The 105,851-nt window shown below is 31.3% G+C and overlaps 1 protein-coding gene across 9 annotated transcripts; it reads left to right on the forward strand.

The window, feature by feature from the left end:
• The first annotated feature begins 17,662 nt into the window (after positions 1–17,662).
• On the forward strand, positions 17,663–104,604 carry LOC143045862 (polycystin-1-like). 9 transcript variants are annotated; one of them, XM_076218668.1, is made up of 47 exons: positions 17,663–17,778; positions 17,991–18,362; positions 42,302–42,373; positions 43,690–43,761; positions 46,008–46,079; positions 48,744–48,815; positions 49,789–49,857; positions 53,677–53,754; positions 55,844–55,915; positions 56,669–56,835; positions 58,285–58,320; positions 61,730–61,816; positions 64,451–65,158; positions 65,724–65,885; positions 66,458–66,649; positions 68,680–68,869; positions 69,531–69,733; positions 70,155–70,286; positions 70,548–70,562; positions 72,342–72,470; positions 73,029–78,193; positions 79,266–79,283; positions 80,599–80,757; positions 81,428–82,095; positions 82,529–82,829; positions 84,738–85,777; positions 86,288–86,543; positions 86,990–87,185; positions 88,102–88,410; positions 88,751–89,073; positions 89,437–89,580; positions 89,939–90,079; positions 90,841–90,945; positions 91,610–91,734; positions 92,317–92,517; positions 92,932–93,095; positions 93,473–93,699; positions 94,185–94,295; positions 94,650–95,025; positions 95,877–96,171; positions 96,615–96,706; positions 97,083–97,168; positions 97,605–97,892; positions 98,674–98,808; positions 99,277–99,594; positions 100,379–100,558; positions 101,089–104,604. In XM_076218668.1, the coding sequence occupies exons 2-47, from the start codon at positions 18,106–18,108 to the stop codon at positions 101,467–101,469; spliced, it is 14,589 nt and encodes a 4,862-aa protein (XP_076074783.1). In that variant the 5' UTR covers positions 17,663–17,778; positions 17,991–18,105; the 3' UTR covers positions 101,470–104,604. The 9 variants fall into 9 exon arrangements, with proteins under 9 accessions (XP_076074783.1, XP_076074787.1, XP_076074785.1 ...); XM_076218672.1 differs by lacking the exons at positions 58,285–58,320; positions 61,730–61,816 and adding an exon at positions 57,753–57,803; XM_076218670.1 differs by lacking the exon at positions 79,266–79,283.
• Positions 104,605–105,851: the final 1,247 nt, after the last annotated feature.

Here is a 105,851-nt window from a genome sequence, read left to right on the forward strand (position 1 = left end):
AAAGACATTTGGCTTTTTTCATCGCCACAAAGTTAATGAGTGTTTCGTGTAATTCTGTTTAGCTTGACAAGAATTCCTATTTAAGAAATTGATTGAAATACATTAGAGAATTAAATCTAATCATGTTGAAAATATTTTTATGATTAATAACAAGTAAAAATATGCTGATATTTTTCATTCCCTTCGATGATAAGTAACAAGTATTCAATGACAATGAAGTGGTATCTTGGCTAGGGACAATATTATCGTTAAGATTTGTTCTTTGTTGAAATTTCGATAAAGGCGGAGATGAACCACATTTGCAGGTTTAAGTTCCGACTAACATACAGAGAAGAATTAATTTGGACTTCAAACTGACATATGTTATTAAATAGATGAGATAAAATCATTTGTTTTTCCCTGTTAAGTATTTAGTGGGGTTTTTTTTCATAACGACCTCTTTTAATTCGAAGACTAGCATCATTTGCCAAAAAAAATAAATATACGATTGCAGCATTGTTTCAGGTAAAATCGTTATATTATTATCAAAATGGCAGTTAAAACTTTTGAATCAATGGGTATAAAAAATGTAGCTTTAAACACAAACATATTCTCAAACAATTTGTAAAAATTTGCAGGTTAAAATTCAGACTAACAGTGCAGAATAATTTTGAACTTCACGTGCTGACATTTCTAACTTATAGATGAAATACAACCAACTTTCCCCAACTACCAACTGTATTTTTCATAACTACCTAAATCTGAAGACTATGGTTATTTAGTCTAAATAAAATTAACGGTACCAATTTTCTTGCACCAGATGCTCATTTCGACAATACATGTCTCTTCAGTGATGCTTGTGGCCAAAATATTTGAAATCCAAAGCTTACATGTTACATGTATACAAGATGAAGAGCTATAATCCAAAAGGTCCAAAAAGTATAGCCAAATCCGTGAAAGGAATCAGAGCTTTGCATGAGGGAGATACATTCCTTAATTTATAATAATTTCTATCATTTTGTAACAGCAAATTTTAATAACACAAAAAAATCCGTATTTTTCATGACAGTACCGAAGTACTGGCTACTGGGCTGGTGATGCCCTCGGGGACTAATAGTCCACCAGCAGAGGCATCGACCCAGTTGTAGTAATAAAATTAACGGTACCAATTTTCTTGCACCAGATGCGCATTTCGACAATACATGTCTCTTCAGTGATGCTCGTGGCCAAAATATTTGAAATCCAAAGCTTATATAAAAGATGAAGAGCTATAATCTAAAAGGTCCAAAAAGTATAGCCTACACAAAGTAAGCCGTTTTGTTGTTTTTTTATATCGACGTCTTTATCAAATTCAAAGCTGAATTTGAAATTATAATGTTATGTTTTTAATTTTCTGTGCTCTACACGATACAGATAATTCTAATCGAGTATTATTTAAGCGCGTCGTCGTGTTTCATGGGAGACAACATACACTTAAAAGCACAATGCGTACTTCGGTTTTTGAGGCTGGTGATAATGATCTTGTCCACCAAACTTTAGCATCGTTTTTATAACGTTTTTCGTAAAAGATCTTTATATTATGATATATATCTGTATATTTATGGGTTACAGGCACATAATTCAAAGTTGTAGCAGGAGGTGATCGTACAAAATAGATACAGACCTTATTGTCGCCAAACTTTAAGGAATACGGATATTGAAACTATTTAAAATACATCAATTATAAGAGTTATAATTTTTCAATATGTAATTACACATGTAACTGGGTTTGAATCACTGAAACGGAACTGCAGTTGAATGTTTAAACACGAGTAATTCGTTTGGGGCTGTACGTTTAGCCTTATGTGAACGTGTGAACTAATACCAATATCATTAATTCTCGTAGATAAATTCTTTATTTCTCAAAAATAATGAATCCCTCCAACTCTCCGATTTTGCGAGCTATTTTAGTCAAATACGACATCATAAGATTAAAGAGTAAAATTTGTAGCTTTTGACAAGGCCATGGTTTCAACGAATTTTTTTTTAACTGATGAATTTTTCTCAAGGACAAATATTTTTTCCTGAATAATTTCTGCTTCTTATGACTGGTGCATTCATACTGTGTGTGATAGAGTTCCATTAAACCAATAACGGAATGCTGAACTCAATATACGATAGCAGGAAAGTAATATGTTGTTGTACAAAGCCACCTTAATCCTCTTTTCTAGATTTTCTTTTGAACCACTATTCCCTTTAATGCCATACATTATTGTACCTAAAGTAACATCACTGAAATGATGAAAGTTAAATTGATATATATGTATCTATAATACTAAAATTACGAGGTCCAATTTGTCAGCCGTCATCACGTAAAAACGACGAATCAAAGAATTCAACTTTATATACAACTAATATAGTACAAAGGTGTAGATTAGAAATTACACCACTCCAGGCCCTTTTGTTTTCCACGTGAATTAATATTGCCAATAATTAGGAAGTTCCGGGTCGAGTCCGATACCGATACCAATAGTATAATCACCTGTTACCTATTACCTTATCTGTACGTTCCGCATCTGACAGGCGCACCACCAAACGGTGTATTCAGGATTAATATGCTATATACACGAGTCATAATCACAGGGTTGACACTACTAAATTGTCAAATTTAATCCGTAAGACTTTCTAAGATAATTAACAATACGAATACTAAAAATCTGGACTAAAAATAAGTTTCAATTTGTTAGCGGGCATGACGTAAAACAGCGAATCAAAGAATTCAACTTTATTTATAACTAATATAGGACAATGCTGTTGATTAAAAAATACTCCATTCCAGGACCTTTTGTTTTCCAAATAATTAATATTACCAATAATTGATAAGTTCCAGTTCGACGGGTTCAAACAGAAAGATTTGAAAGCAGAGAAAATTGTGTATCTTATAATCGGCATGACTTTATCAGATGACAGTACTAATACTAAGATAAGGCTTGCGCATAGTAAAATACTTTAATTCAGTCACGGACCCGCGATATCACGGGTGTGTTCTAGTATATATATATATATATATATATATATATATATATATATATATATATATATATATATATATATATATATATATATATATATATATATATATATATATGCTTATTATAAAGATAAACTGGTGCAGTTGAATTCTTTGTTCTGATGCAATTGATACCTTTGCAAAAATAATTATGGGGGTACATGATACATCTTAACAAATGCAATTGGCGTAAAAGAACTGCAGCAAATTAAAACTAGACAGAATAAACTAGAAAGGTGTCATGTGTTATATTGAATACCATCAACTTGTTAATAAAGATTTGCAAGTAACTACCTGTGCAAAGATGATTTATTAATTTTGATGCATGAATTCTACAAATATTTGATTATTGTTACACATATTGGATAACTGGGGAGTTGTTTCTAGTTGGTATTGATACATTAGACAAAGTGCTAAAGAGGCCAAAGTTCTGTTTTAGAGGCTAATATAATAACACCATCATCGAGATTGTTTGATATTTTAAATGCACTCTGATGCACAAAATCATGGTATGGGATAATTTACTTTAGAATTAAAAGATTGCAATTGTAAAAAAAAAAAAAAAAACAGTTAAAAGATAATATTATAATCTCTGCATATGAATAGTTTCTTAATATTTTTTTGAAACATTTGTTGTAAATGATTGTATGAATATGCATTTTTTGTTTGTTATCAGTTTTTTTTTTCTTTATTTATATTTGGATATGTTTCAGGACCCAGAAGATATGCTTTAACGTTATCCTTTTGAGATGAATTAGCAGGGTTTGGAACTTAAGGCCATGGTGACCTAGCTCCATTAAATAACCAATATGCTAAATCTTGTCATTTTCTAGCATATGGTAGTTGTATTTCCCTTTTTCAATTGTGCTTTTAGGAGCTTTACTCGATATAGATGTTGCTTTATTTGTGATATAAACTTGTGGTTTCACTGTGTGCATGTATCAGGAAATAAATTCATAAACTCATTTGTAAGTTTCTGTTTATCTCGTTGTTTTTTTAATATAATAAATTGGACAATTCACTATCGAAATTAGACAAACGCCACTAAAAAAAATGGTAATTTTTCATTACGTTTAATTTTACGAGATACAATCTTTTCAGGTGCAATAGCAGCTTTACAATTTGCAACTGGTTTAAATTGGCATTCATTTTCTCTTTTATAATATGATTTATACATGTTTATATGACACACCCTTCTTTCTTTGTGGCGCCAATGAGTATTTACAACTTTTAATTCACAAGAATCTTTTTGTTAATGGGTGTATGGACCAAAGTACTTAGCTTGTAGTGGATAATCAGGAGTTGATAAACTACATAAAACTTGTTAGTTAGCCTGGATGAAAGCTTATTTCTCTTGCAGGCTTACCATACCAAACTTTCATTTCACCTTGAATGTTATTTGAAACGATATATAAGCTACGGTTTTGACAGTAAAATTGAAATAGATCATGTTTTGTTTCAAACATTTACAAGTAGGACAAATGAAAATAAGAAATTATGATTCGCTATTATCAGTCAGTTTGATTTGACTTTGTTAGAATAAGCCCAAGAAACATAGCTTAGCTGATAAGATCAAACTTCAACACAATGGAATTAGTTTGTTGATCAGATTGGTAGGAGGCAAACAAAAATACTAACACACAGACAAGTAAATTACCGATCTAAGATTACTCGTAGTTAGTGAAAGCTTGTTCTGAGCCCATAACTATAAATCGTGTTCTTCAAGATTTATTTTAGGTATGATATAAAATCAAACAGAACTATGATGATCACCATTACTATTGCATGTACTATTTATATTTATTTATTTATAATAATATTGGGGGTCACATATATATCGACAATTTTAGGAAGGGGGTGGTGTCGATCAACAGTATTTTGCTTTAATTTTGGGTAAGGAAAAGCCTCTGTGGTCTGCTATATCACTAAAATCCAGGCAATTAAGAAGGGAAAATTTGTTATTTCCTTTTACGAATTTATCCGTATAAAATAAAAAAGACTGAAAAATTAATTGAAGGTAACAAGCTCGGCTTTCCTATCTTTAAATTTTCACATAAAGCATTACATGTCATTTTTTTTTTCATTTATATTTAAACCCATTTAAAAGACCATATTGACATATATGTAACTTCTGTTTTCTTATGGTACAAAATTATTAATATCAAAACGAATTGTCGTATTTACGTCATTAGCCTGAAATACCAGTCACAAGAGAGATCACACGGATTGTTTCAAGAACATTGATGGTTAATATCTATAAAACTGTCGAAGGATAGCTATACTTAGACACTTTATATATCTAAATATTGACACCAGTGCAGTGGCCCCATTCAAATTGAAATTACTTTCACTGTAAACAAGACATTAAAAGGTAAGTGAATGCATAAAACCTGGTCTACATATAAGAAAATGTCTCATCCAGGACTAAATCAATAGTATTTTTCAAGTAGGTATACGTTTGCCCAGTTGTTGGCCTATATGTTTATATGTTAAAAGCTACTATAGTATAGAAAGCAAAAAGGATTCTTGATCACAGAACGCAAAAGTTATGCACTAAGACACCGTATGTACTTTATCTTAAACTATATTTCTTTTCAGCTACTTGCAACCTGTAATTATCACAGTTTATCGATTGATTGTTGGTTCCTTAATGTCCAGTGGCAAATATTTCATGCTATTAAATATATAGGCAAACCAATGATACATGCAATGCAAATATGAAATGATGTATAAATTCTTTTTTAAATATTGATTTTTCAAAAAAAATACTTTTTTATCTGTGAATTTTGCAAAAATGGGTTTCCAATGGGAACATTGAATATAAATAATACAAAACTTATACAAGATCATACAACAATAAATTAAATGATATACGTAATAATTTAATTATTACACAGAGTTGAGTCACCTCGTGCTAGGCTAATTAAGATAACCCGTAACTCCTATAATATTTGATAGGTCAAATTCACGACATTTGCTTGAGGTATGTGTACATTTTTTTTTATATTACGTCGCGACAGTCATAATAATTAACAGTTGCAATAGTATCTCGATAACCATTTCTATTCTCCTAAAAAAATATCACGGTACTTATATCAGGAAGATCTTTTCGTATAGGCATGGTCGGCGATCCCCGATTCTCTAAAAAAAAAATTATAAAAATATTTCTTCGATTGTAAATGATATCTGATGTCAAATTAATTTTGTATATTCAGTACAAGGTTGTTGCAAATATACACTTATTGAACTTGTGGTGTGTCAATGATCCATTTAACTGGTATTTGGGACTTCTGCAACGAATATCTTAATTGCAGGAACCGATTTACTGAACTTTTGGATGTATAGTAGAAGAAAAGTTAACCAGGTAGGTCTATAGGCATTTATACTTTTCAGTGAGTGAATTTTAAATCAATTATCATAATTTATGATAGAAATTGTTGATAGTCAAATTATGTCACCATATGTCTAAAGTTCAAAAATTTAAAATAAATCCTTCGAATTAGGCTAACCATGAGTATGATGCTTGTTCACCATAATTTACCATAAAATCATAATATAAACTTTAATTGTGTTACGGAAAGTTGCAGAACTTTCAATAAAAACCCTCATTTTAATTTTTTCCAAAATATTTATGCATTCTTAATTATGCTAATTATGAACAATAATGGTCTGATAGTAAGATATATATTTGACTTTACAAAATTTGAAATTTCAAACGAATAAACTCCCAATAAACCATACTCTCACTTACGGCAACAGCATCGATCTGTACACACCTATAAGCCTTTTTCATCTGACTTTTACAGTTAGTTGTTTTTATGTAGAAAAAACTTTGATGTGAAACATCAATTGTAATATTAATTCTGCAGGTACAACCAAACCCTATCAAATTTATGTATTCAAGCAAGGTGAGGTAAGATAATTCCCAACTGGATGATTTTCAAGTTAAATGTTTGATACCCGCGTTCATAAATTGACTATGTCTTTGTTCCGCATATGTTCCCCTAGTCGTAGTCGTTTGTACCGTCCTCTATTTTTCATTTATAACTTTACTAATGTAACTAACCATCTAATGCAATGAACATCATGATGGGTGCCACCAGTGGAACAGGAATTGAGTACTATCCTTTAACCACCTGGGTTCTTCCCTTCGATTTTTAATGGGGTTCATTTTGCTAAATCTTTGATTTCATGTTAAATTGAATTGAGAAAGGAAATGGGAATGTGTCAAAGAGACAACAACACGACCAAAGAGTAGAAAACAGCCAAAAACTGTTGATATCATTTACAGAGTTAGCTTTTTATGCTTCCATTATCAAAATGAAATGTAGAGTTATAGCTGAGGCTGAATAAAAATGGAGCGCCAGAATTTATATGAAGCAAACAAAAACGTTAAATAGTTGTGTACTTGAAAAAATATCAAGTGCACTATAAAACATTTAGATAAATCTTAAACCAAAACCAAGAATTATTTGAAGGCTTTAAAATTAAAATCTACAGTGTATTTTCTGTCTTAAAACAGAAAAATGTAAGATTTATGTAATTGTAAAGATGTCTATTTTGAAACGAGCTTTGGTGTATTTGAAGTTGGGTCATGCTGTTTGGAATAATTTTAGAGCTTTGGACACGATTTCCAAGAAAACCCACTGACCTATTCTTTATTTTTCTTTTGCAAGCAGTATTACTTTCGTTGCATTATGCAGGACACCAACATTCAAATGATAATAAAACAGTATTTTCCTCAAAGGTCAGTCGTACAAGAATATGGACAACTTGAAAAAACACCCACATACTAGTATATATCATTTGTATCATCTGTAAATTTGCTTCCAAAAATTTGCGAAAGCAAATTTACAGATCTAACATTGTTGGGTTGATGTTTAGACGAGTTGTATATACATTATGTACACAGCCATGTATCACCATCATTGATGGCGATCCGATGGATACATCTGTTGTAGAGTTGTCACTGACTCAGACGTACTTATATATATATATATATATATATATATATATATATATATGTAGTTATATAGAATGAAATTCAAAACAGTGTGGCTGTGGCCATTGATTGACACATTAAATTCATCCATTGACTGGGACAATTTATGTGAACGTTTGTCTGTAACGACCACTGTTCACGACGTACCTACGATAGACATTTAAACTGTAGGGTCACCAAAGGTTTTTTAACGCCTTTAATTATAAAATAATTCGAAAAATTAATCAGGAATAACCTTTATGTTTTGATTTATATAATTGATATAAATCAAAACATCGTGCTATTTCTGATTAATTTTTCGAATTACTTTAGTCTATTAAGGTGTTGAGAACCTTTGGTGATCCCATAGTTTAAGTGTCTTTAAAAAGTACATAGTGAGCAGTGGTCGTTACATACAAACGTTCACATAAATTGTCCCAGTCAATGGATGAATTTAATGTGTCAATCAATGGCCACAGCCACACTGTTTTGAATTTCATTCTTAGTACGTCTGAGTCAGTGACAACTCTACAACAGATGTAGTGATGATGTCTGTAAAGCTTATTTTTTGGAAAGTTTGGGTTTAACTCACCAATAAAATTGAGAAAGGAAATGGGGAATGTGTCAAAGCGACAACAACCCGACCATAAAGCAGACAACAGCCGAATGCCACAGATGTAACAAGAGAAAATAAACAAAATGACAATAATACATATATAACAACAGACTACTAGCAGTTAACTGACATGCCAGCTCCAAGCCTCAATTAAACTGATTGAAGTTTGTATCATCTCCGTTCCTTGGCAAACATATCTTTTTTCTTAAATTTTATATCTTTAAATTTCCATATCAAATGAATTGTACTGAAACCAGTGACGTTCTCAGCAAAAATAACTCAATATTGATAAATGTACGTAAATCAGATATTCGTTCCTCGGAATAATAGGCTTGAATAATTCATGTGCGTCTTTTTGTTTGTTTCGTCTCAAATTGTTCGAGTTTTGTATATTTATGTGTATTTCAGTGAGGATCCTTTTGTATACTGAAATGCTTCGGGTGACGTCTGACTGTTAATTAAGTTAAAAGGATTTGGCTTTACTATCTTTGTCTAGTTTTAATCGAGGTCAATGAGTAGATGCTCATTCTGCAATTGAATGATTTAATGAAGATATCTTAATGCATGAGGCATTATTTCTACAATGCCTTATGTCTAATCCATTTGTCTTTTTTTTAACAATAAAATATGTTTAAACTAGTAAACTTAATTATTTCTACAGTGGAAATCAATTTTGACCATTATCCTTCACAAGATTCCTGTACATAATTTACATACGTTCACTTGAATACATCAATAAAAACTCGAACTTTATAGAATTACAATGTAATAGGCAAACATATTATAATACTTGGGATATTTCTTTGGGAATCTAGTTTGCACAATGTCATATTTTACAGACCATTTATTGCCAAAATACCAGGGTCTTCTTTTAAATCAATTTCAATTGACAGTTTTATCAGATAAGGCAATTGCAGGTGCATATACAAGATCAGTGTAATAATTTGTCAATTTACTACATGTTTCATGTTTGTTTAATCTTTTATATTAACCTGTCATATCGTATGCGAATTTAAATAGACAATTTATTTGTGTATCCTTTCTTTAAGTTATGCCAAAAATTGTTTACAGTAAACAGAATTTTACTTCTACTCCAGTCAACTAATTTTGAAAATTGGATAATTTTAATAACTAGACCAAAGTCAATGGTATTAGATATGAGAAGAAAGAAGAACCTCAACATAGAAATATTTATTCATTATTAAAATTTGTGATAACAGAAAGCTGAAACAGTCAAATGTTTTAATAAAATAAAAGTAGCTATATCGATGTTAATACTCCTTTGCAGCTTTGTAAACATTTGTATAAAAATGCAGTTTCTAAAATATATATTTAAAAAAAAAAACTTTTTCCAATCCCGACTCATGATATAATAATATGACCACTACTGCCAACCCACTGGCAATGAAATGAAATATTTGTAACAATAATGGTGTTGCTGTCGAAAAAAAGTTTAGCGCCAATTTTGCACGGTTCTTTTCGGACTTATTCTTTGAAGTGTGACAGAAATTCCCAAAATGCATGTACAAGTTTTTTTCTTTACTCTGATATCCACAGGATAGTTTTCGTGGATGGAATTTGTCATTTTCACTTGTTTTAATTTTCAACCTTTCTTGGTCAAGATTATTATAATAGACAGCTTTCAGATTTTAGGTTCTTTCACACCTTTGCACCATAGTAATTCTTGATACAGTTTAGTCAAGGCACTTCGCCAAAAGCAGCAAACTTGCTATTTTTGATTTTGAGTTGGAGAAGTCATGAAACAATAAGAGAATCATCATTACCTGGTTGCTAAGTTGTCCGTGCGAGGCAAATTGTTGTTGGTTTATACGGACGTTAATCCCTCCCAGTAGATTTGTTTTTCTCTCGCAAAAAAACTATTATCTTCAATGTTACTCAGATACATTGAAAACTAAAATCTTGCATTTCAACGTTTCTTTTATCGGTCTAAAATCTGTTAATCTTTTCGTAGATTATTATTAATGCGTTTGTAAATACCGGTAACATGAACCATTATGGTCTATATATATGCCAGTTACGAGAAATTACTGATTTTTCCTATCTGTGACAGAAGTGCTTGTCTAAAGTTAGTTATGAAGTATCATCAAATTAGAAAAGTGTAATAAAGATAGACTAGATATAGATATATAGGACGTACAATATCAGCTTAAATGATCTATATACAAGACTCATCATTGTCTGAAGTATAGAATCTTGAGATTTTACTTTGAATTAGTGTCTATGCAGAAGGTGATGGGATTCTGATATTTGACCCCGTACGAATAAAGCAGCAAATATAATAAAGAGCTGGGCAATGAGCGCATGATACGCCCATTTTTTTTAAAGAATAAAGCTTTATAACTCCTTAATGTCATCCAGGTATCAGAAATTTATATATAAAAACTAAAGCGAGATTATTTTACTTCAGCGTGTGAACCATCGCACTTCAGCGTGACAATCGGGGTTCGGAGTACCATCGCGGTTCAGAGTCCAAAGTGTCATGAAAACTTCTGGAGGCACTTGTGAGTTATGGTCCAAAAACTTGAAACCCCACAATTTTTATCAATAAAATCTCATAATTCGGAAACGTACTAATAATATATTTAAAAATTATAAAAATCGAAATCACGTGGTAAAACAGCACATCATACAAGTAATCTTTAAAAATCTGCAGAAAAAATGATTTAATCTGGGAACATATATGTTCCTGCTTATAATAAATCCACTTCATTTAAACAGTGGTGGATAGTTGTCTCATTAGCAATCATTTCACATCTTATTTTAATATAAACACATCAGATAATCTCAAAGCACAAAAAGAAACTAAGCATATTTCATGTTATACAATGATTATAAACGATTAAAATGTAGGCGTAATATGAAGCCGGGAATTCCTGAAAGCTTGCAACTAGATATAAGAAGATGTGTGTGAGTATGAGTGCCAATGAGACAACTCTCCATCCGACTAGTATGAATAGATTTCAGAGTGAATCAAGGTACTTTGTACACATATATGCCAAGTAGGCGAAAAGAGATTTCATGCACCACTAGATGAGTGAAAAAAAACCCTAGTAAAATTGTTTGTCCAGTTAGTATCATGATTCCAAACCCAGTAAACTTCTGCATGTTACACTTATTCTCGTACTTGTAAGTACTAGCAATAAAAGAGGGTTATGATCGAAGGATATATTTGTGTATAATAACGAGCAAAATGAGCTCTTAGAGGTTGAACCATTACAATGCCTCATCAGCAGCAGTGTCACTTCCACGATTGGCGATCTTAAAGAGGAAAACAATAGAAACTCCACGAAACTTCAGCAGAGTAACAATGATGTACGATTGAATCACAATCATATAGAAATAAACTTTGTTCATCAGTCAATAAGCAACACTAGACATACCAACACACTACCATTTCAAATATGTAACATCAGAACTATAACTATACTAAGTACAGTATATTTTTACCCCCCCCCCCCCCTAAGGAACTCAATACCACAAAACATTTGTCTTAAGTCATTGCATTAAGACATCAGTCTGGTAATATGTTAGTGTATTTCAGTTTCATTTTAATTCTTCAAAAATTAAAATTATAGATTGCACTTTTAAAGTAATGAATTTGCTTTAGTGCCCGACGTACATCAATGAACCCTCGTACGAAGTGGATTTTCAAGGATACTTAGTAATGTGTTACCATTTTATACCAATTTGTACTCTTAGGTTGTACTTTAGTATGATGCAATTATTATTTTATAAACAAACTTTATCAAAGGTGACGATATTTTCATAAGTAAAAAAAAAACCAACCTTAAACAAAAAACTAGGTCTATTCATGCGGCTAATAACTTATATATATTGAGTTGAAATATCTCAATATTATAGAAACAAAATATATAATCAAATCAAAGAACATCACACGCTAACTTTTGGTTACTTTCCGTGGGAAATATTATATTGCTTTATGCAATAACATAAGATATGGTATGAATTGATTATTTATCAGAGTATTAAAGATTCCAAACTGAAGGGTCTTACATCATATATCTGTCATTCCTAAATAACAACCTAAGTCCTTTCTTTACAAAGCAGAATATTTTTTTCATAGAATAGAATTATTTTAAATTTCAGTTGACGGTTCTTTGAAAGATGATATTTTCTTTAGAACAGTTAAAAATTAAATACATGCATAGAGGCAAAAAAATAAATATCTATATATTTCCGTATTTCCCGTATGAAGTAAGCCAAATATTTAAATTCTTAGAAATAAAAAAAACGAATAGTAATTATATCAATAATTGATTTCTTTTTAAAATGTAAAAGGATTTTCACCGAATTTTACTTCCAAGGTTTAAGTATACTGTTAGGAAAAATTCACGTTTTTTTTTACGTTTGTCGATTTAATATCATGACAAATAATGCAGTTACTCTTTTGATTGACTCAAACATTTTTATACTGACATTAGAGCCTACCATTAGAAAAGTCGTAAATCACGCAAGAGATTTACCATTTTCACACAATGAGTGTTTTGTAACAAATGCGACTAGAAGAACAAAACATTTTCGTTAATTCTTTTTGAGAACTTCCTTCTGACTTCAAATTACTCTTAATTTTCTAGAAAAAGTGTTTTTTTAATTGAAAAAAAACCCACCTTTTTACAATTGATAAATTGATTTAGGGATCTATCGAAGACTAAATGAACAGTAAATGGACTATGTCGCAGATTTTGGTAAAACTTGGCATATTACTTTTGCGACTCTATCACTAAAACAAAAAGTCATGCATTAACAACATAAAGTGTTGATATTGATTTGAAATAGGAGATTTGATGATTTTTTGAAAATTTAAGAACAGTTTGACCGATTTTAAGTGCATTCTATAAAGACTTTCAACTTTTTTCAAAAGAATGCAATCAGTAACATTGCAGACAATGGAAGAGATAAGTGCACTATTTTTTTTCAAATTTTATCAACAATCTGTGATATAGCTGATTTATTGCAACTTGCCCGTTGCAGAAAAAGATCTATAGAGGTCATTTACACAAGCATTGGTTTGAATACCACACATATTCTAGCTACCATTAGTTTAAAAAAACTTATCATTTGAATGTAGTTTTTTTTAACGAAATATAGCGTTGATCTTGCGATTCTGTTGCTGTTCATTATAGTCATTATGGTAAAGAGAATTTTTGCGGTGTTTGAAAGAGAATGTAACATGCTTTTAAATGTAACATGCTTTTATATAAACTTGTTTAACATAATTACAATAAAAAACGAAATGGGCCCAATTTCGGGAATTACTATCCAACACATAACAAAGCTAACATTTTCAAAGTCTATGAAGTGGAAGTTCATTCATGTCGGCCGGATATCATGTAATTTTTATTTCGAAACTGAGAGTTCAATTTCGTATGTTTTTGTTAATCTAATTTCGCTGATATTATTTTCAAAAAAGTGCTGCAAGAGTTCTTTTACATACAGAAAACATTGTTTCCACTATGCCTTGAATTTTATTTTTCTACCATCACATTAGGAAGTGCTTGTATTGGTTTCGTTTGTAATTTAACAGCAATGTTTACCCTGGATCCTGGATCGGCAACCAACAGTGACAACGATACTGCTACACGTAGAAAAAGAAGACACCAAGTGAAAGATCACTGATACGCTAGTTTTAAAACCAAAGGGGTGAAAGTAAATTCACAAAAAAACATGATTTTTTTTAGACTTTTATTGTATCGCCACTGCTTTGGAAGAGATTGTAACTTAGCTCCCTAGGACAGAGAAAGAACTAAGTCTTCGGCTGTTTTTCGTTAGGTCTTGGCTGTTTTATTTCGATTTGTTTTGCTTCGTGATTATTTATTATAATTCAAGTGATAACTTGATAAAGGGAAATGCAATGAAAATATGCATTGTTCATATCCCACCGAACAAGAGATAAAGGATATTACAGATACAGTTAAGTCTGCCTCATATCTTGACTTACATCTAGAAATTGACAATGAGGGTCGGTTGAAAACAAAACTTTACGACAAAATAGATGATTTCAGCTTCCGAATTGTGAACTTTCCATTTTTATGTAGCAACATTCCAGCAGAGACTGCATACAGAGTATATATCTCCCAATTGATACAATATTCCCGGTCTTGTATTTCCAATCATAATTTCCTTGATAGAGGATTGCTACTCACAAGGAAGCTATTAAACCAAGAGTTCCAAACTCGAAGTTGAAATCATCCCTTCGTAAAATTTACGGACGCTATCACGAGTTGGTTGACCGTTATGGAATAACCGATTCACATATGATATCGGATAGATCTATGTTCCTTATGTCGTAACTGTAATACCCTTCCCTTTTCACGAATGGGACCTACCGAATTCTACTATTTACCGAATTTGTAATAACATAAGCAACACAACGGGTGCCACATGTGGAGCAGGATCTGCTTACCCTTTCGGTGCACTTGATATTACCCACAATTTTTGGTTGGGTTCGTGTTGCCCAGTCTTTAGTTTTCTATGCTGTGTCTTCTGTACTATTATTTGTCTGTTTGTCTTTTTAATTTTAGCCATGGCGTTGTCAGTTTATTTTCATTCTATGAGTTTGACTTTCCCTCTGGTATCTTTCGTCCCTCTTTTGCAATTAAAAGCAATATAATGGTAGTTAAAACTTTTTGTCAGTTGATTCGTTAACTTCAACAGTTTGATATGAATAATAGATACGTGTAAAAATTAGGAAGATGTCGTAACTTTAAAACAGTTCAATATTTTTTAAATGTTAAACGCCCATTTTTGAGGATGCGAAATTCAAAAGCATTGCGAATGGGATATCTGATTAGATTGTGGATGATTATATATAAAATGACATTGAACTTTACTATTTATTTAAAACAAGTTAAGTGATGTATCGGTTTCCAGCAGCATGGATAAAAATCAATCGTTCCAGGTCCTACATTTCTGTACAAAAGATTCTGTTAGTATATATATGAACGCAGAGTCATCCACAAACCAAACGGATCATTGGATCTATAAAAATTATACACAAATTATCATTATATCTGTCACACATACCAATATCCTGTGTTACTCTTATCGGCACATTTAAACATGCCTTTCTGCAAAAACAAAATAAATTTTAAATATTTGAAAAGAAAATCATCTATAATAATGATATAGCGTGTTACAAATCACAACGGACCAAAGTCCAGAATTCTATCTTGAATGGGACTTATACTTTCGTGTTTGAGATACAGTAATTATTCTAGGCTTTGCAATTGAGAGGTGTAGCTTTTAATTTTGACTAAAAGAAATACTATCCGTTGGTCTTGATCTAACAGGATGGCTTAGAATAATTTCTTCATTAATGCGGACCTAGGTCTTTATCTTCTTATGAAATGTATTTATTTTGATTATTATATTTACAAATGATATTTCAATTTATTTACGCGAGGATTTGTTAAACACCTATATCGAGGTTGTCAATTCTCTTTGGTATTGACATCATGTCGACTTTTAATTTAAAAAAAGCTTCAAATTAGTAACACATAAATGTATCTAAGTAAGTAATGCACATTGTGATGTGTGCATCCACATGACAATTTTTGCAACAATATTTCTCATAATTGGAAAATGCAATGAATCATTAACATCCGATGCAAAAGCCCTTGCTTATAAATCTCAAAATGTAATTCGGAAAAAGAAGATGAAAAATTTGCCCTGCATATTTTTAGTTGTAATCTCCGTCCTTTCTTTTTTATTAGTTTATCCAGTGACTTTTTTTTACATAAATTGGCAGGATGCCTTTCTTTTTTGCAAAATGTCTAAACCAGCCTTTTCTCCCTCAAAGTCCTGTCCTGCCTTTTTTCAAATTTCATTTGAAAAATTATCAAAAGATACACAAAATAGCTTGAAATAAGATTTAGTCCAGGACTTTAGCTCTATAATAACCGTATAATGTATTAGAAAAACACAAGTACAAGTAAAACAACAACAAACAATACACTGACAATTATTGTTCCAATTGCTCGTCCTTACATGCATGAAATATTTGCCACTGAACGTTAAGGAACCAACAAGCAATTAGAATGAAATTCAAAACAGTGTGGCTGTGGCCATTGATTGACACATTAAATTCATCCATTGACTAGGACAATTTAGGTGAACGTTTGTATGTAACGACCAATGCTCACTATGTACTTTTTAAAGACACTTAAACTATGGGGTCACCAAAGGTTCTCAACACCTTAATAAAGTAATTCGAAAAATTAATCAGAAATAACACGATGTTTTGATTTATATCAATTATATAAATCAAAACATAAAGGTTATTCCTGATTAATTTTTCGAATTATTTTATAATTAAAGGCGTTAAGAAACCTTTGGTGACCCCGCAGTTTAAATGTCTATCGTAGGTACGTCGTGAACAGTGGTCGTTACAGACAAAAGTTCACGTAAATTGTCCCAGTCAACGGATGAATTTAATGTGTCAATCAATGGCCACAGCCACACTGTTTTGAATTTCATTCTAATTCATTTAAATCTATTTGTTCTAAATTGAAAACTACGTTCAAACCTATGATTGCGTTGGATGATGTATGTTCTAAATGTTATTGTTATTACATATCTCTGCACTGCTGTTGAGTAAAATGTTGTCAAAACAAATTTGTGATTATTATTTTTTCAATTCAAAAGTACTTGTATTTTTAGTCAAAGATAAATATGAATATGTACATACCATTTCTTTCACAGAATTATTCAGTAAAAAGAATTAGAAAATTACAAATAGATCGTTATATTGATCAAGCTTTAAGATCTTTTCTGTATTTAAATATTGGCTGTCAGTCAATATGAAAATAAATACAAATCCAGCTTCTTGGATAGGTACTTAAACATAGGTCTACGGCTATTTTTCATGATAAAAACCATAAAAAAGTCCATTACAAGAGCGTCCCATGGCTTGGAAGCGTCATAAGGTTGCCATGAAACAGGACAAGGTCGTGATCGCTTACCTGTCAAATTTTAAAGGCATTTAAACTGCAACAAAGAACTTATATCACGTGATTTTAACGGTATTGACAAACGTAATGGTGGTCGAAGAAGACATGAAAACGACATTTTCAACCTAAGATATAATATTTCGACAAATTTTACTTAAAACCGGTAAGTCTTGGACAACGGATTCGAATGTTTTGGGTCTGTATATTTTTTTAGAACCCCATGTACAAAAATAATAATTTTAAAATTCATTTTCTACCTGTAAATACCTGTTTCAGGTATTAATCTACCTGTACAAATATTAACTGTATTGAACATTTACTGTGAAGATAATTTTACAGATTTACTAATGAATGTCGTTTGTGTATTGATTTCAGGTTTCCACAGTGCCAAAAATAGAGACCATCATATAAGCCATCCCCATTATGGTCATATACATGCCGCGTATCCATAGAGGGGGACTACAATACCAAAAAGTTTCGTTACCGTAGCATGCTGGATTTTCTATGCAAAGAACATAAAGGCCGATATGGTATCCCCAGAATTCCAAGTGTTATGTTGTATGGATTATTCGTGTTACTCCTGTGTACGACACAGGCATGGGGAGGGTGTACAAGCCCCTGTCCCACTGGATGTACTTGCATTCAAATCAGCGGTAAATCATGTACAATCAACTGTTCAAAAGCTGGACTTTCTGGGGTGCCAGGGCAAGCGGATTTACCAAGCAGTGGAAATCACATAAAAATATTGTAAGTATATAAAACTGAGCAGAGTATAACACCTTATACATCCTTTAAGGGAATTACAAAATAAAACTAGTCTAAATAACCAGAATACTAGTGTGGACAGCTTTGGTTATTTTATTGCTGCACCCCCCTTTCAGTGGCGAAGTTACTTTTAGAAGCTTCAAGTATATCAAAACCTACTAAAATTGCTTAAAATAAAATTATAAATATGATTTTTTGTCTAAATTAATTTTATACATTACAAATATATGTGATGACAAAAACTGTTCCGCTGGTTTTGTTAAACATATAAAAAGTTATGTTAAACATGTTTTTGATTAAAATGAAAATAAATTTCGTTGGAAAATGTGGTTAATGTTCGTTGGAATATATGGTTAATTTTTCGTTGTTGCAACCGGTGGATAAGGCAATGCCGAACATTCAAGGATTTACTTACCGTACCGACGCATCTTATCTTTCACTTAAAAGTCACTGCAAGAGTTATCTTTATCTTGCCGTATCTTTGAACATCTACCCTAATTTAACATGATCAAGAATAGCAATAAATTCATTGTTCTTTTAGTATATTTTTTTTATTCCGTGAGTTTGTTGTATTATACGTTTGTTATTGATATTGTCTCTTTTGTTTCAATTTTCTGATAGAAAGCTAAAAAATATACTTAAAATATGAATATTTTTCGCAATCATTGTTTCAAAACTTAACACGTATATACCTCATTCATAAGTTGCCTTTCATTGTTTCTGGATCTTTCTACTGATGAATTGTGTTTTCGTTCTGAATATGCATATACTATTCGTAACTTTGCGTTAAAAAAAACCCCCAAAACCAAACCTTTTTTAAAGTCTATAATTAAATTGAAGTTATTTCACACCAGAGCCATTTTCCAAAAGTCTGAAAATAACACTTTATAATTTTCATCCGTTCGAAGTGCTTTTTTTCCCATCATCAGCCGATTTTTTTAACGTTAAGGATGGATAAGAATCCAAACAGTATGAACAAATAGGATCTAAAAGCACAAATGTTTTATGATTTATAACTTTGTAAACGAACAATTTGATCTACACTAAAATATAAAGTATATCAGCTACATGTGTGTTTTTCGAGATTCTAACACTAAATACGGCTTATTTCTAACTTGAGCAGGTGTGTATAAGAAGAACATCCTTAGCCAAAACCCATATTATAGCTAAGCATCATCTTTTGGATTCACACAAGACTTCTAAATAACTTTGGCAAGCGACGTCCTTGATTGCAAAACTTGACTGAAAACACGCAATTTTGTATCCAAATGCTACAAACAGATCCTCACTTTCAAGATCATGTAGATGCGCAAAACTGTCGAAAAATGTTATGAGTATATGATATTTACACTTTTAATTATTCAAATTTAAGTAGGAATCGACAACCTTTATATGTTCACACCGCGAGTGAAACAAGTGAGGAGAAAATATCTACTACCTCTATTTCAAGAAGGATATTGCTGTTCTGTGAAGGCATTTTTGATTGCGATGCTCTCATGTGTTTTCTGTTTTTGGCTTTAATTTGTTGGTTTTGAACTTTCCTATTGAAGGTTCTTCGATGTTAAATCATGATTTTTTTTAATAAGGATACCAAATTCGAGATGTTTTGTTTGAAATATTTGAAACATTCTGGGCTCCTCTTCTTGCCGACTGGTTCCTTTATTCATAGAATTGATGTTTAGCGCGGGAGAGTCATATTGATTACACATCAATTTCCACAGTTCTGACATATATAAAAATAAATAACTTCTGTTAAAATTGTTTGACAAATTCATAAATATACATATGTAGTTGGAATAATACGTGATACTAATATTCAATATTTGTATTGACGGCTTATGTATTCTAACAAAATGAAGTGTCTATCCGTGCGGGTACCCACTATACGAGGCTTCTCAACTATTCACATGTATTGTCCCTGTAAAAAACTTAAAGTGTGCATTTTAATTATTTTGATCGCATGTTCAGTTCTTTATTTGAATGCAGAAAAAGTGTACCAAATATCAGTAAGATACAGAGTGTCCTGCATATTGGTATTTAACAGCTGAGTAGGATACACGTAATAATCCAAAGGACAGATACTCAGAAAAACATCATTTTCATTAAAATAAAAACATTATATAGCGTTCTGAGAAGGAAAGATTATTGAAACAAAAGTGTAAGTGATTAATCATACATGTGTTTCAATACAGAAACTATTGAAGATTTCTTGTAAAATTAAAACGTAAAAATAGGAGTAGTGTCACCAGAAACTCGTTATGAATTACTTTTTTTTTAATCTTATGATATTTTTTTCTGTCTGAATGGTTTTACACACTAGTCGTTTTTTTGGCCCTTTATAGCTTGCTGTTCGGTGAGAGAGAAAGGATCCGTGTTGAAGTCTACTGGAGAGTTTTCTCATTGCAGTCATATCACATCTTCTTATATCTATTTTCCTATATACCATGATCAAGTATTTTACTCTTGAAGTACTTTGATTCCTAGAAATGTTCTTCAGAAAAAAATCATTTTTCTTTCTGTTTTAGCTCATTTGACCTTAGGACTAAGTGGTCTATTGTCATAACTTGGCGCTTGTTGTCCTTTTTTCTCGTATTCATCTTCCTCTCTGATACCATTTGGTTACGATCCAATAAAAAACATGGTCGCCTGTACAAGACAAAATGCTTTGAAATTTGCAGGATGATTGAAACTCTCTTCGAACGATATTCATAACATTGTTGCATTGGTGTAAAATAGTACACATTGAACTCCTAGACGAATTAGATTTTACTATTTTAACTGCAACTACATCGTCAATTTTTAAAAGCAGACTTGTTACGAATGGTGTATGAAGTCTACTCCAAACGATGCTTATAAATAGATAAAGGAAGATGTCACAATGTTTAAAAGTGAACCATTATACTTCAAGGTACGGTCTCCAACACGAAGCCTTTGCTAACACCGAACATGCAGTAAGCTATAAAGGCCCCCCCCCCCCCAAAAAAAAAAAATACTACTGTAAAACCATTCAAACGAGAAAACCAACGGTCTAATCTATAAATATAAAAAAAAAAAAAAAAAAAAACACGAGACACGAGTAACACTTATGAACCACATCAACAAACGACAACTACTGAACATCAGATTCCTGACTTAGGATAGGTGCAAACAATTGCAGCGGATTTAACGTTTTAATGGTACCAAACCTTCACCCTTGTCAGAAAAAAATGAGTGCCCCTGTTACATCCATAATGGAAAGACACACCAAAAAATATCAATTGGAATGGCTTAACTCAATCAAAAGACGTAGTAACACAAATGAACATACACTATTTAGTTTCGGATAAAGAAAAAAAATATAGCCTTCAAGGAAATCTTCGATTTTGGTTGAAAGATTTAAAGAATCATGTCTGAAACAACAATGCGAAATACTTTGAAACTTTGCAGGAAGATTGGGGGGCCATTTACAAAAAAGATCATTTGATGTTAGCTACCAGGCGGAATCTTTTGATAATTTACAAAAAATTGTACTATGACCCTTAATGTTGGAAGAGGGGCAAACATGACGGATTCGGTGGCCCATTTAAACTATATGAAAAGTCATATATTCAACTTTTCCCGTTAAACTCAAAGACCATACATATCAAAAATATTGAAACATAGGGTGTACAAAAGATCTATATGGTAGTTCGATAAAGAGAAAAACGTGGCATCAAAAGGAATATAGTTAGATTCTAATTGAAGAATTAGAAAAATATTAAAGCTCCAAGTCCAAATGGTTTTAAAACTATACACACTAATTGATGATTAGATATTATTGAAATTTCGTGGAAAATTATATTTTTAGCTTAACTGACCATGAAAAATACAAAAACAAAAACGCTCTTGCTCTTTTAAGGTGACCAGTTTCATTTCATCTTCCGAAATTGACTTACTTTTAACATCTGGTATATTGTTGGTAAACAATATTCATCAAATTGAGCGAGCAAGACTCTTTGAAGCCTCTTGTTTAAAAAAAAACCCTCTAAAATGACTGTGACAATAGAGACAAATCACAAATAATCTTCCAATGTGCATGAAGATAAGTCGACAGAATGTGTCTTCCTGTAGATAAAAAAACAATATACAATAAGTTATTTTTTAATATATTTTTTGGGATATTTTTAATCAAATATATTTTATATTCTATACATCAAAATTTCATACAGCCCCCTCCCCCGAAATTAAAAAAAAAAAAAAAAGATATACCTTTTTCGAAAATTGTAAGTTAACTGGATTTTTTTTCTGTGTGGGCCCTATAACTTAATACATTTAAGATTATATGAATATCAGTAAGTATTTTGCAGAAACAAGTGCCTGTAGATCTTCAGAATAAATTAGTTGAAATATATGTAACACTTTTAATTCAGAAATTATAGTAGCTTTGAAGCGGTTCTAATGGAAACATTCATTGATTATTTGTTGTTTGATTAGAGTCCAGTGGCAAATATTTCATGCACTTAAAAAAATGATATATTGCTCTTATTTTTTGTGCTCATTATATGATATAATGGCATACTGACTTGCAAGTGACGAATAACATTGTCAACACAAATTTAAACAAGAAATACAAGAAGATATAAGTAAAAAAGGTCCATTAAAGAGAGTAAGCTGTATTTTTTTAATTTTTTTTTTACATGCTGCAATTTTTCATCTTCAAGTGACATAGTCAAATTTATAATTATGTTTATTACCATATAAAATGAACAAAGGGCATACATGCTGCAATTTTTCATCTTCAAGTGACATAGTCAAATTTATAATTATGTATATTACCATATAAAATGAACAAAGGGCATGATCCGGTTATTCTTTTTTTTTGTATTTTTTTCTTGTTTTCCAAAATAGTAAAATGAGTGTCTGCACGAACAGAGGCAGTTAACCTATAAACAGTCACTTGTTTAACGTTTTCAATTTTAGTAGTTTTCAGTAAAGCCCTGAGTTTTCCTCTTGCGTACTTATTTATGCTCTTCAACTTTGTACTTGTTTGGCTTTATAAATATTTTGATATGAGCGTCACTGATGAGTCTTATGTAGACAACTATTCAACAACATCTGAGTGTAAAATTTTAGAATATGGAGTATCATCTGTTCAGATTAACTTTTTTTACTGACAATTCAAAATATGAGGGTTTGGTAAAAAACCAACTAGATGTCCTACATGAACGTGAAGCTAGATGCAGATGTCTAAAACAAGTATATAAAGAAATTGAAGACAAGTAGATTTCATGCTTTAGCTTCTTAGCAATGATAGGCAATAAGACTATTTTATTTTCAAAGCTTTTGTATATATTTACGAAACATCAATGATATAGGGCCTTGTTTTGTCATACTTGTTCTCTTGATTTTTATCTACATTTTTATTAAGTCAAAGATATATACAATTTTTCAAGTTTTTGAAAGCATAGATAAATGTTGAATACTCTTAAGATAAAATTGTAATTTATTTAAGTCGATGTTTTCTATTGACAAATCCTGCTTTATAACAAGCCATGACGTTGCCCAATACATAAGATTATATCTGACCAAGCTATGTAATTCAAAAGGCTTGATTTCCAACACATAGTGTTTAAGAAATGTGCTCTTTTATTCAAAGGGTCAGCATTGACAGGTTTACAAATATTGATTGGAATTTGGCACTATTTCAAATTTATAAAACTGAAAATACCGATAAAGGTATATGAAAATTTAATTTAATTTACAAATAAATGTTATTCTCTATGTATTGACATATTTAATTTGTTAAATATGTTTCTGCTTTTGTGATAATTAACAACTTTGAAATTTTCTTTTGAATGTATGAATTATTTGTATAACAAAAGTCGTCAGAATTTAAAATGAACCACAGTATATGAGTTAATGAATACACATCGTGTTATGCTATATAACGTTTTAAATCGGAACCTTTATATACATAAGAAATATTTATTTACTTATGTTGTGCAATGAAAGAGTTGACATTAAATTTTCTGTAAAAGTTCGGTCATTGTATGTTAATCTTTAAAGCATGAACCAAGACGGTAGATCGATAAAACTGAAAGGGGGGGGGGGTCAGGAGAATAACAATGGAGAAAAGGGACAAAAATACGCTGACAGAAAACTACGCCTGGACATGCATTATAAAACAAAACTTTAAAAATATCAAATTGTCATATAAATTCGTCCTTAAACCAGGTCAGGTACATATTTACAGATAGATATTTGGTGTTTGATCTTTTCTTTATATGACCGTTCTTTACTAAGTATAGTGGGTTTTATTGAACACAACACAGGGGAGAATTTACTTTTCAAGACCGTTCAATGATTCAATGTGCCTTGAATACACGAAATGATTAACTGTTAATGTTATTGAATAGAATTGAGGCCACAGATCGAACTAACAAAAAAGTCTAGGTTTTATAATGTCCTTGGGTACCCGACGGGATCCATTAGCAGATAATTTCAATTTAAATGCGTGTAGTATATGAAATTTTAAAACAATTTATATGGTATCTTAAGGTTCACAACGTAATTAACATACGGATAGAATGTGCAAGGAAATTATCCAGTTGATTTAAAATCGACAAATTATACTCACCTAGAAATTAGGACAAAAAATCTGTATACATATTAATTAAAGTATAGACAATAAATGGGGAACATAAACATCAAAGTACATGTTCATACTCTTGGTTAGTTTTATTCTAAGCAAAACCTTGGGGTTAGTTTTAGTCTAAACAAAAACTCTGAGTTAGTTTTAGTCTAAACAAAAACTCTGGGTTATCTTTAGTCTAAGCAAAAGGGATTGAGCCGACAGCAAATGAAACGTATCAATTAAAAAAAAGAAAGTAGTTCAATAATGGAAATACTGGCGACCCGAGATTAATTAAAAGTAACTCTTCAGACGGTTAAATTGACACACGACCAGCAGCTTGTTGAAGTCGGCAACCGAATTGAATGAATGAATGAAGGAATGAATGAATAAGAATGAAATTTTATGTCAAAGTCTCATTTAAAAAAAAATCATCTGTTATACAATACAATACAATAAAATATTTTTATTTTCCAAATTAAAGGGCCAATTAAGAGCATAACATTGATGACATAAACATTACAGAGTGATTTTGAAATATACATACAAATTCAAATCGTCTTATTTTCGACATTACTTAATAAAAAAGGGCTTAAAATTTTGTTCATAAATATTTGTGATCCTGTCCAAATTTCTACTTAGCATCGGTAGAGCAGTGGGCTAGAATTCCAGGCATTGATTAAAGACATTCAAAAATAATCTACACTCACGGCATTGATGCCATTGAACCGCTTAAATAACACAACTTATGGTGTTAACCGTATTGAAGTAGGCAACTAGGGGACAACATGTGTATATAAGAATTCTCTAAAGGTTTATTTGCACAATTGAAGTTGTATATAGGATGAGAGTATAGTGAATAATTGCAGGATGAATTAATAAAATAACTATTCCAAACGAAACATTGTTGCAAACTTAAAACTACTTGAAATAAAACTTTATTCTTAGTCGTAGACATGCTTCATTCAGTGACTTGTAACAACAGATTTTTTTCCTGTATATGTAACTCAGACTTGACATTATTCTTGGCATGGTCGAATTAAAACCGATAAGCTTGTAGTACACACAGTGTTTAAGTACAAAATTTAGGTTAACAATACATGAAACTTCTGATCAAAGATTTAGATTTCTTATGGAACTTCTGTTTGCATTATATTTAATTTCACATCAAATTTGGTAGGATTTATTTGAAAGCCGATTATAATTCACTGTATCGTTTTGTTATTATTTTAGTAAATAAACTGTATGTTAAGATATTTTATAGTTTTACAAACAAAACGACTTTAAATACTTAGTACCAAGCGTCACAAACCGGAAGATGGCATAATACAATGCTTATAATAACTATTTAATAAAAAATAAATTTTATTTGACATATAATCGATGAAACTTATTTTAAATATGTGTTTCATGTTTTAAAATATCAATACAAAATAATTTTCTGCATCGCTATAGCAAAAGTTCCTTTTGAGTTGAATAAAAGAAATACTTCCACCCAAAACAAACCGTATAACTAAACAAACAAAAGGAGAGTAGATCCAGTCACTAAGACTCCTAGAATCTTTGCGACATCGACATTCATGTAAAAAAGAAGATGTGGTATGATTGCCAATGAGACAACTGTCCACAAAAGACCAAAATGACACAGACATTAACAACTATAGGTCATCGTACGGCTTTCAACAATGAGCAAAGCCCATACCGCATAGTCAGCTATAAAAGGCCCCGATATGGACAATGTAAAACCGTGAATTGAAACGAGTAAACTAACGGCATTATTTTTATAAAATATGAACGAAAAACAAATATGTTACACATAAACAAACGACAACCACTGAACTACAGGCTCCTGACTTGGGAACATACCGCATATATAATGTGGAGGGGTTAAACATGGTAGCGGGAACCCAACCCTCCTCCTAACCTGGGACAGTTTGTATAGCTTCGATACAAGTTCGAAACAGTTTTACTGAATTCAACTAAATACTGGCTTGTGTATAATATCTGCCCTTTGTACCTTTGAAGTGATATTAGACGATTTGTACGTATTAAAAAAACACTATATATATTTATATCGTTTATAGAATTCTCTCTTTTACTATGTTTTTGTTATTTCAATCCTTTGGCTCCTGAGTCACATGGTTCCTATAAAAGAGTTTCATTACCAGAGTTTCTTGTACCCTGTTCATGGCAAGCCTATAATCATGAATATTCTATTCCGAATCAAGTTATTTTCCTCTGAAAATATTCAGTCTTTTTAAAAAGAAATAGATATTGGTCTAGAGATCCTCTTTATGCAATGGTACCGTATTGTATGGTTGGCATTGGTCCATTTTACCGTATGGGGACGTGACATGTTCAATTTCCTCTCTAACTACACGACCGTGCATGAACTAAAGTTACTTTTGAATTAAAATCTGCAGTTTTTTTTGTTTTTTTTTTCTACTGAAGTCTTGCCAATGATTCGTTTAGCTCAAACGAATACATGCTTTCAGATGATATATATGTCTCTAATCATACGAAATAGACGTGACCGACGCATTGACATAAAGTACAATATATGCGTTTTATCAAAGTATACTTCACTTTTTTGGTCTTTTGGAAAATGTTGTTTGTGCTGTATTTAGACCCCCCTTCAACGAAATTTGTTTTACATGTACACGTATAAAAATTGAGGTTTTTATCCAACTCAATCATAGGTTTGAACGTTGTTTTCAATTTAGACTTGTTTATATTTTTTCGTTTGGGCTTGTATTATATTTTCCCTCCGGTTTATATAATCCGTTCATATTATTTTGACTCTTTAAAATTCAAGAGTCTATCCTAAATTGAGGTAAATTATAGGGCCTTCCAAATACCGTTTCGATCCCTAACATCACTGAAGAGACATAAATTGTCGAAATCCGGATATGGTGTAAAAATATTTTTTAGCACTTCATGTTTTTTTCTTACTGTTTGGTATTAGATCGATAAAAGATCCATTTTCTTACATCTTGCAATCTATTTATTTGGCAATCGTCAATGGCAGTCAGCGTGGTTTAAGAACATCAGTTGTTCGACCTGTTAGTCAATTGCGTTTTGTTAAAATTTATTTTTTCACTCTTTTGGTCTTTTGGAAAATGTTGTTTGTCAGTGCTGTCTTAAGACCCCCCTACAACGAATTTTGTTACATGCACACATATAAAACAGTGAAAAAAATGCTTCTATATAAGCAGCGAGCTAGTCAACAAACTTAAGTTCAAGGCCGTAACTAGGCATATTATTTTAGGGAGGCAAAATAATTGAGCCGAACGAAGCGAGGCGAAATTTTTTTTTTGGAGGGTATGAAATGAATGGTGCAAAATCCTGCATTCTAGGCATTTCCAGAGAGTTTGACAATGTTTTAAATTTGGACACTTTTTATATAAATTTTTCATATTTAAAGACTTTTACTAACACCAAATTTTTAACAACTTTATTTAAATTTATATGTTAGATAATGATCCAAATATCAATTTGAGTCTGTTGTCAGAACATAGAACAAACATCGATTCAGTAGAGTTTGCCAATTTTTCTTCTAAGGCCGGTTTCGTCAAATCGTTTCAGTATATTTGGTCTGCTGACATACTTATCGCGATAAACATGGAGCATGCCGAGACCGCACAATCTCTCGCCACTTATGCATGCTCTTTTCCAAGTTTTCAGTCGCTTCAGGGCAGTCTGTTTCTAGCGGTAGCACACTATCATCAACACAATAATCGTTGTCCTCTTCCGATTCCTTCTCCATCAGCAATTCGGTAGCAGCATCGGTAGTAACAGTTTTGTTTGCAAAAGGGAATTAAGCTTTCCTGTAAGCACCATCATACAGTCGCAGTTACAAAATATTAAACTCGCTTTTATGCTACCAAAGGGTTAACAAATTAGGGATAGAATAAGATAAGATACATGAATATGATTCTATCTAGAGTAATAACATAGAATTGAGAATGGAAATGGGGAATGTGCCAAAGAGACAACAACCCGACCATAGAAAAAAAAAACAACAGCAGAAAGTCACCAGCAGGTCTTCAATGTAGCGAGAAATTAAGTATGATATGGGTACAGGGGAATTGGCCGGGAGTTTACGACGTTTACATGTAGTTCTGTAATTTCAAATTATTTCTTGAAATAGTCGATGGTATTTTAGTTCCAGAATCTATATAAATTTTGGGGTTAGGGGTTGGGGGTTTATACGATTCCGAAACCGCGAATATAAAAACACGAAATTCCTAAGTCCCGAATAAGTAAAGACAAAATCCCGTTTTAAAGATTTTACTGTTCTTCAATAAATTTTAAATTGGAATATGGAATGTTCTTTCAATTTTTAAGGTTAAAGAAACATGGATAAAAACTAATCCATGTATGTTTCATATTATTTATATTTTATTTATCTGTAAAGAGAAAGATTAAAGTTGGTGAAACAGAGAAATGAATACACAGACAGGATTGTACCCTTGCGATGCCCAGTACCAGTGGCGGATCCAGGGGGGGGGGGTTCCGGGGGTCCGCACCCCCCTTTATTTTTGCCGATCAATGCATTTGTATCGGGACATATGTTTTGCACCCCCCCTGCACCCCCCTTTGCCCTGGGTTAGCACCCCCCCCCCTTTCGAAAATTCCTGCATCCGCCCCTGAGTACTTGATTTGTCAGTCTATTTATCGTTTTTTGGATTAGTTCTAATGAAGTTATATTCAATACTCAGACTCTGTTCACAAAAAAAAAATAGTTTACTAGAATTATTGAGATGCTGAGTTATATCCAGGAAGAATCATTTAAAAGGAATGATGACAAGTTATAGAAATTAAGGTTGAGACAGAACAACAAATGACTATTATATTTATATATATATATAAAAAAAATCTGTGTCGAAATTTTAGTGAGGCAATTGACTTGCCTCAATGGTAGTTACGGCCTTGTAAGTTTGTAGTTGAGCTATTTCTTTTTTTATAGATGCTAAGGTACATGACAAAGATGTTTCTTTCCCCAGACGTTACCGTCTTTGTTGCTTGCAAAGCGTATTTTCCGGCTTTATTGACTTAACTAATGTTATAGGGAGGAAAAAATTTCTAGAATACTAATATATATATCTTATGCCCCAGATCAGAGACATATTTCATATACACATTATGTCATATGTCGTTGCCCAGATTCACCAGAATGACCTGAGTTTTTTCATGTTAATCCAAGTCGTTTATTTCCCCGGACGTTTCCATCACTGTTGCGTGCCTCCTGTTGCTTGCGAAGCGCACTTTCCAAATAATGACGAGAAGCAGCCAATTACATTATTTCATGGATTTGATATAGGTTTTAATTGATAAATCATAACCTAGTATCTGTTAGTGTTATATAATCGTAGGTGTTGCTCTTGGCACTTGGATCGTCAATCCTGGATTGTTGACTTCATGTATGCATGAATGAGACTTTTATTCTTTAAATCATCTCCTTTGTTACTTATAATTAACTCACACGTTCTTTTAGGTGACAAAATTGATAAAAACGAAGCAAATCACAGTTAATAACTCCCCCCAGGAATTTATATATTGACGGGACTTGACACTACCTAATTGATGGCGATTTTATTGTCGGGTCATAGTTAATAAGATACTATACGGAAACGGACATGTGTTGAATACAGACTTGCTCATATTCTTATAATTTCTGATTTCAATAAAATTTCATTCAAACTTGTTATATAGTGATGCCAGTGTATCAAACTTGTTATATACATTTGGTATGTCCCTTCTTTTCAGCTCGGTATTTCACGCTTTTGATTACTGTTCAATTAATATTGCCCGTTGCTGGAATAGTTTATGACACAGACCTCTCGATATGTAGTGATGCCAGTGTATCAAACTTGTTATATAGTGATGCCAGTGTATCAAACTTGTTATATAGTGATGCCAGTGTATCAAACTTGTTATATAGTGAAATTGCATTAATTTCATCACAGAATGATGCCCAATGCAAACAGGGTAATAAACAAAAATGGCATCGATTTCGGCAATGATTCTCATTGTAAAACACTTCACATCAAATAAATCAAACTTATTTTGGTAATTTTATATGAAAAAATGTATCTACTCTATGATAAAAGATCCATTAATTTTGCCAAAGTCTCAGGGAGTCCGAGATTTTATCAATCTTGTACTGAAAAGCCTATCAGATTCCTTTCCCGTTAGTGTTCCAAGCTCCCCTTAAAAAAAACCTTTGTCTTTGAAATGAGAGAGTTTTGTTCTTTTCTACCTATATCACTATAATTTATTTTTTTTATTAAATTAGATTTTGATACGATTTTTTGATTTTTTCTGTGTTTACTGATTATTTCAACAGCTTTGATGAACATGTAGCATATTAAACTAATGGTATTGACCTAAATGAATTTAATTTTTGTGTTTCTTTATTGTTTACATTTTTTGTGTTGATATATGGTTTTAGACAACAAATTTTACTTTAAAAAGAGAGTAGGAATCTCCCCTTATTGTCAAGCTCAAAAGAGTCTTAATTTTTGGAAACTTCAATGTCTAAGAGAAAAATGTTTAAAATTATTGAAAAAAGGTTTCAGTTATTGGTCATGAGGGGTAACCCATTCAAACTTTCATTAGCAAGGTGGTTAGTGAAGTCCTTTCTTTCTTACATATGATGTGAAGAGAAGTGTCATTCCTATTAGCTATGTCATCAAGTATGGGGAGTTTGCTTAAGCTTGTTTTTAAGGGTCTTAGTTCTAGTCGAGATAGTGATGTACCCCATTCTAACTTTCATTAGCAAGGTGGTTAGTGAAGTCTTTTCTTACATATGAAGTGAAGGGAAGTGTCATTCCTATTAGCTATGTCATCAAGTACGGGGAGTTTGCTTAAGCTTGTTTTTAAGGGTCTTAGTTCTAGTCATTGAAAGCCACAATCAGTCCAAAAGAAATCCATGGATTGCATAAAGCATGTTTATCTGTTCTTAAGTGCTCCTTTTAAATTTAAATGCCTGTATTTTTTGTTTGATTGGTATTATCCTTGTTCTAGTTAGACATGATTGAAACAAAACAGTTGTCAATATATCTGATCAAGGACATACAATGAATACATATGTGGTTTGATTTTTGGCTGTGATTAAGTATAGGTGGTATGGATGAGTTAAATGATAATTACATGACATTTCAAGTATTGTCGAAGCTAGTTCAATAAGTGACTAGATGTTTTGTCAGTGAAAATTTTCAACATTGCAATCATTTTTAAAAATGGTAAAAAATTAAATGAAAGAATGAAGTTATGAGGGATATATGTTGCTTTAAATAATAAAAGATGATTTGCAATAAGTATACTGGTGATGAAATCAAGTGTACAGAATACTTATAGAAAATGAAGTTTGCCATTCCTTTTGAATTGTTGAACATTAATTGGGTGCCTTGTAGAGCTTTTTTTTTTATAATAATAAATATTTTCAACAGTTGATGATCTCCAGAATTAGTTTTTTTCCCATGTGATATTGGAAAGTGAGTGCCTGTTTGATGATTTTTTAACATTTCCTCAATTTAATTGGTAGATATTTTTAAAATTTAATAGAATTTAATGAAATAATGAATGTTAAGAAACACCAAACTATTTTGAGCAGCATATATAAGTAGGCATAAATTTTACTGATTTTTTTTTCAATTTTGAATATTAATCCAGTTTGGATATGACCTTGTCCTGAGTTGACCTTAGTATATTTAACATCTATAGCAGTTAATTTACCATAGTATAATAATTTATTGTTTTCATCAATATATTTTGGCATATTACCATTTATGTCATGAACATGCTGACCCTTCAAGTATGATAATGGTGTATTTTTATTGTATGTATAGAATATATAGAGCACAATCACATTTGTCATGTGTAAATCATCATGTTCAATCTGCTAAGAAATTAATTTGTAAGGAATCAATGTTTTTGTAGATTTGTTATATTACAATCTTTAATAACTATAGACATGTTTTGTCTCCCTATCCGAGCTATCAGAACTGAAAAAATGTAAATTTAAAACATGGACCCAATATACCATAGTCTGTTCATAGATTACAAACAGACAAGTACCTCCCTCTTAGAAATAACCTTTTAAAATCTTTTATACAATAACAACAAACTTTATTGTAAATTAAGTGTAAAGAATATATGTATTTACACTCTGGTATTTTATATAAACATTAGGTAGGCAGAATGACTAGAAAAAATGTAAAGAAAAAAAAAGGAGCATTTGGTCTAAGTATTTTGAACAATAGTTTTAAGATTGAAAGTGTGAATGAACATGAAATATCAATACTGAACCTTTTACTTTCACTTTGACACAATTTGTTTGAACCAATATGTTTAATAAATAATAGGAATGCTTGGTATATATATTGGAAAACTGACAATGTCTTGATCTGGACATACTTTTTATTCATATTATTAAGACCTTTTTTTTTTCATTTGAAGTTTACTCTCATTAAAACTCAGACTGATGGTAAAGGTGCCAATATGAGTGGAATATAAATTTTTTAAACACTGTTGGAAAATAATTTTAATGTAAGCATTTTTGTTTATAATAAATAAGATAACATTTACACATGTGAAGGATGCAGGAGCTCTCTACTAGTATAAAAAAAAGTTTCTGTCAGTTTGTGTTGGAATTTCTCAAGAATTATAAGTTGACTTGAATATTTCTTATTATATGATCCTAACAATTTGAATACAATCTTTGTGTATGGTCTCCTGTATAAAATGTTCTGTTGAATAACCTTGACGGAGTTGATTGGTTCTTCCATAGACTAAAATGGTAGGGGAAAGGTTCAGTCCTCATAAAACTTATAAATAACAATACCACAGTTAACCTGTGTAACATGTTTTAAATTTTGATAATCCTCATGAACTTTTACTTCAAATCCAATTTTCAGAAAATTTGTGTATGTCTAGCTCCACTAGTAAGAGATTTGTAACTAGCCCTACTACATTTTTACTGGCTTGTACAACAGGCTTGCAGTTTTCATGATACTGTGTTTATGCCATATCAGTTGAAATAATTCTGGCATCTTAAAAATTCTTGCCAAGGCACAGAGAGTGATACATATGGTGTAAATAAAATATTGAATTGTGAATATTTTAATTTTTCTTTCATTGAAGATCTAATGACGTATATTCATTTTTAAATTGCAGTTTTTCTAAAGGATTTCTAAAAAGTACATGCTGCATTAAAAAATTATGCTATATGTCAGACAGTCTTGAAAGGTTTATGAAATCTTTTTCTGTTCAAGGAGTTCAACTACTTATCCAATTTTCAGTTAGGTTATTTTTGTGAGTAATAATTGTACATATTTTTATGTACTTAAAAATATAGCATACCTTTTTAGCTCACCTGGCCCGAAGGGCCAAGTGAGCTTTTCTCATCACTTGGCGTCCGGCGTCCGGCGTCGTCCGTCGTCGTCGTCCGTCGTCCTGCGTCCGTCGTCGTTAACTTTTACAAAAATCTTCTCCTCTGAAACTGCTGGGCCAAATTTAACCAAACATGGCCAAAATCATTATTAGGGTATCTAGTTTAAAAATTGTGTCCGGTGACCCGCCCAACCAACCAAGATGGCCGCCATGGCTAAAAATAGAACATAGGGTTAAAATGCAGTTTTTGGCTTATAACTCAAAAACTAAAGCATTTAGAGCAAATCTGACATGGGGTAAAATTGTTTATCAGGTCAAGATCTATCTGCCCTGAAATTGTCAGATGAATCGGACAACCCGTTGTTGGGTTGCTGCCCCTGAATTGGTAATTTTGAGAAAATTTTGATGTTTTTGGTTATTATCTTGAATATTATTATAGATAGAGATAAACTGTAAACAGCAAAAATGTTCAGCAAAGTAAGATCTACAAATAAGTCAACATGACCAAAATGGTCTGTTGACCCCTTTAGAAGTTATTGCCCTTTATAGTCAATTTTTAACCATTTTTCGTAAATCTTAATTATCTTTTACAAAAATCTTCTCCTCTGAAACTACTGGACCAAATTAAACCAAACTTGGCCACAATCATCATTCGGGTATCTAGTTTAAAAATTGTGTCCGGTGATCCGGCCAACCAACCAAGATGGCCGCCATGGCTAAAAATAGAACATAGGGGTAAAATGCAGTTTTTGGCTTATCACTCAAAAACCGAAGCATTTAGAGCAAATCTGACTGTAGTAAAATTGTTTATCAGGTCAAGATCTATCTGCCCTGAAATTTTGAGATGAATGGGACAACTCTTTGATAGGTTGCTGCCCCTGAATTGGTAATTTTAAGGAAATTTTGCTGTTTTTGGTTATTATCTTGAATATTATTATAGATAGAGATAAACTGTAAACAGCAAAAATGTTCAGCTAAGTAAGATCTACAAATAAGTCATCATGACCAAAATGGTCTGTTGACCCCTTTAGGAGTTATTGCCCTTTAAAGTCAATTTTTAACCATTTTTCGTAAATCTTAGTTATCTTTTACAAAAATCTTCTCCTCTGAAACTACTGGATTAAATTAAACCAAACTTGGCCACAATCATCATTGGGGTATCTAGTTTAAAAATTGTGTCCAGTGATCCAGCCAACCAACCAAGATGCCCGCCATGGCTAAAAATAGAAGATAGGGGTAAAATGCAGTTTTTGGCTTATCACTCAAAAACCACAGCATTTAGAGCAAATCTGACATGTGGTAAAATTGTTTATCAGGTCAAGATCTATCTGCAACAACAAAAGAAAGAGAGTTTTTCACCACCTCAGCTGGCTATACAACCCTTGCACTGGTGGCAAAGTGGGGGGGGTTACGCAACAACAAAACTACTTCATAACTTTCTCATTACTTTGCATTTCTTGTTTTACAAAAATTCTCCCCTGAAACAACTGTCGAATTTAAACAAACTTGGTTTAAATCACCACTAGGATATCCAGGGACCACTGTGTATGATGACCCTGCCTGCCCACATGGCTGAAATAAAACATAGGTTTCAAATGCACTTTTTAGTATTATATCTCTGAAACTAAACGACAGTACAACAGTTGCATTTATCATGCAACAATTGTAAATAAAAATATCAGGTGAGCGACACAGGGTCCTTGGACCCTCTAGTTTGAAGGTCATTTTATTTGTTCTGGCAGTTGTATTTTTTTTAAGTATTGCAAAATTAAATATTTTAAATGTGAGAAAAGTTAGTTTTTGACAATTGAGAAAGAATTCTAATATTATTAAATGACTTGCAATATATTTTTTTTTATAGAATAATACTAATATCTATATTATATTTTAAAGATAAGGTGAAATGTCATTATTTAAAAAAATTATCATAAATATCAAGGGTAGTATTTAATTTATTGAATTGGCCAAACTTTTCCATTTGATTTCAAAGTAAGCACTACATACTAATATAATTGTTGAAATCTAGTATTAAAAGTTTTAAAATAAAATATTAAGAAGTAGACGAAACAAAATTAAGAACGATTAGTTATATTGATATTTATATTTTAATAAGAATAGATCTATTATTCTCTTTTTAGTTGTAAAGATATAATAATCTTAAAAAGAAAAAAAGGATATATATATATAGATTTCCTTTTGTACATGTGACATAGATTGCACTTTGGAAATCAAAACCTTAATGAAATCGGAACTTAGTATTGAACCTTGAAATTAAGATTACCTGGGGTTGACAGCCCTCATAACAATAGAATACAACTTTGGTTCCTATTTGGAAGATCTCCTTTTATTTGTAATATTTTGTAATATGAAATCATTTCTATCAATATTGTAATTTTATATTACCGTATTTTATTCACTTATATTATCTAAGTATTGTCAGGTTACATGACATCATCAGGTTACATGACATGGAAATCTCTTGAACTGAAAAGGGTACAAAATCACGTTCATTGTCATTTTTTTTTACATTTTTGTTATGACCTTTGATGACCTTGAAAAAGACAATAAAAAATTACCAGGCATGGTTCTATTGTGCAGTATAGTGTTTTGTAGACTAAGTAACTTATTCACTTACTTAAGACAGTTTGAAAGGGTTGAATAAGTTTTATTACTTTGTAAATTTGCCATTAGCTAATACTCTTATTTTCGGAAAGTCCTCCAAAATTTTAATTCCTATTCAGGTATAAAAAATTTTATTTCAAATTATTTGTTATTTGTTTGTATTCCCTACCATTTACTATATTAAAGTTTGACATCTTGAACATTTCCCTATCAAAATACTTGAAAATAAATTCTTTATACTCATGATCTTTATTTCTACAGATTCTAATAGAACATGGTTTTAATATTCTCTTTTGTGCGATTTTGGGTAGTTAAAATCATAGGCACTTGTCTCAGAATTTTTTTTCCTATGTACCTTAATATAACATTAAGGTATATAGGGAAAAAAATATTCTGAGACAAGTGCCTGTGGTTAAAATTCCTGTTGAAATATTAAAACAGATTAAAAAGAAAAGAGACGATTAGTTAGAACTTTATAATGATGTGTTTTATTTGTAGTCTGGCTAATCATTCCTTATAATAATAAGGAGAGGGCAAGTGCTTATCTAGCTGTCGAACTTTACCTCATATATAAAAAATAAGATGTGGTATGATTGCCAATGAGACAACTATCCACAAAAGACCAAAATGACACAGACATTAACAACTATAGGTCACCGTACGGCCTTCAACAATGAGCAAAGCCCATACTGCATAGTCAGATGTCCTTATGCTAATTTTTGATAATTTTGCAGATCATTTGGTTCCACAGCTAAGGCTTATCTGCCCATGTAAATTCACCAAAATGAAATAATATTTCACATTATTGTGATCACAATCAAGAATAGATGAAAGTAAAAAAATTAAAAAGTTGTTTTTTTTAAGGCATTTTTGCCACTTCCCTGTAAATGTAACAATATGAGCACCATGATGCACACAACACCCATGAAATATCCATATTGATATGTATGACATGCACATACTAATTTTTGATTATGAAGATTAAAGTTATACCATAGAGCACAACATATTTGCTTGACAGCAAGGAGATATGATTATATTTGACACATTCAGTAAATGTCTCTAAAGTGATGCTCAAGGTCAAAATGTTTCAAATTCAATTCCTGTAGGCTTATAAAAATTTTAAAGAGTTGTTTAAACAAAAAGAACCTACATAAAGTATTGCATTATACTCAGGACAAGGAATCATAGCTTTTCATGAAGTATACATGTTCCTAAATATTCCTTAAATGTAGCAAAATGAAAGCTATAAATTGCACTCCAGTATTGGCAGTAACTACTTTCAATCATACATAGAAAAACATGCTTTGAAGTCCCAAGTAATGAGTTGAAATTTGAAATAATACGGTGAATATATATACATACTTTGATGTCCTGTTAAATTAATTAATGGGTATTCTGATGAATCTAATGAGGAAAAGGTACTGTTAGGTGTATGAATTTTATCTTTATTGTAATCTTATATACCAAAACTAAAAAAAGTTGGAATTTCAAAGAATTTCAGCTTCACATTTAATTGATTTTAATTCAAGTTATTAACCAGCAATAGATTATTATAACCTGTAAAATAACAGTTTTAGTCTGTATTTACTTATATTAAATCAACACATTATAACATTCAAAATTCTGTTTAAGTTCCAGTTTAAAAAAAAAACCAGCAGTTTTATTATTAAATGTCAGCAAATAAAGAAGGAAACAAAAATCCATAATATTTGATTAGTAAACATTATTAATGCATATCTTTTTGATTTTGAGGTGGGGGTCTCAGTCGGAACTTTAGCCTAAATGTTTTGATCCTTACTTTAATATAATCAATAACTTGAACAAATAAAGTAAAGATCTAAACATTAATGTATTATGCATTAAGGAGTGCTGTCATGGTACACTATAAGGTGTTGAAAAATTACTAATCAGAAAAGTAAAAATCTCTTCAAATACATGTACCAGGTACTATACATTTCATCAATTATGTCAGTGTCAGATAAATGATGTAATACTTGGGAAATCATGTTTTGACCATTGGACTAGTTACCTTCTAAGGAAGTTTTAAGTCCATTTTGAAGGCTTTATTTTGACTTGCTAATATATGCTAAATGATTGCAACCTTATACTTTTAGTATGTGCCAACAATATGATTATCATTTACCTTCAATAAAGTCAGGGAGTTCTTTCATCATACAAATCTTTGTCACATCAATGAAAAGACATGTGGAGCAATCAGAATTAACTACAGTATTTTTACCTTTTATAACTAGGCTGATCATTATAGCCTTGAAAAACAAAAATGAACTATGAAGATAGACCTATATACATTTACAGCATAGCTTGTTTACTAGGAATATTAAAGATTAAAATTATGGCTCTGTTATACAAAGAGCACAGTCCTAGATAGCTCTGATATTTAAGATTTGCTTTGGATGCAAGACACATACAAACCCGGGCAAAACCTCCCAAAAAAACTGTCACAGCGAGGCAATAACGGATTACAAAGAGCCTTGTTGCTACATTTTTACAATAAGACTATAAATTATATTACCATAAAAGACATGGATAGAAGAAATGAAAATTTTATAAAAAAAAACAAACGAACAGAAGCGTCTATTTATAATTTCTGACATGTAATTTTGAATAAGTATCAACAAAGATCATATAAACCCTCATGACAAGTACCATTTGGTATGAGTAATTAAAAAAAATGTAGGTCGATAAAAATGATATGAATGTTAAGATTTGATTTTCGCAAGATCAATATAGCAGATTGTAAGATAGTATGAGAGGGATTTAAATTATGTCTAAAATCAATGTTAAAAGTCTTAGTCCAAAACCTTTATTGGTAATAAAATCAAACCAAGTTCAACGATATTACTAATGACTTAAGATTTAACCCAGTGTTATATTGTTTTCAACTTAATCATCGCTATTGAGAAAACACCTGAATCAGGCCGAAGTTTAGGCAAAATCTATATTTACATTTCTTCTAGATCCTTTAAATAAAAGTTATAATTTGTCAATTTTGTCATTCTTGAACTTGATATTGAATTTGAAACCCAGTTCTAATATAAAATCAAAAGGTTTGATGTAGAAAATGTTGTGATTTTTTTTACCTATAATTATATATAAACATAAAATTGATGAGCTTTAATGTTGCAACTCTTAAAGGAATAAAAAATTAATGTTTGAACATTAGTTCAACTAGCTATAGTTTTCTGGTTGTAAAATTTTATTTAATTTTCATTTCAATGCATTTTTGCTCTCATATTTTTCAACATTCTTTGACTTGTGTGTATATTTGTGTACATTTGAATATACACGTATAATATAATTCTAAGCATTAAAGTCCTGTTTTTTTTTGTCTGGTCAGCTCCTGGTCTATAACCTTACATTCTTTAGGCAGTATTTGACCAATACTTGATATGTTTTAGAAGGATAAATGTTGATTTATCCCTGTAGGTATCTAACGATTTCTTGAGGAAGTCTAATTACGTGTTCTTTGGTCCAGATTTTTGATAACTAGTGAAATATAATGTCATGCTTCAAAGGTTCTTTTAGTCGAGGGAATTCCTGTTTTGAAATCTTTGGTCTACTTTTCTGAGAATGTGATGAAAGCATGAATATCGGTCAGACTTGAGGGATAATGACTTTAATAATGATGCAAAATTATTCTACTTCATTGTTTGGCTTATAATAGAGACTAGTTTAAATAAATGAGCGAGGACCAGGGATGACAACAAGTCTATAGTTCTTCCAATTTTTGCAAAGACTTTTAAGTATTTGGTATATTGATTCAAACAATACGTTATTCAATGAATCATATATGCAATGTTAGATCAAACAGTACTATATTCAACAAATAAAATCCAGTAAAGAGCAACATTGCTCTATCTTTAAATAATCTGTCTTCAAAAAATAATTACATACAAAATTAAGAATTCTAGTCGAAGAATGCTCCGTCAAGTTGAACAGATTAAAAAAAAACAATTTACTATCTGAAAACAAGTATTAATATATATTAAATAACTCAAGACAAGCACTAACTCTATGTATGTGGGGCTCTGTTCATAAAACTCTTACAGCACAAATATATTGTAAGTTATACTGAAATGTTCATGACCTAAAAGAAGTTTTTTTCGTAATATTTTTCAAATGAGTGGCTAACACATAAAAAAATAGTGTGAAGTTCTAATTTAACAATTTTTCTATCTCTGATCCCTTGTAATAAAAAGACCCAAATTTGGTGTGTATCTTAGTTAGTTACAAGACAAACATGTTGATAACTTTTCCATGACAGATTTAGTGAGTCTATACCTTGTATGTTGTAAATTTTCATCTAAATCCATTCAGATTAGATAAGTCAGAAATAATCTTGTGTTGGCTGTTTTTTTATATAATTTATAAAAATGATTAATTAATTGTAAATAGTGAGTACCAAGGAATGTGACTTCCTGATACTTTTTCAAAGATCCAATTGTCAGAATCTATTGGACAAATTTGAATCAAAGTTAAAGTTGACTTGAGTCATACAATTTATGTACTAAGGGGTTCTACCTTAGATTTCTGTCTACTGAATAATAGGGTCATATTGAAATTAAAGAAAAATCAAGAAATGGAAAAAGCTAAACATTGTTTTAATATCTATTCCTAATAGTTATGATAATTTTAAAGACCCATCTAAGAGTATTATGTTTTTTGGTCTGTGCATCCATTTGTTCATCTGTTCATTCATTTGTATGATTGATAGTCCGTCTGTCCCACTTCAGCTTAAAATTTGTGGTCATGGTAGTTTTTTGATAATGAAGTTGAAGTCCAATCAACTTGAAACTTAGTACACATCTTCTCTTTGATATTACCTACTAATGTTAATGTCAATTTAGAGTTTTGACCTATATTTTACAGTCCACAGAACTTAAAAAATGATAGTGCTAATGGGGCATTTGTGTACTATGGACACATTCTTGTTATAGCATTACTTGTGTGCATTATTGATGAAAGTGCAATAATTATCTTAAATTTTTGTAAACAACACGAACCCCTACAAAAACTGGGGCTATGGAAGGGTAAGCAGATTCTGCTCCAAATGTGGCATCCGTCGTATTGCTCATGTTATTACAAACGTGGTAAATAGTCTTGATTTGGTAGGTAGTATTTAGAGTAAAGTATAGACTAATGCCTTCATGGTAACAATGTGTGAAGAGGAGTGATTGGGTCTTCTAAGGGCTTTTCGTTGTGTTTATTAATAAATTTTGCATTTTCCCATTGATCTTAGTAATAATTATTTAATTTGAATATATCTTAATGTTTAGATTTTATTTTTCAGTGATCTGAGTGATAATAATATAACTTCTATTGGTGCCAATGATTTATCATTTTTGACGAACCTGGAGGAATTGTAAGTACTATGACATATAACGGTACTTATCTTGTTAAAAATGCTGATATGGAGCTACAGAGCAATTTACAGGCATACACACACACACATGAAATCTTAGGATTATTTCAATATTTCATAAAACAAATCAAATTTGAATAAAAAGGGGTAAACAATCCCTATTTCCATTGTTAAATCATATGAAATACTTTTCAAAGTTTTCATATTGCACGATATAATTTTTGAGATTGTGTGCAGTAATTAAAAGCAAGTATTTAAGTAGTTTAAGGTGGTATGGGTGTCTTTCACCATCTTGGATTGTGAAAAAAAGAGAATCACGGTCCAGATTTTCATAAAATGGAGGTACATGTAACTCTGAAATAGTGCATTTTCTAAAGAAATCTACATGGAATTTTGCAATTTTGAATTCTATTCAGAAATAACGCACAGTGACCATGTCTTTTCTTTTGATATTCTCAAAGCATTTTCTAAAAGCTATCTTCACATATTTTATTTTACAATTCTATCATTTAGTTTAGCTTCTAATTACAGAATGTTGTTTTTTCCTGTATAATCCATACAAAATGTGTCATTTTGCCATAACCTGTAGCTTGAGAAAATGCGCTGTGACCTTTCATTTGTATTATATTTTAGAACATATATCAATAGATACTACATTTTGGCAAAGTATGAACAAATTCTATCATATTTAATTCAGACTCCCTTAAAAGCAAAATATGCCTTCCTTTTTTTTTTGTAATATCCTGTGTTGTTCTCATAGATGTAATACTTTCATAAGCTATGTAGAAAAAAAGACACTAGAGCATTTGCAAAGTCCATATATAAAGAAGAAGATGTGGTATGATTGCCAATGAGACAATTCTCCACAAGGGACCAAATGACACTGAAATTAACAACTATGGGTCACCATATGGCCTTAAACACTGAATAAAGCCCATACTGCATAGAAAGGCCAGGAAATGACAAATGTAGAACAATTCAAACAAGAAAACTAACGGCCTAATTTATGTACAAAAAATGAATGAAAAACAAATATGTTACACATCAACCAAAGACAACCACTGAATTACAGGCTTCTGACATCAGGCATATACAAACAGACTGTGGCCAGGTTAAACATGTTAGCAGGATCCCAACCCTCCCCTCATATTGTCTGTTTGTTCTTTAAATTCAAACTTGGAATAAAAAATATTTGTTTTGCATCTGTATTGAATTAAATCAAGCATTCTAATGTTAGCCACTGGAGTCCCAAATATATTAGGAGCAGTATAATAATATAAAAGGTTATGACATGTCACTTTTTTGTATATTTTCAGATACCTACAGGGGAATAATTTAAACAGTATTCATTCAAATGCTTTTCATGATAATCGTGATTTGATAACTATGTAAGTATAGACATACATCAGTCTGGCTTAATAGTTCACTATGTGTTATCATTGCTTTATCATTGATGGATCCCTCTAAATATAACTGTAGGTGTGTTTGATTCTACAAACCTAACAAACACTCCCAATGTCATATGGCTTGTCTGATTTCACGTTTTATTCTGTGGTAGAACATATATTTGAGCATCACATTAGTTTTTACAGTTTAACCTTTACTCCTTGTTAATCAGAAACATATGAAAAGCAAGCAGCTGTCTTGTAAACATACTGTGGATTCATTATTATTTGTTGGATACCAATTTTTGTGGATTTCGTGGGCACAGTTAAACCACGAAATTAAATGTTCAACGAATGATAAATTTTCAATAGGTTTGTATGAAGACTTCAGCAAAACCAGGAAATTAAATATCCACAAATATGCAAGTTTTCCTTAATCCACGAAAATTGGTATCCACGAAAACAAGTGAATCCACAGTAGTTACTTTATAAAGTAGAACACACAGGTGAGTGAAATATGTGTACAACACACAGGTGAGTGAAATATGTGTACATGACTTTGAATCATTGATTAGGTTTAAGAGTTTACTAGGCTGGTGCACATTTTGTATAAAATGAAGCTGCGACAGACACATGCATGACAAACACATCACCATCACCAAAACACAATTTTGTCATGAATCCATCTGTGTCCTTTGTTTAATATGCACATAGACCAAGGTGAGCGACACAGGCTCTGAAGAGCCTCTAGTTTTTTTATAAGAACCAGTGTTTTTTCCTACATATTTAGTGCAATTGTATCTATACAGGTTGCACTATAATAAACCATTCATTCATTTAGCTGGGTAGGTAAGGTAACAGGAAACACACATATATTTTTATTTGGCCCAAGAGGAAAAAAATTATTCTGGAACTATAAATGAATATAGAAAAGATAAACTGAAAATACTGTAATCATGGTTATAGTTTTATTGTATTCTCAGTTATGAAGTCATCAATATAGACACAAAGAATAGGGTGGAATAGTATTTTATTCACCAAATAAGGGCCTCTATAGCATACAAACAATATAATACATTTTGTAATAAACAATAACGTAAATAACAAGAAGGAAATAGAGCATTGCCACGACGCGACAATTTATTTTTTTACGCCAAATGTGATGCTATCCAAAATTTCTGGGGAGAACACTGTCATACTTAGAAATTGAATGTTTTCAGTTGCTCTGTTGGTGACTTCAGTATTAATCAATATTCATCTAATTCAGTCACAAAGGCAGAGCAGAAAATCTGCACATTTTATAGGTGAACTATTTCATGTTTTCTCATAGCATATAAGGATGTACAATAAATTTCTATATTGGTAAAGTCACAGGACTGATTAAAAGTATTTTGTTTTAGTAACAGTTGCAGTTATAAATCAATTGGCTTTAAGAATTATTCTTTAATCAGATATCTGATTAATGAAATTCTTAGATGTGAATATCTACATACAACTAGAAACGTAATGGCTAAAATATCCAAAGCATAAAACAGTGTAAGAAACATTTATTTTTCTGAAATAAACAAAGATGTGGGTAAACATTAATAAGACAGCAACTAAAAGACAAAGGTTACAAAGACAACAAGAGGGAATCATAAAGTGTGCAGCAATAGACATGAGTCAATAGGTCAAGATCTAGACTGTACAGAATCTATAAAAGTGATAAATTTAACAGAAACAATGAAAGGTCTGCCATCAACACCCAATTCTAAACATAAGATCTGACATACAACAACTACTGCAGAGGTTGCAGATGAAGGACACAGGTTCATAAAAATGTGACAGGCTTTAACTAGTTTTTTGAAATCTCACTCTCTTCAGTTTCTCATAACCTTCATTTACCTCATATAAAAAAACCTAAAATAATGTGGGTGGGGCATATGAAGTATCCTTTATCAATCCTTGTATGTATTCTCTCAGAAATGTAACAGGTGAATTTAGGTGAAGAAAGTCAAAATAGGTCACACAGACCAGATATATCTCTGTGTCTGCAGTTTATTCTGCTTATTTTAAGTTCCGTTACTTATATACATGTACTATCAATTTATAGCAGTCTTTTGAAAAAGCTTGTTATTTTGAAACAGAGGAGCAAATATCCTTAATTGTTATTACTGTGTAAATGGAATTAAAGGTCTACTTGATTTTTTACGAGGACAAAATGATCAAGCAGGTAGCCTATTTGAGTTCTAATCACTTGTTTTCCACAGAAACTTGTCAGATAATCCTATTGCAACCCTTGAAGATGAATTGTTTAAAGAGACCAAGAAATTAGAAACAGTGTAAGTCTGCATTTGGTTTATTTCTGGTATTAACTTTATACAATTTTATTTTCTTGAAAATTTTATCTTGTATTAAAACTGGCTTTTTATGTACTTGTAAATACCTTCATTTTCAGAGGTAGGGGCATGTTACGAAAAAAAATCCATAATAAATCGAGGTCATGTGTTTGGAAAATGACAAACTCTTAGAAGAACCAGAACTCTTCAGAAGGGTTTCTGTGTGATCTATTGTAAGGGAAATAACCAGTTGCCCTATCCATTATACATTTGTTTTAGATTTGCTGTGTATACAATGCACCCTTTTCTTAGTCAATACACTTTTAACATATTGATACATTCTTAACCTTTTTCTTAATGTGCCTGTAATATTTTCTACAATCAACGAAGAATAAAAAAATCTATGGATTATAGAATCATAATTGTTTTTTAATATGATGCAAGATGACATTAACATATGAACTTTATAGCCTTATATGGCTATAATGTTCAATCTGAATAGAATCCAGGTCCTCTGTTTAAGCTTTGCTTACAAGGCTTTGACAACACTCAGTTTCACTTTCTGTTTTAAAGACCTTTTGGATCCTCTGGTTTTGTCGTAATGTCATTATGATACACACCTTCAGTAATTTGGAGGCTGAAACTTCATTGGCTGAAATAACAATTATTAGAACAGAAAGTAGAATGGAGTGTTGTCATATCGTGGACACAGGAATTGAATTATGTTACCATTTGAAACTAGAAAAATTAAACTCAAATTATTGTTTCTGTCCAAGATCACTCTGGTCTGATTACGTCAAGAACATCTAAAAATCTCAAAACTAAATCGCTGTGATTTGAAATAGAAAGGACTAAATACGAAATAAAGTATCTGCGAAAATAGATTGGTTGACAGTAAATAAAATGAACAAAAATTTAAAAATGATAATGGTCCTTTATTGACAGGAATACATATTGATATACATCTGTCTGTCAATAAACACTAAATACAACTGCTTTGATTAACTTTTATGGAATTTAAACCCAGTAAATAGACTGATGTAGAAAACAAGTTCCACATTGATTTAGAGTTGTCTAATTTGTCATTTTGAATTATAAATGATTTTGAAAAATAAAATAAATTATAATTGATGGTTATTTATCCCTTCAAAGGAATTTCAATGCAAAAACACAAAATGATTGTTGGGTCCTATCAATTAATTTGGATGCATGGTAGTGTGGGTGTTTTATAATTACAAAATCCTATCAATTAATTTGGATGCATGGTAGTGTGGGTGTTTTATAATTACAAAATCCTATCAATTAATTTGGATGCATGGTAGTGTGGATGTTTTACAATTACAAAATCCTATCAATTAATTTGGATGCATGGTAGTGTGGGTGTTTTATAATTACAAAATCCTATCAATTAATTTGGATGCATGGTAGTGTGGGTGTTTTACAATTACAAAATCCTATCTATTAATTTGGATGCATGGTAGTGTGGGTGTTTTATAATTACAAAATCCTATTAATTAATTTGGATGCATGGTAGTGTGGGTGTTTACAAAATCAAACAGATGAAACACTAGATAAGTGTCCAGTTCTTTCAGACAAAATATAATGCAGGGATGCATGGATGTTTAAAAATAACAAAACTTAATTGCTGAGACTTTAAATTAATGTGGGGTCCTCTCAGGCCATTTGGGATGCATATATCATAAGTGTTTACAGCTGACTTCCTAATGCTTGCAAAGTAAAATTTTGGTTGGCTTGCTTGCTTTGTTTGTATTATGGTTTATACAAGCTTTGTAAATAAGATTGACATCTTTAAACAATTAATATATATAGGCATAATTTAACCTGAATATATTATATTTGATTTTAATTGGGTGTTATCCTAATATGATTGTGCAATATACAAACAAAGCAAGCAAGCTTACCAAAGTTTTGCTCTACATGCAGTAGGAAATTAGCTGTAAGAACAATTTAAAATTCATCCAATAAGGTTGACATCCTGTTCCATTTTTATTATTTACAATTTTCTGTTCCAGAGTAAAGACACTTAAATCTTCATGCACTGATTATTTAAATGTAGATAGAGCTTTTTTTGGTGATTTTATTTAGACTATCTAATGCCTAAAGTGTGTAAAGGTTACACACTCTTAAGAGTTTAGCATTAGTCATAACATATGTATATTGAAAAAGTTTAATTGGTTTCTTATAGTAGCTTACTTAACAAACATCTTCAAATAAGATCATTCATATTCTGTAGCAAATCATAATCATAATAGTAATATTTATATCAATCTGTATGTTGTATTTTACTTTGCTTTTTTTCACTAATCTGTAAAGTGACCAGTTCAACTCTATTTCATTTCAAGGGGCTTTATTCTTGCACCTAACATAGCAGATGTTAATATTTGTTAACTGGTTTTAAGTAAATATACTAATAGTATTCTTTATTTTGACAAAGTGTTACTGGTATAAAATATTAATCCTAACTGGAATTTTGATGAAGGAAATTATTGGACAACTTATATAGGTATTTTATACTAATCTTACAATTTTGAAAAATTGAAGCCTGTTCTTTCATACTATTTCCCGAAACGGGTCCCTGTCCAATGGGGTTGGGAATAGATATTTTATCATAAGATTGATTTTTCCATGTTTTTTTTTTATTTTCAGAAACCTTAGCCATACACAGTTATCAACACTACCAGATAACATTTTTCAAGATGTTAAGTGCTTGAAAAATTTGTAAGTAGTCTGGATGGGTAGAAGTATGACAACATTCTTAAACATTTGTATACTGTGGAGTCACTTATTTATGTTGATATTAAAAAAAAAATGGTGTGGTATGAATACCAATGAAACAACTCTCCACAAGAGGCCAAATGATAAAAAAAATTATCAGCTATAGGTCACCAATTTTTTTAGGATATTTGATTTTATAGTTTTTTAAAATTCTGCATACAAGCATATAGAAAATTTGTAATTTGTTGAAAATTTTAATTTGCGATTCAATTATATCTAAGAAATTTATCAAAATCTGGAATTCTATGATAACATTGAATCCACAAATCATTTGTGCAAGGTCCAAGTTTGTGGTGTCTGTTGTTTTGAAAATATTAAAATGAGTTTTTCCTGCATTGTACAGCTTATAGTCCCAAACATGTTTATATATGAGTAACAAGGTATTAATCAGATGTAGTCAGTATGTTGTTTTTTCTCAATTGAAATGAAGCTTTCTTTGGTGCATAGTTCTGTGAAGGTTAGTTTTCTATATCCATTTTAAAATATGTTGTCTTATGATAAGAAAAAAATATTTTGTTTGGTAAATGTGCTGTTCTTTATTCAATGAACTAGCTTTACTTTTAGTATAGGGGATAAGACAACAACCCTGTAGTTCATGTAACCACAACAAATATTTGTCACCAATGGTCACGAAAACATCATTCATTATAAGCATATCAGTCATAAAAATACATTCTATGGTTTTCAATATTACTAAGCATTTATGTTTGCCATTACAAAATTATAAAACTTTATCATGTTAATATGGGACTTTTCAACTATGGGTGAAATTCATTAGACATATTAACCCCTTAAGTATTATCTTAATTCCTTATATCATCACTTTCACAATTTTGTAAACTCCTTCATTTAATCATTTAACACAAAAAGGATCATATCAAATTGTCGTCTGAAAAATAGAACTATTCTTTTTCAGGGATTTAAGCTGGAATAATTTTAGTGTTGTTATAGATGTTTTCAAAACATTAGGATGTTTAGAAGTAGTGTAAGTATTATTATTATAAAAATGAAACTTTTTTCATCAACCATGGTTACCTCACCTTAGTAAGATATCTACTTTTCATAGCCATGTGCAGTAAGAGGCATATTAAATAACATTTTATTCAAATTAATAGAAAGTTTCATCAAATGCAAAAACAAATACATTTCTTTGATAATCTTGTCAACTTTTCTAGTTAAACTACACAAAATCGTGCTACTGACCAATTAAATGTTATTCATGCAGTAGCTCTTGCAAGTGGGAGGTAACTCATATGAAATGAAAAAAGTAAATATAATTGAAAATTTGTTTCACAGTGAACCCTGCATTAGATGCACTTGGTTTGCAACATAGTATGTTGTTAATGTATTTTATATTAGAGCTTTATATATATATAATATCAGTCAAATATGAAGTATGAAATTTGTGGTATTGTGAGCACGCAAGCACAGAACATATATGTTGCCTAATTTCAAGTAGAACACGTTGTAGAACATGTTTTTATTATAGTTTTAAAGAGTTCTAAATAAAATTAAGAATTTCAAAAAGATTTCAAAAAGAAGTTACGCTATACCATTTAATGGTAGTTCAGCATTAATATTTTTGAATCAACCAAAAATAAGGCGTCATTGTTAAATATTTTTCATTTTGTTAATTGGAATTTCTATCTTATCGGTACTATGGAATGATAGCCTGAATATTGGTGAATTTTGTTCTCAGGAGATTTAAATATTGCGCAAGCTTATGAGTGAAATATATTGTACAAGTTGCTTTCTTTAAAAAAAGAAATGCAATCGTAAACCCAAATGCTTGTTTGGCATTATATATATATTAGATAATTGTTTAATAAAGATGTATTGTTTTATATTACTTTTGTTGTGCATAAGAATTAGAAACTGACATTGCCTGTTTACCTAATGTAATACCGGCTTCACACATCAACGTATAGATCCGACGTACGTCGGCCGTGGTAAAAAAATCATGCACGCTTCCAATACGCTAGTAAATTTGATGCATTCAACCTGTCAATCATATCTGTATCGTGTGCACAACGACCTAAAACGAGTATTGGGTGTGCGTAAAGCGTACCTATGCGTTTCTCCTAGTCTTTCTACATTCCCGACTGCAGGTCTGTCTATATGTGAATGTTTGTCAATAAGTCTGTCACAATTCGCCCGTCTGTTTACATGTTTACCAGTCCGTCTATGCCCACTGGTTCGTCTACATGTTCACTAGCTTTGAAATAGCTTTCGGTAAGTGCGATTATTTCAGTGATTTGTGTCTATTGTTTTTATGTAAGTGATTATTGTGCACCTTACCCATATTTTTAGGGACGCGAATTGCAACTGATATTTTACAGTTTTTTTCTTGCGACGTGTTGTCCTTATGGTTTGGTTCATTAGGGAGTGTTGGGTTTATGGCCACCACATTGTTTATGTACCAATGTCCATTCTAAAGCCAGGAACATGTAGTACAGTGGTTGTTGTTCATAATTCATGTCGGTCAAGTTTTTTTCGTAAATTATTTTGTTATCAATAAGGCTATTTGATTTTTGTTTTTAAATCTTAATGGTCGGGGCATTTAATAGCCTATACTAAATAGATTTTTTTTTTCATTTTTGGAGGCCGCTCGGTGGCCTTTAAAGACTTACTACCACGTCATTGTAACTCTGGTTGATACTTGTATCATTAGTGCTGGACCATGGTCGATCCTATGCACCTTTGAGGCAGGCGGGATAATTTTGTAGATCTTGTACAGCTCAAACTAATGGGAGTAGTTCCTGTACTTCTATGTCTTGTCCCATGTTGCATGGTTGGAGAGGGTGTAATATCTTCTGTAGGTTTGATGAAGTTTCACCCGTATCGGACTTCTTCTCCTTAATGAAAGCTTTAAGGCGACGAATATTTTTGTATGCAATGTGCCCTTAACGTGTCTCAAACTTATCTGTCGTGCAGAGTGTATATTATGTACGTGCAGTTTACAGGTATACGCTTGACAAACGCTTGAGCTGAATGAAATTTTTTATGTTCCATTAAAATTTTCCTGAAGGAAAAGCGTTCACCAAGCGTATACCTTTGCTTTTCGACGTACTTCAGACTTATGGAACGCGGGTTTAAATGCTTGCGTAGCGTTCCTCTGGTGAGCAACTAAGTTACGCATACGATGATACGGACTTTGTTAATTTTCTTTTTTGACTGATTATTTTACATTGTCTTTTCGGGGCCTTTTATAGCCCACTATGCGGTACGTGCTTTGTCTGTTGTTGAAGGCCGTACGGAGACCCATAGTTTGTACTTCTGTGTTATTTTCGTTTCTTTTAGATAGTTGTCTCATTGACACCAAACCATATCTTCTTTTTTATATTCGATATCTTATCGCCGACCTGGTTAAGTCTGCTAAAAATGCATCCATGATTCATTTTTAGGTTATCAGTCGTAATGAAAGTGGCACATTTAATTCGTAGTTTCATTGCTTGAAGCAGAGACATATAATACAATTGCAGAGCAAAAGCAGAGACATATAATACAATTGTATTATATGTCTCTGCTTGAAGTATCATTTCTTACATCTGCATGGTCAAATGTGTATTTTTTTAAAACAAATTTTAGATTTAGATTTCAGTCACGGTTATTTCCCCCCTTTTCATATTGAATATCTATACTTATCAGTCGCATTTTAATGACGAAAAGGATTCAGAGGTTATTATGTGACCTCCTTGTTTTAAATAACTTTAAATTTGCAATATTAATGAAATAGATACGGACATAACTTTCATAATTAATTTTAACGTTATTTTCAATTAGAGGAATTTTTTTTTGAAAAATCCTCGTTTTTACACCTATTTGAGGCACGAATTTATGATTCCCATGTCCTTGGTCTATCCTAGACGTAAAATTTCAAAAAGTGCTAATACTTTTTTAAAGATTTTATTTTTAATTGTTCTCGTTCAAAATATTTTATTTTTTCATTTTTACTATTTTTTTTATTAAAGTTGCAACATTTAACAAACAAAAAAAACAACTGTAATTTAATCATATGCAAGAAAGACTTCCCTTTAATTTCAGTATAAAAAACATGTACATCTTCACTTAACGTAAAATCTAAAATAAAATGCTACTAAAACTCTTTCTAAATATTTTATTTTTAATTATTCTCGTTCAGAATATAAAGCGCATTGTTTACATGAAATCTTATCTCATATCTAGCACAGCTGGTTACATCGTTTGGCTAATTAAAATACTACGCATGTAGGTTAATATTAGCAGCTTGTAATCGTGTGCAAGAAAGTATTATATAAATTTCAGATCATACGTAAAATATCTCTATAGCAACTGAAGATGCTAATGCATATTCAACAGATTAGTAAGCTATTGCGCATGCATTTGAAAAGTGGTCATAGCTATTGCGCATGTATTTGAAAGGTGGTCATGGAAAGAACAGAAGTGTTCCGAATAACATCCGGTGTTCCGAAAGACTACATCACTCGTCCAATATATACTGCGTAAACCCTCAGGGGTTTACGCAATAAGGGATACTATTCAACAGTGTTCAGACAATAATATTGAATAGCAAAACTTAAAATATCTGTTCAAAAATATTTTTGTCACAAATGATGTCACTAATTTTAAAGTTTTTTTTAGCACTAGTGCAATAGGCCGTATTATTGCATGCCAATGTTTGAATTCTTTCTGTATGAAACATGTTGTTACTATACAATAAATAATGTGTTTGCAGCAAACATACTGAATAAAGGTTTCACTAATGATATGTAAAATTATTTTGAATAATGGTTTGTTTATTATACAAACAATATTGTTTTCACAGTAAGCTTGGAGGAAATGCTTTTGCAAGTGTTGGATCTATTCAATTAGATTTTAATGAGTTGAGAAATTTAGTTGAGTTGTAAGTAAACTGGTGAAATTGTTCTATGTAGAAATAACTGACTAAAACAGGTGGTAGTTTTTATTTTTTTCACTTCTCTCCTTTAATTACCCTTAATCTTGATCTTAATTCTTACTATATTATGGCTAAGTTCTTTGCCACTTCATTGTTTTCCTAAGAGCAATAAGTGCACAGTAAAATTAATGCATATGGTATTACTGTTAACTTAATGGCATGAACTTATATATTAGTAGACCTTATTATTTATAGTCCTTTCTAGAAATACATTTACAGTCTAAACTTGTTTCATATTTATAAAGGTTTTGTCCTTTGGGCAAAGTTATGATTTAAATGAACTTATAATTTTGATTTAGGAGGCTTGATTTTATTTTTGCTTATTCCTTTTTGCATCACGTTTTTAGTTGACAGAAAGTAGACTGACTTACATCTTGCATATTTTCTTTCATTTTGTCTTTATTATATAAAAAAATCCCTTGGAGCGGATGCTTATTTGTGAAACAGTTACTAACTAACATATTTCTTTTATAATTCTGTATATATAAGGTGTTGGTTTAGTGCATTTTTACAATAAGAAAGCAAACATGGTATTATCATCATTACAAAATCTCTTTGTTTTATTGTGTTATCACATTAACAAATATTTTTAGCAGCCCATCCATTGTCCTGGAAAGGGAGATAATTCATACAAAATCTATGAAAAATACATTTTTGACAAAGGCAATATTTTGCTTTTCAGCTCACCTGGCCCTTAGTGAGCTTTTTTCACCACTTGGCGTCTGTCGTCTGTCGTCGTCTGTGTCCTTCGTCGTCGGCGTTAACTTTTTACATTTTGAACTTCTTCTAGAGAACCACTGAATGGAATGAAACCAAACCTAGTATGAATGTTCCTATTAAGGTGTTGACCAAGTGTTGTTACTTTGTAGCCGAATCATCATCCAAGATGGCGGCCAGCAGGGGGTCTTAGTTTAACATAGGACCCTATTGGAAATGCATACAAATGACTTCTTTTAGAGAACCACAGAATGGAATGAAACTAAACCTAGTATGAATGTGCCTAATGAGGTGCTGACCAAGTGTTGTTGCTTTGTAGCCGATCCATCATCCAAGATGGCCGCCAGCGGGGGGCTTAGTTTAACATAGGACCCTACGGGAAATACATACAAATGACTTCTTTTAGAGAACCACTGAATGGAAAGAAACCATACATAGCATGAATGTTCCTGATGAGATGTTGACTAAGTGTTGTTACTTTGTAGCTGATCCATCATCCAAGATGGCCTCCAGCGGGGGGGGGGCTTAGTTTAACATAGGACCCTATGGGAAATGCATACAAATTACTTCTTTTAGAGAACCACTGAATGGAATGAAACCAAACATAGCATGAATGTTCCTGATGAGATGTTGACCAAGTGTTGTTACTTTGTAGCTGATCCATCATCCAAGATGGCCTCCAGCGAGGGGCTTAGTTTAACACAGGACCCTTTGGGAAATACATACAAATTTCATCTTTTAAAGAACCACTGAATTGAATGAAACCAAACATAGCATAAATGTTCCTTTCCTAATGAGGTGCTGGCCAAGTGTTGTTACTTTGTAGCCAAATTTTATCTTTTTTTATATGATTTCAAAAACCCAGGTAGAGTCAGGTGAGCGATACAGGCTCTTGAGAACCTCTAGTTAGAGATTATATCTTTTCTTTGGGGGGTAAAAAGGGTATAAGTAGGATACTACTTCCATCAAGAAGGCCTTATTGTACCTATTATTCACCCACATGTTTAAGAAATACATATTAACATAAATAATGGTATAGTACATTTATTTTACTCCTTATTTCTGATATTTCTGATTTTATAATAATAGTACATGTACATGTAATTGGAATTATTTTGGACAAATTTAAAATGAATGTGAGCATGTCCTATATTTTGTTATTATTTTAATTGGGAAGAATTACGGTAAAAGTTTTAATCTGAGGGTATTAACAAGTTTAAGATACCAAAAGAGTTGTATAATCCTGTATTTTAAATGAGTTGAATAGACTGACCTAGATTGTTGTGAATATTAATTATAATGTATTATTTCTTTGTAGAGATATTAGCCATAACAAGTTCACCACGTTCCAAACCAATGTATTAAGTTCACTGTCAAGTTTACAAAAATTGTAAGTTAAATATCACAAAGCTCAATTACTGTTATGCACAGAAATCTCAATAAAAAGTAATGCTGACACACAAAAATTCAAAGTCAGAAATGATACTTTCCTATAGCACTTCACCTCCCTAGTGTCTTCCATAAGTCAGTCATAAAACAAACAAAAGATATGGTCAGCCCAAGAGATTGCTGTACAAACCTAAAAATAAAATAGTCTTTTCTAAATAATTATAGCACACATAGCATAATCACAAAATCTACGAAAATTAGTTAACAATGAAAAATGTTGAATCCATGCTAAATCTTATGTGGATTTGAATGTCAAAATTTTCAAACAAATGGAAGTTATTAACAACCTTGACTGGCTATACAGCCCTCGCACAGTCGGCAAAATATTCATACATCAAGTGATACATTTTCATGCATGCATATATAGATGTAAATGAACACCACAGGTCCAATCAATAGTAAACTATTTAAATATATAAATGAACACAATAATTCTTTAAGGTGGTTGATGATTTACATTTTGTTTCTGATTTGGCAAACCATCAAGTAAATTGTGTTTTTTTTTATATCTTCCGAATTCTGCATGTTGGTGTTTAGAATTTTTTATCTGGTAGTTAATGTTCAAATTTTATTTAGGAATTGTATTTATATACAACTGCTTCAAGACCGTTGATTCATAAATCCTTGTATCCTCATTTTTATTTATCGGGCATTCCATTTTATTATACATAATAACCTACTCTTGTACTTACAGAAATATAGCAAACAATCCATTTGACTGCACTTGTGATTTATTGTCTTTCCGTAACGAACTAGTCACGCTTGAAACATCAAATGTGGAATTTGAAGATAGAAATGATGTCAACTGTTCCAATGCTCCGTCTGTCAACCTCCTGGATCAGGCATCAGAAAGGTTTTGGTGTAAGCATGAACTATATAATCTCTATTATGAATGATTGGCGTGCATTGAAATCTATGCATACAAATATATTATTATTATAGCATGCTGGATAAAAAATCTTGAACAAAAGTAGAATCTAGCCAGATAATTTTCATTTTAGAATTTTTGTTCAAGGTTTTCTTATATAATCATGATAATATAGCAATGAAATAAGGAGTTCTATAAATTATATTAATTATATAGTTGTATAGTTAATGCATGTACATCTAGTTTGATTTCTCTGTTATTTCATTGCTACAATATAAATAAGATATGTAAATATGCACAAAATAATGATTCAAATATATAAACTGACATCACTTTCCCTATAAAAAAAGTTTCCACATTAAAAAAAAATAATCACTGTTTTTCCTTTAAAGCGTTTTGTGGTCATTATTAGACATGTTTAATTATCGTTTTTAAATTGTTTTTTTCACTCTTTGATAGACTTAAGTAGCTTATAAACTTGTTGGCTCTAGGAAACATATCCACTTAAGATGATAGAATAACTAGAATGTTGATAGTTCCAACAGGTAAAATAACTTGTTTATAACTTGGTATAATAATTGGGTTGAAGAAATTTATTTTTGTCAGTGGATTATTTCTGATTTTTTAAAGTATTGCATATTTATTTACTTTTATTACAAAAGAAGATCAAGATTTTACCATTCTGACCTTCTTTTCCCCTTAAAACTTTGAAATTGAAATTCAGAAACCTGTGAAAAATAATAATTCATATAGGAGAAATATTATATAAACCTGGGAAAAGGGAAATAACTCCAAATGTTAAAGATTTTTTTTTATATAAAAAAAATTGTAATGCGCTATATTTCTAAAGCCAGCAAGTAAAAGTAATTTGAATAGCACTAGTTTTAATGATAAATCCATAAAATTGTAGCTTGCCAACATTCCATCCAGCGCCGATCTCTTGGCGGTTATGCAACTGCAGGTTATAAATTTATTTGGTTTGAAATTGTGGTGCTGGCCATAAGTTTGTCCTAAAACTATTTTATGCAACAAAGCAAATAACACGCAAAAGGGATTGGAGTAAATCAATTATAATTGGAATATCTTAACATGCTTTTGGTTGAATTTGATTTGGTTAATACTGATAATTTGATTGGTTAGTTTGTTGGATGGATGATATTTTTTTTTTATATAAAATCTATATAATTGATTGTTTATGTTTTATGTGTTTTAACACTGGTGCTGGGTTGAACAGAGTTTTATGTAGATGGCATAGGTGTAATTTGTTCACAGTCACATTTTTAACATTTTTTTCCTTCACACTTTTTGAATATTTAGTGATAAGTACAACACAATATCCCTTTCTTGAAATATATTACAGTCACAATATTTAATGCATTTGATTTATCTGAAAAATACATCCCAAATATGAAACTTAAATTAAAATATTTTTGTTTTATTAGCTTTCTTATCTGACTGGTACAATAAGACAAATATAAGTAAGTCCCTATGAATAAATACTGCAAACTTGGATATTTTTGCAACAAACTATTTTCACAGGGAATGTTTCAGCACATTTTACATTATCGTAGAAAATTTCCACGTTTGCAGTAACCAGAATATTTCATTGTGCTACGTACAAAATTTTCTGCTGGAAAACAATCTTCTAGGGATTGCCGTGCGTACATGTTTTGCAGCTTCCCACTGCTTCGTAAAAATATTGCATTAAATACTTGAATTGAATGAATAACAAGTTAGATTTTTTTGAATTTTTTGTAGACTTCACTTAGGTGTGACTAATTTAGACTTAAATATTTAAAAAATGTAGATTTTTTTTTTCGTATAAAAAAAAAGGGAAAGTAATACAATAATTTTCACTAAATACTCAAATAATACAAAAAATTCTGATTAAAGTTATAAGTATGATTAGATATCTAACCAACTAAGAAATATTAGATTATTCAGTTAAAATCCTTCCCATTTCCCCATTCCCTTCTCCTGACTAACAATATATATTCTGTCAGCTTTATTAACCCTGCTTCTGCTTAAAACTGACCAATCAACATCAAGCAAGATTACTAACACAAACAAGAATGTTTTTTATTTCAGCATTGTAGGAAAAAGATCAATTTTAAAAAGGCATAAAGTAATGTAAATAAATGGAATGTACTTTAAATGTCATTATGTTTTTTTACTATTTTCACATTTACATGAATGTGTACACTTTTGTGGTCTATTGTGAGTGCATGAAAAGTTTATTTGTAAAGTTCTTGAAAAATGCATTATAAGCTAAAATGTTATGCATGTGTTTTTAATGTTAAGAATATCGTTTGGTAATTGTTTTTGTTTGATTTGAAGATAAAAAGCTCTTTTAAAAAAGTAGATTTCCCAATTTATTTAGTTTGTAGTGATCCTCAATCCCAAATATTCATCCTACATTTACATCAAAAGACTCAATATATGAATTAATTGTTCTTAGAAATTCAATGAATAGTTTCTCTCAAGTCTTATCTAGAGTAATTTAAGTAAAAATTAGTCCTTGTAATAAATGTGATAGAAAAGAACTAGATATTTAAGTGAATTATTTTGTGATTGTTATTCAATGTTATTTTTATCAGTCTAACATCTCACATATAGTGCACATGTGTTCTCCCTGTTCTTTTATTATATGTATAAATTATGTAATAAATGTTCATATTTAATGCAATAAGATAAGCTTTCTTTAATAATGATGTGTTTACCTGTACTTGGGAAAAAAAAAAATTCAATCGATAGGGTTAGTGTTAATGTTAATTCTATTTTGGATAATTTTTTCAACTTTTATATCTTAAAATTTAAAACCCTATACCCAACAAAAATAAATTTTTCCTGTGTTTAAATGGTAAAAAGTTAAACTAGTAAATTTTCTTTCTTTCTTTTATTTGCTTCTTTGAAATAGTTTTTGTGGTAAAATTTTAGAAAAGATCAATATTGATGAAAAATTGAATTATTGAATTTTTATGGGAGAGCACGCTTGACAGTATAAAGATATGGCATAAGTTGTTAATGCTTTTATTAACTGACACAATAGTATAATTTGTATCACATATTATCACAAAGCATATCACAGAGATGCTTTTATATGTATGGCATTGTATGTAAATCAGCTTTTGTATAGAGTAAAAAAATAGAGAATGGAAGCAAAGAATTTGTCAAAAGGACAACAAGACGATCAAAGAGCAGAAAACAGTGAAAGATCACCAACGGGTCTTCAACGCAACGCAGTGAAAAAAAACCTCACTCAGAGGCGGCTTCAGCCAACCCAAATAATGTATACTTTTTAAGGAAATTGATTTCACACAAATTGTTTAAACATAATTGAAATAAGGAAAGTATTCTTCTATTGTGTTTGAAAAAAAAATCATTTCAGAAATCAGAAAATCAGAAACTTTTCAGATGGGACAAATTAACCCTCAACAATGGACTATTATAAACTATAGATAAACCTTTTCTACTTTCATATCCAAACACAATTATATTTAACTATGTTTAATTTGTCGTGGTTTAATATTGCTATTATTTTTTTTTTCAAAACCAATCGTAGCAATAGTTGACAATTTTTAAATGGAACCACCCTTAGGGTAATCCAGGCCATGTTTAAACCCTTTTACCAAGGCGGTCTCAAAGGGTTGCATAATTGGCATCATTTCAGAGTCTGTTCAGTCTCAGGCGGTCTCAAAGGGTTGCATAATTTGCATCATTTCAGAGTCAGTGTAAGCTATTGCAATCATTTGTATATCGTTAAACATGTTCATAAATGTTTTATCTGAAACCATATTTCTACGAAATCGCTATAAAAGTTCCACTTTTAACGATTATGAATTGGTTTAAAAATTAGGATTAACTTGCAAACCAAACATTGAAATAGTTCTAAAGTTTGAAGAGAATCTTCCATATAAATGTTCACACAATAGTGTAAAATTTTAATAGTTCTCTGTGGTAGAAATATACTTTCTTTTACCATAAAAGTAGCCTTTAGATGTGATTCATAAGTGTTTCATGTTTTTAATTTTTAATATAGATTAGACGATTGGTTTTCTAGTTTGAATGGTTTTACAATTTACACTAGTCATTTTTGGGGCCCTTTATAGCTTTCTGATCAGCGCGCTCAGCAAAGGCGCTGTGTTGAAGACAGTACTTTGACCTATATGGTTTACTTTTACAAATTGTGACTTGGATGGAGAGTTGTCTCATTGGCACTCATACAACATCTTCTTATATTTGTTTAGAAGTTTATTTACCTAATTTACAGGCTATTTATGTCCTACATCAAACCTAGGAACGTACACAAATAATGATGATTCAAAGGCTAATACTTGTGAGTCAGTGCACAACTCAGTTAAATGTAGTTTAATTTAATTGTATTTTATTATTTTGATTTTCAAAACATATTTTATAGCTTGTATTAAATTAGTTCAAATTGCACCACATTAGTTCACAAATAAAGATTTTAAATGTTATGGTAGATCATAAAGTATTCTGCAAGTCAAAACAAAAGATGGATTAGCTACAGGAAATATTAAGAAAAAATGTTTGGGGTAGAGAATTTTAGTAATGAAGCAATTCCAGAAATTACCAAATTGTTCTCAAATTTTGTGTTTTTCTACAAATAAATTTAATAAATCCACCACACATCGTCTGAATTGTTCTGTATGATTTAAATTTGATTTAAATCTCAATTGCTTCGCTTTTGGATTGAAGTTTAAACTTGCAGAATATTTAATGAATTATGTATTGATGTTAATTAATTTCTATAATTTTATTTTACTCTATGCCTTTTTAATTGATTTTTAATTTTCTATATTTTTAGTATGTTTTGTTTTGTTTTATTTTATGCTTGTTATTAACACTATTTCCTAACACATACAGCGTGTTCATCACATAAATCAAAACGTTCAACGCCAGCGTGGAAAAGTTATTGCAGTTCCTTGTCAACCACACATAGATTCTGTGTCGGTGAGTCAGTTGTTGGCACTTTTAACTGTGGTTTGTTCCCCCCTGTGTTGATGGGACTTTGTGGGAAAGCTATTTCTATCTTTAATATAGAGTCACAGCTTACTATTGCCCATCATTAGAGCTAGTTAATGATCTCTTTTCTAATCTTTTATCTCTCAACTTCTTGTTATTAGAAAAAAAATTGTTATGTATATTTTACTAAGGATGAACCTGGAGTGAAATATTCACAACAATATGAAAATACATGTATTTGTTATATTGTGATATAAGTATGAGATTCAATCAATATATTCAAGAATATTTGTAATTGATGTTATAGATTGTTAGATATTGTATAATTCTTTGCAACCAACACTATTTTGGTATTATATCTCAAGAAATCTTTATCCCCCTTCTGGAAATGTCTTGTCCCCCTTCTGGAAATGTCTTATCCCCTACAATGACTTGATTATTCTTGTTAATCTCAAACCAGTAATTAACTATGGTAAAACCTGGGTTAACATAAAGAGAAGAATTGAAATTTATAAAAACGAAATATGTTATTTTGCAAAAAATGTAGTTAATATTTGCACCCCTTTAACTTTTTTTATACAAGGGGTGGATTCAGGGGACAGGTTGTATATGAGGCATATGCTCACTTTTATTGTAGAATATTAGTGTGTTTTTTTCTCGCCTCCCCTTTTTGTTTTAATCAACATAGTTAAGATGCTGCCCTCATTTTTGTAAAGCTCTTGTGGGCTCCCCTTTTAAAAAAACTGAATCCTCACCTTAATGATAATTGTTTAATAGGCCATGTACGCATAAATTAGAATGATCAAGTCAGTATACAATCGGTGTCCCAGGGTACTCTTTTTCACTTCTCCTTGTGTGGTAGCTTTATAATGGGTATGGAATATGTCTAAGAGGATTTATAAAGAGGTAAGTTGTTATCTTACGATTATTACGGATAAAAAGAAATGGTGGTCATTTTTTAAAATGAGAATACTGTGGAATCATTATCATTTGTTGGATACCAATTGTAGTTGATTTCTTGGTTACAGTAGAACCACAAATTTAAATGCTCAACAAATTGCAAATTTACTATAAGTTTCTTTGCAAACTTTGGCAAAAACCATGAAATTAAATATCAACAATTATACAGGGATTCCTCAATCCACGAAAATTGGTACAATGAAAAGAAATGAATCTTTATCTTCATGTAAGATTATGATTTTTTGATCAGTTGGATAAGGATTCTGGGTAAAAGAAAAAATGTATGTGTATATAGAAATCTGATATGACAGGTTTGTAGGTAATTATGGTTGTTTCAATACTCATATTTTTATTTTATTTACCACATTAGATGCACATTTGTGTATTAACATTATATATGTATACATGTATCACATTTTCCCCATCCTTTACCAATATATTTATAGTTGATTTAAAAATAGCATTTAAAGCAAGTAAATATAATCCTCTTCATGATTTTTAAACTTTGGACTACCATTCTGTTCATGAAATAAGTTCACTGTTTTGTTTAGAGGGTTATATTGACTATATTGTAGTCCAGTTTTGGACAATTTTTTTTTATCGTAGTCCAGTTCTGGACTATCATACTTTAAAGTAGTGCTAGTTTATAGCTTATTGCAGAGGTGTAGGGTTTAGTGTGTGTTTTGCTTCAATTTGATTAAACTGAATTTAATTTATGATAAATTAATAGATTTTGAATGTGCTATAAAGTTTAAATTTCAGCTTACAACAAAAAAGGTTTCTTAAGTACATTTTGTACATGTATTATGGTAGGTTTGTCATCTTCAAGATTTTAAATGTCCTCTATCTATTGTCTATAAGCTACTAAATTTGAAAATAAATACAATACTATCATTTTACAGTATTTTTGATTGATTGATTGTTGGTTGCTTAACGCCCAGTGGCAAATAGTTCATGCATGTTCAGGACGATACAGTATTCTTGGAAATCTGTCTACAAAGGAAATAATATGACAAAAACTGTACTTTTTGGTTACCAAAATTGCCGTTATGTTGAAATTATCTGAAGACTACAGGAAGAGCTGTTGTCTTTGAAATCCTTATCTACGTGTTTTTAACTTACCGGTATATCTTAAAAACTATAACAGCTAGAGAAAAATTATATTTGAAAAATATCAGGGCATCAAAGATCTACCAAAGTCAGTCTTGAGCTGAAATTATCTGATTACTCATTGATGAGTTCTTGCGCTTGAGAACATCTTTTTTTAACAATTTGTATTGCAAAGATGAATTAAAACAAGAAAAAAGTTAAATTTCTAGAGTTCAACATGCAGTCTTCAATGATAGATGAGTGTTAATTAAAATGTCTGTGCCATTTGTCAAATGCCAACAAAACAGCAGCCAAAAAAGAACTTAAAGAGTTGACATGCAGTCTTTAACAATAGAAAAGTGTTACTGTGCCTATATCATATGTCAAAGTCAGAGTCTAGACAAATAGTAAAAACATTTAAGAGACACTACCAAAAAATTGACATGAACATTAATTTTTAAGAAATTTTTATTCTTTCTTGCAGAAAAAAAAGTTGTAAACTTTAAAGGATTAAATGTATTATTTCCTGTACATATATTCCCACGTATTAGATTGTGTATTTCTTGTCTGTAGGTCCTGGAAGACTTGGTTCCTGTTACTTTGATGCAGAGGACAAGGTCAAGTATGATGTTTTATTTACAAACACTGAAACTGCAACAGACAATCAAACTTGTATTGAGAAGTGTTTTGACAACAATTCAACATTTGGTATATTTGAAGACAGTTTATGTATGTGTGGATACAAACACATAGATCCAAGTAATGAATGTTGGTGTAACTTAAAGGCCTATGTTGATGGGAGTAACATGGCTTGTGTTGACTCATCATCAGCTAATATTGTCTATGTCAGTACTGTGTATCCTATCTCTGCGGGACTTACTATTGGTCCTTTTGATCGAGTAACGGCAGGACAAAGTCAAACATTTACAGCTGAAGTTCAGTTATCGACCATTGTTCAGTACATATGGACATTTGGTGACTCTGTTGAGACTACATCAGGAACGTCATCCAGCATGACATATACGATCAGCCACACATATGCAACAGCTGGGACTTACACCTTGACAGTTATGGCATGTACCACCAACTCAGCATGTGCCACCCTGTCTGTTTTAGTAGAGGTACGGCCCGTACTTTCATCAGACAGTATTGATATCACATGTCCGTCATCATCGCCATCCCTGTCATCAACAATAACGGTGACGGGAACCATCAGTGCTGGATATAATACAGAATACAAGTGGACTAAACTACCTACAGATAATGTCACAGCTATTACAGGTATGTGATATAAGTTTTAGATTTGAGGTATACACCACAGTCAAAGAATACAAGTCAAGTTGCAATTTTGAGGTATTATGAACCATATGATTACAAATGAAAAAAAGTGTACTTAAGATACCAGGTATTACAATGAAATTTGGAGAAAAAAAAATGGATGAACTTTTGATTTTCGATGTAAACTTCCGAAACAGCATATTATTAGTATATTTGATAGTATGGCTCTGAGTTATTCAGTTATTAAGACTTCTAACATTTTATATATTTCATTCTTGCTAGGATTTTCTATATGTTTATTAGTGAGAAACTCATTGGATTTGTATAATTTGTGGGACACAGTACCATATCTAGATCGAGACCATTTCAGATTACTCATATTTTATTGATTAGCCATAGAAATATTAAAATGATTTATCGTTTTTATACATTAATGACTATCATTGGTTAAATAAAAACAACGTTAGCTAGTGTTTTTATACATTAATGACTATCATTGGTTAAATAAAAACAACGTTAGCTAGTAACTTTCAATCAAATAAAATTGTCTGATTTTTTTTATTTTCAGAGGGCCAGTGTGATGCAACATGGGCCTTCTTTAGAGGTCGGTGCCTTCAACATCTATCATCTTCTTACACCTATAGTGGAGCCACATCAACTTGTAATGGTGGCCATTTACTGACTATACACTATGCACAGGAAATAACTGATGTCCTCAGCCAATATCCATGTATGTATTATGTGTTCTGTGTTGGATAGATATCAACATGAATATCAATTCATTTGTAAACTTGTTCCTGGTTTAAAAGATCTCTTTGTCTGTTTGAAAATTGAGTTGATATAAGAAGCCTAAAAAATAGAACAAAAGCCTTATTTTATTTCATATTTGAATGTTAAAAAATCAATAAAAATCTTATACATGTACATGGATATGTGCACTTGCATAAGGTGGATTTCTGTTTGAGGCAGCTCATGTTATGACCTTTCTTTGATGATTTGTTTGTTTTTGAAGATACATTTGTATTATAGAAAGGATTACTACATACTATTCATTTAACTGATGAGTCTAGAGACTGATCTGTTTTATGGTCCATACAGAACAAATGAGACTATAAAATTGTGCTCTTGCTGCTTATAATAATTAAAACAAATCTCAAATGGTTGCACTGTCTACAAAAATTACATATATAGCTTTGTTTTTGATAGATCTTGGTATTCATCAATTATATTTACCACTACTCAAAATGAAAAATTTAAAGAAAAGAGTAAAATATTTACTAATAGTTTGACCTTATTTTTCAGCTTTTTCAACAATATTACTTGGTGCCAAAAAAGATGGTAATGGATACAAATGGACCAATGGGAATAAAGCTTACTTCATGGTAGCTGATGTAACAGACTCATCTATTGGTGAATGTGTTGTGATTGACAGAACCAGTGGAGCATTAAAAGGCATTGATTGTGCTGCTTCTCACAGTATTCTCTGTCAACAAGGTTAATTTTTATAGTTTGTAACTTTGTGAAACAATCAAGGTCAAATAATTGTGCAAAAGCTAGTGAACCATAAAGGCATCATGCATTGCAATAAAGTTTATTTTGAGTTTGTTAGTCAGATAATACCAGTTCATTCAGCAGAAATTGTTTTGTGAGAGTTCTTTTTTTTACATTGAAACTCATATTTCTTTGTTTAAGCATGAATCATTTATTTGTGATCTCATGTTTTCAGACATCAAATCAAAAGAAAATTCACTTCCCCATAGTTCTTAAAGTTTCCATATTTGGGCAAGTATTTTTAACCTTTTTTAACCCAAGACATATTTGGTACAGGGGATGCATATTTCACTGTACTTTTTGCTCTAAAGATGTTTGTGGATAAAAAACAAATGCGTACTATACACAGCTGAGTATGGTAATGCATTAAAATGTTAATAAAACTTGGATAGTATTTATTGTCAGAAAAGTGAGGAGTATCGTCCATAAAAAGAGAAACCCAGAGGGAAATAACACAGAAAAGTTAGATAACAAACTGGCATAAACACATGAATAACTAAAAAAAACATTGAAAACTTCACACAAACACCTTGCACAAAGTAAACAACACTAAAAAGTTAAAAAACAAACTTGCTCAAACACAACAACACTGAAAACTAACATAAAAAAGAATTGATATATTTTGAAGTTGTTATAAAAGATAGCATTTGTAGTATGAAACAATTATTTACAGAACTTCAGAATAGCAGTAGTAAGTTTTGTAGCATGGTTTACTACAGTACATTTATGTAATTTTCACTTGCATGACATATAAATACCACCTACATTAACCTATATATTGTCAAGGCTTAAAAAACCAAGCAACATATGTCCTTAGTTTTACATTGAAATTATCAATTTTAATGCTTATGTTAAGCAGATGCTTTATGGAGATCAATTTACTTTTAGGTCTTTCCATCTGAACTAGTATTTAGAAAAATTGCTTAAAATTTTACTTTTTGTTAAATGTTTATTTTTTTTATTATTATCACTTTTGTCACTCAAGGTTCTCAAATTTTCCTATCAGACTTGGAAAGAAAAGTCTCCTCCCTTATTCAGGAATAATGGTGGCCCTGATATAACTATTGTTAAGAATAAACAATTTTGATTTCAGCAACATATTTGATTATACATGTATCAGCTAATGTCCATCAATGGGGGCATACGATTGAGCATCAAATGATTTTTGATAGCTATTCAAGTTGGATCATATGATTTATAACATTGGGTTATCTATGTGGCCGTTTTTGGTAGCAGAGTGGGCCTTATATAGGACAGTTAAATTTATGCTGTAGATATTTTTAGCATTCATCGCCTTTTAGAAAGCATTTTAATGAACATGTGTAATGTTTGCCTATAGTGAATTTGGTTGTAAAATGTCTACTGCAAAAATAGAGAAAATAAGACATACACTTCAATTTCCTGATATTTAGTGTTTCATCCTATATCATACCAGTATTTATGATAAAGGTAATGCACAAGGATTACATATTATTAGAATAACATATAAGCTCTACTCAATATACTAACACATTTAACTATTATACATACATTTTCTCCAACCTTAGACTGTGTCTGTAGAAAGCACCTGATTACTTTCCCAGAAGACCTTTACATCACATGTTTGTACTGTTCAGTTTAATATGTTGATGGGAGAAACAAATGTGGTTATAGTGTATTTAAGATAAAAAGAGAAGAAATTACGGCTGTAAAATTTGAATCCATGTATATTTTGACCCAGTTATATAGACCAGTAGTGGATAGTTATCCTGGTCTGGTATCTTTGATGAGGTTTTTTTTTTTATAGCAGTCCTGTCATTTAAACAATGTTGGTCACATAACATGAAATGCCAGGATGTGACTCATTGCATGAAGTTATGAATTTTTTGACACACACTATATATATTGTATTACTAGCTACTTCTTGAAACATTTCATTATAAAGATGGAAAGTCTTATTTTACATAGCAATTCAATTTTTGTTCTTTTTTTAGTACCAAATACTGAATGTTCCGATGGTGGACATTATTACTCTGACAACAACCACTGTTACAAGTTATATGAGACCAGTGTTGATTGGTCAGTGGCAGCCAGTAACTGTCTATCATTGACTAATCAGTCACAGTTAGCTGTTATAGACTCTCTTTCACTGTCTTCTTTTATCATAAGCAGTGTTTTTGGAAGGTAAGTTTGTAGTCACATCCAATGGATGGTTTACAGTTGATGTCAAAGTTGCACATTTTATGACTTAAGTTCATTTATTTTTGTGTACATCAATTTTCATAGATAACCAACATTTGTTCAATAAGAATTGATTTCATAATTTGAAAAAGGCTCAAACTGAACAACTGCTTAAATGTTGAAGATTTGATATTATTTTTTTGTTAACTGGGACATATTATGAAATGATTTATGCTAGTTCAGTACCTTTGTCATGGATTTCATGGGTATAGGGGAAATCACAAAGTCCATTTCTTGTCCATTTTATTATATATCCAAAGAAGTATTAAGAAAGATATGTATTACAGAGGTAATTCGGTGTTGATGTTTTACTCTGCTCATTTCTTACAGGCTCAAGGAAATATAAAGTTCACCATATGATTTTGAAGACATAGTGATATCTGTAAATATGAATGTAAAGAAAAAAGAAATTCATAGAATTTCACTTTTATGATATTTTATTGTTGGGTTGCTTTCTAGCAATTTCGTATTTATATATATATTTTCGTGAATATGACATTTATTTGATACAGAAGATACAACTATAAAAAGCTTTGTCAAAGATCATGTTGAATATCATCTAAATTGAACTACAAGGAGAAAAAAATAGATTTATTTCTTACAGTGTGACACAGTCAGCTTGGATTGGTCTTACAGACAAGGTGTCAGAATCTTACCTGATGTGGACAAACAACCAATCAGTAGTCAACTACAATCCTGTTGGTACTGCACCAGAAACTGACTGCATAACAGTAGACAAAACTGGTTCCTGGTCTCACTACAGTTGTCAAGAATCCCACTACTATATTTGCCAATATTCTTTAAGAGGTAGTTAATTTTATTGTTAAATAATTGAGAAAAGTGATTGATGGAAACAAAATCTTACTTATGAATCTGCCAGTATTGTTTATAGATAATCTACAGTAATGTTACTTATGTATCTGCCCGTATTGTTTATAGATATTCTACAGAAATGTCTAACCATAGATAAATCTGGTTTTCAGACTTCCTAAAGAATGTTACTGCTATATCTGATTTGCTCTTTTACAAGGGATATTGAATTTCTGATAAGTACAAATGTAATATATATTGTATACAACTTAAAAGATTTCTGTTTCTAAAATTCTTTGTCCTGTCCAAATTTGACCAAAGATACTGAAGCAAACTTTTTCTGAATAATAATGATTATTTTCTTGCTATACTTGTTATGAATGTTGTTAGAATGTCTTCATATCATATGTTTTTTCAGAAACTGTAAAGATACCAACATATCTAGCAGGGATTGGTCGTTTGGTATCGGTTGGGTCAACATATAGCTTGACCTCAATGGCCTCCGCCAGTTTACCAGCCAATGCTGTATCCATTACAAACACGTTTCCAGGTATGTATACACAACTTTAAGTTGTACTTATAAATGATTCAACAACAAGATACAATGCTAGTAGTTTTGATGGCTGCAACTTTTTCATAATAGACAGTTGTTGATTGCATGCAAGAAAACTGATAAACATCTTAATGAGTTTAGATGACATAAGTAAGCAGTAATTGCTCTAATACATTTATTAATTACAAAAGTGAGACAAGCTTTGTAAATTAGTTTAAAGTAGAAATCTTAATATAATTTTGTGATAATATTTTGTAGTAAACGCATTTGCTGGTATGTTTTAAATACATTTTTTTTATTTAGCTGCATTTTTCATTCTACTGCTTGCTGTTTGCACAAAATACTAGATCTGATTTCATAGAAGACAGTCTCTTTAACCTTGTTCTTTTGAATAGATTTAATGCAGTGTCTATGATTATTTCCCTCATTTAATCTATTACATTATTGTTGAGAGAAAACTTGCATCTTTTTCGCTTTTTTAGTTAGGCACAATCTTCTATTTTGCTTGTTATACATCAGTTTCTTATACTATAAAAAAATCAAATTACCACCTAACAGTGGTTTAATGAGATACATTGGCATGCCATCTTCCCAATTTTAACAGATGATGATATCCTTTTTTAGCCCGCCATTATGGCCAAACACAATTGCCATCGCCTGGTGTCTGTTGTCTATGTCTGTAGTATAAACTTTTGAAAATACTGATCTAATTAAATCAAATCATTCATAAAATTTAAATAAATGATTGTTAGGTTATCTGGTGTAAAGTTTATGTTTTTTTTTGTTCCTGCCAATCAACAAACATGGTTGTCATGGCTAAAAATGGAAGATAAGGATAAAATTCAGTATATGTTTTATATCGTGCTAACTATGATATATAGAAAACATCTAAATAGTACAAAAAGCACTGAATGTTTTGTGTATGATAGCTTAAGTAAAACAAGTTATAATAAGTCAATGATTTTTGGCATGCAATTATTGCATTTTCATTTCTATATATATTTGACCTTGCATCTTCAGTTATGGTTCATTGGATCGAATTTTGTTCATAGAATAGAGCTTAGGTATTGCCATTTTGATTTCAACTTGTATAATACTATCAAAATAACATATAGGAGAGACATATTTCAGTGTCAACATCTTTTGAACTTTTTTCTACTATAGATAGAAAATCACTTAACATTTTAAATCACAAAAACGATCAGCAATACAAGATCTAAAAAATATGTTTATTATTCTTAGTTAAGAACTTTTAAGTATATTAAATACCTATTTACAAGTTTTTTCCCTTTATAAAGAAAACTATTACAGATAAGTAGAACAGTTTTGCATCTTATTTTTAAAACTATAATAGAGATGTAGGTAACTGCATATAGCAAAAATTATCAGCAATATAAGATGCATATGAAGGTGAGCCTTTAAGGATCTAAAGAGCCACTTGTTTTACAGTGTTGTCTGTTTTAGTGTGTACCTTCTGTGTGACTTGTTTTCCTTAGTTTTGCTAGTAGAAATACTTATATATCATCTTTCTTACCAGTATTTAAAGAGATGCTTCCTTAAGGATATTAACTATAAGGGTCAAAACCATTTATATTGCCTTTCTATGTTGAAGACTGTACTTTGACCTTATGGTTTACTTTTATAAATTGTGACTTGGATGGAGAGTTGTCTCATTGGCTCTCATATCACAACTTCTTATATCTATTTCATGATACCAATCATAAGTACTACATGTACAACCTGTCCATTTATGTCTTTCCACTATTTCTGCAATTTCAGCTGTCAGAGGATGTCAATTTTTTCACCTTTTCATCTAAGTTGTATTTCAGTGGCAATTATGTTATCAGCAGCAAATAATTTGAAATGTATTTTGTTTTCATTAATAAATTGATAATTTAAGATAGGTAGTACATATAATAATTTCATAGCATTGGTAACATCTGTTTTATTAATTTTGATAATAATTTGGTGATGGTCTTTATAATACTTTTTGTCTTGTCGCTATAATTATTGGAAATTCTATTTTCTGATTTTCTATTTTCTTTTTTTTAGGATTATGGTTTTCCCACGGAGGAGAAATACAGCAGTGGAATTTCAGAACTAATGCCTTGACAAAAGATACTGTTATCTCCTTCCAAGTCTACACACCCATATGTTCCTCAGGAACTCTAATTAAACCAGGTAAATTCCTTAGTCAGTACATTGATATGTTCCCAAGAAGCACTTACAAAACCAGTCTTAGTCGATATATTGATGATGCGTTCCTTAGGAATACTTATAAACACAGGTAAATCCCATAGTCAATACATTGATATGTTCATCAGGAACAATTATATAACTAGGTAAATCTCATAGTCAATACATTGATATCATCCTCAGGTATAATCCCTTCTAGTGATTAAGTACATCAATATGTTCCACAAAACCAGTATATGTATAACCTTAACATCATTACTCAATGAGACAGTTTCCCTACAACACAAAAACCAAAACATATATCCTGTTCAGTGTTCATTGATTGACCAGTTTAAAAAAAACTTTGAAATTGACCTTGATAACAGAAATCTTTAACAATTTGATTATTTAAAATAAGTTACACAGGCAAGACATTTCACTGTATCCACTGCTGTTGATATCTTATTTATTCACATATATATTGCAATATTGGGTGAATTTACTTAAAAAATCTTAATTTTAGTTGATGTTAAAATTAAAAAAATTATGTTCATTTTGTTTTAGGCTGTGATGGGAATGGTGCCAGATATGCTTCCTGCTCAAGTACTGTAACCACCTGTAGTGCTACACCTTATTGTAATGAAGGGAAAGAAAGTTGTTTTCACACCAATGACTGTATCCCAGTCTCTGACCCTTGTAATTGTAACCAGTTAGACAGCACAACATATCCCTATTGTAGTACCCCATTTGTTGGAGATCAACCAAAGTATCGACTTGTAGGACAGACTGTAGTTAATCTACCTAGTGGTCCAGCGGGATATTTTTCAGTAAATGCTGATGGATTGACAGTCAGTGAGGGAGACATCATTGCGTTCCAGACAAACAATAGCGTTGATGTTATATTATGTGATAGCACTGATTTAAAACTGCTTCAGAATATACTGCAAAAAATCCAAACTTCTTGGATGGCTGTTGGTGATGAAGTAGATATGTCATCATCTGCCTCACCATGGCGTAACAATACTGCATGTTACTTCCAGGCAGTTTATACTATTCCAGAGACAGTTACATTACCTCCTTCTTTACAGTATTCTACCGTAGCTGGATCATACACTTACGAGTTGAGTTTTCCAAATGATAACATTGCGAAATCCTGTACATTTACCGTAGAAGAAGAAGTTGGAGATTTAGACTGGATATATCCTACCATCCAATCAACAAGCGGAGGTACCAGTACATTTTATGTTGAAGCCGATGTTCAAACATACTTAGTATTTGCAGCTAAGAGAGGTACAAATCTACAGGTTTCATGGTCAGTTGACGGGAATGATTACACATCTACCTTCCAGTCTTCATGTCCAAGTAGTGTAACATCAGAAGTTGGAACTGTATGTGATAGTACTAATTACTGGATATCTGAACCATTTGCCTACCTACAATATACATTTCCTTATAATAGTGGCACATCTGTACCAGTTGTTATCACAGTAAATAATACGGTTGGGTCATCGACACAAACATTTGCTAGCAAAGCCTTTCAGCCTCTTTCGCTTGATTTTAACCTGACAGACTTTAGTAATGGATACCTTGTTGAAGTAAATAAGGCCATAGACTTTACAACTACCGTTAGCAGTGGAAATCCAACAACATTTGATTATTATGTAAATGGAACTAAAGTGCACACTTCAGCAACTTCTGGAACGTTCACATATACATTCACTGCAAAAGATTACTATGAAGTCACCGTGGAAATATCAGATGGCTTCAAAACAGCTAACAAGTCTATCAGTGTCACAAGTAAATATGCAGCAGATGTCCAAAGTCTAACCTTAGTTGGAGTACCTACAACAGCAGCAGTAAGTGCTGCCGTTCAGTTTCAAATTACTTGTACTGTAAATGCTCAAGCTTATGTTACAGTTCAGTGGGAATTTGAAAGTGGTACAGTTTCAGAGTCATTGGAAACTACAACAACTTCCTTTACTCTTAGCAAATCCCACACACATACAATGAATGGAACATATATATTCAGATTAACAATCACTGACGACTTTGGTACTGTAGCAACTCAAACTCAGTCAATCCGTGTTGTGGAACATCTTCCATCAGTTTCTTTATCAGCCAGTTTCACATCAATTATGACTGGATCCAGCATTGATTTTATAGCAACCGTTCCTGATATAGCTTCCAAAGATTATGGAACATTGTCATATACCTTTGATTTTAACGATACTACGACTGAAGTTAGTCCGTCAAAAGAAAAAGTTCACACTTTTGGTACAGCTGGAACCTATTACATTACAGTTCAAGTTTCAAATCAAGCTGAAATTGTGCAAGATACAGTTATTGTTGGAGTATTTGATACAATAACAGGATTAACAATTACCGCGGACAGAATAGTCCAAGTATCTACCACGACATCTATAACAGCATCTGTAGCAACTGGAAATGCATTGACATATAGCTTTGAAATATCTGACAATGCTTTGTCATCTGGAAATATAACTGACAATGTTTACAATCCATCTTTGTCTAAGACTGGTCACTTCAATATAACCTTGAGGGCTTGGAACGACCTCAGTAGTGCAACAGTAACCAAGGAACTGTATGTTGTGGATACGTCAACTTTAGAAATTATTGGATTCCAACACAATGCATATCAAGCTACAAATACTCTGCTTGCTGTCACAGTGGATGTACTGTATTATGATATTAGTGATTTGATAATAACATGGACATTTGATGGTAACCTTGTCAAAGGCATTGGAGGTCTCTCTACATCCTATACATTTACAACACCAGGAATCTACAACTTTACTGTGGTTTTGCAGTCAAGTTCAAATACGGCGGTAGTGGTATCTGGTTACTCTACTGTTGAAATACAGGACTCTGTGGCAGGACTTATAGTTTCCAATGATGGTCCAGTAGGACTGGCTTCAACTGGTTCTGCTGTTGTAACAGTAACAGCATCAACAACAGGTGGTGATAAGTTACAATACACATGGGATACAGGAGGAACAGTACAAACAACTACAAGTAACTTTATTACGTTAACTAAATCAACAGAAGTTTCTGAAACTGTTGTCATGATGGTTTGGAATGATGTTAGTTCACAAAATGGAACAACGACATATAAAGTTCAGTATGCTGTTGAAGGGTTAAAAATTACATGTCTTAATTGTACGGAGAGCAGTGGTGTCACTTATCTACAATCCACGAAAACAGCTTCATTTGTTGCCTCGTTGACATCGGGTTCTAACGTTACATATAACTGGACGTTTGGTGATGGAGGATCAGGAACAGGAATATCTCAGACTCATTCATATACCTCAGCAGGAACATATACCATCACAGTGTCAGGTGGCAACGATGTCGGCACTGTTATAGCAACATTCAATATTACTGTTCAAGAGGAGATAACCAGTGTTTCAATTAACTGTACAAATAGTACCAAATTTGTCAACTCCACATTTATCTTACAAGCCAATCCTGTTGGTGGAAGTGATATAACTTATGCATGGCAGGATTGTGGAACATGTGCTCAGAACTATCAGACCTCAGAAGTATACACCACAGGCACTTACTATCTGTCTGGAACTTACATTGTGTCAGTCAAGGCATTGAATCAAATAAACTTTGTGGTGGCATCAAAATTTATCTCAGTAATAGATTATATAACTAATGTTACTGTGACTTCCAACTTGATTCAGGGTCAGTATGCAGCAAAAGGACAAGCTTATACATTTGCAGCCGTAGCAAATACTGATAACTCTCATATGTATTATACATGGAAGGTCAAGACAGGGGCAACAACTTTGTACTCCTCACCAGTGCACACATACAAAAATTTAACCTACACGTTCACTAATTCTCTACAGTATGAGGTTGAAATCCGAGTTTGGAATACTCTATCAAGTGAATACACTACTACTGTTGATGTTATGGTCGAAGAAGAAATATCTGGTGCTTACATTTATTTAGATAAGACATCGCCAATAGCAACAGGGGAACTTTTATTAGTTGCTGCCATGACATCAACTGGAACTGAACTTTCATATATATGGATTCTGCAGAATTCAACAGGACAGTATACACTGAATGAAACTGCAAAGTCTTTTACCTATACTTTCAGTGATAAAGGAGATTATGTATTTATCTTAGAAGTGAGTAATGATTTAGGCATGGAGAATGTAAACAAATCCATCAGTGTCATGGAAGCTGTAACTGGTGTCAACATCAGCTCAATCGTCAATGAATCTTATCCCTATATTGCTGTAGGCTCATATATAACATTTACAGCAGTGATTGGCACAGGAGAAAGTTACACAACAACTTGGACATTATCAGATGGTGTATCTACAGCACTTACACACGGTGGAATCAACTTTCCACACAATTTTACCACCTCTGGTACTTTTACAATTACAGTCACGGTACAGAATCTTGTTAGCACAGATTCTTATTCCTTCACAGTCTATGTTCAAGGTTCTATTGCATTGCTCACCTTGGTGGCAAACACCAGTTTAGCCGAGACTGGACAGTCTGTACAATTTACTGCTAATTACAACACAGGGGCAGATAATTTGGTGTTTGAATGGACAATAGAAGGAACTGTAATTAATGGAACATCTGATACCTTGTCACATATATTTAATACCGCTGGGACATTTACAGCTCATATAAAAGTGTACAATCATATTAGTCAGATGACAGCCATAGTAAATGTGGTCGTGGAAGTACCTATTTCTGGTTTTGGTATAACAGGTTGCAATGCAGTTCAGGAGATCAACAATGCTGTATCAGCAAGCTTCAACGTAACTCAGGGAACAGATGTAACGTATAATTACAGGCTAGACACGGAATCTTTATCCTCCATTACAGGCTCTGGATTGTCAATATTATACACATATACAACAACAGGACTGTATAATTTGTATGTGAATGCTACAAATCAGGTCAGTCAGGAATCACAGCAGTGCTTGTTCACAATTATAGGACCTATATCAGGTCTCGCTGTCGATACTACCAACTCCAATTTCTTTGTGAACTATACAGTACATTTCCAGGTCAGAGGAAATAACCTTATTGGAGTTACGTATAATTGGAGGTTTTCACCAATAAATGAAAATATCACTACATCAGACAGCTTACTACAGAAGATATTTACAACATCGGCAACATACCAGTATGAATTAGTAGTCTCAAATGGCATAAGTTCTGCTACAATATCAGGAACATTTTTCATAGATCCTCTACATTGTGATGCAATGAATGTGGCAAAGGGAGGTCAATCAGATAAGATCAGAAAGAAATCATCAACGTCTACTTTCGAGGTCACTGTTGACAAAAAGGGGTGTACATCTTACACTCTAAAGTATGATTGGAAGGTTTACAATTCATCAACAGGTTGTGCTGGAGCTCTCAATAATCAAGTCACTTTAAACTCAGCCACCGTTACAAATACTCCCAAACTAATGCTTGACAGCAAGCAAGATATAGGTTCGTACTGTGTACAGCTGACCACTTGGTACGATGACACGCCATTGATTCAAACAATTGGATATAACTTGACTGTGGTGGATTCCAACCTTATAGCCATCATTGCTGGGGGTAGTAAGCTGAAGTATCCACAGTCAAGTGACATTATCGTGGATGGAAGTGGATCATTTGATCCTGACAGTAGTTCCACTACTCTACTGTACAGCTGGGGATGTTCAGCCACTTATCCGCTGGTGAGTTCATATACAATTTTTAATCAAATTAATCTTTTAATTACAGGTATTGACATTTTCTTCCTCTTGCCTTTATTTAAACCTAACCTCTGAATTATTTTTTTTAACTAATTATGAATCTATCTTTTTCAATTTTTTAACCTGCATATATAATTTTAACTTGTTTTCAATACTTTAATTCTCTAGTTTTGCATTATTCTAACAAATTTAATATTTGCTTTTGGAATGCTGATGTTTTGTTTTGAATTACCTGTATAGAATCAGTCTAGACAATGAAAACTTGACTATAACTGTATAACTAACACTTCTAACGTCAACTACATCTATTTATTGCTTTACTTTTTGTTGTAATTATTTGAAAAGCTTAACCCTTTCTTGTTTTCATCATAACCATATGTCTACGTAGATTTTGTAGTACTTGAAGTAGAATTTGTTCTTAGCTTTTTATGACAAAACATTATGATTCTCCAAATATGTTGAGTGGTTCATCCCTTCTTTTAAAGGCCACCTTTTTAATTTAATAGATTTTTAGTGCACACGATTATGTGATAGTAAAAACATGTTTTATATACATTTTTGAAAGCAATTTGTGAAAGTGAATTTTAGACATTGAAATCAAAATTTGCCTGTATGAGTTTATTTGATTTTAAGAAGTTATAGTTGATTTTAAATGGTCAAATTTAAAACAATCTTGAAATAAATAAAGATTTGTGAGAAAATTGGGGAACAAATTAGTGGTTTTTGGTATAAATGATTAAATTAATTTAAAGAACAAATCAAAATTGGATTCTTGTTTATTTTGTTGGATTTTTTCTTCTTTAGAAATTGGCTGTTATTATAAAATCATGGAAAAAAAGCGGTTTTATAAAAAAAAAAGATTGTGTGTGCATATTTTGTTTCTCTGAAAAGAAACATAAAAAAATAAAATATGATGGGTTTAAACTTAAAAAATATTGTTATATGTGTACCAACTTAACATGAATAAGGTGATGACTTAAATCATTTTACAGTAGAATCATGATTGTTTGTCATTACTTTTAATGATGTATAATATTTCTCTGCTGTTTACCAGGATGCAGGACATTTTACAGTAAGATAGTTATTAACTTTGTAGCTAGCTTCAAGTTTATGGTTACACACATATATAGCTTTTCAGCAAAGCATATTGGGATGTGGAAACTTTTAAAGATAATATGTCAAAGATATGATTTGGGGGAAACATAATGACAATTTATATTTTGATTGAATTCTTTCTGATACAGTAGTGAAAATTAAAAGGCATATTATCTTTGAATATAATAAAATGCAACTGAACGATTGATAGATTGTTAAGGCACATATATCAGTAGCATTATGGTGACAGTGTAAAGCATGGTATTGAGAATGCTTATTTGGTTTAAAAAGGTGGCACATTTAAAGCATGTTCACATTGAATCAACAGTAAGAAGGCATGATTTAGGGATTTTAAAAGTAGAGCATGCAAGATTGAAATATAGATATTGCTATTATTTCAATGAAATATAGAGTGTTTTGAAATTAGTAACTACATTTTATAATGGAATGCTATAGATATAAAGAAATTTATGATGCTAATATCAACATAGAACAACAAAAAATATGCATAATAGACTCATAAACAACAACACATTAGGAATTGCAGCAGTTATTTAATATGATTGACATTTTTTACAGCACAGAGCACTGTCATCAAATTTATTAAAGTTATTTGTATAAGCTGTATATTTATCTTGTAAGAAATTAAATGATAAAGCAAATGTCTGTTGAACGAAATTGATATAACTTTGATAATCAACCATGGACGTTTTTTTCATCTTAATCTTAATCCTAAAATGCTTGTCTAATTTCACATCAAATAACATATACACATTAAAGTTTTACAGTAAATGAATCATTAAGTCTCAGTTCCATTAATCATTAAATTACAGTACTGTTCTATGAAACACAGCAGTTACAAAGTTCACAATATATATATATATATATATATATATATATATAATTTAATTTTGGATGTAACGTGTCTTCTGATTGGCTGACGTTATTTTGTTATGAGCCCATAGACATAATTTAGTCATGTGACCGTGACGTCATGAACGTTTTTTCATGGTTTTCTACGGTTTAAAATGGAATTTAGAAATAAATTATAAGAAATGACTGTAATATTTTTTCTGTCTATGAAGAAATAACATAAAAAATGTGGTGCACACTGTTAAATAACCCGCTACGTGCGTTATTCAGTGTGCACCAAATTTTTTATGTTATTTCTTCATAGACAGAAAAAATATTACAGTCATTCCTTAAATACATTTGTAACTCAATAAAGCAGATTTTCTTTTAAAGTATCACCTTGCATTATAATGTATTTATAATTTGCATATTTTTTACAGACACTACCAACAGGTTTCACTGATGCGTGTGCTACTGTAGGGACAAGTTCCAGTAATACTGTTACCTTGGCAACTGCTCACCTTCTCTCAGGAATGACCTACACAATAACATTGACTGTGTCAGCCAATGGAAGAACTTCAGGAACTTTTACACAAGAGGTACATTTTATACTTGTATTTTATAATTATGATTGGCCTCGGACTCCTAGTGGTCTTAGTAGTTACTTTTGTAATTACTAGCTGGTCAACACTGAGGTTATGAGTTTGAACCTCGTGCGTGTGGGTGCACTCCACTCCAATATTAATTAACTAAGATCAGTTTTCCTAGCAAAGGTTTTGGTTTTCTCCAGGCACTCTGGCTTCCTCCACCAATAAAACAATATAGCCCAAAAGATGTGCTTAATAGTGGCGTTAAAAAAACCTAAAATCAACAATCAATATAATCAAGGTGAAAACGATATTTTTAAAATTTCTGGTTTTGTGTTTATAGTTTTAATACTGGTACTATAATTTGTGATGAGAACAGAACTTTTACATCAAAATCAAATATTAATATGACAGATGACAGAATCATGCCGTCGAAATATTAACATGCATATAAACTCTGTAAGGATATAGACACCACAGGAATAAAAATATCAAGCAAGTTTTCTTTTGGAAAGTTTTTTACTTAGCAAAATTTTTTAAGTGACAAACTCATTTACCAAAATAAAATCATATTTTAAATATGATGCATGCACTTTAACTGGGTGATAGTTTTTATCAGCAAGCCCTTTCATGATAAAGGTTAAAAAATCAAATTTTCTGTACCACTGATATTTTAATTCAGATTGAGATATCCTCCAGTGATGTACCAGTACCAATACTTAACTGTATTACTTGTCAGTCCACCAGTAGTTACCTTGTCAATGAAGGGGAACACTTAGCTTTCACTGGAACCTGTCTAAACTGTGATCCAACAGATACAAAATACTATGAATGGTCTGTTTATACCCTTGATTCAAGTTCAAATAGAGTTCAACTGTCAATTACTTCAGCCATGTCAACAACTGGTATAAACAGTGAAAATTTTGTTATAACTGCTGGAAATCTACCAGCTACTAATTCCTTCTACATCTTCAAGCTGGAAATCAGTAAAACTAATACAGTGGTGACTTTACAAGGTGAAACTGAACTAATACTGAAAGCTAACAGCAAAGCAACAGGGGGCACCTGTTCTCTTCTGACCAGCACAGCTATTGATCCTTTAATTGACCAAGTGGAAATCTCCTGCACAGGGTACAGTGATCCAGATAATGTGAATGGGGAACTCAATTACAAGATTGTGTCTCACAGTAAAGATTCTGCATCTACTGATGAGTCTGTTGTTATATACTATGGAACACTCACTTCACCAGCATTTTACTTGGCACCGTGGCCAGGGTTAGCTCGTACTGCAGTCAACATCAAAGTATATGTAGTTGATGAAGATGGTGCAGATACTTTATCTCTTGACACGTAAGTATTCAAAGTTTTAGTGTACCTGGTATCCAATACAACTTTGGACTCTTTTTATTTATGAGTTTTTTAAGTTAGTAAGTTTTTTGAAGGTATTTTGTTCATATGTTTCCTTATAATTCTCCCTCACAAACCCATGAAGCTGAACATATCTAAAATGAATATTGGTGGTTCTAAGTTTTTACTCTGGCTTTATCTACCAATAAAAACTGGCCACCATTATGCAGAGATTGCTGAAAGTAGTGTCACACACCAACAAACCAACAATCAACCAATTAAATGTCTAAACAGATTAATGTATACAAAAAAAATTATAGTTAGAATAAGTATAACCGTTTCCTTATAATCAGTTTTATTTTTCAAAGCATGATTTTAAAGGGGATAGAAATTTAAAATAATAATCATTATGATTTTTTTTTTTTAAATTTTGTAGTAATGTAACAATGAGTAGTACTGTAACCTTTGGTAACCAGCTATCATTTGTACAGACCCACACCACTACGACCTTGATTAACCTTGTCAATGACAACAATCCAACAGCACTGCTACAGTATGGTATAGCACTTATCCATGAAATGAATGAAATTTCCCGACAAGAATATGCCACTCCCACCTATAGCCATGTTGATGATAGAAACACAGTCAGGAATAGGATAACCCTATCAATCCTAGGCCTGCCATTAGAAACGATCTACCAACAACAACAAATGGCATTCATACTGAATCACCTCACTGTAAGTATAATACAATGTATTAAATCATTGACAGTTTTAGCAGGAATGATTTATACATCAATGTTCTGATGCACACTTTAAATTTAAAAATAAAAAGATTTGATATGAATGCCTATGAGAAAACTCTGATGTATAAATAATGTTTTAATCAAGTAGAGTTTATTTTACTTTTTTCACTTGGCCCTTTGGGCCAGGTGAGCTTTTCTCATCACTTGGCGCCCAGTGTCCATCGTCGTCCGTCGTCATTTACAAAAATATTCTCCTCTGAAACTACTGGGCCAAATTTAACCAAACTTGGCCACAATCATCATTAGGGTAACTAGTTTTAAAAATGTGTCTGTTGACCCGGCCAACCAACCAAGATGTCCGCCATGGCTAAAAATAGAACATAGGGGTAAAATGTAGATTTTGGCTTATAACTCTGAAACCAAAGCATTTAGAGCAAATCTGACATGGGTAAAATTGTTTATCAAGTGAAGATCTATCTGCTCTGAAATTTCCAGATGTATCGGACAACTGGTTGTTGGGTTGCTGCCCATGAATTGGTAATTTTAAAGAAATTTTGTCATTTTTGGTTATTATCTTGAATACTATTATAGATAGAGATAAACTATAAACAACAATAATGTTCAGCAAAGTCAGATCTACAAATAAGTCAACATGACCAAAATGGTCAGTTGACCCCTTAAGGAGTAATTGCCCTTTATATTAATTTTTTACCAATTTTTCATAAATATTTGTAATCTTTTACAAAAATCTTCTCCTCTGAAACTACAGGGCCAAATTTAACCAAACTTGGCCACAACCATCATTGGGGTATATAGTTTAAAAAAATGTGTGCGATGACCCAGCCAACCAACCAAGATGGCTGCCATGGCTAAAAATAGAACATAGGGGTAAAATGTAGATTTTGGCTTATAACTCTGAAACCAAAGCATTTAGAGCAAATCTAACAGGGGTTAAAATGTTTATCAAGTCAATATCTGCCCTGAAATTTTCAGATGAATTGGACAACGGTTTGTTTGGTTACTGCCCCCCCCCCCCCCTTGTAATTTTTAAAGAAATTTTGTCATTTTTGGTTATTATCTTGATAATAAAAATCTCAAAATAAGTAAACATGATCAAAATGGACAATTAACCCCTTAAGGAGTTATTGCCCTTTATAGTCAATTTTTAACATATTCACTAATTTGGTAAGTTTTTGTACATTTTTACAAAATGATATCTTCTGTCACTAATGGGACTTCATTATCATAATCTTCATTATAGATAGAGATAATTGTAAGTAGCAAGAACGTTCAGTAAAGTAAGAACTTCAAACACATCACCATCATCAAAACACAATTTTGTCATGAATCCATCTGTGTCCTTTGTTTAATATGCACATAGACCAAGGTGAGCGACACAGGCTCTTAAGAGCCTCTAGTTAAATGTTACTAGTCTTTACGATAAACTTTTGAATCCAAAAGCCCCTAGTTCAGTTTTACAAAAATTCTAGTCTGGTTCTGTTTGCTTGAAGAGAAGAATTTTACCAGCCAGAAAGCAATTTTACATGCCTGGGCTGGTGGTCTTGTGGTTAAGCGTGTTAGAATTTCAATTTTTAGTAAAAGTGAAATATACATACCAAACAAAATTACATCAAATTGAAAATGCAAGACAATATAAAAAAGAAGATGTGGTATGATTGCCAACGAGGCAACTGTCCACAAGAGACCAAACTGACACAGAAATTAACAACTAAAGGTCACCGTACGGCCTTCAACAATGTTCATTTGTGCAGACCTTGGATGTTTGCTTTTATGGAAATGAATATCCTAACTGTACTCTAACAGGAAATTTTATAAAAGTTCTTGTAGAAAATTTAAAATTAACAAAGAGTAATATTAGCTATATTTTTTTTAATTTCAGAAATACCCTGGAGAATTTCAAACCAGTATATGTCAAACTTTGGTTTTGAATGAAGTTGATATCTTAAAGAATGATATGGAAACACAAGCTGTGCAGGGTGCAGACAAGAGTGAGTTTACTTCAGGTCTTCTACTAGAAGCTGTATCTAACAACATGGACGCTGTCAACGCTGCAGTATACAGCTCGGTCAATATATCTAATGTCACTTCTCTAGAGAGTAATGCAGTGACAGATTACAAGCCAGTTATTAGTACATTAGACTTAACAACAACAACAGCATCCACAGAGGATCATAAACAGAGTATCATTACGAGGGCGTTTACATTCGGTGACGATATTGTCATATTGAATTTAAAAACACAACTAACTGCTGAAGATCCTATAGTTATAACATTAGATAGTATAAAAGTATATGGGAAAAGAACTTGGTCAGATGAAATAGAACAAATGTATACATCAGAAGGTTGTGTGGCAGTCCTGAGTTCTGGAATGTTAGGTTCTCTATACCCTACAAAGAGTGAGGTATTCCAGATCATGATGGTGGTCCCTCAGAATCCATTTACATGGGGAAGTAGTGGGGATGTAGAACTTAATACTAAAGTCATAGCAGCAGGATTTACAGACACTAATGGCAAGGAAATATCTGTCTCAAATATTCCAACAGGGAAAAAACCTAAATTTATTATCTTAAAAAATGAGGCAACAGCCTACAACCTGACTAGCAGTCCAATTAATAGTACTGACTATGCCCCACAGGAAGGTTTAACATTTGCATCAGTAGTTGTGGAGAAAGGATCTGCAAAGAAAGTTGTTATAGATACATCTGACGGGTATGGTGGTTCTGCTCTACATTTACAAATACGATTTGTTGTGGTGGCTAATCCTAGTGCCACAACCAATGCCACAGGAGTTATCAAGACATACTTAGGAAAAAACTATGAAGCTACAAGGTCCAACTATGAGACCACAAAAGAGATCAAAGTAGAACATATGACCTCCCAAGCAGATCATAGACTGTATACACTGTTTGTAGATCATAGGTATGTATACATCTACTGGTATTTTCAGAGATTTTATCTTATACATGTCTGCCACCTACTGCTACTCATTATATTTAATTTGCATCTGCCAATTCATAACATCTATCAAGTAACTAGAACTTTTGTTCAACTGTAATCCAGATAAAAATACTTTGCATAGTTTAAGAAAGAATGAAGAATTTTTATAAAAGTATAGGTAATACACAATGTACTTTTTCATGGTTTCTTATTGAGTTTTGATTTGACAGTAGTCATTATCTTATAATGCCTAAATACCATGATTATTTGTGATTATATAATACTTATATATATGAAGAAAAGAAAACCAAGGGACCAATTTTGATTGATACCATACATCTTGTTCTCATTTTGAATGATCTACGTCGTGTCAGTGATGCTCAAAACCAAATACCAGGTACATGTATTTGATAAATGATTAAAATTGGAGGTATTGACTCCCAGAGAGATTGTCTCTAAATTTAATATCTGTTTTTCTAATTTCTTTTTTAGTGAATTTGACACTGATGCGTCCTATGCTCTGACTGTGTACAATGACGATCCTAATTACGATGTAAACATCAGTGCTGCCATCTACTACTCCACCTGTCAGTTCTTTGATACGTCAGCTAACACGTGGGATACTAATGGATGCTCACCTACTGACGAGTCAATTGAAAAGTATGCTGTATGTGAATGTGAGCACTTGACACCATTTGGAGGGGGAATGTTGGCGCCACCAAACACTCTTAGCTTTGCTGACTTAGTGGTAAGTTTCAAAACATTAATGAATTTTATAGTATGAGAGTTCAGAGTTAATTAATTGATATATGTTTCTACTGGTTTGTATACATTTTTGTCAAATTGAAAAAATTTTATTCAAATTTTGTAGGGAAAAAGAATTTAACTAATTAGCACATTTATCTTTCCACGAATCTAAATATTTGATGTTTTTGTTCCAGGCTTTCAATATCATAATATGATAATGCCAAAAAACATTAATATGAGAGTGAGGTATTTTTAAGATTTGCCTTTTTTACTCGCCTGCTAAAAGAAATTTGGAAAAATTAAGACAATTTTTTTTTCAAATAATACTCAGTTAAGTGGAATAAAAAAATATGTATCTATTCATTTTTCATTTAAATCAAAATGATATATGAGTTTGTGTTGTTGATTGGTATGTAATGACTGAAACTAGCATAATTTGTATTTCAGAATCTTGATCTTGTGAATAATCCTGTCGTGTTTGTGACATGTTCTTTGATATTTGTGGTGTATGTGATAGCAGTAATTATCTGTCGACGACTAGATCGCAGTAACCTAGAAAGAATATCTTCTATACCGTTATGTGGTAAAGATGGCTCCTTTAAATATGAAGTGACTGTAGTCACCGGCAGACAACCTGGGGCAGGTATGTAAACATACCTAATTCAAATTTAATGATTTGTAAATGGTACTATGGATTCACTTCTATTCATTAGTATTTAATTTCATTTGAGGTGACTTATAGTATAAAAAAGAAGATGTGGTATGATTGCCAATGAGACATCTATCCACAAAAGACCAAAATGAACAGACATTAACAACTATAGGTCACTGTACGGCCTTCAACAATGAGCAAAGCCCATACCGCATAGTCAGCTATAAAAGGCCCCGATAAGACAATGTAAAACAATTAAAACGAGAAAACTAACGGCCTTATTTATGTAAAAAAGTCCATTGGGCCAGGTGTATTAATATTTATCATATATTATATGTTTATAATCTGTACATATTTACACATGTCACTATAATAAATAATTTACTTACTTACTTACTGTACCTCTTTTTGTGGATTTCATTGGTACTTGTGAACCACAAATTTGAATATTTCATTGTTAATTTGTACAAATTTGCTATAGACTTTACTTTTACTTAAGTAAAACCATGAAATCAGAAAACTTGAAAAAAAAATTTCCCTTATCAACAAAAATTGGTATCCACAAAAAAAAAAAGATGAATCTAAAGCATATAAGAAAGGTTCTAGAAAGATTAACAAAAGAGTACAAATATGTGTCAATACAATGAAATATTTTAAGGCTGAATATAAAAGCACATCTATAATGTAAGCAGTGAATGAATGGTGTGTATGAAAACACTGAAAATAATTTCCTGTATAGAAGTGAATTCATAATTGTAATAGGATTGTAACAAAAGAGCAAATATAAAAAAGTGGGAGATTTGTGACAGATTTTTTTTCATATTTTTGCGTGAAATACATTTAGAACCATAAATATACTTATTGGAGCAAATATTTGTGATTCTATTTTTAAACTTTTTATTAACAGGATCTACTGCAAATGTTGGTGTCAGATTGTACGGAGAATATGGCAGAACAAATTCTAAACAACTAGATAAAAAGTGGGCATTCCAAAGAAATTGTCAGGACACATTTATCATGGCACACGACACAAACCTTGGAAATATTGAGAAGTTGATGATCTGGCATGACAACTCTGGACTGGATCCTAGCTGGTACCTCATTCAAGTTATAGTCAAAGATTTGCAGACAGACTATAAATATTACTTTTTTGCTAATTTCTGGATGTCACTTGAAATTGAAAGAGGTTTTATCCAGAAAGAATTATTAGCTGCAGGTCAGTTTTACCATTGTTTTTTTTATTTAACTTTTTTAGATATGTAATAGAAGTCTGGAAATTGACAAGAAAAACTTTTTTTTATTACTTGCACTTTTAATCTTTAGCTATTTTTCATTTGAAAATACAGAATTTGATTTTTCAGTGAATAACAAAATACAAAGTTCATAAGTGCTTTATTTTCAATATTTGTAAAAGACTTTCCCTCAATCTACTAAAATGGATATCCTTGAAAAATAAATGAATGCACAGTTTATACTGTAAACTGTAAAAATGTTATGAAATAGAGAACATAGATGAAAAAAATATTAATGGTTTAATTTACTTCAAATATTTGTAGGATCTTCAGAAATTCAGAAATTTGGCCGAATGTTTAGCCGAGCTGTTTCTAACTGTATGGCAGATCGTCATTTATGGTATTCTGTCGTTGATCGACCAGCAATGAGCAGGTTTACACGTGTCCAGCGAGCAACTTGTGTAGTGACTATTCTGTACACATTCATGGCCATCAATGCTATCTGGTATGGACTGTTAAAACAGGAGGATAATGGAAATATATCAGCATTTGGCTGGGAAGAAGTAGTTCTGTCACTTGTTACCAATGTTATAGCCTTTCCATTCACACTTATAATCATCTGGATGTTTAAGAGAAGTAAATCTAAGGTAATACATTTTTTGTAAATCTAAAATTATAAAGAATCATTTTCTATGCACGTCCCACTTAATTTGGACAGTGGATGCTTGTTCTCTGTTTGCTGTATCATATTTTCTAAAGCCATTTATCTCTATGTTAACCTTCTTTTAAGAACATTTTGCCAGTGACACAGTTTGTAGTGAAACATGGGTTTACAGCAACCAGTTTAATGTCAACTTGAAAGTATATATTTTTTCATTGAGATAAGCAATCAGAAGTTATGGAATCACTTTCACATATATTATTTCAACACGAGTGAGAACTAACTATATATCAGTTCATATAAAAGAATCTCCATTCATTTCTGAAATGTGTATGTTTATATATTACAGAATAACATATTTGAGCCAGCACAGAGAATAGGAACAGCCCAGACAATTGAGATAGACTATGATCCAAACTTAGCTGGTTCCTTCAAAACCAATGATGAATTAATATCATGCTATGACAGAGAAAGCACTACAGACTCCTTAGTGGTAAGATTTTAATTATAGTAAAAAATGTGTCATTTTTAAAAATTCTAAATACTGTAAATTCAGAAATTATTGAGCGCATTTATTATTGCAATTTTAATTTTTACAGTTTTGAGAAAAATAATGTTTTATTTATATAAAATATTTCAAAATGTGAGTTTAAACTATTGTGTTTTCAACTGTAGCATTTTTCGCAATAATAAAACCTTGCAATAATTTCTGAATTACAGTACTTTAAAAACTTAACAAATTAGGAATAATGAGACCAGCAAAGATCTGTTGTATAAGATGTCATCATTTAAGTAGATTTTGCAACTTTTGTGTTGTAACATTGTGTATAATAGTGTATTTATGTTGACAGGAAGCAAGTATGACCCGTAACCATTTAAGGAGAAGTAGAACTTTGAAGATAACAAGACAAGCTACGGATGATAGTCTTAGTAAAGCTGTGAACTCCATTGACAGTGGTATCAGTAGCCTTGGAGCTAGTACAGATAGCAAGGTACTAATTGGTTGTAGTCTAATTGCAAAGGAAAAGTATTTTATCACCATTATTTTCTTGATAATTATCCATGGGGATCCATGAAGTTGAGGTTCAACAAAATATTTTGTATTTTATTGTATGCAAAATTGGTAAATGCCACTATTTTCCCTCATTCTATGAAAATTAATTCACCTGAAAATGAATGGATTCCTAGTATTTACATTGGTTTAAATATAACAGATTACTTTAGAGTTATGTCCTTCATTGGAAAAGTTTGTCAATTATGGGCGTCGCTATGACATCATTTACCAGACAAAAGGGATCGCCTGTATTCATGCACTATTAACATTCTTCAAGCATCTTTGTAATCTTCATTATGCAGGATACACTAAAAATTGTATTTGTTTCATAGGTACTTAATCACCCTTCCCTACTGACAGCAGTGCTGATTATCAATTATAAGAATTTAATTTGCCAAATAATTTGTGCAATATAGCACCATATTTTTCAACCACAAGCTCAACATGTTAAGGAAGTTACAATGCCCTGAAACTTACAAATGATGTCCACTAAAAGCAAAGTGTTTGACGGAAAAGCAACAAACTTGTAAGTGGGCTATTGAATATCTGTAAAACAGTACTTACGAGTTGGTCCATATTTTATGTTTTTAAGAAGTCATTTAAAAAAACACTCTTTTAAAAGCAAAAACATTATTCCCAATAGACGAACATTTACAAACTAGTGAGTAGCTATTAACAATTGCAGTAATCATTTTACAGTTAAAGAGAACTAACAATCCAACTTTATGGTCTAAAACGGAAGTAGGTCATAAAGATGAAACTTACATTACTAAGAATGAGAGCAATACAGACAAGAAAGAGGAGGTAAGCTCTATAATAAACTATATTCTCCTGATTTAGAGTAATTTCTCGCAATTTGAGTGGCTGATATTGTCCTAAGAAATTTCAGTTTTATTTTTTTAAAATATGTCAATTGGAATTATCTCCCTTATTTATTACATCAATTGAAATTATTTCCCTTATACCATTGACCTAATAAAAAAATTGATTTGAGTTGCTTTATAGTCCTAATATTTTTAATTTTTCACTGTTTTAGATTAAATATCTAAAATATATTTCATTGATATTGTCTTAATATTGAATTTGAATATAGTATTATGTTATATCACAAAATCAGGATAAATTTGTCACACAGTGTTCACTTGTCCTAATACGGAATTTATCAGGTCAATAAAATTGTCGTATTAGGACAATTGCAGACTGTGTAACTAATATTATTGTAATTTTTACGGAAAAAGTTGGCAAAAATAGCTGAAAGGAAATATTTAATTTTCCAGATAATTTTTATGAAAAATTTGTAAAAGAAAAATATGATGGTGAAAGACCAAAAATAGTTGTAAGTAAAATTATTTATAAAGATAAAGAAAAAAATAAGAAAAGGGGAAGGAAGACAAAAGACATTAAAACAAATAAGAAAAATATCTGAATATATGTGGAATAAGTAAAATACATATTTGCTACATTTCAGATGAAAGAGGTAGCTGATGGAATTCTTCAGTATTTAGATGATGTAGAGACAGAATGTATGACTAAAGAACAATCCCTCATACAGAAACGTAACAGTATGGGAGGAGGAGGAAAACCTACACTCAAGTAAGTAAGGGGAGACAATCACTGTCATACTTAAATTTAATTACAAATTTTTAATATTGAAGTAAATTTAATTACAAATCCTAAATTTTAAAATAACAAGGTGACTAAAGACTAAAATCTAAAAAAAATGTTTAGATAGCTTGACTTAATACAATGAGAATGAAAGGGCAGTAATATTCTTTTATATTATTGTTTTCTTTGAAGACCATCTTTGCTCCTTTGCTAATCATCTTTATTCTTGGTATATTAAATCTATTAACTGTCAATAGGACCTTATGAAGGTTTTAATGATCTGTTTAAAATAGCGAATAAACCACTGATGAAGTTCCTCACTTGAAATTGTACATAACATGAGGGCGTGGACCAGGGGGCTTAATATTTTATTTGAGCATTAAACCTTGATAAAGTTACCTATTTTTATTCAAATATTACAGTGAAATAAACAATTTTTAACATTGTAAAGAGAAAAACATTGGTGATCAGAATTTTATTTCATCTTCTATATAATTTTTTCCTCTGTATTAAGGGTAGGAAATAATAAAATACAATGAAACTCTACAGTCTGAGATTAATGTATTGTAGAAGATCAGGTACCAAGAAAACTGAATGGAAAGAAATAGATGATATCCTAAATTCAGACAATGAAGGAAAAGAATCAAGATCCCGTCCATTACGTAAAAGGGATTCTACCAGTACCATTGGTTCCTACGGTAAACCTGGATCATCACAGTCAGGCAAGGGATATAACCCACGAGAAGACCCTACAATTAATGGACAAGACAGGTACCTATCAGATTTTATTGTACTTAATACATTGTGTGCTATGTTTTGACAATTAGAGGACTGATTGACTTTGAAAATTGAATCAAAACTTCAAGTTAAAAACACTATTGTAATACAATATGTGCACTACATAAAAAGATAACAAGAATTGCTAAAAAAAATAATGACAAACCACACCAAACAACAAGCAATTCCTGAAAGAAGATAGACTTACAAACAAATACAAACAACAATGAACAACATATAGTAGTTATAAACCAGATGTAGATAACTTAAATCATGTTTTATTTTTCATGATCAAGTGTTTTTTATTTTTGCTTCAAATTCCTGAGTTTAGACACTAAATGAAATAAAAAAAAAAATTAGTAACCTTTAATGTTAATTTGTTGTTATTTTGTTCTCACCATATTTTAGAAAGCTGCCATCTGCTGGAAGTACTTTCATGTGGGCCAATAAACTGAGGGCCTCTAGTTCAATGGACTCTACTACAATCCAAGGAACCTCCATGCCTGCAGTAGAAGGAATTGGTCCATTAGAACCAGACATGGGACTAGCCCAGCAGTCCAGTGAAGGATTGGGTATGTTACAGAGATTTCATTTTATTACAATTTATTAAAAATGTGTTCAAATAAGTAAATGATTGTGTTTATGAATGTTTTGATTATTGTCTTTATATGAATATATATAGAGTGACCTTGAATTTCTATAAGCTCTATTGTTTGTTGACCCTAATTAATTCCATGCTGAGATATTTAAAACCTGGTCTGTGGGTACTAAAAGTTATTGAAGGTACCAGGTTTGTAATTTGATATGCCATACATGCTTTTCGTCTACATAAGACTCATCAGAGACGCTCAGATCAAAATAGTTTTAGAGCTAAAAAAATACAAAGTTTTATTCCCTTGATAATATATTTTCATTAGTTTTATGTCATTATTTTGACCTTTATTTTCAGACCGAGAAGATCTTCAGTTATTAGAGAAGCGTGACGATTCTAAGAGTTGTACATTACCTGCCTGGTTTGTCTATGTTGCCTATGTGATCTGTTTTGTACTGTGTGTCACCTCAGTCATCATGGTTATCTTGTACGGACAGACATTTGGAGCAGATATAGCCCTACAATGGATATTGGCATTACTGTTCTGTATTGCTATGTCATTCATCATTATAGAACCATTGAAGGTATGTGAACATGATAGACAGGGGCAGTCTGATATCAACTTATTACATCAATGCTTCAAACCTAATTTAGAACAGCCCTCATTCAGTAGCTTATATAGTTGTAGAATAAGTATTAATTTCCTTGAATCATCATGATTTTTTGTACTCCAAATTGTTTAAGATATATATACAAATTTTAATGAAAAGCAATTGAGTTTCAATTAACTTGTCAAAAAGGACAATGTTTTATCAGTAGAAAATTTCCTTAAATGTTAATGGACAAAATTTAGAAATGATGTTGCATCATTGGAAAATATCTGTGAAGGGCTTTCTGAGTGAATGTGTCCATCTTCAAAGCATGAAACCTTATGATAGTATACTTACTGTTGAATTCTGTTTAGATATCAATATACAAGTCTTATTCATGAAGAATTGTATTTAGGCTTTCTATGCTATTTAATTTTGCTCCACTATATAATTGTCTCATTTATTTTACTGTTTCTTAGGCTTTAGTGATAGCATTCTATGCATCAAGTGTACTAAAGAAGGAAGATACCATTGATGATGATGCTATTGATATACAACCAACAGTCGATACATCTAATGAAACAGTTAAGGTAAATATCATATTTAAACAGGAAAAAATATAAATTAAAGAGGAGATATGGAATATATGTAAATGAAACATCAACCCAACAACACAAATAACAAATACTGTAGACCTCTAGTGGTTATGTTTATTTTGATGTTCTTACAACATGTTGCATTGATTGAATAAACTGAATTAGATATGGGGGAAGCCCCATTGACCTTCTTTCAAAGTTCCTTATGCAGTTCTAAAATTCACTTGTGAATGACAATGGAAAGTGTTGAAAACTCATACAAAATTAACTGTGGAAAAATAACTTAAATTTTAATTCTGTAGTCTTTATTTTGGTGACATTACTTCATAAATGAGATTTTTATTTCAGGAAAACAAGTTTACCCCACTAGCAGGGTTTGCTCTGTTGAATGCTAAAGAAGAAGGTCACAAGATACTGAGAATGAGGCTGATGCTGAGGCAGTTTACAGCATACATATTCTACCTCTGGTTGGTGATGACATTGTGCTACGTCAACTTCAGTTACGACACATATCTGTTCAAGACATCCGTTGATACCTCCATTATTCAACCAACAACACCTGGTACAGAGAAATCGTTTGTTAACATGAATAATGTGGATGATTTCTGGGCCTGGAGCCAGTCTGTTCTGGTTTCCGGTTTACACCACAGAGAACTGTATACAGATTTAGAATTTGGAACATTACTTGGAGTGGCTCGTATGAGGCTTGTCAGAAGTGTAGAAGGTAAAACTAAATGTTAACACATACAACTTGTATAGGAAAAAATATTTCTTTAAAGAATAACTGAGAATGTTTTAGACAATTTAGAAATATTTGTAATCCTGATAATGTTTGGTTATGCAAAATCACTAGTTTTCAAAAGTTTATATGCAACAGTTTTATCAATATTACTGTTAAAGAAGAAACGATTTGATGATAAGAAAAAAATCGCCAATGAGTAACTTTTTTTCAACGACAACCGAGATGCCAGTGAACCAAGTCTTTACCCTTTTGTCTTGTTACTATAAAAGTCATAAATTAAATGAATACTCAAATGACATGATTATAATTAATTATTCCCAACCTAGGGGCATTATGTTTTTCAGTCTGTGGGTGTGTTAGTTCATAATAGAATTGAGAATGGAAATGGGGAATGTGTCAAAGAGACAACAACCCAACCATAGAAAAAACAACAGCAGAAGGTCACCAACAGGTCTTCAATGTAGCGAGAAATTCCTGCACCTGGAGGCGTCCTTCAGCTGGCCCCTAAACAAATATATACTAATTCATTTGTTTGTACATCTGTCTGTCTAACCTGCTTTAAGTTAAAGTTTTTGGTCCAGGTGGTTATTGATGAAGTTGAAGTCAAAACAACTTGAAACTTAGTACACATGTTCCTCAAGATTATATGACATTTTTAATTGTAATGCCTAATAAGGGTTTTTGACCCTAATTTCACAGTCTACTAAACATAAAAAATGATAGTGCAAGAGGGGCTGCATGGACTATGGACACATTCTTGTTTAAATTGTTGTTATGGTCAAAAGGTAAAATATGTTCCTTGAAAACATTTAAATGGACTATTTTACTTTTAGAACCATGTCCTGCAACAGAACACCCACTACACTCTGGACTGGACAGCCTCACTAACAGAACATGTTGGGGTAACTATGGTTACAATGAAGATGAAAACAACTATAGTGAAGGATGGAATTATTCACAGAATCTGTCATGGAGATATTCTACTGGTTCCCAAACAGGAAGTAAAACTCGCTATGGTTATGTATATACATATGGGGGAGGAGGGTATGTGCAGAATCTAGGGACAACATACAATGATACTCTTACAAAATTACAAGACTTGCAGGCGAGGAATTGGATTGATGAAAAGTAAGTTGTCATTGCTTTGTATAGAATGGAAACTTATTTTACTCAAAAGAACATTTATACATGTATCCTGTTTAGAGTAATGTATGTTAAGTTAGATCATTAGTATACTTCTCTTTGTATTTTTATTTTGTGGAAAGTTTAGTGATTGAATGATAGAAGGCATAGACGTTTAGTAATATGAATGTTTGCATATTGGAATTGTAAATTAATCTAGCTTAAAGTTCTGCCATACCTTTTCAAGAGTTTATGATATATAAGATGACTCGTTAAAAAGTGAAATGCAATCTAAAATATTTGCTTTTTTGGAAAATGTAGGTATTAACAGTTTTTCTAGGGAAAAGGATTGCAATTAAACGAGATGAATCAGAAGCAAATCAATAGTCGTGTACATTTTGTCAAGAGTTTTATATCTTATTTCAATACACGTGTACTATCTTTTTCAGAACCAGAGCCATATTTATAGATTTTACCATGTATAGTGCTGCCAATGATTTAACCACTGTTGTCAACTTAATGATAGAGTTCCCACTTACAGGTATGTCATACAAAACATGCATAGACTTTTTCGAGGTGCAGGTATACCAAACTTAAAATAAATTACAAGTATGCCTAATAAAAGCAGATAATGTATACTCAATGAATGTTATCAGAAGTATGTTTGAAAAGATTTTATTGGATGTTTCTGGAGGAAGAAAAACTATTTTTATTTAGAATTTTTATTCATAATCTTTAGATAGAAATATAATACCTAGGTTTTTTAAAACAGAGTTTTATGGAATAATTTAATGCTTAAAAGTGTTTGAAATAGGATTTATAATATAAAAAATTTATCTTTTATTTAAGAAGTTTTACTGATTAGAAAAAAATTATCTGTAAAACATGTGTACATGTTAAATTCTGAATCTTTTCAGGTGGTTTGAACACTTCCTCAGATATACAGAGTCAAATATTACTTAGATTTGTACAGGAAGTTGTGGATCCATTAATGGTCTGCCAGGTATGTTGTCATCTTTTCTTTTTCTGTTAGCTTGTAGTATTCTATTTTTAGATACGTGGATTTATTATTATTCGTAGGATTCCAATTTTTCGTGGATTTCGTTGGTACAGGTAAAACATGAAATTAAATGTTCAATATATGACAAATTTTCTGAAGACTTGTATTCTACTTCAGCAAAACCACGAAATTTAATGTATACAAAAGTGCAAGTTTTCCTCAATCCACAAAAATTGGTGCCCACGAAAATAAATGAATCCACAGTAGCTAATTATTCCTATTGGCATTTTTGTTGTTGTCTTATTAAGATTACAAATGTTTATTTGATTTCTTATTGGGAAGAAATACTGTAGTTTTTCAGCTTGTAGCAATTTGATAATTTGTATAAATATCATTGAGATATTGTAATTATATTCTTAATTAACTTTGATCTTTACAGTGTATCCTGTTCTTAGTGAATATCTACCTAGTTTGCCATATTTTCAATGCAATTAAAGACCACAGGAAGGAATATTTCACCAATACCTGGAACTGGTTTGAGATGCTGACTACACTTATGGCTATTGTTATCAATGGATTATATATTGGTTGTGTGGCAGAGGCTTCCAGTACCTTTAACGACTACTTTAACAACAAAAATGGCTTTACTAATTTCGAGGCTATCTCTGATACACATGTTGCTATGAGATATATTCAAGGCATTCTGATATTCTGCCTTATGATAAAGGTATAATAGTCTAAAGTTATGGAAGGAATATTTTGAAGCACATATAACAGAGAGAAAATTTGCCTGAACTTTCTTGTAGACCTAATGAATTTGTCTACTCCATTATTATTTTAGCTGTACCTAGTAAACTTTTGCAATTCATTCAAAGCAGTAAAATAGTACAGAGTGAAGCAATCTGTATAATTTGTATGTGCATGTTAACATGTCAGAGATCGAAAAATAATCTATGCAAGTTATGTTATGGTATTATGGCATTTAGTACCAACTGTGAGAGGGCTGTATAGCCAGTCAAGGCTGTTAAAAACTTCTATCATCATGGTCATCGTGGCATTTGGCATATTGATTACCATGAGATGTGAAGGAAATTTGTTGAAGATTAAAAAAACAATTAAAAAAATTTCAAGAAGAAAAAGAAAAAAATCTACTGAGAATAAGTTGTATTTTTAAAAATTAATCTTTGCTTTTATTTTAATAGTTTTAATGGTACCAACATTTATTCACCAGATGCACATTTTAAAAATTAATGTTTCTTCAGTAATACTCAGGCCGAAATGTATGAAAATCTAAAACCTACTAAATAATTAGGAAGACCCCATCAAAACACAAAGGACCTATCAAACAAAAAGAACCCAAAGAATAGCCTGAACAAGGAATCAAAGCTTTGCATGAGGGAGATGTATTCCTTTCAAAAATTTAATAACAGTAAATTTCAATCTTACAAAAAATCGTAATTTCCACATATGTCTGTAAAATTAAAACTATTTCAATATTTTACATTCAGGTTGTGAAACAGTTAAGATTTGTCAAATTCCTATACGTATACGAGAGAACATTGAGTGATGCCTGTGGTAAACTGGCTGGAATCGCTGTCATCTTTATAATCCTGTTCTGTTCATTTGCAATGGCAGGATACTTGGTATGTATTATACAGTTTGATAGGCAGAATCATTTATTATTTGAATTTACCTCTTTAATAATAGTTTAGAAAAAAATGAAAACAGCACATTATTAATTTTATGCCTTCAAAGCACTTTCCTGAATAAATCTTCCCCAGGAACGCTCGCAGTCAATTTATTAAAAGCCCAGGATGTATTAGAATCAAAACAGTTAAAGAGGTGTTGTAAAAGTTAATTTTGACAGCAAATGGAAACAAAATACTATAGCAATACTCTTTAATTACATATACACAAAAGAGATGGATTGATATTGGTTTTCTGATTGTAATAGATATTTAGGTTTTTTTTTGCCAGTAGCTAGGTTGATTTAAAAAAAATTATTAATTGGACACTATTTTGGTAATCTTCATACATCTAAAAGGATGAATTTTCAAATTTTAATTCTAATACTATTTTTACTATTATATACCTAATTTTGTGAATTTCAGTGGTATGGAAGATCTATAGATGGTTTTGAAACATACTGGCACACGTTGACGTCCCTCACAGGAATGTTACATGGACATTACTCATTCTGGAAGTTAATGGATCACCAACCAATCTTCACTCATTTCTTCCTCTACTTTTATTATGCCTTCTGTTATGGAATTACAATGGCATTGATAATATCTGTCCTGACCGATACATACAAAACAACCAAAGGTCAAATGTACTTTAAAGCTACCATGGATATGCAAGATTATGAGATGGTAGAATTTATAATGAAGAGATTTAAACTATGGGCAGGCTTAGATAAACCTAAACAGGTATGTATTATTAGGTTATGTGAACAATACTGATCAATGCCATACTGTAAGTAATTTATATGGTCAATTACAGCTGATTACATTAAGTGTGTAGGTAAAGGTAATAGTTTTGGTTAGTTTGCTTGCTAACTGAACCATGAAGTCATTATAAGGTAATCTTCTTACTAGTCTACGCTTAAAGGAGGGTAGTTAACCTTACCTAATAATGACTTCATGGTTCAGCTAGGAAGCAAGCTAACCAAAGATATTTCCTTTGCCTACACACTCAATGCAATCGGCTGTAAAGAAATCGTTCCAATGATTATAATATGTTCATATATAATTAAGGAATATTAGTAGTCATTAAAAAGAATATGAATATTAGAAAGTTTTTGGATAGGTCAAAGCGACAGCAACCCATGCACACAAAAATGTCTTCTATAAGTGTCAAATAGTACATAACTGAGACAGGATTCAATCTTTGTAAGCATATCTGACTAAGAATATACATTGCCTCTGATAATTCAAAAAGTGAACAGAATTAGTGAAATATCTTTTATGAAAAAATACATCATGGAGTTTAAAGTAACAATTTCCTAACCCACCACGCTTTTTGGGGTGTAAAATAAGTATTTCATCCAAATTTGCATCAGTTTTGATTTTACTTTTTATATTGAGATGAAGAGATTATAAGTCATCCAGCCATACAATAATCGGATTTGTTCTATTATCAACAGATTTTAAAATCAGCCATAGTTAGCACAATATATTTGTATTAACAAAATGTTTTTTTTGTGCTTTTTAGGGAATAAGAAGAGTACACTTTGACAGAAGACAATTTTCTGCATCCAGTAGATCTAGTCGTCCATCTAGTAGAGATTCTAACTTAAGTTACGATCCGTTTGAAACAAATCAAAGAACAACCATTAAAGCTGCTGACCGTTTAGAGGCCACATGGGAAGATGCTTTGTGTACACTGGAAAGAGTAAGATTTATTAGCAATCAATGCTGTTTTAACTAATAAAAATTTAACAAGAGCAAAACTGATACAAACACTTTGAAAAGATATGAACAAATCAGATCAGTTATTGGCCGTCAATATTGAACAAGATTGAAAAAAAATAAGAAAAAACCCAAGCAACTTGCAACTGATGACAATTAAATCTGAAAAAAAGTGATTGACAGAAAGATTATTTAAGAAGGGTGTTGTTGGAACGAAATTTAAATAGGATTTGCATGATTTAGTTAATGATCATGTTTCTTCACATATATGGTTGGGTTTGTTTTTTTGGGCCAAAGCATTTTTATTAAATTCTAAAAGCTCAATGATTTGGAAGATGTTAATCTTTTAGTTCAAGGGAGATGTGTAAATGCTGGAGCTTTGTTCATATTATGTCTACCTTAATTACAAAGAATCAGAAATAACATAATTGAATTTTATATTTTAGTTGAAATTCACAGAATTGCACTCAATTTAAATCCTGTTTCTTACTGATTATTGTTTGATTACTTCAGGTTTGTGGTCTCGATGAGAAAGAAGAACAAATGGTTAAAACGACTCAAAAGAATATTGATGAATGGAAATTTCAAAACAGAATTAAAAACTATGAAAAAGAACTTCAGAGTTGGTCAGATAAGCCACCAAAAGGTGCTCCAAGTGCAGTTCGTGCTTCAAGAATTCCAAGAAGGACATCAACAACAGGAAGTGAAGCAGGCAATTCAAAGAGAGGCTTAGGCACTCCCGATTCAAGGACTACAGGTGTGAGAAGTCGGCCACTGAGTGATCAAGGTGGACGAGCTTCATCACAGCCAAAAAGAACTAATTCAAGAGAACGATTTTCCATATACAACTTAATTAAGAGTATTAAACCTTCTAAGGATGCTTGGAATGAATAACAAAAAGTGTTCGGTACATATGTTGTGTTCATTTATTAGACTTGAAGTGTAATAGGGTCCTCATTCCTATGGTTGAGGGGAGGCCTCCCAATGAGAATGAGATCCAAATTATCCCAGACTGAAAAAAAAAGCATTTTTATAAAAATAGGTGCTTGTTTGTATTATTCGGCATGAAAGAGAAGATAAAGACTTGTTTATTTGTGATATCTGGAACTGTGATAGAGGCTGTTGTTATTATTTAGTTTTGTTATGCCTTATTTAAACATTTGTGCCTCAATTTAGAAAGGGCAGAATAGTTTTATGCAAAAAGTGCCAAGTTGTTTAAATATAGTATTTAATTATTTGTATAGAAGAGAGTAGTTTAGTTTGAACCATTTCATGAAGTAATTTATTTTCAAGCTCACATAACTTTGATACATGAATTTAGTTTTTACATTGATCTATTTACTATTGAAATTTAGTTTACCTTTTTATAGATTTGCATTCATTGTATTTTACTTTACAATAACTGCTGAATAAGTTGCCTTCTTTTAAGAATATATTTAACATTTTAAAAAGTTACTTAGAGTGTTAAATGATTTAAAGTGAAAATGAATCAACTACCTGTATTCAAGTGCCTTTATAAGAATTTTAAGGTTATTTTCTGGTGCTTTGAGTTTCATTTGCATGTTTCTGATATATATATTAGTTTTATTAAAGAATAGGAGGAATATTTTTATTTATTTATATAATAAAATTAAAACAATATCCATTTTCTCTTGAAAATTTAGTTTAGCATTTCTATGCTTTAATTTTTGTACAGATTACTATAAATTTCTTAAAAGGAGGCATTAGTCTATAAAATATATGTTTTTAAATAAACCAATTGTTTATTTTACTATTTGTAGAATAATCCCATGTGCTATTTATTGTACTAGTGCTATACCATTGTAAATATGTATCTATAGTGTATACTGCCATTGACAATCAGGTTTGCGGTGGGTTTTGGAAATCTTTTGTAATCATATTTCGTTAACTTTTATAAATTTTGTATAAATAGTAGTAATATTGACCAATCAAAATATCTCTTTTAATTTAGTTGTCCTGTCTTTCTGTTTTGAAGGGTAAATTGTCAGTGCATTATGTATCATTTTACATGTGTAATTTTAGTGATATCTATTAGATGAATACTAAACCACTTTAGAAATAAAACTTCACAGTGAGTTTTTATGTATGAATATTCACCATGATCATATCAATGAGTGGATCATAACATTCTAGATATAACATGAAAAAATACTTTTTATTTTACTTCTTTTTTTCTCTTGAAAGGTTATTAGTGTCACAGGACACAGTTTACACATTTTATTCCAGCATACATAAGATCATTTATCCCATTCAGTCATAATATCGAACTTTGTAAAGTATCGAAAATAATATTTGGCTAGATAAGTAAAGGTGTAGAGTTTTGATCTACAAAATTAAAAAGATTTATTATTAAATGATTAAATGTTATTTAAAATGTAATGTAATTAAATATGTACAATGTAATTACTAGCAGGTGAAATGATGTAATTAAAGCTGCTGTATTAACCAATCAACAGTTAGTGCTGTGATTTTTTTGTTATTAAGTTTTTATATCATTCATTCCGTCCAACCAATAGTGCTCAGGACTTTGTTATTGTATGCAAATTATGTTTACTGTGCCAACATGACAGCAGTTAATATATGAATAATTATACAGAAATATAATCAAACTTCAGTAGATTGAATACCTGGAAAATTTGAAATTAATGGGGATGTTTGAAATTCTAAATATGTTTATGTATAAATACAAGAAAATTTAAACAGTTTTTGATGCCATTCAGTTATAGTTATGTTGTTGCAGACCATTTAAAAAAATGTTTGTAACTGAAGCTTTTAAATATGGTATAGGTGGGTTTGTTTCTCTTTTTCTTCTTCCTTTCCTGTACTCGTTATGTTTAAGAAAATATTTATGGCAAGCAATGATTCCTTTTGGAAATGTTTTATTTTCAACCCACAACTTTAGTTTTTAACGCGTACAAATTTGTCCTTTCTTCTTTTCTAGAAATTTCTAATTTGAATGGTTAATCACTAGAATTGATTTTAACATCTAGAATAACATAATTTTGTATTATGATTTAAGTAATAATTCTTATACAACGCTTCGGTAAAATGTCTTAGATCTTCAAATGAAATGAAATTAACAAACTGGGCTCTGACAAGGGTTGTGAAACAAACATTTATTTAATGGCCTAAAATAACCAAACTTTTAGTTTTTGCAACAAATAAAATCATTCATTCTATTCTTTATTATTTTTTTCAATATTTAAAAGTATTATGTGGAATCTCATATTTCAACAGAAAATGGAGAAAAAAATCTCGACTAATTTTTCTACGATCTGAAAAAGGGCCATTTGTATTTAAAAAACCAAATATTGAAATATATAATTCTTTGTAATCACAATTGATAAAAATAGAGTGAATTATCCTAAGATGGCTGCCTCTCTAAATTATATTTATGCAGCCTGAAATATCATATGGCTTTTTCACTCTGGACAAAATATTAATATTCATGAAAAAAAACTTATCCAGAAACTAGTTTGCCATTCAGTCATTAAATTATGGTGATTCAAATACTAAATTTTCAGTTTCCAGTAGAGTATTTTTTTTTTTTTTTTTTTGGCTGATAATCAATTATTTTATTATAGGAAATTGTATTGAAGTTACTTGAGAGAACATTCAGGAAGTTGTTCAGATGAGAAACTGAATACTGTTAATGATTTTGTTTACATGTAAACATTTCATGTGTTAATGATTTTGTTTACATGTTAACATACAATGTGTTAATGATTTTGTTTACATGTTAACATACAATGTGTTAATGATTTTGTTTACATGTGAACATACAATGTGTTAATGATTTTGTTTACATGTTAAGATTTCATGTGTTATCTTGTTAGATTTATTTTTGTTTTCGTTGTTACAAAGTCTGTATATAACATGATAAAAAGAGTGATTTATTTTTAGGTGTAAAATTTATTCATTTTTGTTTTTTGGAATCTTCTATTTTACAAAAAATCATCATGACGAGTGTTAATAAAGCTAGTCGCTTTATGACTGATTAAAGTTTAATTGTTATTTTTGTTTTACTTAGTTACACCACCACAATTCTAGGGTCCTTCTTAGTCTATATAGGGCAAATAATAAACCATCTTGGTTCATGGACAAATTTATACTCCATTATATAGTAACAGGCTCAAACACCAATAGCAAAAATTAATACTGGTACAAAAGACATCTGCCATCAACACCTCTGAAAAAGTAGACTAAAAAAAGACATTCAAGTACAAAATGTAAAAGGTGTAACAGTTTTTAATATACACAAACCTAATTCCTCAACTATCTTAACTATAAGTAACAAGATAAAACACAATAAAAAACCTTCACAATCCAGCTACCAAAGAATAACTACTAAAGACAAGGAAATGAATAATGGCACCTAAATTGGAAAGCTGGGTGAAAGAAGAATGCATCTATTTTTAAAGTTCACTGATATGTTACCATAAGTTTCTGGGGAAAAACATACCTTTATGTGAAACATTACCAAAGTCCCTTCAGCATCACAATACAGGTCAAATGTTGCTATATACTGAATTTGAACAGGCACAGACAGGACATATATAGTTTAGGATTTTTAAAATAAATAACGACATGAAGATCACTGAAAAACCATACATACATCTCCATTGGTCTAGTTTTAAGATCCATACATCTCCATTGGTCTAGTTTTAAGATCCATACATCTCCATTGGTCTAGTTTTAAGATCCATACATCTCCATTGGTCTAGTTTTAAGATCCATACATCTCCATTGGTCTAGTTTTAAGATCCAGTCCTTTTCTTAAAATTGAGTACACATACTGAAATGTCTTGCCTGCTTTACTTATCATGATTGAATCTATGTTGAAATATGAGTTATATGAACAGTGAATAATGAACTTAACATTATCAATGATCCATGTAAATGAGGTCAAGGTCCAAGTTGGATACATACCATACACCATATATATTTGACTTATTGCTTATTGTATCCCTGTCAGATACATGTCAGACATGGCTGCCACCTTAGACCAAATATAGCTGGCATATTGCTTATAGTGTCTGATAAACTGACATAATATTGTCCAATGAACCATTAAAATGAAGAAAAGGTCTGATGAATCCTGTCAGATCGACATATACACCTTGCAATCATTCTATACACAAAATATATTTGACCTACCAGTTTTGCTTATAGTATCTGACAAAAAGACCATATTAGAAAAAATAAGATTAACCAATGAAGAATGAATAGGAAGTCAAGCTTAAATGAGCTCTTCC

This window comes from Mytilus galloprovincialis, chromosome 9, assembly GCF_965363235.1.
Source record: "Mytilus galloprovincialis chromosome 9, xbMytGall1.hap1.1, whole genome shotgun sequence".
In the NCBI taxonomy this organism is placed as follows: domain Eukaryota; kingdom Metazoa; phylum Mollusca; class Bivalvia; order Mytilida; family Mytilidae; genus Mytilus; species Mytilus galloprovincialis.

Excerpts from the sequence above, each read along its gene's own strand:
- LOC143045862 (XM_076218668.1), top strand. The coding sequence starts at position 18,106 with ATGCTGGATTTTCTATGCAAAGAACATAAAGGCCGATATGGTATCCCC. Across the intron at positions 93,700-94,184 it reads TCATTATAGAACCATTGAAG|GCTTTAGTGATAGCATTCTA; the intron begins GTATGTGAACAT and ends ACTGTTTCTTAG. Across the intron at positions 99,595-100,378 it reads GCTTAGATAAACCTAAACAG|GGAATAAGAAGAGTACACTT; the intron begins GTATGTATTATT and ends TGTGCTTTTTAG.